Below are 144,179 nucleotides of genomic sequence, written 5' to 3'. Positions count from 1 at the left end.
ACATCCACAGCTCTGCCATCATCCATCCACCTTGTTACATTCTCATAAAAGGCTGTGAGGTTGGTCAAGCATGACCTGCCCTTGGTAAAGCCATGCTGATTGCCCCTAATAACCCTCTTATCCTTGATATGCCTTGAAATGGCACCAAGGACAAGCTGTTCCGTTACTTTCCCAGGGTCAGAGGTGAGGCTGACCGGTCTATAATTACCCGGGTCCTCCTTCTTGCCCTTTTTGAAGACTGGAGTGACATTTGCTTTCCTCCAATCCTCGGGCACCTCTCCCGTTTCCCAAGACTGGGCAAAGATGATGGAGAGCGGTCCAGCAATGACTCAGCCAGCTCCCTCAGCACCCGTGGATGCATCCCATCTGGACCCATGGATTTATGGATGTCCAGACTATTTAATTGCTCATCAACTAAAGCAAACTTCTCCATTGACCTGGCTTCATCCAGGGTCTCAGGGGTACGGGGCTCCCCAGGACAGCCTCCGGCAGAGTAGACAGAGACAAAGAAGGCATTCAGTAATTCTGCCTTCTCTGTTATCTTCTGCCACCAGGGCACCCACTTCATTCATCAGTGGGCCTACATTGCCTCTGGTATTAGTTTTATCTGCTATGTATTTGAAAAAGTTCTTTTTGCTGTCCTTGACCCCTCTCGCCAGCTGTAATTCTCAGGAGGCCTTGGCTATCCTAGCTGCCTTCCTACATCCTCTAACAGCAGCCTTATATTCTTCCCAAGTGGCCAGCCCCTGCTTCCATGACCTGTAAATTCTCCTCTTCTGCTTGAGCATACCCATCAGACCTCTATTCAACCACGCAGGCCTCCTGGCTCCCTTCCTTGACTTCCTATGTGTGGGGATGCTCTGATCCTGAGCGTGGAAGAAGCAATCTCTTTAAAATATTTGCTTTGAATGGTACATGCTGCTACAAAAAGTATACTTGTTTGTAGTCTATAGATTTAAAAATATATATTTTAGGATGCATGTGTTAGTATGTTTGTATGTTATGTGCAAACAAAGTAAATTTATGTGCCTGCACCAGAGATGCACCTGTTTGTATTTTTATGAGGTTTTCATTTAATTCACAAAAATTAATTTTTTCTCCTTTTTTTTTTTTTTTAATTGATACTTTCAACCCTTCTTCAGATTTAGGAAACATCATTAGTAACAAACAAAGACATTGCAGAACTGCACATAAAAAGCTGATACCTTTTCCAGACTCCTCTCAACAGACCACAAATTACCAAAAAAATAAAAAGGAAAACTATCTGGGATTAGTTCATTCTAGTTCCACTCCAATCCCATGGACACAAAGAGCAAAAGCAGCAGAGAGGCTGAAAAGGGCCATGTATCAAAGATGAGATAATCCCCTCCACAAACACAAACATTGTGAAGGATGCAATCCTGCTGCCTTCTGAGGTCTTCTTATTTAGGAGGATGTGTGAGGCATGGATGCAGCAGCAAGGGATGTGCAGATTCTGCTCAGTGGTAAGACCAAGTGGGAAATTCAATATCCATCAAATTCTAGATATGAGTGGTGTCTAACTTTGAAAAGGGCTTGCACACCTTCCCAGAAGGACATGCAGCTCTGAAGAGGCACAATTCCAGTAGTATGGGGGTCTTAAAAGAATATTTCTGCTTTGACATCACCCAAACTGAATCCCAGTCCAGGGACAGCCTGTCAAGTGACCACTCGAGGTGGAGTCCTTGCAGTTCCTAATCAATGCTCTTCAACCTTGCAGGATGGATAGTTCTGGAACTACCTCACCAAGCAGACTCTCCCAGGTCCAGGTTCATGGGATTTCAGCATATAGCTCCAAGACAGTTCAGTGAGGCTTTGAGCCATCTTGAACATTCTCTTACAAATGTCTTAGTTGATGGGTTTTTGTCACATCTGCTGCAGTTACAAAACCTGTAGAACATACCTTGGTGTACAGTCTGGAAATATGAGTATCTGTCTCTCTGACAAAATAACTTGAATTTTCAGTCTATGAAAAGTTCTAAAAAGTGAAATTTCCTGTGAACTAGGAATTCTACCTTTTGGCCAGGAATAATATTGTATAATTTTATTACACATTAATATTGCCGAAGAATTAAAATAATTTCTCTATATATATATGTTCTGGTTTCAGCTTGGATAATTTTCTTTCTAGTAGCTAGTGCCATATTTTGAATTTACTACCAGAAGAATGCTGATAATACACTGATGTTTTGTTTGTTACCAAGCAATGTTTATACCAAGTCAAAGACTTTTCAGTGACAAGGCTGCAAGTGCACAACAACCTGTGAGGGAGCAAAGCCTGAAAACAGCTGACCCAAGCTGGCCAAAGGGGTATTTCTTACCATACGACATCATGCTCGGTATATAAACTGGAGCTCACCAGGGAGCAAATACTGCTGCTCAGGAACCAATGGGCTATTGCTGTCACGGCACAAACGCATTGTGCATCACTGTTTTATATATATTATTGTTATCATTATTATTACTTTCACTTCCTTTGCTGTCCTACTAAACTGTTCTTATTTCAACCCATGAGGTTTTTTTTTTCCTTCTCCTGTTTTGATTCTATCACTTATCCCACTTCGGGAGGGGGAAGTGAGAGAGCAGCTGCATGATCCTTGCTGTTGGCTGAGGTTAAACCACAACAATCTACTGCTACTTTAGACACCTGTTTCTAACAAGACAAATGTATTTTTTCCTTGGGAAGCTAAAGGACTTTATAATATCACTGTATGATCTAAACACCTGACTCTCTTGTAAGCTTTTCCCATCACTACTTCAAAATGTGGAAAAATACTACCATTCATATTTCCCACTTTAAGAACAAGTTCCTCAAGGCAAAACAGGAAGTCTGTCACAGAGAAAGCAACTGAAGATGGCCAGTTTTGAAGTCGAATGGTTTAGATCAAGACAATTAAAGTCTATGCTGTATCACCTTAAACATTATACTGAATTATGAGTATGAAATCATGCATGGGCTGTTGTTGTTTTGTATGGTTTGAGGAATGTGATTAATTTGCAAATTAACAGAGGTACTTTAAGATAATTAAAGCCTCAGATAACCCTTAGTTTGAATATATTAGCACTTTTTTTTTGCAAGGTGGAATATATTGCCATCATTGAACTAAACCACAAGCAATGTCTGCCAGCAATTAGTGTAGTTAATAGCTCTAAACAGTTGCTGCGATTTATTTGATTTTATAAGGTAAGTTTGTAAATAAAATCAAACCTGCAATTAGATATTTTGTCGCTCACTAATACTTTTTAAAAAACAGGGTAGAACACAATGAATGTGTTGCCAGCTATCAAGGTAAATGTTCCAGCCCCATTGACACAAGTTGCTTTGTCTTATCACACAGCTGTCTAAATTTCTGTGGCATCCTCACACAAACACTAACATATTGAAATATACACACATTGTTAGTCAAGAATGAATGGCAATTTCACATTTTTCTCAAACAGATATCAGTTGCAATTATACATCTCAGCATTGAGGAAGCCTACCATTTAAAGTGATTCTGACTCTGCTTGATTCTATTCTGGAGGTATTCATGAAATAAACGCTTTAAAATTATCCTTTCAGGGTGATTCTGGGGACCTACATGGCCATAAGTGAGAAACTAACCACGTACAGTTAAAAAAAAAAAAAAGTTCAAAAACATGACAAATTTGGCAGCACATTCTCTGACCTCTAAAAAATCCTAGGAGATGGCTGTGCTGTTAACTGCAAAACACCAGTAAGTCCTTTCTTTGTTCATTCTGCCATTTCTTCTAATTGGGATGTGCAATATTCATGCAAAATGCTCACAGGTAATTACGCACTCTTCAAATATCTACCTGTTGGCATGTTTCCCTAACAGAGTGGTGCTGTTTGGTCTTTTCCCATTTCACTGAAATAGATCTTAAAACAGTCAAAACCCATTAAGGCCAGCAGGCCATGTCATCTTTTAACTTCCTTAAGAACATTGGACTTACTGTATGATGGAGAGTCTTTAAGCAACGGCGAGACCCAACAAATGACTCATTGTTTCAAGTTCTTTGTAGAATTAAAAAAAAAAAAAAAAAATCTATAAAGCTGATGATTTTTATCACCTTTGCTCTGTCACAGTTAGTGACACATCCTAAGGTGGATATTTGAAACTAAATCCAAAGGTTAGACTTCAGGACGGAAAAAAAGCTTATGTTTTCTTGAATGGACTTCTTGTGTAGGAAATGATAGATTTGCTCTTTTATTTCTTTTTCATCCTACACAACATGATTCTTAGAGTTGGTGGGAATAGTAACTACAGCAACTCACAAGACTTGAGCTTTCAGAAGGTAAAAGAGGGTTGGGCTGCTTATCTACTGTGTTACAATTTCAAATCACCTTAAAGACTAAGAACAAAACAGGGAAGGAAAAGACAGTGGGGGGTGAGGGAAATCAAGGCAAGAGCTGTAAAGTAATCAAACCGCTTAAGTGAGAAATAAATGATGAGGCTGTTTTAGGCAAGTGATATTTCTGAATCCCATCTTCCATTTCAGAACTTAAGCTTTTATATTCAGATTACTGCTCACAGCAAGCTGTCTTTGCTCCTGGGCTTTCCCTTTGTCTCTTCTATGATTATTACAACAGATTTTCCTTCCAGCCATTCCTACTCTCTGCTGTACTCTCTCTCTTATGTACTTGCTGTTTCTCTTTTTGTCTCTCATTATTTGCTCAGGCTTTCAAACTCTCTGTGACAGCATTCACGGAACAAAAGTTTGCCATTGCATTTATCCTTATTTATCCTTCTTTGATGCTGTACTGAGTTTTGTTCTGCTAGCGTGAAGAAAGCTAGATTTGTCATAATCTTCATAATCTCTATTTTACTTAAATCACCCTGAACACAACTGTAACATTTCCTAAATTTATCAAAATCCTTTACAGCCAAAAACTTTTCACCAAACCCTTCCTCTATTATTTTTCTAGTGAAGAAAATGAGGTAAATTCAGATATCTTTGTATCCAAAATTCATATAGGCATTTTTCTCTTGCACCTTTAGAGACCCCTAGAAGGTACAGAGTGGCCAATTAGCCAGCTGTGTATACAGGTAAGGCAGAAAAGTAGTTCACATAATAAAACTAAATTATCAATGTGTTTTATTTCTTTTGTTACTTTTGATAGAAACTCTAAAAAAATTCATAGATAGGTGTCACGGTTTAACCCCAGCCAGAAATTAGGCACCGCAGAGCTGCTTGCTTCCTGCCCCCTAGCAGGGTGGGAAGAGATTTGAAAAAGTGCAAAAACTCATCAGTTGAAGTAAAGACAGTTTAATAAGTAAAGCAAAAGCTGTACACACAAGCAAAGTAAAACAAGGGATTCATTCACTACTTTCGATGGCAGGCAGGTGTTCAGCCATCTCCAAGAAAGCCAGGCTTTATTATGTGTAATGGTGACTTGGGAAGACAGATGCCATAACTCTGAACATCCCCCCTTTCTTCTTCCTTCCTCAGCTTTATATGCTGAGTATGGTGTCATATGGTGTGGAATATTCCTTCAGTCAGATATGGTCAGCTGTCCCAGCTGTGACTCCTCCCAGCTTCTGATGAACCCCCAGCACAAGAAGTGCTGGTGAGGTTGTGTGACAAGCAAAAGAGGCCTTGACACTGTATAAGCACCACTCAGCAATAACTAAAATATCCCTGTATTATCAACGCTATTTCCAGTGCAAATCAAAAACATAACCCCACACTAGCTACTATGACTGCATCCTAGCCAAAGCCAGCAGAGTAAGAATGAATTTCACTGAAAATAAAAGTGTTCACAAAAACTATCATGAGGATGAAGAAGGATCAAGTTATATAACACTTTTGCTGGTCCATCGCCATATCAACTCTTACTGTCAGAGGCATTAACCATCACTGTATTTTAGACGGCTGGGCTGAAAAGTCTCTGCAGATTGGCACTAAATGAGAAATACGTGTTGTAAAGATACTGCAAATGCAACAGAACTAGATTGTTCCTGACTTCCATGAATCTGATTCAGTGACATGGCACTCAGATCTTCCAGAGTGCGGTATTGGCAGGATGTATTTATCCCCACTTATAACTTCTCACAAAATCAGAAAGCTATTATATCTCAGAATGCTCCAATCCCATCAGTGCTATCTGTATTATACCCTCTGAACAGCATGTATTCATACAACTTTTACAAAGTGGTAGTTGATTATGACTCACCATGCCTCTGAATCAATTAAAAAGTGTTTACCCCATTTTATACAAAATTATACTGAGATTAAGCTAAATAAGTTGTCCAAAATCATCCCTGGTAAGAATCAAAAACTCTACGGGCTTATGACATTGTCTATCACACATATGCACATGAAAAGGTCAGTGATAGCAAGCTCCCAGAAAAACAATGCAACGACATCACCAAAATTTCTGTCACTGAGTGGCAAAGGGAAAGACTACTTTCTAACCCAGTGGCAATCCTTATATAGGGATTAGAGTAACTGTCACCTTCTCATATGAACTACCAAATCCAATTGGACCAGCAGGGGCTCACAATCAAAACATGAAAAACTATATTGAAGCTTTAACAAAGAAGAGAAACTACGTATGCATTGAACTACATGTGACAGAGATGCCACAACACAGTCAGAATGATCTTCTATTGTGCCATTGTTCAGCCTCCCCGTGAACACAGAGACAGAAGAGGGTGCAGAAGATGCTGTGTTAAGCTGTCCACTGTTGCTTCCATTCTGACAAAACCATATATTTGATTGTGGAAGAAGGGCTTCTGTCTACTAGGAAGGACTATCTACCAGCTAATCAAAGTTCACATTCAAAGACGGTCTCACCAATTAATTCTCTGCGCTCTACTTCCCTTTTCCTGGCAGTGAAAAATTAGAGCCCAGCAAATGCTGTTTACCAGCATTAAACAGCTTTTCAAAAACAAGCTTCAGGCTTGTACATGTCAAAGAGACAATGCTAATGGCACAGGATCAATGACTTCCTTGTGGCTCAGGGCAGAGGTCAAATCTATACACTCTTTGACCTCTCTGCAAATTTTACACAGCTACTTATTGCTGGTGATCCACTAACAGACTCCAGTAGCATATGCAATGTATGACTCCTATTACTTCAATTACGCATCTCAAACAGGACGTTAAATGCAGAGAGCAGATGCTGTTTTTTGTTCAGCGCCTTATACATTCCAAGTTCAAAGACCGGTTCAGTCACCTTCGCTCTATTTCAGTTGCTACAAAGGATCTACTGAAAGAAGAACACAAGACCACAGTCCTTACATTGCTTGTTGCACCCCTCTTCTCTAAAGGGAAATCTATTTGAATAACATACAGCTCAGATAAAAGTTTAGGCTGAGCACTACATTTCGCTCTTATTAAAAATAAAGGAAAAGATTTCTCTCTCATTGCAGAAGTGACAGTGTTTTCAAACTAGGCCAGTCACAGGCCTGCTGTGTGGCCATCAGAGCGGGCACTCAATGTGCTCACAGTACATTACGAGGAATCACTGGTAACAAATTAGGTTTCTCTTTAATACCTTAGAAATTAAGGAACTGCAGTAAACAGTGCTCTCTGCAAAAGAACTGGCAAGAGGTTTGAGGATCCTGCTCAGTTTTTTGATACCACTAGACCTATAGCAGTGAAGCTTTCTCTCATTCTCTGATCAGAAGGGAAAAGCTGTAGTGTGGTTAGTTGGGCTGGGCTGTACTTTAACTGATTTCCTACTTCGATTTTATACAATGTGCTTCTATAAATCTTTGGCAAATAAATTGAAAATACAATCTTGGAGAAAACCAACAACTTTATTCAACACACAAAGAAACTATTCACAAAATGGAACCTCCTTTTCTCAGCTCCTGCTAAATGACAACCCCACACTATATCCTGTAGAAAAATCTCAAATTCTGTCATCCTTCTCTAAAGCTGTAAGCCAGTTTTGTTGCATGCTGTAAAGATACACACATTCAGATGAACATAAGAAACCAGCAGAATTTGAAATGGCTGTGCTTGTTTTACAAATGCACTAGAGGCAATGTGTCATCTCATTATACAGGTGAAGAAGTGCAATGACAACAAAGATTCTGCTTCTCACATTTAACTGCCTCTTTTGGCTCCAATCTGTCAGTACTCATGTGTTTTATTCTATAGAAATGTTCACTTCCATAGGCATGTGTTTTGCTGGATCACAAGCTCAAAATATTAGGCAACAACCACAAAGAGTAAGGAAGTTTATTCATAGATTCAGATGATATGGCTATTCAATTTTAAGACTCACAAAACTCCATCAAAAATTATATAATTTTTGAATTAACAAAAAATGTGAAACCATATCACCTGCAATTTATTGCATAGCTAAACCTATTAAACATGCAGTATAGTTAAATTGGGAAAGAATATAAGAGCCTTTGAACTAGGAGCCTTATTATAAAAAACAGGTCTCAGTTAAGAGTAGACTTCCACACTCTAGCTATAAACCCTTAAAGATGGAACTCAGAAAGAGTAATAATATCACACCAGTGTCTCTTTTATGCATCCTCACAGCCACTGTCATTATAACTAACCCTTAAAATAGAGCAGGGTCAGCAGCATCTTACCTGTTGCACAACATAAGAACCTAACAGAGGTATGAGGCATTAAAACAATTTGCCATTAAATTACTAAGTTGAAAGTATTTTTCTTACTGTATGTATATTTTGTGGCAGCACTTTGAAGCCCTCCCTGGCTTTAGACTGCAACCCTATCATAACATCAGACAACAAGCAGTGGTGGCATAGTGGTTACAGGGCAAGTAGAAAATCCCCTGCTGACAGCCCCTAATCCAATCAGAGCTTTTAGTTGTATTATAAAGTTTATTCAAGTGAAACTGTGTGGTTAAAATGTGAACACACTTAAATGCTTTGACAGGTAAACATTGTAAGAACTAAGAAACTACATTTACTCCTTTTTAACATAAAAAAGAGACCTGGGAAGGAGGAAGAAAAAAATAAGAAAAAAAAGAGAGAGAGGCAGAGCCAAGAGCTGAGGTTACCAAGACCACCAAACACTATCTTCGACAGGCAATATGATATGATATGATATGATATGATATGATATGATATGATATAATATAATATAATATAATATAATATAATATAATATAATATAATATAATATAATATAATATAATATATAATACCTTACTACATCAGCATAAAAAAGATGCAGGCTTTAGATCTGTTAACATGTTAAATCTGTGTGTTGGAAGAGAAGATATGCTAATACCAGAAGAACATGATTTTTTAAAGCCCTACAAAATGTTCTGAATGGCACAAAGAAGAGGGAAAGATCTTTTTTCTTGGGGTTGCATTTACGTTTTGATTCTTCAAAATATATAAAATGTTATTTTTAAGTTAAAATGAAGAAAATAGTATTTTTTTTCCCTGTAAGAGCACATATATGCTAATAGCCCAGGTTCAGAGAGTAGCACAGTTCCAGTCTATTGTCAGATAATTCAAAACATGTACCTCAGCAGACAGTGATTTCTGGCCACCTGCCTTTTGTCAGAAATGTTTCTACTACTTCTGGTGCACTGAGTAATTTTATAAGTAAGTCAAACATAACATGAATTAAAGTGAAGTAAAATAAGTATGAAAAGAGAGACATTCCTGGGGATGGGACAGACTCCATCCATCTTGTTAGGGGACCCCTGATGTGAAAAAGAGGCAAAGACAACCAGGAGACCACAGTAGGAGGAAGACAAAGGAACTGGAAATATTAGTGCTGACTATTTAACTTTTGAAACTCTTTTTATACCATCTTTTTAAACAAAATCAGTATTAAGAAAAAAAGTCACTCTGTTGTAACAGAGTAAAAAACAAACCAACCACAAATTTGAATCTCTGTGCTTCATAGTCCCCTAGATCAGTCTAAAGCTAACCACAAACAGCAGACATCACAAACTCATTTGATATTGTTTTTACAGTATGACACTTAAAATAGGTTTCCAAAAGGCAGTGAAGGTCTTTGGTCCTGAGCAGTACTGAGGCACAGGATGGACTACTTGTCTGGTAGATGCTCCTTTATCCACCTGCCAGGAAAGGAAAATCTGAGGATAGCTGGCCTTGCAGATTAGGTGACTGGCAGAAGCGCTGTGCCCAGAACACATTTCTGCCAAGCAGCTGTCTGAGAGAGGTGTTATTTTCCTAGGAGCTCTAAGGACATTTCTGTACTGTTGGCAGATCACTATGTGAGTCACTACTTGCCTCTGGGGGTAACCTATAAATGCCCAATATGTTCTTCATGAATATTTACTGATTCTGTGTTAAGTATTTATGCCCCAGTCATATTCTTGTACAGCAGTCTTTCTGTGCTTACTCCCCTCTCCTTCATTATCAGTGCTTTAATCGAGGTGAGGTAGAGATTAGCCACAATGTTAGGCAGTTTGCTCACCTCTGCATGTTGTGGACATTGTCTGAAGCCATAATTCAAGGACTTCATTTTACTCAGAAGCTTTAGTCATTGTAGCTTAGTTTTGCAAATCATGAAACTCATAAGGCTCTATTGAACATGCCAGCATAGATGCATTTTCCATACAGACACTAAGTTTTGAGCAGCAAAACATAGCACCAATGCATGCCAAAATTCTGGATTTTGGTAGCAAATTTTAGAGACCAAACTCTGAGGGCAAACTTATGTGAATCAAAACACACCACAACATTGGTAGAGAACCTGGGAAAGCATGCAAATCAAGGATTGCCGATACTGATATTGCAGGAAGCTTGAGCATTTTCTAGCTAACTCCTTTCAACAAAGAAGCATAAATGAACCAAGTGTATTTATAGCCTGTGACCCAACCAGCTACCTCTTGAATTTTCAAGAACATCAGAAATAAAAGAAGCACAGCAGAATTTTAAACATACTCATGTTTATCTGATATATTAATTCACAGAATCTATATAAACACAAGAATTTATTGCTCCAGCCCTGTGGAGCTGCACAGGTTTTCACAACTGGCTAATTAAGGAAGGTGTTTTACACTAACTTCTAATGAGAAAAGGCCAGTTTGATTTTTCATTTGAAAGATAACTAATAAAATTTAGTTCATATATGCTCTACAAGTTGTCAGTTTTTTGAATGGTTCCTCACCTCTCTGGAAAATTTCTGATGATCCACAGATCCATTATTGTTTAAAAGCTTGTGCTTTTTTTAAGTGCTAAATCCAGGGAGCTTTCTTCCAAGCAATCCATGTAACTACACAGACACAAAACTCAACATCATTGTCAACTTAACAAGTTTATATTGACTTGAGTCTTATGTCCAACTTAATACAGTGACTATGATCATTGGTCTCTATGTTCTTGAAAGAAAAGCTTGGTAAGTGGATGCTTTACAATATTCTATACACCATTTTCCAGGTCTGCCAGTAAGTGAGATTTCTCCTTCCATTTCTGAAGTTCCATGTAGATTCATACATCTAACAAAAACAGGAAAAAAATAAAAAAGTCCTCCTTGAGCTCAGCTATTTAAAAATAGTGTTAAAGTGTGTGTAAGAATGAAACCTGCACTTCTGCATCACCTTAGCAATAGATACAGCAACTACCATGTAATCTTTTCTGAGGGTTTGAAATGCCCTTTTTTTAAAGCTTCTGAAAGCACCTTTGCAGAACTGAATAAACAGAACTTTCTGCATGTTTGCTGTGCAGGAAGTATAGATTTAAGTAATGTGACCTGACTTCCAGAACATAAAAGGAACATTTTTAATCAGAAATTTTACTAAAATGCATGTCAGTCTTCAGGCTCAAATGAAAGAACCATATGTGATTTCTATTTTTTTAAATTATTATGTAATGAGAGTTCATTAGGTCACAGAAATAAGAGAATATGAAAAAAACAAAACACGTCCCCCCTAAAAACAAACAAAGAAACAAACAACAGCAACCAAGCCCCCAAAAATCCACAAAAAATAGTTACCTAAAAACTGATTTATCTTGAGGGCTTCTCAAGAAGATAATGCTGTGTCGTGCTGAATGAGACACGGCAAAGCTGGTGTCATAAAATCTAGTGGAGCTGCTCACTGGAGACTGATACATGACAAACTCAGAAACACTTCTGGATGCCAGAGTTTGGCGCAATAGCACATGCTTCTGATCTGTTAGCTCTACAGCTGCATGGGGAAAAAACACAGAATTTTCCATCAATCCTAGAGCTGGCTTTATCTAAACATACCTAGAAACACTTGTACGGGTATTAAACACAGGTTGACATTTAGTGCCTGCAAACACAGAAGAGCAGTATCTACAGGGAACTGGTCTCTAGGCCTGTTCCAGTAGTGGATCAGAGAGATGCTCATTTCAAAAGTCCTCCCACTTCCACATTTCCTTTCTTCCTGTTTGTATTTCTGAATGAAAAAATGAAAATCAAAACAACAAACAATTCTCCACATCAGTCACTCTTGTTGAAACATAGTATCAAGCCTGAAATCACCCAATTCCTTTTAAGTGAAGGAACTCTGATTTACAGTACTGTAGATCTGAACCATCCTTTTGAAAATAAAATCTGTTTACGAAATGCATGTTTAAATCCCATCCTGTTGTCTTCCACTGAGTGATTAATTATCATAATCTCTGTGCTAGGTGATGTGCAAACTATGTAGATAGACATGCTCCCTGCTCTAGACATTGTTCTATAATATATTGTATGACTGCTTTAATACTGAAAGTGGTGTCATTAGTAACTTGCTTCTCTTCATCTGTTTTCAGGTTGAATAATGCCTCCTTTGCAAATACATTAATTTAGGTGCATTTCCTTTGCAAGTAATGCTAATCACTTACACCAGCTCTCCCAGCTGTATTAATCTTTGATTTACTGGAGTTTTCCAAAGCTGAAGAACAAGATCTGAAGAAGCAAAAAAATGCAATATACTTGCTACCATATAGCTTCTACCATCACTATATCCAACAAGACAAATTAGAAGTCTAAGTCCAGTTCATTTAATCTTTGTTGACTTTCCCCTGTAAAATACCCTCACGTCTCATTTGAAATCAAGTTACACTGTTGGCTTTGCAAAATTTAAATCTTCACATTCAAAAGCACAGATTTTTCTCTTCTTTCTGTTACCTGCCTTTGTTTGTCTTAACCTTCCCATGCAGCCTTACACACTGACTGAAGGGTACAAAGAGTGCCCGGAATGAGAATTTTACCTCAGCAAATACAAGCTGTAGACAGGAGTTTGTAACTTGTTCTTAGACACGTCTCCAAAGGACATCCTCGGTAATCATGACATCATGCACACAGCTGCTGTCATCTCTTTCTTTGGACCCCTCAGGGCTTCTGACCCTCCCTCTCTTTCACAAAACTGAAAGGGTCAGCATATGTTTGGATATAGTCTCACTCCAACTTTAAAAAGTTTCTCACAGCCAATAACATTTTTCTCCCTAGCAGACTGGGATACTCTAAATGTTGTGTTTTCTGCTATATTTTGCCTCTTAAAGACACTGAAGCTCAGTACTTCGTGCCACAAAGATTTGCTCAGTTCCAGTGGCTTTAATGGAGCTATTCTAATTTATTCCAGCTGAGGATATGTACCAGTGGATTTTTTTTAAGGGAAAAGAAAATGTTCCCAATTGGCCAAACAAAATAAAATATCATTTTCTATTCAAATCTGCATTTTACTCCAGTTAATAAAAAGCCTGCACCCTACAATGCAATTAATACTTCTGGTGCTACAAGGAGGAGGGCCAATACATCTTATAGTACCTATGAATGCATTTCACATGACCAGTATATCTCAGTGAAATTGCCAATGGATCAAAAAAGATATTAATATATCTCCAACAGAAACAGGCAAGCAATTGGCTGACTCAGTAAGTGTTATCCAGTTTCAGACCTTTTAAATATGTCAGAGATTTGGTTTTGCACCACGAGATTCTTCCCAAATGATGATATATTCAGTACATTGAAAAATTTTACACCACTCAATCAAGTTTACTTGTATCTTTCTTACTGTTATTTTATGGACAAAAGTAGGAGCCCTAAGCTCTGAAGTAACAAGGTAAGAGATTGCCCACCATCAGTAGCTGTTCTGTTGCACAGCCCAGCCCCAGGTTTATTATATACAGGTGAAGGATAGAAGTCTGGTTTCATCATAAATCATTACCTTTCTCTTTCTTATTTCTTTCCAATGTAGACAATTGCCTGGTACTTTCCAAAGAGAGGGAGGAAAACCAAACAAACATCAACACAAAAAAACCCCACAAACAAACACACACACAAAAAACTAAACCAAACCAAAACAAAACAAACCCTAAAAAGAAAAACAACCCACCTTGCACAAAACCTCATTACGCATAAGAAATAAAATAGATAAGAATGTAGCAAAGTACTAAAAGTCACACACTACTAAAAGGAGACCCCCCTATGTATTTATGCTTTGGAATGCTGTATTTTAAAAGCTATTGATATGGTATTTTGAGATGCAGTATATTACTACACTCAAGAGAGAAGAGCCACAAGCATACTCTGGAGGCAAAATCTGGAGCAGAGCAGTCTTCTCTCCTTGCATGTAAGTAACCTATATAGGAGGTGCACAAGAAGGGACACCCTGTCCCTTGAAGACACACAAGATGTGCCTGGGCCACTGTCTTAATCTATCATATAGCAATTTGTTACAGCTTGGTAGTGGGTCACAGAACCTTCAAGACAGGTTATTTGATTACTTTATTCCTTTCTCTTCCAAGTGGTCCACAGCACTCTGATCTTCTCATCATGCTTTCTGCACACAGCCATAAATTTTTCCTGCCCTGTATTAAACTACTCTACCAACCTAGTGCTAGAGGAACAAACAGCTGGAAAGATGCAGTAAGGGTTACATCACTTTTACACAGCTGAAGGTACCAGTGTCTCCTATTGCTTTCTAGATTCTCATCTGAAGCTATAAGAAACACTAGACCATCCTACATCAATACCACAAATGATACTTCTCCCTACAATCTTTGGGTGGCCTAAAGACTGAAAACATCCTTTACAACTTCATATTACTCTGCCATAATGCCTGCATCAATCCAATTCTGCTGAAGTTGAAAGGCTGCTTTAACCGAGGTTATCACTCAAATTTAGCAAGAGAGAAAGATGAGTGGAAGTTATCAGCTTGCTTTCTTTCCTTCATCTGCCACTCTACTGCCAGAGTAACTGCACCTTGTCCTTTGTATTTCTGGACATAAGGGACCAGCAAGACCAGTAATAATTCATAAAATACCAGGGATTGTAATAGCTCATGTCAAGTTTAGAAAATATTCCAAATCCCTCCATTTCCACTGGCTTCTCCCTTTACAAATTCTCTCTTTACTGTGGATTTTGAGACAGGACTATGTAATAGCTTGGTACAGATGAAGACAGCAGCTATAGTTGCAACAGAATATTTTCTAGTTTCATCTTTATGTGATTATAATTTTTATAATTTCAAAGGCTCCGATAGTCTGCAATTGATGCCTTTGCCTTTAGATTATGTATGCACATAAATAAATTAATTAAACAGAGAGAATATGGAAAATTAAGTAGAAGCCAAATCCTGCTTGCTACTATATGAGCTTTAAGAATGTGCTTTTTGAACATATAAAACATGTCCTAAATATACTTAGAAGCAATTATGGTAACCCTGTGGACTGAAGGTTACTGGTAAATTGTTAAGATTAGTCGGCTTTTAAAATATGTTTGTTCGCGACCACAAGAAATTGAAAACTCTGTGAAGTCCACTTTGTACCTTAAAGCAGAAACCTGTGAGGAAGAGAAAAAAACTGCTATTAGTGTGATAGAGAACTCACTAGAGTACAACAGGGAAGAAATGCACAGAACAGTGGTGAGTACATGGAAACAGAAATGAGCACAGGTATTTAAAAAGTTAAAAGAACAGCTGAGACCTGCACACTGCCAAGCATAAATTGTGCTCTATTATACCTCTGCATCAAATTACAACCTCAGAGGCAAATTTGACCCCAGCAATATGCAACTTGGCACAGCCATAATGAATCAGGCATAAAAATGTCAGCAGGAGTACTGAAAGGGCATGGGAAGTGTAGAAAGTAAGAAGATAGCGCAGTAGCTCTTGAATGCTCTAAGATGATATAAGTAATGGGAAGCCATTTAAAAGAATAGGCCATTGCGACTGAACAGCAGGGAAGAAAAACAAGATGAATTCAACCACAGAACTTTCTCCAGAAGGAATCCCATCTCATGGGATGTTTAGAACAAAATTCAATGAAGTAGTAAAAAATATACCATAGGAAACAATATTTCAGGTCAAATAAGGTATTTTTTCTGTTTCTAACTCTTCTCATTATTTGGCACTTCAGGGAACCAAGTAAGGAAAAACAAAGAAAGAAATGGGGGAAAAAAAGGCTGTCTAGAAGTAGCATCCTGTTCATATAGGTGAGAAATGGTAGGAGCTTTCCAATAAAGGTGAGCGTTGAGAAAATGTTCTCAAGACAGATATTTTACACAGACTGTACACAAAGGGCTGGCAAGGAAAAAGGGAGTGTTGCGGGAAAATTTAAAAGTTGTGCCATTGGGGCACAGGTCATACAGATTTGAGAGTAAGTAGAAATATATCATATCTATGTTCATTTGAATACGTACTGCTGTACCTACAGGTTTGTTGAGGACAAAAAGATGTAAGATTGGATTTATAAGAAAGAAAACAAAACACACAGACATACACACACACACACACACACACACACACACACACACACACAAAGAGATCAGAGGATGAGAAACCACAGCTTCATGTCAATGCACAAATTCACAGGCTGTGCAGAAGTGCAAATGCCAGAACACCTGCACAGCTCAGCTCCATAAGACCTATAGTAGGCTCCCAAGCAAGAAAACCAGAAAGTCAGACAAAAGAGGAAAAGCAGCAAGAGAGGGCTCTGTACTACTTACTGCCAACACTAGGGAGAACCGTCCAACCACAGCTGGATGCCAAAGTAGACATCCTGAAAACAACCAACACAATGTGCAGCTTTGCGAAGCCACTGGAGAGCACAGATAAGCTCAAATACTTTCTGCCAGGTTGCAAACTGATAAGGCCTCAAGAACATATGCTCTTTTAACAGGGGTGTGTGGGGCCAAAGAAACTGTTGGCTAGACTCACGAGGGACAGAGGCAAGAAAAACGGGATTGTAGTTATTGACCTAGGATTAATAATTAGTTCACTGCTACATTAAACACATTGTTTGACAGAGCTGGAAAATAATATTTGCTGGCACAGTTACAGAGCGTTACTTTGTTTGATATGAAAATGTCAGTGAACATCTCTTTCAATTATTCTTGCTTTTCTATTCTAAAGCTATGTTTATTCCACACAAACCTAGCGTTATCTCAGTTTAATTCAGAGAATTACTCATATTGGTGAAGCTGAATAAAAAGTAATGTTGTGCAAAATGTTCCAAAATACAAAACCTGTGTAGGACACATTTAGAATTGATCTTCATGAAAGGAAAGAAAACTGCCATCCAAACTAAAGGCCTTGTTGTAGGTTCACTGGTTTTAACCATGCATAATAAACAGGATGATAAATCTTTAAACACTTCAGTAAAAGTTTCCATGAACTACCTCATAAGTGTCTTTCAGTGGAAGGAGTAGAATATTTTCAAATCATCTGACAGCAACCTAAGACCTTTAATTCACACTTCCTAAGATGCACACAGCCTGCTATGTCTGTCTGCAGTGGAAGCTGTAAGTTTTAAATGCATATGCCAGACTTATCAAATTCCCAGATGTATGGGCACATATATACATATACACATATATAAAGCAAGCACACAGTACCATTAATTACACAATCAGAATTACCTCCCTCTTCTCAACAAAAACAATAGGAATCTGAATTTCCAACACCACAGACTAACTGGCCACTGAGTCAGAAAAATATTAAAGAGGGATCAGGGAACAGTCATACATTTCTTTTTTCATCTTTTATAAAACTCTCTGTAACCACACAGTGAGGCTTACCTCCCTGTCCAAAATGTCCACAATGAGAATACTAAGTTCCATCCTAGTGTTCACATAAACCATTCAGGCAGTGGTTTAAGTTGGTCCCACCTCTCTAAGAATTTCTGGAGTAAATATTATCTTAGGCTTCATGTCTTTACATTGCTGTGTTGCTCCAGTTCTTTACCTCACCCTTCACAAGCACTCTGAGGTTGGATGCAGTGTTCTTACCAGCTCTGTGACACAGACAGGTGCATGCCAGAATCTGGGGCTGTTGATCCTTACACAGCCAGAGGAGGCAAAGGAGATGCTCCCATAAGAACCGGGGAATACAAAAGGCTGCATGACTGGATGGACCAGGTTAATCACCTGGTCAAGAAGGTATGACTGAACAAATAGTGTTGTTTAAGATGTAAATCAAGATTCCCAATGTCTCCACTGTGTTTTGTAAGAAAGCAGAATTAAGTAAAAAGAAAGCAGTTCCTTCTCTTCTGTAGAGTCAGAAGGCAAGCTATGTAAAACTTGGACAAGGTTTCAATATTAAGATTAATTGCCTTTAAAGGCAAGACTAAAATATGCTAAAGCATGCTGATGGAAATGCAGTAAAAATATATGCAAGAATATCATTTTGTTAGAAATTACACCTGGAAAAACAAAGAAAAAAACAACCAACCAAACAAACAAAAACACCAAAAAAACCCAAGCTGATTCTGGAATCAGAAATTTATTTTTTAAAAACTGTATTTGAGATTAAGTGTGCAGACAAAGTTTTATTCTACTCTATGTGGTTCTGCTGGTGGCTGATCTCTTACTGGGTCCCTTACTCAGTATGTATACTTCTGCAGTTTCTCAATGAGCTATTCTCAACTGTCTGTCAAAGGCATCAAGTGGAAGTATATGACTTCCAAGGTACACAGGCAATAGATGCAAAGAAAGTAGCATATAAAATAGAGGTCTTCAAAATGGGCAGCTGCAGAGCTATGAGACCAATATATCAGACAATTAACTTGGTATTTCAATGACAGATGGTAAGTAAGAGCCTGATCGTCAAATGACAACAGTTATGTAGAATGAGCTCTCTTCAGCAGAAATACAGTAGTTGTAGGAAACACATTGCAGCAGGATACTACATTTTCCAAATCCTCTATTTGGCATCTACTAGTTAACTACAGTTATTTTCGGAGAGAAATAAAATATCAGGTGGTTATCAGAAAAAAAGTTTGAGCAGTTTCCCTCTTTTTATCTGCTCTTTGGTGTTGTTGTTTGCTCGCTTTTTAATTTACCAGAAAGTATCCATAAGAACAGAAAGAGACAACTGTTTCACCAGATAACCTCATACTACCGTCTGCTATCAGGTGTATCTGTGTGATTCTAGAGCAGATGCTCTAGATTTGCACTGCAGGAAAAAGGCATCTTGGCTGTTGTCTGTGGGGAGGGCTGTCAGTGAGATGGCCCCATGGGACTGGCTTGGTAGAATTCCACAAAAAAATTAAGGGGGTGTTTGGGATGATGATTATGATATATCAGCTGGAATCACTTCCCCTCCAGATGCTGCTAAATCATCTCTGACAGAAGCCTTCTATCCCCAAGGCTGCTGAAAACATTGCTGAACCACAATTTCTTTGTCTTTGCGAAGGATTTGATCTGAGTGAGGGCAGACATTTCCAAATCATTACCATGTGAGATAGCACTCTTAAAAATCTTTTTACCCTTCTCAAGCATCCTGTCCATCATATCAACAGAATATTCCACTACACTGAAAAATAAACACAATGCGTTTTTCCAGGCTTTGCCAGCAGCTTTCACCTGATACTGTTTTGTTTACACAGAAATCTGAAGGCTTGTCTATTACCATACAAGGGAAAGTTTTTAAAAATTTCTCAAGCTTCTTTCCTGCTCAAAGCAGGTGTGCCCAGGGAGTGCAACTGCAGCAAAGATCAGAAGTATTAGTAAGTCCAGTATCAAACAGTAGCATCCCATCATTGACACTGAGCCAAGTTCTACATTGATTTTTATCCTTGCAACTACACGGTCTCCAGCAGTGCTGTGACACCTTTATTCTAAACATTCTCTTGACTAATAGAAGTCTTGAGGTAGCTGAAAATGCTGTACTGTTCTGTAGAAATTTCCTACAGAACTAAAAAATGTGTTCTTTGTATAATTGCAGATGTGACAGAAAAACTAGGCAGCCAGAGCAGGAACAGGCTGGACAAGGGAAATGAGTAATGGGGTAAGAAGATGAAGGAAGAAAAAGTTGAACTCATCCACCAGAAAAAACAACAACAAACTTGTAACAAGCAGGGTGGAAGCAAGGATCAATGGGTAAAGAAGAATCACTGATATGATGTGAAGAGGAGGCCAAGAGCTCACAGAGCTCTCTCCTCTCCAGATTTAGTGTGAAAGTTTCCTGGAGTCTTCCCAGTCTTCTGCGGTCAAAAGGGCTGGAGGTAAAAGGAGGGGAAATTTTACAGAGGAAAAAAAGAAAAACAAACAACCATGTTATTTCTTACTCTGTTAGAACTAATGTTCTTATGTCAAGCTAGGCAAGCCTCTTAAACTGAGTAGTTTACTGCTGATTACTCATCATGTGTTCCCCATTTTCATGTTCAGCTTGAAGCTTGATTTGCAGAAGCGCTGAGCCCTCTCAGCTGCAGCTGGGAATTGTGCTTGTACCCTGGGAGCTGCTCAACAACAATCATGCTTCTATATATAAAATATAAGTGTTGTAAACATGTTGTCTGTGTATAGTGTTAACTAATGCTAAGTATGTCAAAAAAGAAGAAAAATACCCAAATTCCTTAGGCATTACAAAATAGACACCCAAGGGAGGTAATTTCACATGTTATTTCCAGTACTATCCCTTCAGTTCACAGCATTTTTCTGAAAATTAGCATCTTGTACTATGTGGATACTACAATAAGCACTATAAACAATAATGCTTTCTCCTAAGACTATTTTACACGGCATGTAACAGATGAGGTTTAGAGACCTCTGTTGAATGATGAAGGGAAACGAAGCTGTTCATCAAGCAAGCACTGCCTGTATGGCAAACAAGGTGAGGCTTCACAGGCAAAAAAAATTAAACTCGTTATACCATTCCACCTATCTTATAAGCTATTATACAAAGAGGCCAAATTAATTTGGAAAATTTAAATCTGACATTTCCTACTAACTGTGGCTTTCATTTTGCAGTTTCAGTTGAGATCTCCTGTGCATCATGTAGTACCTCATTGCCATAAGTTCATTAATCCCATTTAAAAGGTTTCAACATTATAGTCACCTTTTGGGGATTTTCCAGCTGAGAGTGAAAGTAAGCAAAAGCAGACTTAGTACACCAGTGGTCATATTACCCACACTCAAACTCTATGCAACAAGTCAGGACTACATCTGCCCATTCTCAAATGAAGCTCAGGTTTAAAAAGCACTGACTAACTCAGCCCTAACAGGGTGGGGTTGGAGGGGAAAAAGGGAAAGATATTATTTCATTCTCATGAACAACTTCAGGTTGAAGATTTTATGCTGAAAATGGTATGGTTGATTTACTTTCCTTAAGCTAACTTCTACCAAAGTAAAAACATACAGGAATGCACAATTTAAGTGTTAGTTAATAATACCTTGGGGAAGAGATGAGAAAAAGCAGGAAGAAAAACGAAGTGCAGATGAGAAAAAGGAGATAGGGTATTCAACATATTATAAATACAAACAGAAACACACACAAAATCCAGTTATATAGTAAATCCTTTTCTTGCTTGCCATATTGCAGTGATTTAAAAACCAGAATTCTTAGACACAAATGAAACATTTGGAGACTACATATGCTATCACATAGGGTACGTGCCATTATAAATCACTTGCATAGACAGAGTGAAAACTTTGTGATTTTAAATGTTGCTGTCGAAACACAGTTAATGATAAACTACGCAACTTGATTGCCTCTATAGTACTATGCAAACCTGCTTCTTCTTCCTCGTACCCTATCCTTAACCCTCCCTCAAATTAAAAAAAATAAATAAAAAAATAAAAATTTAAATATACAGCCTGCCTTCTGTTCCCATGGAAGTGTCATAGATGAATAAATACAATAATTGACTACTTTCAAAAGAGCAGTAATCACCTGCTAAACATTCTAAGACATATTTTTCTTGTTAATATCACTTGTATCTGCCAACAGTAGTTTTGAAGATTCCCCAGGGCATAACAAGTCTGCTAGCAGTTCAAACATGTACAAGGCAAAGTATGGCATGTGGATCTGGGTTCCTGGGTCTTTCTACAGAACTTGATAGGAATCATGGATTTCCTATTTATTCTGTCAAAAAAGAAATATGAGCTGCTCATCCTCTGGCTGGAAGGTATCCACAAGAGTACTATAAACTCTCCATTTAGAAGGATGCATTTCTGTACTTCGAGTATTTATAGGTGCTATGACATCATAATGCTGGGAATCATAGTATTTATATGTTTTCTGTAAGGGAATCATTTACAGTAAAGCTATTAGAGAAAGTGAAGAATATTAGCTAGCCCATCAACAAGTGCTACATAAACACTGAAGAGATACATAAGACAAAAAATATCCTGTGAACATATTATTAATCACATAGCTAGAAATTAATTTTGGTTTTGTCATTACATGCACATTTGAGGGTAAGAAATCCAGGGCAATAAATAATAAAAAAGGGGGGAAACAAAAGGAAGAAGGTTTTACTAAAAATACACTAGTTTTCTGTTCACCTGCTATACTATTGTCCTTCAGCTCTGTCCTTCACTTTCTCCTGTGACATTTTTACTCTCTTCTGTGGGATAATTCATAGTCATTACATCAGATGTGCAAATGCCTGTAATCTGAAAAATCCTCTGTTTTTCTGTGCACGTAATAAAGTAGTTGTCATACATGGTGGTTTTGCATGACGTTGCATCTATTCAACAGGCATCGACAGTTAGCACAAGGGAATGGATAAAAAGAATATTCCCTTTTTGTAGGAAATCAAGTTTTAATTAAATTGTCATTAATATTTATGTTAACTGTCATCAAAACCTAAAGAGACACATTAACATCAGAATCTGAGCAGCCTGGAATTGGATTAATCTTCAGTTTCAGAGAAAAGCTGCTTTAAATGCAAAAGCTCTGATTTCTGTTCTAGCATTGATTGTTTCTTTTGAAAGCTTTCCTCCCCACATCCACCGTCATCTTCCTTCCAGATGTTCATGGAGCAAACACCAAGTGGTTTGGATAAATGAAGGCATGCAGTTGTAAGGGCAAATTGACTTCTATTTGCTAAGAAGTTTTCTGGTAAGATTTGCTGATGACAGAACAGCAAAATCCTGCCTCCGCACTATTCCCAGTTCCCTAGCTACAGATTTCCTATGATCTTATCTTTTTAGTGGCCAGGATGCAGAAGAGACTCCTGAAGCTAATCAGGAACAGACACTAATAGGAAGCCTGTTTTCAAATGGTCATTATTATGGTCATTATTATTGAAGGTTGTATTCTACATAAGGTGAACAAGTCGTGTGTTGGAAGGGATCACTTTTGATAGAGGGTCACAGTGTATGTGTACAAGAACAAGAATAAGATATACCTGGAACATATGACAGGAAGGAACCTCTGTCAACTGTACAGGCAAAACATACCCTTCCCTCTGTGATACCCTTGTGGAAATCTGTGCAGCAACTTTCCCGCTCTTTTTTTTTTTTTTTCCTTTTCTTCTTTCTGTCTTGCTTAGAGATCCGCCAGGCATTATAATAAGCATGCCTTTCTATTTTGCATCCAGCTACACATTGCACTGAAGAGCACAGTAGGCTATAAAGACACAAGGTATCTGATCATCCCCACCCACTTCTTAGAAACAAACAAACAAAACAAAACAAAAAAACTGAAATCAATCCAACCTCAGATCAAAACTCGTTATCACACACATGCACACTGACATACAATGTATTCCTCTCAGGAACCTGTACGCAGCCTTTCACACCTCTGATTAATCCCTCATGGCTATGGAGGGCAATGAATTTACAGAAAGCCCCGTAATATGTTTTCCTTGGGGAAAAAAAACACAAACACAAACAAAAAAATAAACACCCAAACAAACAACAACAAAAATGCTAAACCAAACAGAAAAAACCCACACCACCAACAAAAAAATAACCACCACATCAAGCAAAACTATTCCTTTGAAAACCTTTTCTAAACCCTGTTTTTCATCTCAGTGGATGGAAGGGAGGAGGATCTGTCCTAATTAGCTCAGGGTCAAGACCAGAAATGGGGCCACTGCTGTTCATCTGTGCCCCAGACAGTACATTTTATGAAAGGTAGCATCAGAGAAATTGTTGCAATTCATTTATAACTGCCTGGTGTGCTCTGTCTCTACCGAGCTGGATTAATCAATCACTAGCAACCTTAACTGTGAGACTGAAAATCCGCTAGCAGATTAAACACTAAATGAATGGCAAGTCAGGTACAGACGCTACAAGGACAATTCAAACAGGACTCCAACAGCTCCCTCCCTGCAGGCAGTTCCCAGGGTCCCCGTCGGTGAGGCAAGTGTGTGCTGCGGGAGGCACCAGCCGTGCCTGCAGTGAGTGGGTATCTCCAGTCCTGTGAGTTTTCCAGGTCGTGTCTGAGAGCTGCCTCCCTCCTCCTGAGGGAAGCCTGAGGGATGGCTGCAGGGAACAGGCTTGGCAGCCCAGATAAGGTGAGCGTCAGCTCTCAGTGCTTAAATCCCTGCCTCACCACCAACTGGACCTGCCTTGAGGAGTGATAGAGGCTGCTGGACGTTACCAGATATTACCAAGGTAAAAATGGATTTTCCAGTGGGCAAGACTATCTGAAAGTGTACAGCCAAAGACATACAGAGTTTTGGTAACGTTCACAGTAATTAAGGACCTACCAATTATTTTACAGTCCATGTAATCACTGTTCAAACTTCCCTGGCCAGAAGTAACTCTGCAGTGGAAATACATTTGTCAAAAACAGTTTCCTTCCCTCAGATACAAAATATATCAGCAAAACAATGATGAAATGTTCCAAGAAGCATTTTTTTCAAATCTGCTTTAAAATCTTTTGCAGCCATTTTTAAGCATCTGAAGGATATAAATTTTTCATATAAGACATTTTCAAAATATTAGGGCCACGTATTTAGGTAGTAATAGGTACACGGAAGCCCTCCGCTAAGTAAGTCCTTTGGGGAATCCTAGATCACAGGCTTTGGGCTGTTTGTTTGCAGGTCTCATGTTTAAACTAGCACTTTAAAAGGTATAACCACATGGTTTGATTTTATTAAAACCTGAGCAGTTTTTTGAGAGAATACTATGCAAATGGAAGTGTTACAGTAGAACCATAAGCAACGTAGTAAAGTCCAGTCCCAGATCTGGAAAAAAAAAAAAAACATAACAGTATCACAGTATGTTCGGGATTGGAAGGGACCTCAAAAGATCACCTAGTCCAATCCCCCTGCCAGAGCAGGAGCGCCTAGATGAGGTCACACAGGAACATGTCCAGGTGGGTTTTGAATGTCTCCAGAGTAGGAGACTCCACAACCCCCCTGGGCAGACTGTTCCAGTGCTCTGTCACCCTCACTGAGAAGAAGTTTTTTCTCAAATTTAAGTGGACCCTCTTGTGTTCCAGCTTGATCCCATTACCCCTTGTCCTATCATTGTTTGCCACCGAGAGGAGCCTGGCTCCATCCTCATGGCACTCACCTTTTATATATTGATAGACATTAATAAGGTCGCCCCATAGCCTCCTCTTCTCCAAACTAAAGAGACCCAGCTCCCTCAGCCTTTCTTCATAAGGGAGATGCTCCACTCCCTTAATCATCTTTGTTGCACTACACTGGACTCCCTCCAGCAGTTCCCTGTGCTTCTTGAACTGAGGGGCCCAGAACTGGACACAATATTCCAGATGGGGTCTCACCAAGGCGGAGTAGAGGGGAAGGAGAACCTTTCTCGATCTACTAACCATCCCCCTTCTAATACACCCCAGGATGCCATGGGCCTTCCTGGCCACAAGGGCACAGGGCTGGCTCATGGTCATCCTGCTGTCCACCAGGACCCCCAGGTCCCTTTCCCCTACACTGCTCTCTAATAGGTCATTCCCCAGCCTATACTGGAACCTGGGGTTGTTCCTGCCCAGATGCAGGACTCTACACTTTCCCTTGTTAAATTTCATCAGGTTGTTCCCCACCCAACTCTCCAGCCTGTCCAGGTCTCGCTGGATGGCAGCACAGCCTTCTGGCGTGTCAGCCACTCCTCCCAGCTTAGTGTCATCAGCAAACTTGCTGATAGTACACTCTATTACCTCGTCTAAATCGTTAATGAATATATTGAATAATATTGGCCCCAATACTGACCCCTGAGGCACTCCACTAGATACAGGCCTCCAACTAGACTCCGCTCCATTGACTACCACTCTCTGGCTTCTCTCCTTAAGCCAGTTTGCAACCCACCTCACTACTCTATTGTCTAGACCACACCTCCTCAACTTAACAACTAGGATGCTATGGGATACCATGTCATACGCTTTGCTGAAGTCAAGGTAGACCACATCCACCACTCTGCCATCATCCAACCGCCTTGTTACATTCTCATAAAAGGCTATGAGGTTGGTCAAGCATAACTTACCCTTAGTAAAGCCATGCTGACTGCCCCTAATAATCCTCTTATCCTTGATATGCCTTGAGATGGCACCAAGGATGAGCTGTTCCATTACTTTCCCAGGGACAGAGATGAGGTTGTCCAGTCTAGAATTACCCAGGTCCTCCCTCTTGCCCTTTTTGAAGACTGGAGTGACATTTGCTTTCCTACAATCCTTGGGCACCTCTCCCATTTCCCAATACTTGGCAAAGATGATGGAGAGCTGTCCAGCAATGACTTCAGCCAGCTCCCTGAGCACCCGCGGATGCATCGCATCTGGACCCATGGATTCATGGATGTCCAGACTACTTAATTGTTCCCTAATGCAGTCCTCATCAACTAAAGCAAACTCCTCCATTGATCTGTCTTCATCCAGGGTCTCAGGGGTACAGGGCTCCCTAGGACAGCCTCCGGCAGAGTAGACAGAGACAAAGAAGGCATTCAGTAATTCTGCCTTCTCTGTATCTTCTGTCACCAGGGCACCCACCCCATTCATCAGTGGGCCTACATTGCCTCTGGTGTTAGTTTTATCTGCTATGTATTTGAAAAAGCTCTTTTTGCTGTCCTTGACCCCTTTCTCCAGCTTTAATTCTCAGGAGGCCTTGGCTATCCTAGCTGCCTTCCTACATCCTCTAACAGCAGCCTTATATTCCTCCCAAGTGGCCAGCCCCTGCTTCCATGACCTGCAAACTCTCCTCTTCTGCTTGAGCATACCCAACAGATCCCTATTCAACCACACAAGTCTCCTGGCTCCCTTCCTTGACTTCCTGCGTTGTGGGGATGCTCTGATCCTGAGCTTGGAAGAAGCAGTCCCTGAATGCCACCCAGCTATCTTGGGCCCCTTTTCCTTCAAGCAGCCTTGCCCATAGGATTTCCCCCAGCAATTGCTTGAAAAGGCCAAAGTTTGCCCTGCTAAAGTCCAGGGTTGCAATTCTACTTATTGCCCTGGTCCTACCACACAAGATGCTGAACTCCACCATCTCGTGGTCACTGCAACCCAGGCAGCCCTCAACCTTTACTGCTTCAACCAGACCCTCCTTATTAGTGAGGATGAGATCGAGCAGCACTCCTCTCCTGGTCGGCTCCTCCACCATTTGCATGAGAAAGTTATCGTCAGTGCACTGGAGGAACTTCCTGGACTGTGGCTAGCTGGCTGAATGGTCCTTCCAACAGACATCAGGGAAGTTAAAATCTCCCACAACAACCAGGGCCTGTGACTGTGAGGCCACTCTCAGCTGCCCATAGAAGGCCTCGTCAACTTCCTCAGCCTGATCCGGTGACCTGTAATAAATAGACATCTACAACAGTATCACCCCTGCCAGCCTGACCCTTGATCCTGACCCATACACTCTCAACTCGCTCCTCATCCGCTCCTGGGCAGAATATAGTACATTGTAGCTGCTCTCTCACATAGAGAGCAACTCCACCACCACGCCTGGCTGGCCTGTCTTTCCTGAAAAGGACATAGCCATCCATGACCACATTCCAGTCATGTGAGCTGTCCCACCATGTTTCTGTAATTGCCACTAGATCATAACCTTCTGATCGAACACAGGTTTCTAACTCCTCCTGCTTATTCCCCATGCTGCGTGCATTGGTGTACAGGGATTTCAGGGAGCATGCCGAGAGCACCGACTTCTCCCTAGGGGTACAGGAGGCCACCTGGTCCTCATCGGTTCTAGAATGCTGCCCCACTGGGACAAGCCCAGCTACAACCCCATCCCCCTTCGAACCTAGTTTAAAGCTCTCCAAATGAGCCCAGCTAATTCCTGTCCCAGCCTCCTTTTGCCCCTGCGAGATAAGCCTTTCCCACGTATCACTGTCCGGACTGGAGTCTTATAAAACCAGCCATTATCAAAAAATCCAAAACCCTGTCTGTAGCACCAGCCTTGGAGCCAATCGTTTACAGTCTGAATTTTCCTGTTCCATCCCACATCGTCCCTTGAAGATGGAAGGAGTGAAGAGAAGATCACTTGAGCCCCAGAGTCCTCCACCATCCTTCCCAAGGCCTTGAAATCTTTCTTCATTCCCCTCAGACTACGGGAAGCAGCTTCCTCCCCATCTATCTGGAAGACCAGCAGCGGGTAGCAGTCTGTCGGGTGCACCAGTTTGGGGAGCTCTCTAGCGATATCCTTGATCCGGGCACCAGGTAGACTGCAAACTTCCCTGACTGAGTTGTGTAGGCGTTCCATGGAACATGAAGGGGCTGGCCATATATTGACTGCTCACTGCCACTCTTCATGCAAGAGTGAGGTAACACCAAGGGAAGGTGCTCATAGCTAGGAGGGTGTTGCATCTCCTACACATAGTATGTGGTTCCACTGCAATGCACAGTGCCACAGGATGCTGGGATGCATTATAAACTTACCTGGCCTCAAGAAGAAACTATGGCAGATCAAGGAAGAAAAATCTGTTAAAGGCTGTTAGATACATAGAAACTATCCTCTGACTCAGGAAGTCCTTGGTTTGTGGCTCAAGGGGAATATCACATGCCCTACCCATTTCCTATATTCTTCCCTGAGCACCTACCTTTAGCTCCTGTGAGACAGGATACTGCACCAAACAGACCTGGATTTGGCACAGTCATTCACATGTAGTGAAATCCCTTTAAAAAAAAAAAAAAAAAAAGACCCTGCAAATACTTTTGTAATTCAATTACTATAATATTTTGCAAGCATCGGAAAGTTTAAACAGTTGCTTATGGTCTTTTAACATAAGATTCACATTTGACTCAGAATTCCTTAGTTTTACACAAACCAATGGATGAAACAAAGTGGGTAAGGACTTTTTCTTCCTCTTCCCTCCGTGTTTATTTTTGTTTCATTTAAAGCTTTCATCTGATAGAGCCAAATAAAACACAACTATGCCACCTCTCTCTGTGCCTGAATTGTTTACATTTGTATTACTGTGCTAGTTATAGTGAGAGAGATTAGACATGGTAATGGAGAAATCAAAATGGGATAATCCTTAATGCAGTGGACAGACATGAAACTACTTGACATTTTCTCTCCGCTAAGTCAAAAGAAAGATGAAAAAGTGCAGGAAAACCACATGATAACTTTTTCCAGCATACAGAGTGACATTCATGTTATAAGAATATGTAAAACAATCAATTTTGATTCTTGATATGGCAAATATTTTCCTAGTTCTATATTTGATCTTGAATTCTGTTATTCAATAGCTACAGAGTATATTATTGCTTCATTTAAAAAAGAGGGGGAGACAAAAAAAACCTTTATATGCATACAAAAAAGCCTACATAATTCAAACCATTTATAAACCAAGTATAAAACACTCAGTTATTCTAGCTGCAAGTTATGTCCATTATTTAATTTGTGTTAGAGATTACAGAAGCCAGAGGGTCTTGTGGTACTTTCATTCCTCTAAAGGAAGTTCTACAAGACTCTACAATTTTGTAGTAAGTATTGAAAATTACAGAGAATATTAAGTGTACGTTGCATTCACTTCCCTATTCTGATGAGCTATGCCTACTCACAGGTTTATGTTTGTGGGGGATTTCCCACAAACAACTGCTAGAGATATTTTCTTTATTTTTTTGCACTTTTTTCTTGTCGGGGGTATCTATACACATCCCATTTTTATTTTTGTTTCTTTTCCCCTCTACTGTATTACTACTGTGCTGAAGGGGCTGAACTAACATTTTTCATAGATCAAGAGGAAAAACACCACAGTTGAGGCAGCAATAAAGCAAGTTCCACTGCTGCTTTCATCAGCTTGTTTCAGTAACTCATCAGAGCAGCTGGCTATGGAAGGCAAATCCCAAACCTCTGCACTTACCACTGACCCAGATCAGAGGGGCAGTAGCTTTTTCCAGCAGTGGTCACCAGTTTACTAGAAAGCAGAAATAGATCCTTCGGTTTATATCTCTTAGAGCCAAAGAGTAATAAAGGGGTGGGAAAGCTTCAGGACAACATTCATCTTGGCTGGACTTGATCTAACGACCTATAGGTGAAGGCTCTTTGTATCCTATTACAATTTCTTTGAATCATTTCGACCCTTTGTTCTCCACCTTTTCTAAAAGACCTGAAGATTAATGCATGGAACAAATGGCAGGGGGATAAATCTTGGTCCATGTTACATCTTAGAAATGATATTTCAGATGTGTAATTCAGGGGAAAGGTGTTTGTTGTTTTTTGGTTGTGGTGTTTTGTTTGGTTTGGTTTGGTTTGTTTTTTTTGGGGGAGGGGGGGTGCTGAGTTTGAGTTTGGGTTGTTTTTTTGCTTGGAGGGGTTGCTGATGTTTTTGTTTTGTTTTAAGTTTGTTTTTGTTTGGGGTTTTTTTGTTTGTTTGCTTGGGTTTTTGTTGTTGTTCTTTGATTGATTTTTACATAGGACAAAAATCACCATAAAATCTGATAGCACTGATAGGTGTCTAGCATGAGGCTTCTATAACTTTGAAGCAACCACAGGTAAAGATATTGTTCAGAGTTTAAGCTTTACAACATTAAATGGCTTTATTATCTTTCTAATTTCAAAGCAGACAAGTAACTCAGTTCTTCCAGGAACACAACAAAATTAGTCATCCACAGACATTACAGAAAGATTAGATTTTTTCCTAACAAAGTGAAAATCCTCTAATTATCTTTAAAATACTTCTAGTTTATCTTGCATTTAAATTTAAAGAGGGGGAATGCATGCCAAATTAGAATTAAATGCATCTTATTTACCTGGCTTTCTATCTTGTTCACATTTGGACTATTGTTTCAAATGAGCAATCACTTTTCACCTTCCACCACCATCAAGGCTGTTGCTTAGTCACCATTACTTTCCTTTGGTTTTAGGTGTTTGCGTGATCTGGCTAAATTGAAAGGCAGGACTGATTTGCTTTTGACTGTTCTGGACAAGTCTATGCTGAATCAAATAACTTCTAATCTAAAAATGCATTTTCTGACTTGCCCTGTTTTCATTTCAAAGCTGATTTTCCTTCTCATACAATAATTCAGGTTGTTGAAAATAGTAAGCAACGAAAAATATCCCCAAATTAGTGCCCCACTGGTTAATTTTCTGCAACCTTAGATGCTGGCATCTGCAGCATCACATTCTTAAGTAATGATTCATTTTGCAGATAGCTCTTCCACTGCTTTTACCCAGAATTTATACCTAGACAAGAACACAAACATCCCCAAAATATTTAGCTATGTTGTCAAGTCTTTCTATTAAGTAAAAAGCATGTTAAGATCTGTGAGCAATGAAAGGTAAAAAAATAAACAATTTTTAAACTTCTAATCATGAAAAAAGTGTTTTTAAAAGCATGATCCATAAATGTGTACATTGGCACAAATATCCTTGCTTGCTGTCTCTTATCACTGCTAACACATTCTCATGTAATGGTTTCCCTTTTCATTTGGGAGCTCTCTCATTGTGCATCCCCCTAAATGACTCCACGCACTTCAGGAGGGAGCAAGAGGGAAGGCACCACACTCTCTTAAATATAAATAACTGATCCAGGCTAAATGATGACTCTTTTTAGGTTTAAGCTGGTATCAAGAAGAGAGATTATTTTATGCTTTGTTCTGTGCAAACATGGAGTGTCTGGCACTTTTTTTGCTGCACCTCCCTCAAACTGCTAGTTCTTACAGAACATGAATAAGTCTTAACCTGCAGTGCAATATGACGCTTCTTGGTTCTAATACAGATGAAGTGAAACTGTCCTGGTTTCATCTCTGCCAGGATTACAATGGAAATGTCATAATATAAATATCAGGTTCTTACTGTCGTTTTTTACATGTTTGGTTACTCAAGGTTTATATTATGATGTTTTATTCCCTATTGCAAGTAATTTTCTCCCCTGTTTCCAATTCCTCAGTCCCAGAGAGAGCTGAGCAACAGTTAACTCTACACAAAATAGCCCTACCAATTTCCACTTTTTCAGAGAAAGATCTTTCACACGTTTTCCCACCACCTTCTGACTCCACTCAAGACCTAGGAAATCAACCTTTAGAGAGATAAGTATTCACAGAAAGAATTGATGACATTTGAAAAAGCAAAATAAGAAATTTTATTACACTTTTCAAAAAGTGTAAGTATGTATCTCTATGTCATTCAAACTATGGTATTTTATTCAATGAGCTAATCAGAATTATTGCTCAATAAAAGCTATAGAGACTACACATGAGCTATCGTTTGGGATAAAAAACAAGAAGTCTCAAAGAATATCTATTAAATAACCAAACCATTTAAAAAAAACATGGTCCATCACTCTAATATTGAAGAGAATTGCCAGTGAACCAAATTTTAATCCTTCTCCACTGCTAGCTTGCTGCATGTCTCTGACAAACAATAGTAAGGGTTTTGCCTCCTGCTTTTTCCATTTCACCTGTTAGCTTCAATATTGTAAGGAACGTTTAACAAAGGAATGTTGTTTTTATAAAACTAAGGAGCTGCTGCTTGACCCCAGTCAGGGGGACTGAGAGACATCAGACTATGAATCCTTAAGGTAAAATAAAGTCTCTTTAAACTAATCCTGGAATGCATACTGATACCTGTATTTACAAGTTAATCTATATGTGAAAGGGTAACCAAAGAGCCAAGAACCCGTATTTTAAATAGATTGATAAGGGGAAGGGTATTGTTAGAATTAGATGAATTAAATATGTAAACTGAGGCAGGCGTCGGGTAGTCTGTAAACCCTGAAGTACCCAACCAATGGGGAGCGGGGGAGGGAAATTGCGGCCGAGATTTGGGGGGACATAAGGAGGGGCTTTTTGCCCTATTATGTGTGACTACCTTTAGGTAGAACACTCGATCTTGCAAAATCATTATTAAAATATGCTTTGCTAAGAGATCCTGCCTGAGCCTGTTATATTTGCAAGGTAATTGTTTCCTACAATATGTTACGTATGGAAAATATGGCAGTGGAGATGGTGTTTTCTAATGTCCTAATTGTTCTAGATGATACCCTTCCAAAGTAATAAAGGAGTGGCCTCAAATATCTGTTTGTTGTATCTGAACGATAACAAATCAAAATTTCTGGTGAAGGTGGTTCCAATACTTGGAAAACTCTAGTTATACATAGTGTACCTCTAATACCTCTTCTCAGAAATACTGCATATACATTAAAACTCTACACGTTGCTTTCTAAAAAACTGTGAAACTACAATTATTTTTCTTTAACATACTTATCCTAAGAGACTGCTTAAGAAGCAGGATGAAGACTACAGCTGAGATCTGTCCTTTACTGGCACAGATCAGGATAGAACTGATCTAGGCTTAGGACAGAGCTTTCTTGAGATGCTGGTCCATGACTGCACAATAAATCAATCTCCTCTCAACAAGCTCAAGATGTTGTTGCATACACAGCTAAAGGTAACTTTTGAAAAGCAAACTAAGCCTCTAAACCCAAAAGGACAGGTCAAAACACAGGACCAAAATGTCCACCAAAAAGAAAAACAAAAAAAATGTGGTGCAATCACATTTCTTAGTGCTCTGGGAGGACAAGAGCTTACTCTAAAAGAAAACCTCAGCTGAAACCAGTGGTATCTACTCTCATATAGACAATGATGACAACAATATGATCTGCCCAGTGAAAATATTAAGAATGCTGGAGGGTACGTTTGTCAAGAAAGCCATTTATTTTGAATTATTCACTTAGTTTCTCTGTTAATAAATTCAAAGAATCTGGCTATTACATCCAGGCTATGATCTTTCAAATTGTGTTTAATTGTCATTACAAAAGATGAAATTCTTTCTCTCATTTTGAAGCTGAGACAGAAATCATTACAAGAAAAAGAATTAAAAACCAAACCAAAACAGAAAACAACACACACCACCAAAACCCTACAGCTTCAGAACAGACAGAAAATTAACATGGCTTAATGAAATTCATGGTGGGCTTATTATTGCTGCTGTTGTCTAGAAGAGAATAAACATATTGACTAGCGCTCCTTCACACAGAATGCCTCAACTGTCAGCATTTGGATAAGCCTGTGGCTATAGAGAAATAAATAAATGTTGATTCAACTGTGTTATAAATATACTATTTCTCTTGCATATGAGCAATTCATAAACACAAGAAAAGCACAGTGCACAGAGAGGAGGTCAAGGCATAGACTGGGACTCTGTTCTAGTGCCCTTGGACTCAGAACAAATCACTGGCATTTGAGCTTCATTCATTTGTCACTACCTTCAAATGAAGCCACTGCAAACTCTGTGCTCAATGCCCTGACCTTTCTCTGCCCATGTCCACTAAGCACAAAATGGTACTTTACTCATTTTTTTAAGAGCACATGCAGGTTTTTACCTGCAATTGTAAAAGCGGCTCTCCACACACACAGTCTTTCTGTTGTATGCTCCACTTTTCAGAACCTCCTACAGAAACCCAAAACAGTTCATCAGATCTGTATGTAAACCCTGTTTCTCTGTAAGGCGTCAAAGAGAATTTATGTTCATACTATATGCCTGCATCTACCCTCCGTGGGATATTGCCAGCTGAGCTAGGTTTTCTTCACCATCTAAGCCAAGCACATCAAAGCATCTTAGCAGCTCTGGAATGAATAACTACAGGCTTTCATGACATAATTTATATACATAATTAATGTGGAGAGCCAAAGACATCTGCAGTCCTGCAAAGCAATTCAAGTTTCAAAACTGCAGTCCTGCAAGTTCAGCCCGGCTCGTGAGGCTTCACAGTGATTAACCCAACTCACTGTGCACTCCCCACCCCCCAAAGAGACACAAGGTCGTAAGAGTGAGACTGTCACAGAGCAGTGCCACAGCAGTGCCATTTCCTGTGCCACTTCCAGGCATCTAGCAAAGCCATCCAGCCACAGAGCTTTTATACCAGTTTGGTGCACAGCAGCATTTGGGATGTATTCTAGCCCTACAGGAGGTTTGAGTTAGGTCTGCACCTGTCAGTCAGGAAACACCAGCATCCCCAGCATCTGGGCATCACCACATGTCCCAGGAAGTTCACATCTAAAGAACAGACCCAATTTACAACATTACCTTGGAAATTTTTATTTTCCTTTTTAAAATATTTTATCTCTGATCAAATCATTCAAAGTTAGGCTGCAGAAAGAGTCCCTCTTTTTGCTCAAACATTTAATGTTTCTCCTTATATAGGGAATATTTTCCAAGTCAACAGACCATAACCTTTTCCTAATTTAAATTAGCCATCCCGTGTATGGAACCTGGCAAAGTAAGCTTTACTTGAATAACTGAAATACAAAAAAAACTACAAAGAATTTGATGTAACTTTGTCTGTAAATTTGGAAAGATCAAACTGTTGTCATATTACCCTATAATAAATATAGCCCTTCCATTTCTTATCCCTCAGGTCATTTCTTGGCTCACATGACCTAAGAAGCTTAATTAGATACCAGGCTCCTGGAGGCAGAGGTATATTCTGTCTGTAGCTATGAATTTTCTAGTGTGTTTTTGGGCATGGTGAAAGTAGATTCCAAAAGAACTTGGTGTAAGTTATCTGAATCCTATTTTTCTTTAAGTACCAGGGTAACCCACCAGATCCTTAAAAGATTTCAGTAGGATGAGCATACCGTCCACTGTCCACCGCTCACTGTGATTTTTGTCTTAAAGTGTTACAATGGCTGCATCTGACTGCAGAGTTTTTTGTACAATACTTCAATGCTTTTACTCTACACTTTATTCTGGTACTTTAGAGGAGACAGTCGTCCCTTAGTTGTGTGAATTCAAAGGAAACTGAAAACCAGACCCTTGGCACATGATATGTAATATTTAGTGGGACTGTCCAGAGGTATCTGCAAAATATCTGGGAGAACATGACACTTAGGTGGTAAGATCATACGAATAATTGTACTTCTCAGATGGAATAATTTCATGCCTGTTAGCAAAACCATTAACCATTACTTTTTTCTTCCCCAGCGGACAATCTTAGTCAGTCTCATCTACTCTACAGACCAAAAAAAAAAAAAAGAAAAAAAAAAAAGAAAAAAGAAAAAAATTATCCTCAATGATGATGTCCTCAGACAGAAACTTGTTAAGCCAAACCAAACTGTGTGGTCATGTACCTCATGGCAACTGCATGGGCCTCCCACTCTCCTTCCAGCCTCTGGGGTGAGCTACATCTTTACAACCACCAGATAGATTTTACAACCACCTCCCTTCTGCTTTTAACCAGGTCACAAGTCTTAAAGGAGCCAGCTACAGCCTGCTTCAAGGAAACCTGAGTAAGAGTCTCTTGAGCTACAATTCCCTTAAAGCATTTATATGTGGGACATTTACATCTAATCCTGCTTCTACATCCAGAGAAATTGAACCAAAAAGTGTTCTTTCTGCAGGCTTTGTGAAAAGTGCTATTCATTAGCTTTTCCCTTCCCATTCCAAGATGGAAATGATTGCTGTCAAGCCTACATCCTACAAAATGGGCATTGCTCTTTTCTGTAACTCATGGCTAATGATTACTACGTTTGGTTTTAAAGAAAATATGAAAGAAAGCTGTCCTAGCTGAGGACTTAACTGTTGAAAATGTTGGACTTTTTAAGAAGTCCCCTTTTAAATTAGTAAAACGCTATCAAAGGACTTCTTCAGTCGCTAAGGGGAAAATGGTATGATGAAACATTCAGTTTGATTCATATCTCTATCAGAACAAGTAAAGGTGTTCCAACGCATTCTGCCATTCCTTACATAAAGCATCAGAATGACAAACTGAAGAACTGGCTAGCTGGTTTTCTTTCCAAAGTTCATCCACAATGATTCAGATATTTACCAACACTTTATTTTAAGTTCTGCCATTCAACTAGTTCTGTGCTCCATGCAGTGTAAATCAGACTTGGAGAATACTGCAGAAAGGCAATATGTCAACTTTATACCTCTTGACATGGTAAGATTTGATCTTTCGGTCTGCCTTAGGCTAGGATGAGAAAGATGGGAGCAAAGCCAGAGCCTTTGCTTTCACTGGGCTATTTTGATTCAAGTTACAGGGATACACTGATCCACCCTATTAGTCACATCTTTCCATCTGTCCACAATACCAGATGGACAGAAATGAAAAAAAAAAATCTTTTAATTTTTATTCTAATTAATTAAAACCTCTCACTTGAAAAAAATCCTTAGAATAGAAATAAAATATAAAATATTAAGCTGGATTACCACAGAAAAAGCAAAATGAGAACATGCTCTTCAGGTAAAGTGCTAACCACTTGCTCAAGTTTGTAAGTTTTGTGTATATTTAAAACACATGTTAAGGACTCAGGCATTCTTTACTGACAGAAATCCACATTGCTCTCTGCCTACAGTACTTTTCTGTTACAAAAGGTATATGCATAAATTGTTTTGCAGACTCCCTATGAAAAAATTGTGCCAAGCATCTGCGACTCAAGCTATAATGTGTCATTAAAGTGATAACAACAGTTATGGTCCTGCTTCTTTTCAAAGTGAGTTCCAAAGTCCCCTTTTCCTGATGATATTTATAACCACCTTGTAAATTAGTTCAGATTTTCAGATAAAATTTTCGCATTCAACAAGTTGTCTTTCACCATAATCTTTCCATTAGACTTTTTACAGCAAATTGTTGGAAGACAAAATGAAATTAGTTTATACAGTGAAATTTAATTGAAACCCACCTGACACAGAAACAACTCTACTTCTTGGAAGCCATGGGTTTCAGCTGTAAAACTTCTCCCAGTGCCTATGCAGACAGGTCTACTGGGAAAACAAACAAGCAAACAAACAATAAGGAAATGCCTCAACACTTTAAGGTACATTTTCATGGATTTTAGTTTATACATGGCTACTAGTTTCATTATATTTTTTCACTGCAATTTCTGCTTCCAGATCCCTTAGGCCCATTCTCAAACTCTGTTGAATTACTCTGGTTGTATATTCTCTCACCAAACAACATATATATAAAGGCTGCAATACCCAACAACTGATGAAGTGTTTGCAAACTTAATCTCCATTTTCTTAAAATCACGAATTGCTATGACAACGTACTACTACCATACCACAGCTCCAGCAATGCAAGCTGCAGGGAACATTATTCATCTATCTCTACATTACTTCCCCCTATATTCTGCCATCAGATTTCCAATTTCCTGTCTTACCTATTTTGAATCCATGTGAATGCAATTCAGCTGGTGTTTTAATTTTCCCAGGTCTAATGTATTATAACTCTTACTTTACTTCCTCACAGAATAAAAGCCTATCATAGTCTTTAGCATAGGATCTTCAGGTGCTACTCTGAACAAATATCACTTTAAATGACCCATTTCAGCTTTTAGCAATACTGACCTCATTCATTAATAACCTCATTCAGGTTTTCTGACAGTCCAAATGACCCTTGGGTTGACTGCAGATTTCTTGTACGCTTTTTTTTTTTAATATTCCACATATTTAATGTGGTTTCTCATGTATCATTTACTACTTTTCCTTCCTGGAGTTTCTGTATTTCACTTAAGTTTTCCTGATATATCTTTTTATTAACTTTCTGTTTTAGTATCTTACATTTCAAATAAGCCACATCTTATTTATACTTCAAATACATTTCCTTCTTTATTTTTTTACAAGTTAATTAAAAAAAAGACAAAATCACTTTCTTAATCTTAGAGTGTTTTCCCACCTCTTTCACTAGTCTTGTGAAGAGTATAGACAGAACATGTTTAGTAAAAAAAAATTTCTTTGAAAACCAAAGCCCACAACAAAGTTGAAAGGGCTTTGGAGCACAAAATTCATTTGAAGGTGCACCAAAGGCAACAGGTTAACACTTTTTGAAAAATCAGGTGACAATGGAGGACACCAAAGTGAACATAAGTGATGTACAAAAATTGTCTCAGAGATGGGAACATGGACTATAGGTAACATGGACTGTCTGCTTCAGTTTCAGTGTGTAGCCCCCAGCTTCAGCACTCAGCCCCCATTCCCATACTGGTTTCTGTAGAGAACACTATGGCAAATTAACACACTGTTTTATTGCACAATGTAAACCTCTGCCTAGTGAGTATTAGAATGAAAACCGCCTCACACAGATTTCATGTAGGGCATCAAACAGCCATTAAGGAGGAAAAGAAGGCTCCACTTCTTATTAAAATTTCCTGAACTACAATGAGCAAAATTTAATGGTTCTACACCATGTTAGCAATCCCCCTGCATCATCTAGTCATCCTTTAAATATATCCAGTTCATAATGTTTTATTAGCCTATATGAAACATGATATTCATCTGTTCCAAATATCCACTTACTGTTATTCTTAAACCAAATATTTAATTAGTATTTTAAGCCAAGATTCTTAATATTTTGCAAAGAAATTATGTGTTAAAGTTGTTTTATACCCTGAGCAATACCAGTACATAACTTTTATGAGCAACATGCATTCCTAATGACACTCTTTCCATCTTCACATCACAAAATGGTATTATTTATATTCCAGTACTGGTCCACTATGCAATGTATGCCAGATATCCCAGGCCACAGAGAATAGCCTTGCTCTTTAACTAAGCTGTATGCATTCTTTTTTCCCCTTGGAGATCCCGTATGACAGTACAAAATAAATACATAAATATGCCAAAGAAAAAAAGCCCACCTACAACAATACTGTTTTGATTTCAGCTGGCAAAGCACTCCAGACAGGGTCCAGAAGAACTTCGTCTTCCTAAGTCCTCATATTAAGATCAGACCAACTACATTTTGAATTCTTCAACCTCGGACATGCCACCTTCCTAAGTATAACCAGTTTAGGTATAACAGAATCTCATGCCATTCCACCCTCAGCCTTTTACGGCCTGAACTGTGTTTCATTTTGCCAAAAGCTTACATATCCCAAAGAGTATGCATCAGAGCACTTGTGCTGTTGGCAGTCCTTAGGACTTCCCAAAACCTCTGTTCTGATTTTTTTCCGATTTTACAAACACAACCATCTTCCTGTTACAAATGGTTTAAGGAAATCCTTGGAAGCTATTGCGTTGGATCCTTTGCGAAATCCAGGCTGCACATGGTTTGAGCTGTCTTCTCCCTCCATTCCTTATCTAACTTTTCTTTCAGACTTTGCCATACTATATGCCAAAGATGTCTGTAAGATTCAAAGGAGGAGAAAAGAAGGGACAGCAGAGAAAACATCCAAGAACAGAGTATGCTGTTTGTACCCAGGGGGTCCAACCTATCTACACACACTTTTCTGTCTCTACTAGACTTGTTTGCTCTTTATGTCATGTGATAACAGAGCAGGAGAAGAAAATATAATTCTTTACTAAAATTCTTACCTGTACCTGCTGGGCTGGAAATCCCAATGATGTAGTACAGGTTTGACAACAATGTTGAACCCACACTGCTTCTTGGAGCTGTTGATAAGCCCCTATTCAGTATGTTAAAGCATCGCCATCCTATTGTAATGTCAGCTTTATTTTAAGAAGAGTTTTAGAGAGGTGGTAAAATGAGTCATGAAAACCCAGTCAACAAAAAGGCAGACTGAATGGAGACCCTCACACAGGCAAGATGAATACTTAGTTGTAAAAACTATCAAGACATTAAATAGCAATGATCTGGGTTCATTCTGTATGCCTTTAACTCATTTCTGATGAGAGTAGGCTGGGAAAACAAATACACCATTTAGTTACCTATAAAAGAGTGCTTAGAAAAGACATGATTAATACAGCTATCTTAGAAAAGACACTTATGACTCTATTGTATTAATATGCCTGGAAACTCATTTACTAAATGCAGTTGGTACAGAATATATCTTCCCATAACATTTTCACTTTCTTATTTGATCAAAATGAAGAAAAGGAGAAAGGTGTGGTTATAGAGCAAGGAAATAGGCTGTATATGCTATTCAATCCACAGGAGGGAAGAGTTAAACTCTTGTTTTTTTTCTGGCACAATGTTTTATTGTAGGACAAAAATTCAATATGAACAATAAGATTTCTCACTGAAATGGGTCAACACTGTCCATGAGAACTAGTAAGTAAGAAAAAAGAGGTGACAGAGAGCGTAAAAGGAGATTAAAATATTAGTCCAATCTGAGTTAAACAATAATTTTCTTACCTGGACAGGATCAGAAAGATGACCTCACTGTATGATGACTGCTTACTGTACTAGGTGATAAAAACAGTACACTGCACTTCTCGGAGGGAAGAGATCAACATCTTGCTACACATTCTTCAGTTGTGGTCACCTAAAAATACAGAAACCAGCATCTCAAAAACCATGAGTGGATTTCAATTAAGAAAAGATCTTAAGAACAAGCTGTAAGTAATTTCAGGCTTCTCCCCAAAATTTCATCTTTCTAACTGTTAACTCTTTTTTGGTTCACAGAAGTAATTAGGACTGACAAGCTTGTACAAACACACATTAGTATAAAATTTTAACTAGAATAACACAGCTCATGATATTTCTGGCACATCTGAGCTCTGGTACAGAATTAGTATGTCAATACAAGCCACTCTTATTCTTCAGACTTCAGGCCAAAACACGAAATTCAGAGTGTCGCTTTAATACATAAACAGTAATACCTGAAGTATAATTTTCAGCATTGTCTGTAGCACTGTTGGGCTTCACACATCCAGAGCAAACTGTTCAATGGATAACAGCCTTTCTTGGAAGACAGTATGAAACCTCAAGAAAGTATTAAGCTTTAAATAAGGCATTAGTAGCAGTGACTTCAGTAGAATTACACAAAGTCTAAAATTTTATATATATTGATTATCTTATGAACTGGAAACTATACATAGTATTCTCCAATATGCTGTTTTACAAATCATCCTTTCAAAATATCAAGCATTCTCAACATACTTAGATTTTGTCCTGAGATTTCTCTCAGTATGTTACTCAGCTGTTTACATTGAAGAGGCTAACTCTGTCAGACAGAAGTTTCAGCCTGAGGCACTCCTTGTTCCAACAGCCGTCCCGTGAAAGTAAAATACGGTGCTGTACGTGACACAGGCTCCATAATATATAAGAACAGTTGTGCTATAGTTAAAACTGTATTAGTGGTATTTTACCATGTATACTTTTTTGCTTTCATCTGTTATTATCGCATCTCTGATACCCAACTGAATGGTCAGCATGTATTCAAGCAGGGTTTCCTATGGATGAATATGCTCCTGAATATGCAATGTGTGCTCTTTTACTCCTGAGTCCTTTATTAAACTACCTGAATATTAGTGGCCCAAAATTGATATGATTAAGGTTTAATGAACTACTGATTAGCACTAATGAACACAACTGAACATACATTTTATTAAATGATTTGTCTCTTTTGAAATGAAAGTAATGTTGGGCCTATTAATAAAAATTATTTGGGTCATTTTTGAGTAACTGTTTCATTCCTGGGAGAAAAAGAAGAGAAATCAGCCAGCCTGTGATCTGATTAGTGTTTCATCAGGTCTAACACATCAATAGTCAGAGTTCACAGGCTGTATTTTCTACACTTCGTAAGGTTAGAGGAAAAAATTAAATAAGTTTGCATGAGTGTCTTTTGACAGGATAGATATGTCCTTATGACATGTCAGGATCTGAAATTATGCAGAATACAAGAAAGGGGTGGACTTTGTCTCCTAGTTCTGAGTAATACAATGGATGTGACTGGGAGAAAGATAGCATTCCCACACATACAAAAACACACACACAAAAAAGAATCCCCCACCACACACACAAAAATTGAACATGTTTGGAAAGCTATTGTTTCATTTTATTGCATATTTTCTACAGCATCTTCTAGTTGAAAGCATTTTGGCAGTCACATGTATCAACATTTATCCCTCTATCACAATAAATATAGTGCACTAGTTTAAGTGTAGTCTGAAGGCTTAAAGATGGAAATCATATCCAACATACTTCATTGAAAAACTGAGGAAGTGTTGATGAACAACTGTTCCCATTATGTAAGGGTAAGATGGAGTTGATTGTCTTAAAATACAAAGTCATAAAACATTCATATATACTCTTGGATCTATGATGACAAATGATGAGAACATCGCTTTTGGCTTCTATTTTAGAACCCAATGTCCCACAGTATCCAAAATGACATGTTGATTTGTTAAGATATCATTCCAATTAACAAGCAAGATCGGTACTAAATAGTTGCCCATTTCCAACGTTAACTCAGTTGTCCTCAGGAGGATTTCTTTCCAATTAGTCAATCAGATATAAGGAGGAAGGAGTGAAAAAAACACAGCTCAGGGCAGTGTTTTTCAGAGACTGTATTATCTGCTAACAGGTAACATAAATAGATGCTACACCTCCAAGCACTGAAAAATTTACTCCTTTTCTTTCTGTTACCATAAATATATTATTATTTGCCATTCCAGCAGCACAACCCTGAAGTAAAATCAGTACATTTCTACACAAGTCCCCTATCTCCAGTCCCCTCATCTAGATCATTGATAAAGATACCAAACAAAACTAGCCCCAATACTGAGACCTGGGGAACACCACTCGTGATCAGCTGCCATCTGGATTTTACTTCATTCACCAGAACTCTTTGGGTCTGGCCATCCAGCCAACTCTTTATCCATCGCAGAGTGCATCCATCCAGGTCATGAGCTGCCAACTTCTCCAGGAGAATGCTGTGAGATATGGTGGCAAAGGCTTTACTGAAGTCTAAGTACACAACATCCACAGCGTTTCCCTCACCTACTAGGTGGGTCATCTTGTTGTAGAAGGAGATCAGGTTGGTCAAGCAGGACCTGCCTTTCATAAAACCATGCTGACTGGGCCTGATCACTTGGTTTTCTTGTATGTGTCATGTGATGTCACTCAGGATTATTTGCTCTATGACATTCCCTGGCACTGAGGTCAGATTGACAGGCCTGTAATTCCCCAGATCCTTCTTCCAGCCCTTGTAGATGGGTGTTACATTTGCCAGATTCCAGTCATAGAATCATAGAACGTCCTGAATTGGAAGGGACTCAAAAGGGCCATCAAGCCCAACTCCTGACCCTAAATATGACAACTCCACAGTTCACACCATGTGTCTGAGGGGATTGTGCAATTAGTTCTTGAACACTGCCAGGCTTGGGGCCATGCCTAACTCCTTGGGGAGCCTGTTCCAGTGCTCCACCACCCTCTGGGTGAAGATCCTTTTCCTAATGTCCAATCTAAACCTCCCTTGGCACATCTTCCTGGCATTCCCTCAGGTCCTATCACTGGTCACCAAAGAGAAGAATTCAGCACCTGCCCCTTCTCCCCGCCTTGTGAGGAAGCTGTAGCCATGATGAGGTGTCCCCTCAGTCTCCTCTTCTCCAGGATGAACAAACCAATTGACTTTAGCAGCTCCTTATACAACTTCCCCTCCAAACCCTTCACCAACTTCTTGGCCCTCTTCGGGACACTCTCCAGTAGCTTTATATCCTTGTTATCCTGTGGCACCCAGAACTGCACACAGTGCTCCTGGTGAGGCTGCACCAATGTGTAGAGTTGGACAACCACCTCCCTTGGCCTGCTGTCAACAATGTGGTTGATGCACCCCAGGACATGGTATTGATCATTTATGGGGATGAAGAGGCACAGGGAGGCTGTCTAGAGAGCTTCCCTTTGGATGGAACTGAGGAAGACCACTCAAGTACTCTGCAAAAGAGCCACTGAAGTGCTGAGGCAACCACACCAGGAGATGGAAAGGCCTTACAGCTGCAGGGAATGGGCATTGCTGACACTTTAAAAAGGTTTAATATAGGTTTCAGCATGCATCAGTGATGAAGGTAGGACTTCAGAGGGTACAATCTCTGCAAAGAAACTCCTGTGATCTCCTGAATGTCACCGCTTCATTAACAGTTTCTCTGTTTCCAAGAAGAAACACTTTGTCCTCAATAAGTAGAGAGTTTATGCAATACCAACCTGCACAGTTTATGCTTGTTATCTTCTCACCTGCTTAAGTAGCCAGCCTTCCTAATTGTTTACAGAGAAAACATTTACTTTCATTTGTGGATTAAGACCACTACTTTAAAGAGTACTAAACCAAATTCAAATCTCAGTTATAGAAGCCAGCTATTATTTATTATTATTTAACTAAAAAGGAAAGAAGAAAATTAATACCTGCTTTCAACTTGCAGAAGTATAACCTAAGGTAGAATGAGGGGGGAAGGTGTTTTTATTAATTATGGTCTTCTACAAAACTACTATTGCTGAAAATCACCTAAAATACCTAAAGTAGTAACTGGGTTGCTGTGAAACTTAAACTAAGAAAATTAACTAAGATGTTGCATGAATGTATGTGATTCAAGTATTTTTTACAGAAATAGCGTCCATAATATATATATACTGTAGCCAAAAAGTAATGGAAGTTCTAAGAAAGAGACATTATAAAAAACTAGCATGAGGGTAAACATAGCATGTGATAAATCAGACTTCCTAGAGCATAAAACAACCACCAACTGCTTGGGATCCTCTGTATTTTTTTTCTTTAATTTACATGTTTTAAGTTCGGTACTATGTACTACTGTTGCTTCTGACACAGTCCTGCTTTGACCCACAGCTAAAATTGTTCCTAAGACCGTGGCCATATTTATTTATAATCTAATATAACCCCAAACTAAGAGAATTTTGTAATAACACACAAAGATGTTCTACTCATCCTTTTCCCCAAAAAAACTGTGTTGAAATAAAAAATAGTCACTTTCAGGGCCTGTAACACAAAAGGGAGTGGCAGGATTTATGTACATGAAACCACTGCTTTTATTAGTAAGTGGCTTAATTATATTCCTTTTTAATAAAAACATGGAATTGGCTTGCTATAAACTTTAAGAGAGGCACATTATTTGACAGGAACAGTGAGTCTATATTTCTCTGGAATGAAAAATTTCAAATGACTTTAGAAAATACTCCCTTGGACTTGTAATAAGTATTAAGCATCAGTAAATCCATTTCTATTTAATTATGAGTAAATTAGAGGTTGTTTTAAACATTAAGAATCTGCTTCATTTTTTGGAAAGACTTCTCAGGGGTTGGAAAACAGTGAAGACAAAATCAAGGGCTTAAGGAATAAATCATTTTTAAAAATAATTACATCTTCATTTCTGAGAACAAAAACATAAATTCTGGATTATCTTAGCATCTTATAAAGAGATAAAACATTAAAGTTATGTACCTAAAACCATACATTATTCATGAAATGTAAAATGTACATCCTTAACTAGTTATTCCCCCCACAGAATGTAATTAAACCAAATGGCTCTTCTTTCAGGGCATGTAAGAATAATAAACGAGACTGTTAAATAAAAAATTGAATTAAAGCTACTGGTAAATTTATTTGACAAGAATTTCCACTATCAGGAAAAAGAAAAAAAAAAGTATTTTCAGTTGCTCATACAAGTACTGCTTCAAGAGCAGCTGATCCAAGTAAAGACATGCCTAAATTTAACCAAGGTATATTCTTTTTATCTAGGTAAGTCATCTTTCCTATTTAAACTTTCTTACCTATGTCAGATGATTGACAGCTGGATGCCATTCAAGACACCTGCATTTGGTCTGAGTGGCAGGCTGAAAGTCTCATGGGATATTTCTGAGCTTGTACCACAGGCAACGGGTCAAAATATTTACTTCAGACAACAACCATGAAACTTCATTTGCTGGTGTTATTTTCTTTCTAATTAAAGACTCATTTCAAAACAGAGTGGAAATAATGTGTCTGCTGTGGTTAATATTTAATCAGCAGTCTAGCGTGCCGACTATGTATTCCTTGTAACAGCCCAGGGTCAGTGCCCTGGATCCCACTGGGATGCCATATGGCTGTGTCCAGAAGACTGGAAGCCACAAATGACCCATCATGGTTTGAGTGATAGTATGAATCAATAAGGATACTAATTATTAGGTTTGAAGAGCTGACTCATCCGCTGTGGGAGCGAACATTATCTTAACAACACTGAGTGTTTAATGTCATAATATGAGACATGCTATTATAAAAAAAAAATAAAGCAAACCAGATTCAAATTAACCAAGTTTTTTTCTGCCCATTTACTGTTAAATAATTTAAACATGATTAATCTGTATGTAACACAAGAATGACGCTTGTGTTTGCTCTCCAGTCCAAAGATAATATCATAAATAAATTCTGGATCGGATATGTTTTGAATCCAGATGCCCAAATGTCCGTACACAAACTTCGCCCTTTCTTATACAGTTACAAGAAAGGCATTAATTCAAACCCATTTCTGCAAATGGAACTTTTCTCTCAGGTTTTACAAGAACCTGGACTAGATTTTGAAATACAGAAACTGGGAAAGCACTTAAGTAAACATACATTAAACCCTCAGTGAGACTACAAATGTCTATAACAAGGCATCTCCTGAACTGCTATCAAGACCAGGTTTGCTGCTCGTATGTTTGGCAAACCTAGGAGCCTATCCATAAGCTGCCCTCCAGAGAGCACAGCATCGTCCTTTGCTGTGCTCTTCCAGCAGCTTGCTACATTCTCCCAATATGTTAGAACTCCTGATAAATGAAAATCTCATTATTGTTTCTGATTTACTGATATCTCAGAAAGTAATTTGCTCTGGAAAACAGACTGCACTCTCTAGAGCGCAGGAACCCACCTTTTGTAGTAGGATGTTAGGTAGATAGGATACCATCAAATACATCAAGAATCTTTGTGGAAGAGGACGTTGCAAATAAAATTAATTTAAGCAGGTCACATTTGTGAACAACTGCTCAACTTCCATCCTTGTTTTCAAGACAACGCTTAACTGTTTAGCCAAAGAAAAGCTGGAAACAGTTGCTGCTTCTGAAGTCATTTGTATGACACATTTAAGGTTTAGAAACCACACACAAAATTCAGACTCAAAGAGCGTCTCAGGCAGATCCTTCCTTTACAGAGACTCATTAGCAGTAGGGTAGTTTGTCTGCTGCACAAACATGACTTAACTCAGCATGTGATCTCCAGCAGAAAAGAGTTAGTATATCTTTAAATTTCACCTCCCTCTATCGAAGAACAGATGACTATTGAGTCCGTGTTGTATGTACTTCCTAAAACACAGATAGGGCTTCAGGTTCACTCAGCGAACGCGGGGCAAAATGAGCACTAGCATAATACACTATCCAACTGAAATCTGGTAGTGACGGTATCTCCAACTGCATATTCTGCTCACCTGCAGAGGTACCTTGGGAGACAAACGCGTGTTCCCATCTCGCTCTTACTCCTAACTCAGCAAAACGCTCTCTCTGTCCTCCACGGGCGCTGGCTCCGCGCCGCGCTGCTGCGGGCCGGGCCGGGCCGGGGGCACCCTCACCCTCACCTGCAGGCAGGGGCAGGGCCAGCGCTTCATCCGCGGAGCGGAGCCACCGCTCCGACTTACCTGCTCCTGAGGACACCGAGCAGGTGGCCCGAGACAGCCCAGTGCGGGTCTTTAGTCCCCTCTAGTGGCTAAACCGAGCTGCTACCACTGCCTCCACCTGAACTCCTACCTGGCCTTCGAGCCGAGGGTTCACACCTTCAACCCCTATGCGATGCATTCCTGTGGATGAGGAATCCAAGAAGGATTATTCTGTCATTATCTGGCTCATGCTGTTCCAACAAAGGGTCTCCACTCACACCATCCACTAAACACGGCTGGAAAGAGGGGCAGCCATGGAGGCTTGAATGATGCTTAGTCCAAGCAATCTACTTTCCGAAAAAAGCATGGATAAACTGATAAGCAATCAGTATAATTATCAAGAAGTGAGGAAGTATTCCAAGACCTACACATTTCCACGAGTACTCCAGCCATCTAGCGCTGCTGGTCTGAATTCTTTCAAGAAACTTATCAAATTGTGAAGGATTCTGCATAGGATAGGGCATTTTTTTCTAGTGAAAAAGATACCACCTTCCCTTGCTTTTCTTTCAGCCACTAGAGACTTAAATTTCTGTAGCTGTAATCCAGGCCAAACTATTAGTGCCTGTGAGAAGCAGCACTGATTTCTTTTGGACTCCATATTGGAGTAAGTAGCATGGACTAATCTTGGGACTTTCATCATTGCTAGTCACGAAGCAAATGGGCTTTCTACTCAGCCCAGCTCTGGGAGCTGGGAAATTGTACAAGAACTTCAGACTTCTCCTACTCCTGACCCAGCAAACACTGAAGAAAAACTTGGAAACAAATCTCCTAAAGACTAAAGAAATGGAAACAATAAAAAGAAGCAGCGTTGTTCTTAGGAAAATAAACAAATCTAAATTGGCATTTAATTTTGGTTTATGTCATTTTTATAGTTGGTAGTTTAGAGAGCTGTAGTTGGTGGTCAGAATCAGCAATACTAGGCATAGGGCCAGTTTTATGCTCAGCATCAACATTACTGTAGTCTGAACCAATGAAATCACTGGCAGACAAAAAGTGGCAGAAGTATTTAATTTTGAGATAGATACACAGACATTCTCAAACTTTCCTCAAGTAGACTTTTTTTTTTTTCTTTAACTAGAGAGTAAATATGAGACTACAGCATACACATATTCTCTTTCTATGCTTCTCATGCCTTGTCACCAATGCTCTGTCTACAAAAAGATAAAACACTGTGGAGGCCATCTTCCAAGAGCATGCATAGTTCTCATTATCCCTCAGTAGACAAACAGATTAGTTATGAAGGAAGGTGGCCAATCTACAGCATCCCAGGTACTTCTGTCTCCAACAAGGCTGAAGATTATGTATCTGTGCAGAGTAATACAGCACAGCAGTTTCCAAGTGGCCTAGTAGTCTTTCACTGCTCTCTACATTTTATGGGCATTTTTTCACTTTACACATTGTTTAGAACTTGCTGCAGTGATTTCAGAAGTTATATAACTGTGTCAGTGCTCATATGAATGACAACTATTTCTCTGGCTTTATTTTACCAAAAATCCTTCCAGCATTGCTTTTCACAAAAGCACTAGTACAGAAATAGCTGCAGGGAAGTGGGGGAACTCTGCCTCTTTAGGCAGAGTAAAGAGAACCTTTTAACTAGTAGACTGTTATTAATTTACTCCTATATTGCTACATGATATGTTACTCTGCTGATTCTCTCAGATTATGTTAGGTTCTGATTTTACCTACCTAAACTTAAAAAAAAAAAAAAAAAAAAAAAAAAAGAAGCAAAGACGACTTATTTGTCTTTTATATTTTAATGACATTTCGTTTCCACAGTACCCCGTTCGTTGTTAATAGTCCATATAAAAGCTCATTCGCATTATTAAAGCATCAAAGAAGAGGGGGAAAGACACAGAAGGGAAAGATCGCAGCATGGTCATTGCTCTGAGTCCCATTTCCCAGATTTAGCAGGTGTTTGACGAAACTGAGTTTGATCAGCATGTTATGTTACTGAAGTCTACAGAGAGAAATTATTATCTCAAAGCACATTGCAAACATTGAGAGAATTCTACAGAAAGACACCCCTGTGAAAAAAGAAGGATGTTTCCTTATTTAATCAATGAAGGGAAAAATGAAGCACAGAAAGGTCAAGTGACTCATCAAGGTCACATAGAAGAGGTTGATTTTGCTCACAAAAACACCTTGCTTTAATGTTAACAGGAGTGAGATTAGACCAAATTCAAAGACAGAGTTGGCATCAAACCCAGATTGTGGATTAGCAGCACTGACCTTTCCACCATGAAGGAACACTTACTCTTGGAAGGAAGATGAACTTCTCTGCTTTTCTATCCAGATACAAATACCACTATGTGAGATACCCAGGTGATCTCATCCTGCATCCTCCAAATACACACCTTGACTGTGTTAGGCAATGAAATACTTATGCCAGAGCAACATGAGCTTGTATAAAACTACACGATTTATTAGTATTGTTATTATTTGGCCAAACAGCAAGATAATGTTTCAGAGGAAGCAAAACTATTTCTTCACCTCTAGTGAATAATGCTCTCTAAAGTAGGAAGAAGGGCTAGAGTACAAAACAGGAAAACAGATAACTGCTTGGCAATGGCAGTCTTTCATTCAGATCTTGTCATGAAAACTAAATTTGCATTTCAATATAAATTTTGTGACAAAGAAAAAGGTGGGTTTTCTTTAAATATATTAAGTGAATCACAACAGTTCATTTTAGACTGAATGAAACACTCCAAATGACCTTTGCGTTTGTTCAGTCTGATTTGCTAAGATGTTTCTGTTCTGAATCAACTTCTCACCTCTTCCTTTGGTTTTACAGTTTGGCTGGTGAACTGAAAAAATCCTTTAATCATCATATTTTATCATGGTTTTACATATGAGGAACTGAAGCCCAGAGAAATCATGTGAATTCTTCAAGCCTGCACAGAAAGGCTGTGGCAGAGCAAGAAATTGGATCAACCCTGCCAGACCTGTGGTAACACCATCATGCTTAGATCATCCTTTTGGTCTGTGCCAGCATGCCTTCAGCATTTTGTTTAGCTGCAACAGATGAATCAAACACATGAACTAAACTGAAATGGGCAGAACAACATGATCAACATAAGTTGCTTTTCCTCTGACAGCATCCATTAGATTTAGGAAGAGAGGGCAGAAAACGAAGAATCACAGTAATCTGCTCTCTGCTTTATACAAGAAGATTACCTGTCTCTGCCAGACTCCTAAGGTACCTTTGATGAGAAACATCCCACTGCTCTTGCAGCATGCATCTGCAAAAGTAAGCTGGTTCATGCCCAGATGTATGGGACAGTGCACGCCCCAGCTGTATAAAGTCACATATCCATCCAGAGCAGGTTCATCTCCCTAAGCAAGAAGCACTCCTAAAGATGCTCAGCTATCCAGATTAACATGATCAGATTGGAACAGGTACTTCTCCATGAGCTTTCCTTCTCTTATGGCTACTGCTGTTATTTCTGCATCACTTTCTGCTACACTCAGGTTATTTCAGTTTCTCCTGCTGCTTGGAAAACCTGTTAGGGATTGCTTTGCACTGGGACATATCAGGGTTAATATTGTACTACGGCTGCTTGTCCCACTTCAATCTGGTTAAGTTATATGAGATTCCCCTACATATCACCCTTGTCTCAACGAAGACAGTTATGAAACATAAAAGGATGAACATCAGAGCCTCCTGAAAAAAACTGAAAGCTGGCTGCCAGTCTAGTGACACTGCTTGAAAAGATGGCAATGAAAACCAAATATACCTCAAATTCCCTAGCTATAGAGATACTGCTTAAGCATATTACAAAACATTTTGTGAACTACTGCTCCCCTTCCAGTCCTGTTTTCAGCAAACATTCAATTTGCAGAGCTATAGCTCTGGCTAATGTGTTATTACGTTGGTTGTTCTTATTTAGGAATAGATCCAAATCACAGCATTTGGAGCCAGCATCAACATACCCTGAAAAACTGGGTGTGCTTTTATGAGGAATGTTTCATATCAACATTTTTTCAAGTTCCCTTATCCTCCCCTATATTCTGATCATGAAGGGAATCTTTTGCCAGCTTCAGGGTTCAAAAGTTCTTGGACCTCAGAATAGAATTCAAGGCTCAGCAAGGGAACGTGGGCAGTGCCAAAAATCTGTGCTCTCCAAAATCATGGTGACCTCCAGCAGCATGATTACTCATGTTATCAAGTGGCTAGGAAACTAAAACAGAATCATAAGCTCCCATTTGGGCACACCAGCACAGCAATAATCATTTACCCTTTTCACCACATATCCAGCATTAGAAAGCTTTTAACCATGCACAGGCCACCTTCCTTGCACTCACTCACAAAGACAAGTTCCTCCAGCATGAGCAACATGTGGTCGGCAAGGCAGCCCCTGCAGGGTTGAATTAGCTTAAGTCAAGTTAATGAGTGTTCATCAAGAAGAATAGGCAGGGAGGAAATAAAAAAATAAAATGTGAGAAGGGCAAGAAAGCAAAGGGAAAGAAAGAGTGAGAAAGCTACTATAACCTGCGCTTCAGGGAGGTATTCCCACCCCATGGTGTGTTATTTCAAGGTGATGATGCAATGAAAAGGAGTCAGGACAGAGTTGGAGGGAAGAGGAGCCCAGAGTGGAAAGGAAAGACAAGCACCCAGGTCAGGCTGGAAGGGCAGTGTATCTTGAAGATCTTGGCAGAAGCAAAAGTGTTAACTTGGACAACCATCAGCTGCTCACAACTGATGACAAGGTAAGGAGAAAAAAAAAAAAGGGCAGGGGGTCAGCATTTCGATAAGTGAGTTTTCACCCCTCTGGCAATACTAAAAGCTATGTTTTGGTTTTCTCCTCTTCTCTTATGTTATAATACAGAAAGCAGGCTGCAACAGATGAATCAAACACATGAACTGAGATTTACAGGCTGTTCTTATGCATATTTTTTGCATACATAACCACAACAACAAAAAAAAGAAACTTATAGTAGAAAACCACTATAATTATCTCCTAGAATAATTTTTTAAAAAAGTGGGGTTTTTTTGTTTGTTTTGTTTTTGTTTGTTTTGTTTTTGTTTGTTTGTTTTGTTTTAAGAAAAATACCATTTTGGTCCCAGATTCAACTATCACCTTTTGGTCTAATCATTAGCATTACTACTGCTTTATCAGGCGACTTTCTTAATAAAAGGGAGACATTATCACATTTACTATACTACTCAGGCAGAGTCCAAACTACCATACCTGAGTCTTAAGAAGAAGGAAGGGTACTCACCGATCTTCTACTTCCTTGGTGCCAAAGATAGTGTTTCTCCTTTGGAAGCTGGGTTTGGTTTTCCTGACCGTGTAGAGAACTACCAGCTGGTTGAAGGTATCCTAATGTGTTGGAGAATGGCCAAGAGAGAAAGGGCATGAGACCCTCTCTACGGAGAGGATCTCTTCTAGTTAGCATGAGTAGGCCTCAGTTAGCATGAGCTGAGCAAGGGTGGGTGAGAAGGTATTGCCTGGGAAAGGCCTGCACAAACAAGTCTCACAGTCTCAGGAGGCAGCTCCTGAGAAAGGCCTGGATAAACAAGTACCAGGAGGCAGCTCCGAGATAACGAGGGAACTCACATACCAAGGGGGGCCATAGAAGGGGATGAACTCATTATGTATGTTGGGATGGGCTCATTATGTATGCTATCAAACCGGTGTTTGACAAGTAGGCATAGTTAATAGAACTGTTATAAAAGCTTGCGCTTGTGTCAATAAAAAGGAAGCATGTCTATAATTCACATTGGATTGATGACATTTCTTCCTCCGTCGCCGTAGGCCCGGACCCATGCCAGGGTCTTGACCCCCGACACTAATGTTTTCATGATTGAGAGACTTCAGCAGTTGCTTGGCAGAATATAAACGAGACCTGACTCTGCAAAACCACCTGCAAATTATTAGCTTTTTGCATGAGTAAATCCATTGAAATAAGTTCATGAGTAGCCCAATTACAGTGTTTGTAGATCTGAAACATAAGCTAGGAGACATTAAGTTGTCTGTATAGGCAAACAAAAAAATATCTGCAGAACAAGTCTAAAATCTTTATTACTAATGTTAGCAAGACAAAAACCACTGAAATAGCCAACTGCAGCCTCTGAATACAGAGACCTTAGTATTGAAAGGAAAAAAGGCCTGACCATAACAACATCAATAATCTGATAAGTAAGAAATAAAATGGTTGTTACAAATACAGCCTTAAAAGTTACCAGGTGTCTATTGACCTACTATTAATTACAGATTTTTACTCCTCACTGGGTCTGCTCATACCACTCAGTACAAGAAGGCAATGGAAACAGCATAATGAGAAGCACAGGTAACACAAATGAACTTTGTCAGATGGAGAAGAGGGGAATTCTGGTAGAAACGGTGGAATCTAGTTCCAGAATCTGATAACCAAACTTTATTATTTGAAAGTCTTGCATATATATTCTCTATATAGCATGCTATATGCAGACAGAGTGTAGTTTTAAATTAGATCAATACTGAAAATAGAGCAAAATCCATTTTTTTAGGTGCCAGTAAAACATTATTTATGGCCCTATGAGAGTTGTGACAACTTAATTAGAGACACAAACAATATCTCCTAGAGAAACCACCTTGCACACAGGACAGAAATTCAAAAGGACCAGAACTAAAGCTGAACAGGTAACTTCTAGGTCAGACATTTCTAGTGCTTGATTTTGCAGCCTAAATAACATTCTTCAGATGGAAGTGATTTTATATGATAATTAATGATGTAGGAATTGCTATCATTATTGCTCTCAGTATGTTTCTTCAGCAGCATTTTTCAGAACTCAGCCTCTGAAGATGAAGTGTAGTTTTTGTTTTGTAGTTTCTTTCATGCAAACTATGTCCCCAAAAGGTCAGAGTTAACTGAACTGTCACAGAGTCAACTGATCTGATGTCCCAATTTTGTTAAAAACAAGACTAGTTTCTCTTTCAGTGAATTTTCCTTTCAGCTAAGTGCCTTCTAAGTAACTGTACTTTTCTGATTTTTTTGCCTGCATGTTTTTCTCGGACACTGTGCTTGAGATCATAACAAAGGGAAAGGGAAATAAGGAGGCATAGGCAATGGAAGAAGAAAAACCCAACCCTTAACTATTTTCACTTGAGTTAGAAAGGAGATAAAAAGACCACACTGTGACACAGGTCAATATTCAATCAACCTTTTTAAATAATTATGTTTTACTAGGTATTGAGCCCTGACACTGTAAGATAATTACATGTAAGTGGGACCATAATAGTCTGGGGAGAGACAAGAGGGTAAAAGATGGGAAAACAGGAAACCTGACAGTGCAGTGCTGAGGCACTCATTGCTGTCTGCTGGGCTCCAGGCAATAGAATTATATTGGTACCTGATTTTTGAAGCCCCACTTTGTTATTTCACACATTAAGACCCCTATAATCATAGTATTAATATATTGTTTGTTACTACTTCATGTTCACAGCTGTGGAGTAGTATTAAAAAAAAAAAAAAAAAACAGCAAAAACATAAGACAGGTCAAGTTATCAACAAGTCAAATAAAAAGCTCCTTATCCCCTCAGTTTTGGAGGAAAACCTAGCACATACTTTTTTAGAAACACAAGTGCTGGGATAAAGAGTTTACATGAAATGCATGTGCCTATATAAGAGACAACATTCCAAAATATAATATAAACTGCCGTTTGAGAGATATCATACCACAACTCTTCACTTCTGCAGAAACATAAAAGAAAGATGCAAGGGCAAACATAATCAATATCAAGTACACTCACCAGCTCCTGCAGAGAAGAGTTACAATCACACTTGCAAAACAGCCACTGCTTGAACCTTCCACATTTAAAGGGACTACTCCAGATAGATGTCCCAGGCAAAGGTCTTCCAAGATTATATGACACCCTGAGATAAATTCAGATTGCATTTTCCCAAAGGAAAACCACCTGGTTATTCTGGACAGAGTTTTCATCAAAAAATGAGAAACTATGAATATCAGTCATGGTCTTTAAAAGGCTTGCATTTGTATGGTCAACCACCATCAATCCCACTGAAATTGTCTCAGAGGACCACATGCAAAGGTTTGTAAAATTTAAGCTATTGATTATATACAACAGTTATCATAGAATCATAGAATGCTAGGGATTGGAAGGGGCCTCAAAAGGTCATCTAGTCCAATCCCCCTGCTGGAGCAGGAACACCTAGAAGAGGTTACACAGGAACTTGTCCAGGTGGGTTTTGAATGTCTCCAGAGTAGGAGACTCCACAACCTCCCTGGGCAGCCTGTTCCAGTGCTCTGTCACCCTCACTGAGAAGAAGTTTCTTCTCAAATTTAAGTGGAACCTCTTATGTTCCAGCTTAAACCCATTACCCCTTGTCCTACCATTGTTTGTCACCGAGAAGAGCCTGGCTCCATCCTCATGGCACTCACCTTTTGTATATTTGTAAACATTAATAAGGTCACCCCTCAGTCTGCTCTTCTCCAAACTAAAGAGACCCAGCTCCCTCAGTCTTTCCTCATAAGGGAGGTGCTCCACTCCCTTAATCATCTTGGTTGCCCTGCGCTGGACTCTCTCCAGCAGTTCCCTGTCCTTCTTGAACTGAGGAGCCCAGAACTGGACACAATATTCTAGGTGTAGTCTCACCAGGGCAGAGTAGAGAGGAAGGAGAGCCTCTCTCGGCCTACTAACCACACCCCTTCTAATACACCCCAGGGTGCCATTGGCCCTCTTGGCCACAAGGGCACAGTGCTGGCTTATGGTCATCCTGCTGTCCACCAAGACCTCCAGGTCCCTCTCCCCTACACTGGTCTCTGATGGATCATTCCCCAACTTATACTGGAACCTGTGGTTGTTCCTGCCCAGATGCAATACTCTACACTTTCCCTTGTTATATTTCATTAAATTTTTCCCACCCAACTCTCCAGCCTGTCCAGGTCTCACTGGATGGCAGCACAGCCTTCTGGCGTGCCAGCCACTCCTCCCAGCTTGGTGTCATCAGCAAACTTGCTGATAGTACACTCTATTCCCTCATCCAAGTCATTGATGAATATATTGAACAGTACTGGCCCCAGCACCGACCCTTGAGGCACTCCACTAGATACAGGCCTCCAACCAGACTCTGCCCCATTGACCACGACTCTCTGGCTTCTCTCCTTCAGCCAGTTTGCAGTCCACCTCACTACCCAGTCCTCCAGACCACACTTCCTCAGTTTAGCTATGAGAATGCTGTGAGAGACTGTGTCAAATGCTTTACTGAAGTCAAGATAGACCACTTCCACCACCCTGCCATCATCTATCCACCTCGTTATAACTTCATAAAAGGCTATGAGGTTGGTCAAGCATGACTTCCCCTTGGTGAAGTCATGCTGACTGTCCCTAATGACCGTCTTATCCTTGATATGCCTTGAGATGGCACCAAGGACAAGCCGTTCCATTACTTTCCCAGGGATGGAGGTGAGGCTGACCAGTCTATAATTACCCGGGTCTTCCTTCTTTCCCTTTTGGAAGACTGGGGTGACGTTAGCTTTCCTCCAGTTCTCAGGCACCTCTCCCGTCTCCCAAGACTTGGCAAAGATGATGGAGAGTGGTCCAGTAATGATGTCAGCCAGCTCCCTTAGCACCCATGGGTGCATCCCATCTGGGCCCATGGATTTGTAGATGTCCAGATTGCCTAATTGTTCCTTAACCCAGTCCTCATCAACCAAGGCAAATTCTTGCACTGTCTTGACTTCCTCTGGGGCCTCAGGGGTATGGGGCTCCTCAGGACAACCTCCAGCAGAGTAGACAGAAACAAAGAAGGCATTCAGTAACTCTGCCTTCTCTGTGTCTTCTGTCACCAGGGCACCCACCTCATTCATCAGTGGGCCTACATTGCCTCTGGTGTTAGTTTTATCTGCCACATATTTGAAAAAGCTCTTTCTGTTGTCCTTGACCCTTCATGCCAGCTTTAATTCTAACAAGCCCTTAGCTCTCCTAGTTGCCTCCTTACATCCCCTGACAACAGCCTTATATTCCTCCCAAGTGGCCAGCCCCTCCTTCCTTGATCTGTAAACTCTCCTCTTCCACCTGAGCTTACCCAGCAGTTCCCTGTTTAGCCACGCAGGTCTCCTGGTTCCCTTCCTTGACTTCTTATGTGTCGGGATGCTCTGATCTTGAGCTTGGTAGAAGAAATCCCTGAATATTAACCAACTATCTCGGGCCCCTTTACCTTCAAGCAGCCTTGCCCATGGGATTTCCCCTAGCAATTGCTTGAAAAGGCCAAAGTTTGCCCTGCCGAAGTCCAGGGTTGCAATTCTGCTTGCTACTCTGTTCCTGCCGCACAAGATCCTGAACTCCACCATTTCATGGTCGCTGCAACCAAGGCAGCCCTCAACCTTTATCGCTTCAACCAGTTATTAGAGAATCAAAAGTATCTGTGCATAATTAAAACTAAATGTGTTTTTGTGCTGGCTTGAGCAACAACCTGGAATGGTTCTTGCATGACTTGTGACGTGATTACAGCCGAGGATGTGAAATATGTATTTCTTCAGATTGATAGGATGTATCCTGTTATGTCAGTGGCTCATAAGAAGCAAGTGAGGATGAGAATTTTACAATTTTTTTCCACAGTTTCCTCACATTTCCAAGGTAGAAATGAGGAGAGGATTTGGTTCTTAGCAGTCAGAAATACTTCATGTTAAAAAAGAAAACAAGATAGACATACACATTTTTAAAAATACATTCTTGGCTTCCTGACTGAATGTCTCTATTTATTGTTTCTTTCTAAAGGGGAAGCAGTACAGTTCACTTAAAACATTCCCAGGCTTGGTTCACTCATCTCACTCCACTGCAGTGAGAGAATTGTACCATGGCAGAAAGAAGAACAGCTACTCCTCCCTCTGCTCTAGTCTGCTGATACACACACATCAAGAGAAATATTTCCAACCTGTGTTGTGGCTGCCTGTTTCTAAAGTCATTAAACACCCAGCTTGAACAGACATCTACACAGTAAAGTATATGCCTAGTCGATATGATAATCTGTTGATTTGGTAGCAGGGAAGAAATTTGTATTCTGAGCCTTGCAACCACTTGTAATTCTTCAACCTTTCAGGAACATTTTGAGGAAAACTCAGCAAAGTTTTGAAAGTGGCAGCCACACTCAAAATATTATTAGAAGTGGACTGTGATCAATGGGAACCACAACAGGGAACCACATCATAGGTATCTCCTCATCATAAATGTGATTTTCTATAGTAAATACACAAAGTCAGAAACGCTGAGGATACAGGTGCAGCCATTCAACTTCCAAGCAGACAGAAGTAACAGTGACAACAGTTCTGCATTGCAATCCACACTGGTGTAGAACTGGGACCAAGAGGACATGATCCCTCTCTCTGTTAATGGCCTTGGAGCTCTAACAGAATCACAGTGAAGACAGCATCACAAAATTATAATACAGTCACTCAAATGGTCTCAAATAATTGTTTCCAAACTTCAACATACAGGAAATTATTTTCCTGTACAAGACATCCCCATCCCGCTTTTACACCTAAATAGTATCATTATGGGAATTTCCATTATCAAATTGTTTCTTGGCCTCAGTTGGCAGTCACTAAGTTGTCCTGTCATTCTACCAGTGGGTTTTTTTTCCTCATCTTTGAATCACTCTTAGTCTTAAAACAAGCAAAGCAAAACAAACACGTGAAAAACAAAACAAAAAACAAAAAAAAAAAAACAAAACAAAACAAAACAAAGAAACAAGTCCCGCTTCCCCCCCAAAAAAAAAATTCAGAACAGTATTTTCATTTACTTTCTAAGCTTCTCTCCTTTTTTTTTAAATATCAAGTACAGGAAATCCCTTCCTCCTGACTAAAGAGACAGTGTTAGAGAAAGGCGTTGTAACAGCTCTTGTGTACCTTATAAAGTTCTGCCCATGAGGGAATGTGTGGTTTCTGAGATTCTTTCGACACAGACTGATTCCCAATCAAACTGCAGAGAAAAGACAGCATCAGTAACTTTGAAAAAGAGGATGAAGGAAGAGCAGAAACAGCTTTGGTTCATTTACAGCAGCTGAAAGATTTATAACAGTAGAGCTTGTGTGAACACCTGGAAGAATATATTTAGGTTGAACTTTAATCTAACAGCTGATAGCATTTCAACTTTTACTTTACTCCACTGTGTTGTATGATCTCATCATTCAGCCTCTTCCTGATGCCACCAAGGTGGGATTTGCTGAGCACATCATCAAGAAGTCAAAGGCCAGCTTCATCTTGTTACTTGAGGACTGCTCTGTGCTATACACAGATCTGCAGGTTTGCTGTAGGGAATGCCACCACTCATTGTACAGATCTTCAGTGGGGAGCTCCAGCTTCCAGGTTAAGCTGCAGTGAACCCTCTCTGGTAAACAAGAAGCAGAACTGAGGTGTCCTTTATTTTCAGCAGCAACAAAAGTATTCTTGTTTTGCCTTATTTAAGATACATTACCAGATAAAAGCCTGATCTAACAGGTAAGTCACTGGACTCAGGAGACTCAGGTCAATTCCCACTTCATCAGCAGACTCTGTATGTGACCTCCTTAATCTGTTATACTTCGTTATTTCCCAGCTGCAAAACGGAAAAATTCACTGCTTCAAAATGATGAGAAGAGAGAAACCATCAGGGGCTGTGAAATACGCAGATATCACAGTGAGGGAGAGCTTACAAGCACATAGACAGTGATACTTCATTTTAAAAGCTGACCTCTGCTTCCGCAGCATTCATAGTCCTTGCTCTTTTAGGCTCATCTCATTTATACCTTATGATTAATATCAGTAATTTAGCATTTCTATTACTCCCTACCAGAAAACAATTAAATAGCTCGAAGAGATGTCTATTGGCTGGGATTCTACACTGAGACTACAGCATTTGGGCCATAGGTCTCTCATGCATTTAGAAGCATTTTTCCCCTGGGTGGCCCCTTCATTGCTTTACTATATCATAATTAAAACTAAATTCCATTTGGAAAAACAAAATGCTGGACATTTTGTGGTGCGTTATTCTTGGTCTGGATTTGTTTTGCTTTTTCACGCAGCAATTTGTGAAACTGAGTAATTTGCAATGGGTATCCCGGTCATTAGTGCAAATTATTCTCCTTCTACTGTATTTCCATGTAATTGTCTTTTGAAATGAATTCATTTTAATTTCTTAAAAATAATTTGCTACAGTATGTTATTTTCCTTAAGAAGGTTTAATTTGTTTGAGTTCTAGGATTGTGATTAAGATGCATCTTTAGAGGAGGCATTCTTGTACATTCATGCTGTGTGTCTTCAGAATCAGTATGTGCCACATGCTGGGCCATGCCTAAATTGCTTGTTTGGGGTAACACAGACTCATATTTGACTACCTTGTGAACTAGAAGATTATTCAGCATACCTGGGGCTGCACTTCAATGATAACCATATCACATTACTTTCTAGGGAATAAGCATTCAGGAAAGGTCAGTTTTCACCCTGATTATTACTCTGAAATCTTGGACACTTCTGTATATTCTGGACACTCACATGGATTTCTTTTTTTACCAGTATTTCTCATATATTAATGTATTTATTGTGTGATGTATGGAAAGTATTTCTTCCCCCATTTGGAAAATAAAGCTGCATTATGATGAAATGTATTTTCCAGTGGTATTGAACACTGAACCTCAATTCTCAGTTATAATCACCTGACAAGCACATTCTCCTTTTGTGCAACTCCTACAACAGTGAAATTTATAGCATCTATGAAGACACTTGGGTATCTGCTAAAGCACGAACAGCTCAACTGTTTAAGTGAGCAATCTCAGAATCAGAGGAAAATAGAAAAGCAGCCCTTCCTCCTCGTGACAATAACACATCTACTGGAAAGAAAGAAAAAATTATTGTGTTGTGAAACTTGATATTCTTCACACAGAAGGTCAAGCCATTTTTGATTTTGTGGGTTTTCTTCATTTGCTTTGTTTTTTTTTCCAAGTCATTGCTGGATATTAGTTAAATTTGTGCTTAGGAGGGACATGAGCAAAACCTTTTATTTTGGTGGCTCCAGTCAGCTTAACATTTCAGCCATTAAAGGCAACAAACTAGGTTTTTGGAAGTTAAAACTCTGATCAATAGGTGAAAAAAAAAAAAAAAAGAAAAAAGAAATTCACTTTGTACAATGATTCCTTTCAAAGTGCTGTGCCTTGCGCTGTTCAAACCACTGAACGTCAGTATGCATCTTCCTTTCAAATCCAACTTTATCCAGACTCAGTAGAACACCCAGCAAGTATCTATTTATTCATGCCCTATGGTTGCACAAAAGTCGCAATGAGACTTTGAGTACCATAATGAATTTTTTTATCACTTATTTAAATTAGCATGTGTGTGTATGTGCACACATAATACAATACCTTCCATATAGGGTAGTGGCATAATACTAAAGCTTTTGCATATGAGCAAAAGAAAAAAAAAACATCCCCACGGTATGTACCAGTGCAATCGGATGATTCTGCACTATTGAAAACCAAGGCTAAAGAAGCCAGATATCACATCCACAGATACACCCTATTCTCATGTGGCAGGTGATCAAAAAAAGCAGTGGCTCATTTTGTTTATTTACTAAGTGCTGGGAATGCACTCTCCAGTGTATATAACAGAGGGAAGAAAGGGAGACTGTGCTTGCAGGAATTTTCACTCCTGGGACAGACAGGCAGCAGCTGAGATGTACAGCAGTAAAGCAAATGGAATAAGCACACCACAATTAGCCTTTGTGGCTAGCAAGGCTGCAGTAGCTGCAAAAGCCGTTTGGAATGAAAATTTGGAGAGGAAGGGCAAAAAAAGAGTAGTTCTTCTATCCTAACGGGTTGTCCTTGCTTTTCTCCTTCCTTCCTACAAGATGGGGGAAAAGAAGAATTCTGGTTTTGTCAGCCCTAAGCAGAAAATCTTTCTGGGAGGAGAGCAAACAAAAGTCTAGTTTTCAGGACATTTTTTCTGAATTTTTTGTTTCCTAAATAAAATAAAAAGCCTTTTGGGGAGTAGACACACTGCAATTTTTTTTCACAGAGATTCTATTTCTAGTCCAGAACTTTTTCAGAGTAGGTTTTCTCATGGATGGTGAAAAAATGGGGAAAAAATATTTGTCGTTGTTGAGTTACAAACACATTTAAGCACTGAGATGAGAAGCTTAAACACTTAAACCCAATGTAAAAGGTGCAGAAAGCTCCCTGGTACTTTAAGGCAGTTTTAATGCCATTAGGTAGAAATGGACTGACTGGGATATAATACAACGGACTGGAAATCCAGAAAGAGCAACATACTCAAGAAGCATAACAAAGGCAGCTTGAAGCAGTGTACCAACTAAAGTCCAAAGTTATGTTTTCAGATGAGGGGAAAAAAAAAAGAAAGAAAGAAAGAAAAAAAAAAAAAGACCATTTTTACAAAATATGAAAAGGAACACTGGCCAGATTACTTCCAAGGGAGAATATCCTATTTACAGAGCCCTCTAGAGATTTACTGGGATCATTCAGCTGACTGTATTGAAGAACCACTTCAGTTTAATTTTCTGCCTTCCACATTGGCAGCATATTTTTGGTTATTAGCAGTTCTCCAAGGATAATTATTCTCTGAGCAATAAAGAAATCCCTCTTTTCCTAACCAACAAAATCTTAGGAGAACCGCAACTGTCCAGAAGGTAAGAGCTCAAAGCAGAATCAAACTGGATGCCTGAAAGCTAGGAAATAATTGACAAAACCACAGCTTGTGTAGGAGGACATTCCTCTGTTACCTTTCCACAACTTATTTCTTTCTGGCAGTCCAGTTTTCTCATTCTGCAATCTAAAGAATACCTCTGTATCAGCTACAGGTTTATCAGTAAATTAAACAGTTCTGGGAATGTTCATAGAAATGTTTCATTTTATCATAAAGACGCAGCCATAGTATCCAGGAAAAAAAAAAAAAAAAAAAAAAAAAAAAGGTCTGTTTCCCTATTGTTTTATGAAGCTTATGAGCTTATGATTTCTGATGACTGGATGAACTAATCTAGGTATAAATCTTACTGATGTCCCCGCACATTTGCAATTCAGTTCTTAGAATCATTTGCACTAACTGCTCTGGGAAGTGTGGCCCACCCTCTCTTGTACTTTTGGTAGTGGATGACTGCACCCATGTAATAGGTAGGATGTACTACAGTTTTGAAGGATGATTATTTGTATAGTGTTTGTGATTTTCAGACTGAATAGAAGCTAAATAAAAGTCATAGATTCCAGGAGATGATGTAGCTCTCTCTTGTTACAGGTATATATTGCATCAGGGGAGGTTTAGACTGGACATTAGGAAGCATTTCTTCACTGAGTGGGTACTCAAACACTGGAACAGCTTCCTAGAGAGGTGGTCACTTCCTCAAGCCTATCAGCGCTTAAGAGGCATTTGGACTATGCCTTTAATACCATGCTTTAACTTTTGATAAGTCCTGAACTGGTTAGGCAGTTGGACTAGATGATCATTGTAGATCCCTTCCAACTGCAATTATTCTATTCTATCCTATTCTAACATTCTGACTGATTATTAGAACAGACAATTATATCTCAGAAGTCAAAAATTTACTCATATACAGAGGCAATAAGTCAACCCTAGATATCTCTACTGACTTTTGTGGAGTTATTCCCGAACTAAACCTGTGTAAATGAATAGTGAACCAAAGACCTGACAAAACTTGAGGACACGTCAAAGAAGTAATTAGGATCACAAATAAATCAGGCAGAATGAACTATGTTACTTGGTATCCTAGGTCTGTTCAAACAAAATACACTTACTGCATTAAAATCAATGAAGAAACATCTGGGGACAAGAAATATAGGCCCTATCAGCACTGTATCTTAGCACCTGTATCCTAGAACACAGTGACTTGAAGAAAATATTTCAATTTTTATTGGATACACCACATTGGGGTAAGAAATGCTAGTCCATTTCTGATGCACTAGATGCTAGAGTATGGAGACTGCATGTAGGGAAATTATTTACCTCTATTGCATTCATGATACTGATACTAGAAAAGTGCATACATTTTTAATAGACACATTTAAACATACTGTGAACACTGGAGAGGGAGGACGGAAATGCCAGATGAATTACTTCAGGGCTGGAGAAAATATTTTTCAGTAGCAGACTTAGGAACTTCAGTCTGTTTACTTTACCAGAAGAAAAGATTGACAGCTGACTTGGTGCCAGTATATAAATATCTTCATGTGAAGAAAATGTAAGGTGCTAAAACAGCATCTTTATTATTAAAGCAAGGAAAGACATAGATAAACTATTCAGAAAGAAAAAACAGACAAATTGAGATTTTATTTTTTTTTTTAAAATATGGTCAGCCCACTAAAGCAAACTACAAAGGAAAACAGTGGGTGGTTTCAGATTAGGACTAGATATTTTCCTTGTATTCTTGTATTTCAGTCAGCCCTAAACCTGAGCTCAGTACAAGGACAATTAGGTAAAAGTTCATGGTTTGCTAGAGATGGTTCTTTTTGACTTGAAACACTGGACCCAAAGTCTGTCCTCTTCTCCATGATGGGCATCCCTAACTGCCTTGTATTTGTATAGTCTTGAATACAGATTTCAAATATGGTTTTTGGCAGACTAACTCAAGTGGAAATTTATTGTCAGTTTTGCACTCTTTCTTAAGATGTCTGAAAAAAGAGAAGGATGAGCCAGAAGCCCATCCTTACTGTTTTGTAAATCATTCTCTTGTTCAACCATCCAGTGGCAGGGTTGGGAAATAGTATAGGAAATACTAAGACAACTTTAACGAGAATTACCAGAGAAATGCTATTTCAGTGGCTTCTACATACTTTGTAAACATAATGTTTCAAAGCCCTCTGTTAAACAGAACAACAAAAGCTGTAGGTAGTTCTATTTAAGTGGCTTGAACAACAGTGATAACAAAACCAGCAGCCTTTCTTTCCCCTTCCAGAAAGTAGCAATGACATCTAGAATTGACAGCATACTGAAAATAAATTGAAGCCCCAAACAGCTGAGAGATGACTGTTGACATTTGCCATGCCACTGTACCTCTAGGCATCTTTCCCTGTAATTAGGTAAAAACTTGCCACTTTTGTACTGCCATTTAAAAATAGGATTGGGGCACTTTAAAGTGAACTAGTAGCTCAATAACTTGTACCTCTGCCTTTGTTCTTATGATTACCTTTCCATAATGACAGTATTTCAGTTGAAACAGTTGTCAGTTTTGGACATCCACATTGTAACCTTTTTCTAAAACTTTTTTTTTTTTTTCCTCATTGTTATTAGTGCTACGTCCCACTGGTAGTAACCAGTATTCGTTGTGTAAACAATGTTTTTGGAGACCTTTAAGACACAGGGAACAAATAGATCTTAGTTCTAGACATCTTTTACAGAAAACAGAGAATATAATTCTGAAATGAAACCACCCTGGCTGATCCAGAGAGTAATCTTCTAGCAGACCGACTTTGTTTCTAGTATGACTGTGTACTTCATAGGATATTATGGAAGGATCAGATCCAGCCACTCATGCTGGAGAGGACTTCTACAGGTTTCAGTTGGAACTACTTATTGCCCATCCTGTAACAAGTGGATTTATTTTTAGAGAAATGGACTAGCATTTGTAAGCTTTGCAAAACAGAAAAGAGGGTTTGAATGCCGCGTTGAGTACAACTACGTATGAAAGGAATTCAGAAGACATAGGACAGAAATTTAAGAAAGACTTCATGGCAGATAGAGAATAAAAAAGGTAGAAAGGAAAAATAAGATCGCATATATAGACAAGAGAATCTGGATAGGGCACTGAAAGGAAAGAGCATTATCTTAAATTTATTGAAGAAACAGGACCTGGATGAGGCCATTTGAATAACATATTGTCGTGGTTTTGTTAAAAACAAGTTTCTCTTTTAGTGAATTTGTCTGTCAGCTAAAGCTTTCATATTAGCTGCATTTTCCTGGAAAACCAGATACATGTTTTGGTAAACATAGCAATGGAATGCAAGGTTATTGATAACGAATTGATGCACATCTCGCGAGAGGGGCAACGAGAAACAGGTGACCAAGAACCTGACCAACTGAGTATAACATCCCATTCACATGAATACTTCATATAAAAGTGGAAGATCACAAGGATCTTGTCCCTTTTCCTTATGGCCAACATTAGGAGAGGACCTTGTGAGCTGTCCCTGCGAACTGAGGCCTAGTGACAGACTGAATCCAGCTCCAGTTGGCTGCAGAGTTCAATCCAGGACTTCAGGTGCTAGCTCTACAGTTGTTGGGACTTTCAAGATTGGTTTTGTATATTTTGTATTATTTTCTCTATTCTTATTAGTAGCATTAGTAAAACATTTTTAATTTTTCCAACTCCCTTCTCTCTGTCCTTCTTTCCCTCCTGATTGTCTGTCCTTAGTGGGAAAGGGGTAAAGGGAGGGGGTGAAGGGGGAAGGTTGGGGGAGAGGAGGTCAACAATACATCTGCCACGGTTTTATTTTCATCCTGCAATCAAAACCTACGACACATACTCAGAATGGTAGTCTAAGGTTATTTGAGCTCTTGCTCTTTTGATAGACAATGATAAGGTAGGATTTTAGTTGGAAAGAACTAGAGTAATGAAATAGAAACCTGTGCTGGAGACTAAAGAAGATTTTTGAGAAAGGAAATCAGAATGAAAATTTTATCATTAGACTTTTTGTTAGAAAACGGTAACTCTAAATGTGCCTTCAAGAGAGCTTGAAATATTGTGATGGGCAGGAAGCTAAGGAAATTTGCATTAGTGGAGAAAAAAATGAACTGGAGAGATGATTCTAAATGAGAACATGCAAAAGACCTTTGCATTAGGACTATGCAAAAGGCTATTCAGTTTCAACACAGTGATAGTACACAAGCAAATGAGATCATTCAGAATTTCAATAAAAAGACAAGCTGGCAGACACTTTAAAAATACAGGTGACTGAAAGGTACAACTAGGTTGTGACTTCTTTAAAAGATGAGTTCTTGTCATCTCCCATTAAACATGTTTTGAAATCAACTACCTTGAGGTAATACATTCATAAGTGACAAAGTATCAATTTAAGAATGTGCCAGTAGCACTGAGGAATTAAAACTGGAAAATAGTATGGAGGAGGAGGACTCACCAACAAGAAAAATTTTGTCACCATAAAAAAACCATCGGACAAAGGTGTTGTTGGCCAAAAAGAAATCAAAATCACAGTAAAGGCAATAGAAAGAAACAATAAAAACAATGATGATGCCTTAAGCACCATTCAGGGAGAACAACTGTGGTTTTGACTGCAATCAGTAGAAAGAGAGACTGTACCAAGGACTATTAACTATGAGCCCAGAGGAATAATAAAAAACAATGAAGACATCAAAACACTTTAAATCTTTTTCTTTTTTTTTTTTCTTTTTTCAGTTAACTATTCTTAATGGGAAACCAAGGCTTGCTTTAATTACTTTTGCCTTTTTCCCCTTTGTGATAAAATTGAAGAACAAAATAGTCAATCTTTTTGTTTTTCATATATAATTTTTCTTCAGCTTATTTTCTTGGAGGTTAGACTATAAGAATGAACAATCATGGTTTAAATCAATGAGCAGTAAAACACAGAATCTATTTTTCCAGCCTTATCAGTCTAAAGGACCTCTCAAATCAGCAAAAACCACAGTGAAATCATCTCTTATGCTAGTAGATCTTGACACATGAGGGTTTTTAGGAAGATAAGGCAGAGAAAACAGTGTCCTGACTGGCATGTGCTTTTTCTTGACAGCTAATAACAGCTGCTATAAGATAAAGAAAAGTTGTTTTGCATACAGTAGAGCTGGATTCAGGATGTGTCCTGATTATCTGTGTTATCCAAATGGATCTTCCTTTCTGAGAGGGTCTGTACTGTAACATGTAAGTGTGAATTAATCGCGAAAAGCATACAAGCTTTAGAGACAGGAAACTCCATGGAGACAAATGGAAAGGTAATTGCATAGAAGAACAAAGGGATTTATGTAAATGTATCTGGGTATGTTAGGTGAACTTCTCAGTGTCTGCATCTCTCCATGCAGGGGAATTCAACTTTTAAAGACTCTCTCTCCCAATACTCTCTTTTTGATCTTCTCCCTTTTTTTTTAAAAAAAAAAAAAAAAAAAGATTTCTGTCTTTAATTGAGCAGATCTTAGACCTTAAGGATGTTGTTTTCCATTAATTATGATATACAATGCTGACATGAGGTCAGAACTTAATTAATTTCAGTTCTTTGACTGCTTCTAAAAGGCAGCAGGAGAGGGGCGAAGATGAATACTTCATGTCTTCTGAAAAACCAACAACAATTACTTTAAATAAAAAGACCTTCTCTCTCCAACAGTAACAAAATGTAATATACAGAAATAGATGGCACAATTTGTGACTCTGTGAATTTTTTATGAAGATATATTTCTACATTTGCTTCTCCCAGATCATGTGAGTTACAAGCATGGTTTCTGATAAGTATCCTATTTTTGTGACTCTGACTACATACTGCTAATACCAGTTTTAAATAATATATCCTTAAGTGGCATATGTATGTTTGTGTCCTGTGAACCCATCAGAAGAAAATAATATTAAATCTAATTGATTCAGTTTTGACAGCCACAAAATACAGTATTATACTGAAATATGCCATTGGTGTATTTTCCTGCATTTCCTCAGCCTAGGAAAAAAAAAAGATCCAGACCTCTGGTCTGCTTCTGTAGCAAGCATTACTGATAAAAGGCAAGAGAATTGTGCCCATCACAGTTAGTAAAAATGTTCCTCTGAAATTCTTTCATGATAGAAAAGCAGCTTTTTTTCAAAAAAACCTTTCTGCATGTGAAATTACTTGCTTTCCTTATATCAGAACGCGCATTTTAAAAAAACACCAGAAAAACAGAAAGCTTGTACTTTAGCAACAACCGGTTATTTTCATTCTGGAGTACTGTCATCATACCTTAGGGTACACAAAGGCAGTTTATGTTTCTGTTCATTCCTATGAACCTGATTGTGTGGGAAACTATGGGACTACCATGAAGAGTCTCCAAAATAGACGCCATATTGCAACTTCGGTATCGCAGTCAAAACCGGGACACCTAGCTATTAAAAAACACAAAGCAGATGAACTAATTGGAGGGGAGTATGTGTCTTTTCCTGAAAAGTAAAAAAAACCCCACAATCTAACAACTATCAAACAAAAAAATAATGTGCACAGAAGAGTGAGAGCATGGAAAAAACAAATAAACACTCTTAAAACTATCTCTAGTGATGGGTATCATTGTGTAGATAGATTGTCTTTTCCTCTCAACTGGAAAGTCAGTGCAAAAATAATAATGTTCACAAATCTACTCTCTGCCAGAGTGATATTCCATCATCTGCAGTACCAGCCCCTTAGGTCCCTCCAGAAAACTCTGGGCTTCTGTGCATGTCATAGCATTTCTCTCTCTCATATTTTCCCCCTTTCACTCTTCCTCTCCCTCTATCTGCCTTTATTTCCTCTCTTTCTCTCACTTTCCCCATTTCTCTCATATTTTCCTAATTAAAATATCACTGTTATTGGATCACTCTCTACCTGTGTGCTTGTGCCTACAGGATGTGGGCAGCACCAGCACCTCTTCCAGATGGTATAGCACAGCTTCCAGTGAAAACTGGAAGAAAAAGTAGGATGGAAAAGGAAGAGTCAGAGAGGAAAGTGCACCTGAGCAAGTTTTAGCCATGGCTGATCTGTAAAAACCTTGTCTGCTGAATGCGCATATATGGCACTGGCTGGCAAGAGGTGCAGCACTTCATGGGTGCCATTTTATCTGGCTGTACGCTATGCAAGGACCTCCTGACAACCCTAGGTACAGGTATCAGGACTGAGTGGGGCTGCAAGGCTATTAGTTCGTCACATGTAATGGAGGTAAGACAAGAAAGGCTCTTACCTTAGGACCTGTTTGCCGTAGACATAGCTCTTCCAGTGCAAGAGCAAACCCAGTGCACCAGGCCTTGATATTGTCAGAAAATAAGAGAAAGAATCAGCTTCCCACTCAGGGGATCAGTGCGGTCAGCCCACTGAGCTGGAGGACTTAGTTGGCACACTGGGGCTGTGGCATTGTGTCAAGGGCACCCTGCTGGCGAGCAAACTGGAGCACAGGGACATAGTGTAATGGAGAGGAGCTGTACTCTCCAGGACATGTGTTGGCCCACTGTGGCAGCTTTATTCAGGGTGCTCATGAAAAGGGAGTCTCCATGAGAACAGGGGTGCCCAAAGTGGTTTCTGGAAGGACTGGCAGGGTCGGGGTCACTGCAAACATTCTGGGTTAGGTGCTCTCCTGACTGATTTCAGAGCTGGTCTGGGCTTGATGGGTGGACAGTCGGCTTTGAAGATGACATTAGGCACTCTGTGACAGGACCAAGTAGAGACACAAGCACCACATTCAGCATTCACAGGCATGACCACACCCCATGTAAATGGCATAAGACACGTAACAAGCTTTAGTTAAAAGCATTTCTCAGTAATTTTGCCAGAGACAAGGCATGTACCTGAACTGTTGATTTTCCCCTATACTAGGAAAACTGATGTCCCTGTAAATGCCTCTTTGATTCAGAAAAAATCCTAACTGCACACAACTACACTTGGATAGAGACACTCTGCCAAGCTGGGGCCTGTATTCACTCATTATTATCTACTCATTATTTTGGCTTTTTCAAGCACTACTTAATTTTGCAGTCTTGGATATCTTAGTGATTATCTGTAAAAATAAGAAAGCAAGGTATGGGTTTTCTGTCCCAAGTCAATACACACCACAAATCCCATTCTCTTTAGTTTCTAGTTCCTCCATACCTCAGGCATACACTAATTATTGGCCATAGACAAACTTGAGTTCCTTTAATGCAACAGGATGAAGGAAAGGGAATTCATATTTACAAATTTCAGTTGACGGATGTGGCTGTTTTTTACTGGATTTGTCTTCCACTGGGAATAACCCTTTTAAATCTGTAATGGTGGTTGAATTCTTTCCATATTTCTGATAAAAATAGCCTTCCATGAACAGGTGTGGTTCATCATAACCAGGCTTATTATTAGGTTTTATAATTTCTTGCAGAAACACCCTATTGGTTTATTTGAACTATTACAGTATGATTTCCTGAATCTGGAGACTGTTGTGTGCAGAACTGCGTGCAATTTTTTCATTCTTTTTTTTTAATTAATATTTTTTAATAGAACAGCTTATCTGGTATTTTAGAAGGTCTAATTGCAACTAAGATCATACTTAAGAAATGAAAGCCTGTGTTCAGGCTGAGATGACAGATAGCCTTGAAGACCACTGTAGCTCACAAAGGGATTAGGAGGGAAAAAACTGCAAAGAGAACTTTTGAATCAAATGTTTTGAGCTAGAGCTATGAAAAGGGAATCCAGCGCATTCTAAACACCATCTGTTTGCTGAGTGTACTTGCATATTTTCAATCGCTTTATACCACAAACTGCTATTTACTTCTGTGAAATGTCCCTTGGTGTGAAGAAAAAATCTCATAATAAGCTCCTTCGATTTTTGGGCTACTGATGGTGGGCCATGCAGTGGTATTATGATAACCAAACTTCTCCAGAATCTGAACAGAGCAAACAAAACAATTAGTGAATCTTTAAAAAGTGGTGAAAAATATGCTCTGCTTTGTGAGTAGAACACTAAAGAGGAAATTACAAAAATAATAATAATTTAGACATTATGTTTCTCATCATGTGTACTTCCAACTTCATATTTTCCCCCCATGCCTACAATTTCTATTTTTTGATAATTACAAAGAACTGGCACTGCATGTGTTCTGATATGAATGCTAACATTAAAAGTTTCCTACTCAAAACAGTATTTTCTGTTTAGCCCCTAACTTTTTAAAGATATTTCCTTTTTCTCTTACCTTTAAGATTCCATTGTTAACACAGAGAAGTTATCAAAAATTATATATAGAGGCGCCACTTAAAGTTCCAAACAGTAACCCAAGTCAGATTGTACTGTTGAAAGCAGGGCTTCATCTGCTTTCTATAAAACATAGCTTGCACAGTATGCTCCCCTAAATTATAGCATTCAAGTGTGGGCTCCTGAATGTCTGCCTGTGTCAGCATGACTGTCTGTGTTGCAGAGAAGCCCAGAGAGCTGGGGACCTGCTTGCACCGTATGAGCTAAATATTATGTCCTGGGTTAGCCCCCTTTCCTCTTAGATACTATTCCCATTTCTGGCCCACTAGTCATAACACAGAAATATTTTGCAGAAAATATTATATTTTTTTTCTGCCTGCCAGCTACAGTTTTAACCTTTTTATTCCCTAGGGTTCTGGGTAACGAAGAAAGTCTTACAGACAGGAGGTTGCCTGTGAACCATGGGTCAGGAATATCCAAGATCTACATTTTGAGACTCTTACTCAAAAAAATGAACACTTACACTTTCAGAAAGTTTCCTTGAAGCCAACTGAGGTAAGTAACTATTATTGAGGGTTGTCTTCTTATTCTTGTCAAGATTCTCTTTATTGCTCAGTGAAATATATGTGCTTGATTCAAAACTAGAATAGTCTAAGAGCACAGTCACAATACCTGAAATAATTCCTAAGTGAAACTGTTTTTACAATGAAAGCACTTGCAAAGTGACAGAATGATGGAAAGTTTCCCGTCCTCATGAACTGAATATATATACATATATCAATGTAAACATGTAATGTGGTAATTTTATTGCATATAGAACATAACTACCGATGTACAGTCTAGTCAGTTGAAACATACTGCAAATGAATGATGATGAGGCTAGCAGATAAGGATAATGTCTTTATGCTGTTATATAATCAGCTTGATCAAGTTGCATTAACACATTGCTGCTGTGTTGGACTCAGTGCTATTAGCAGAAAAAGCACTTTAGAAATTATCTTGACACTCATCTTCTCCTGTTGCATTAACCCATTCCCTGCTGCTTTAAAAGTTAATGTATAAACTAAGTTTGTTTGTTTGTTTTTTTACATCATTATGCAACAGGTCTTCTGAGAGAAGGATTGCTTTTCTCTTTTTTTGGTGTCTGTTCATGCCTCTTTTCTTGACATATTTTTCTTTTCTTTAATTAAATTCTTTGGATTACTTATGTTGTACTGGCATCTGTCAGAGTTTGGGTCCAATGCAGCAAGGACAGTGAAGGTCAGGAAAACCAATACTAGAAAGCCTTCGAATTCTACTATTGATCAGCAAAGATACTGAGCTTTCAAATGTATATTGACAGCACACCCACTCACCCATCAAAGAAAAAAGAGCCCTCACTCCCCCTACTCTGTTAACACATGCTTCTAGGCATACAGTAACATTGGCTTCAACACAGAACAGCTTGGCCTTAAACACCACCTAAAATCCTCATGGAAGCAGATACCCAAAAAGCTCCTCTCAGGTTAGACACTGACATCTTAGACTCCTGGGAGAAGCTGAGGTTTTGTAGCTTGTCTGTTTCATTACTTGGGGATGCAGTGAAAATGACTTTTTGGTCATCCAGTTTGTTTTCACTTTCCTCTCCTGATGTTTGAGTGGTAGGGAGTTTTTCAGCTTTGTCACTGCTGGCCAAGCAGGACCCAGCCAAGCTGTTGAACCCTCACAGTCAGTCACCTCTCACCAGAGAGCAATCTGAGGCACTCTTGGCCTGAGGGATAGGATTTCTCAAACAGCTTGCAGACTTGGCATTGCTCTGTTCCTTCTGAATTTAATAAGACTTTTTCTTTCAAAGGAAATGGGCACAGAGTCAGACTAATGTTGAAAGGTTTATCTCATTCTTTGTGCCACTTTTTTTCCATTAGTCTTTGAGTTGATCTTCACCTTCAGAAAACTGGAATAGCTTCATTGATTTAAAGGGAGAAGCACCGACTTAAACAGCCAAGGACTTATCTGCTTGTATTTAAAAGGCAGTTCCTTGACCCCTTCAGTGGATATAGGAGCCTTATAATGAGGGTTTAGAGACCAATTGTCCAAACAAAATATAATTGTTTCAAAGTAATGAAATGTTGCCTGCAGTCATCAGGAATCTGCTGAGAACAATTCTGATGGTAACTTGCACATCATGCCTACCTCTGAGCATCTTCCTATATACTGGACCTTAGAGAGATCTCAAGCTGGCTTTTGTTGAGTAAAGCTCTGTAGCCACACTAGTGAAGGACTTGCAGCAGGACTTGTTAGCATGCCCAAACCACTCACAATGAGGTAGCCCAAATATGCAGGCTATATTGGACTGCTCTGTGCAATACAGCACAGCAATCCTTGATGGCAATGCCAAGAGAATCAGTTAGTTAGAACTGAGCCTCTGCAATCTCTGTCTCTTTACTATTTTCAGGTGCTAAGACTATGCAGCTGCTTACCTTTGCTATCTATGTAGTCTCACACTCTGTAAACACACTTATAATCACTGCACCCCAGCAGCATTGCCCTTGCAAACATGAGACCCACAGAAAATGGAAAAAAATGTGTCCTAACCCCTCTTTCAAAAACAAACAAATAAACAAAACCAACCCCAAAACAGAGCGTGATAACCTTTGTCCAAACCCCATCTGTTTAAAGCTAGACTGAATAACAGATGCAATTCTCAGCACCTCTTTTCCTCTCTTACTGAGGGGGAACAGAAACAAAAGAAAACTTAAGGGTTGACTCGTAAGAGTGCTTAGCTACAACACTCATCAGAAGGTGTCTGGTGCCCACTGATACAAAAACATTGTGACTTGGAAATGGGAGTGAGGGACTGAAACTGGCACTAGGAAACCTAAATGACCTTTGTGGATTTAAGACTAAGTGATTTGTTCAAGTTTTCACAAAAACGTCATGGCAGAACAAGCAAGAAATGCAGGTGGGATCTCTTGAGAACTAAATCTAACACCCTTTTCCCTAGCATATTGTTCCTGTCTCCATATAGCTAGAGCAAAATGTCTGAAAAAAAACAACACATTATGCACGACTCTCTAAAATGATCCTGTGTTCTTGTCAGATGGTATATCTTTCTTCATGAAAATCAGTCTCTCATCATCTAACCAGCCCTGCAGCTCTCTCTGCATAGATTGTCGTAACTGAGCCTTGACTCTCTGTTTTGCCTTTGAAGATAAGACAGCGTGGTCTTATTGCTATATCTGTCTAAATTTTCTAATGTGCAGAGCCAGGGGCTGGTCTACATTTCCTTCTCCCCCCTCCCCTACTTTGTTGTTTTGGCTTTTATATGAAAATGTTTGAAGGCTGATCTACTAACCAGTGAAGTCTGTGGAATGACCCATTGACTTGACTAGAAATGGGATCCAACATTTAACAAACAATTTCAGAAGCAATCTAATTTAATTTAGTATAAATTTAACCTAATTTAGATTACCAAAGTATCAGGACCAGAGGTACTGCAAGCCAGCCCACACCATGTAATAATATTGGATGGTTCAGAGACTTTGCCCCCTCCCACCAAGCTAGCATCATTGAGTTAACTACGGCACTGGGAGCAAAGTACTCATGTCAAAATAACACTGCCCTCAGCCTAATGATTCCCCCAAGAGGCAAGGTTCATTAGCTTGTGCACTGTGCTATACTAATGTGCCATTATCTGGGATACTTCCATGCCTTTGAACCAGTCTATAAAACCAGAAATGCCCTGTGGAGCTAAGAGACATGAATCATTTCCCCCATCCCCATTAGAAATCAGGGTATCAGTCAATCCCTTTGCTAATCTCCAATGAAAAGGGTGAGGGATCCACTACAGAGATGGTCAGTTATCTCTGGTCATTATGGCAGCAAAGCAGCCAAGTGCTCAGGAAAACTGCCTATCTGAATGCCAGTATTTGCCTAATATAGTTCTTGACACTAAGACAATATGTTCTGGTGTGGATAAATTAGGTTCTTTTCTGCAAAGTTCATACACAAGGATATGAACAATTTTTAAAGTGTCATTTATATGTGTTTATACTTGTGCATACAGGTATGGCAATAAATGCTTTTGTATGAGATAAATTGAGGTGATTACAAACTAGCCATGTTTTGATGAAAAGCCAAAAAAGAGACTTTTAATAATTTTTCTTGATGTTTCCTCTGTTATTTCCAGTTAAACTGCTAACTTTCATAATGAAATACTGAAATTTCTTGACATTTATAGTTGTAAAGTTATCCAACATTAGTAAATTTCACTGATGTAAATATCTTAAATAAACATAGGACTGACCTGTGGTACATAAACAGTCCACACTGTGGCTCTGTGGATTCTTTCAAGATTAGGGATCCTCATTTCTCTACAACATAGCCAGCAATTAATCTGCCACTAGGACAATTATTTATTTATTTTCTAGAAAGTTTCCTTTTAATCCACCATTTTGCTTAGACAGTTGTAAGCCATCGGGAAAAGAGCAAAAAAGAATGCCAGCAGTCTCTTCAAATTCAGCCTAATTCACTGCTCTCAGAAGCATTTAGAAATTCATTAGTTGTCACTCCTGTCCAGATAGTAGGGTAATCATTTGTAATCTACATCACCTGAGAAGCTGAACATATGGAATTTGTCAACATTTGCTAACTGTTTGTGCTGTTGATTGTACAGTTGATCCAATTCAAACATGTCTTCATTCCTTTGGTTTTCTGGCCCTGTTCCTTTCAAGGATGACTGGATAGTACCTTAGCAGGCAGAGCTCTCCCTTTTGAGTGGCAGCTTTCGACTTTTCAGGCCTCAGTGAACTGCAGAATTCCATTTAGAAAGCATCCGAATTTCTCCTCCAGTCACTGGGTACCTTCAACATCTTTATCCATGCCTCTCTTCAGGATCTCTTCAGCCTCAAAACCTCCTACTTTATCTTGTTTTGCAGGTTTCAGCATGTAACTCTACCCTGTCAATTAACTTATTTTCATTGAATTCCAGTGCAAGATGCCTTTTCTGTTATGTATGTAGAGAAAGCTGCATCTTTTAAAATCTCAACTTTAACTTCCCTCTTTGTACAAATCCACTCACTCATCTTTTCTCAGTCAAAACATTTTCCATATTTCCCTGTACTGCTCCTCTAAGAGAACAAAGAAAACTACAAAGAATGGCTGCATTGCCTTTTTATTTTTTTTGCCCTGCAAATCTTTAACCTCTCTCTGATGTTTTACTTTTTTTTTTTTTCAAATTGTTATTCATATTGCTGCCAATGTGGTAGTGTCATGGTTTAGCCTGAACTAGCAATATAACTAAGATAGCCACTTGCTCACTTCCTACCCTTCCCACCCCCAAACAGAGAAGAGAATAAAAAGGGAAGGGAGAAACTTGTGGATTGAGATAAACACAGTCTAATAAAATAAAAAAATAACACTAATATACTACTACTAATACTAACATATATAAAATGGAAATAGAATACAAAAGAAAAGATACTCAAAGCAATTCCTCATGAACTCCATCTGCACCGAGCAGCCAGTCCCAGGAAGCAGCACCTGGTCCCAACAGCTGATCCCAGAGAGAGAAGAGAGAAAAAGGCAGAAAGGCCCAGACGCCTCTGCAAAACAGCAGGTTGACAAAAGGCCACATTAAAGAAACTCCTAAACAGAACTGCCCCAAACAGATATCTGTCCCAACCGTATGCCAGCTCCAACACCTAGCTGGAAGATCTTCACTCTCTTTAAATATGAAGCATGGTGCTAATGGGATGGAATGTTCCTATTGATCAGTCTGGATGTCAGTCAAGCTCTGCACCATCCATGCCCCCCTTCCTGGCTGCCTCACACCTGTGGGCAGAGCGCTCAGAAAAAGTCCTTGGCTCCCAGACCAGAGCAATTGAAAACACTTACTCTGTCCCAGCTGTTATCTTCTCGTTCTCAAACTAATTCCAAACAATGACCGTGCTAGCTACGGAAAAAGGTGGTTTCTAACTGCGTGAAGAAAATTAACTCCTTTTCAGTCAAACCAACACAAGAAACTATGGGACTACAAACAGTTCTGAATTCTGCTCTCTTCCTGGTCTCCCCGAACATATAAACTTCTCACCTTCACTTGAGTGAACTTTAAATATTTTCCATATGTACCAATTGACTATTTTGGTACTATAGGTTGGGAAATTCCATATTAGAGAGCAGTGTAGGGGAAAGGGACCTGGGGGTCCTGGTGGACAACAGGATGACCATGAGCCAGCACTGTGCCCTTGTGGCCAGGAAGGCCAATGGCATCCTGGGGTGTATTAGAAGGGGGATGGTTAGTAGATCGAGAGAGGTTCTCCTTCCCCTCTACTCCGCCCTGGTGAGACCCCATCTAGAATATTGTGTCCAGTTCTGGGCCCCTCAGTTCAAGAAGGACAGGGAACTGCTGGAGAGAGTCCAGCGTAGGGCAACAAAGATGATTAAGGGAGTGGAACACCTCCCTTATGAACAAAGGCTGAGGGAGCTGGGTCTCTTTAGTTTGGAGAAGAGGAGACTGAGGGGTGACCCTATTAATGTTTATAAATATATAAAGGGTGAGTGTCACGAGGATGGAGCCAGGCTCTTCTCGGTGGCAAACAATGATAGGACAAGGGGTAATGGGATCAAGCTGGAACACAGGAGGTTCCACTTAAATTTGAGAAAAAACTTCTGGTCAGTGAGGGTGACAGAGCACTGGAACAGGCTGCCCAGGGCGGTTGTGGAGTCTCCTTCTCTGCAGACATTCAAAACCCACCTGGACATGTTCCTGTGCGACCTCACCTAGACGTTCCTGCTCTGGCAGGGGGATTGGACTAGGTGATCTTTTGAGGTCCCTTCCAATCCCAAACATACTGTGATACTGTGGTTTTCTGGATCATTTAGCTGATTTCCTAAACAGACACTTTTTATCAGGGGTCAGACCTTCAATTTCCTTCTTTTGAAAATATGCAACATAGAGTAGTAAACATTTTAAAATTAAGGATGTTTGTTTAGCATCAATTAGAATTGAGTATCATTGCTGAGCTTTTTGAACAATCTGACTTTAAACAATCAGAAGTTCCTGTCTCTACCCAGTCTTATCTAGGGATACACTCTCTGATGCCAAGTAAAAGCTTTGGCAAAGAGATCTGATGATTCTTCTTTGTGTCTTTTAATGTGCTGCTGCAAGTAGCTTTTCATTCAAACCTCTTCCCACAAATATTCTCATCGTGAGCCTGTAACTGGTGGTAATTAATATTACCCTATTCCTTATTTGCCTTTAAGTCAGTCTCTCTTCTGAAGAGGATAATTTGAATTAAGATGCCAGACTGTGAACTAGAGGAACTGAAATGCAGGCACATGTCCTCTTCTAGCAAGTCATCCAGAGAGACAGAGATTTCTGGCAGAGGGATAGGTTGTACAGCTGAAAAACTACAGTAAGATTCAATACAGACCTCACCTGCAAAAGCTCAGACTGAGTTTCCTTACAAACCAGAGAACAATGCTGCAGGCCTTCACGAGACAGCCAAGGTGCTTTCAGCCCTTACTCACAGGCATGCCTTATGGGTCATTTTTTTCATTTTAGCTTTCTTGCTTCTGAGAGTTTTCTATGTCTGTCTGTTTACACAGAATAACATAGCAGTGTCAAAAGCTAGCTCAGAGCAAGATGACATGACAGACTACAGAGATACTAACCAAGCTATTTAATCCTATTTGTTAGCAACGCTAGTCAGCCAGGGTGGAACAATGTCCCACCTGTAGATTCTTTGCACCTAATCTTGTAGCTACTGAGAAAGAGGTTAAAAAAGAAGATGGCCATCAGCCAGATTAAAAAGAAACCAGGGAATTACACTGACTTTTGATATAAAGAAGGCATCAGCTAGAAAATAGATAAATGGGAAACATGGGCAACTGTAACGTGGGACAAAGACCCTGAAGTGGAAACAGAGAAGCCTGGGGAAGAGTGGCTGGAAAGCTGCTTGGCAGAAAATAATCTGGGAATGTTGATTGACAGCTGGTTGAATATGAGCCAGCAGTGTGCCCAGGTGGCCAAAAAAGGTCAGCAATACCCTGGTATGCATCAAGAATAGTGTGGCCAGCAGCACTGGAAAAATTATTGTCCCATTGTACTTGGCACTGGTGAGGTCCCAGCTTGAATCCTGTGTTCAGTTTTGGGCCGTTCATCATAAGAAGGACATTGAGGTACTGGAGAGAATGCAGAGAAAGGCAATGAAGCTTGTGAGGAGTCTGGAGCACAAGTCTGATGAGGAGCAGCTGAGGGAACTGGGGCTGTTTAGCCTGGAGAAAAGTTGACTGAGGGGAGACCTTATCCCTGTCTACAGCTACCTGAAAGGAGGTTGTAGGAGGGTGTTGGTCTCTTCTCCTAAGTAGCAAGTGATATGACAAGTGGAAATGGCTTCAAGTTGTGCCAGTGAATGTTCAGATTGGATATTAGGAAAAAAATTTTCATTGAAAGGGTTGTCAGGCATTGGAACAGGCTGCCCAGGGCAGTGGTGGAGTCACCATCCCTGGAGGTGTTCAAAAGACATATCAATGAGGCTCTTAGGGACATGGTTTAGTGCTAGAGTTAGGTTATGGTTGGACTTGATGATCTTAAGGGTCTCTTCCAACCAAAATGATTCTATGACTCTAAGCATCCAAAACCTAGTCTGACACAGACAGAAGATACCCAACCTGTATGGTCATCTTTGCCTAGTCTTAGAGAGAGGGTTCCTCATCCACTGCACATGGTGAGCAGCCAGGGGGTGGACTGACAGAACTGGGTACAACATGTGGGAACCCACACCTCAGTGGGCATATATTAACTCACAAAGTGCTTTTCTACCAGCTGGACTGGCAGGTTATGGTAAGTGGCATGGACACACAGCCCCAGCAAGAGCTGTGTGCAAGTAGGGTAACCTACATGCTCAGGGGAGAGGAGCTGTGTCCTCACAACCCACTTTTACTGAGTGTGGATGAGTTACTGGGGGGAAATACATATAACTGCGCAGGGTGAGGGAAAACAAATTAGGATTTTTTTGGGATTACTTCAGCAAGATGTTTAGAATTTTATATGTGTTTATTAATATTTTGGAAGTGTCTTTTATTATAGTTTATTTGTTGTATGGTTGATGTTGATTCTGAATGTATAGTTCAGTGATTGACAGTTAATTACATGCCATTAATAAAACAATAAGTTACTTCACCCATGATTTGATTTAATTTATATGAACCTAGTAGGTTTTGTTGGTTTTGTTTGTTTGTTTGTTTGTGTTTGTCTGTTTTTGTTGTTGTTGTTGTTTTCGCCTAAGACAGATCTGATCTTTAAAAACAAATAATATTACTTGTACTTTGAGGTACAGTCAGGATATTTTTTTATCATTTGGAGCAAGGTTCCAGAAGAGATTCTGTGCTCTGTTAACCATCCTTTCTCCCTGCTTCATGTCAGACAGGCCTCAGAGGAATTCTTTCTTGCAGAGCCCCTTTCTCTCATGGGTTTGGCCACATCCTTCTTTACAATACCTGATTAATCATCACAAACTGGCTTGCTCTGACTGTTTCACACGTTTTTACTGAATCTCATACCCTTCAATATGGATAAAAAACAGCCAGAATACAAACGAAACGAAGTGCTGAATATAGAGTCATCTGAGCAACAAACAAATATTCCATATATTCATCATATCTCATTTTCCCACAATGGGATTTGTTTCAGTTAGTGATAAACAACCTATACTTGCTTCATTTCTTACAAGGAGGCTGGGCAACATTAGGGGGAGGGGAAGAAGAGGCTGTATTAACTAAGAAAGAATGTCATATCTAAATACTTGACCTGCATACAGCTAAGGTAATATTCCTCCACAATCAGATCTAACTAGACCATGTCTATATATGATCTTGCTATAGTGGCAATTAAGTACTTTACCCATAGTCTGCAGAAAATATCATCCTTGTCCTTAAGGGTGTGCTTAGGAGGTAAAGAAAGATCTTACTGACAAGAAGTTGAAGAGAACTTAAGTGGCTACATTTATACAATACATCTGCACACAAAGAGACTTGAGAGTAGTTTGTCTAAATTCCAGGCCAGTGTCCAAAATATTGAATTGCTCTTCCCTGGGAGAGAAGAGATCTGAACAAGAAGGCAAAAATCCTACGGGATTTAGTGGGACATTCCATTCCTGGAACTTGTGGCTTTCAGTCCCTGCTGTAGCCACAGACATAGCTTGTTCTCGAAAGCTGGTTGCGCTTTAACCACGTCACAACAAATGTGACCTGAAGTTACAAATCAGCCAGGGTAAGAAATGAGACAACATCACTAGTTCATATTGCACCTCCTCTGCAGAAGGGTAAGCACAGATTCACCAGAGGGGACAAGTGATTCTGCTGTTGTGCTGTGTAATGAGGGATGTGGGGCACACGCCACAGCTGTACCCTGTGCTTGTGCAGTCCCTCAGGACACACCGAGCCTTACAGTGCCAGAGGAGGACACTGATACAGGAGGCCATCCCTTCAGCTGGCATATGATTCACATACACCAGAGAGGAACTGTCCTGACAGAGCAACCCAGAGATTTTCCCCCAGAAGTCCGTTGCTGAGCTAAAGAGCAGAAGTCAGGGACAGCTGGACAAGAGACTGGCTTTTTGCAACAATAAGAAATTACTCATGTGTATTTTAACCCATAAATAAAAAGATGAAAGAGAAAATAGTAGGAAGATTGCAGGGGAAGACAGAAAGATGAGGTAGAAGTGAGAGTATAAATAGCAGAGGAATAGCATGAGTCAGGGATGTAGGAGGGACACAAAAGAACACAACCCTGAGAGCCTTTGGTGGAGTTGGAAATAAATTCAGAGAGACAGAAAAAGAAAAACAAAGGCCCACTGAAGAAGAGAGAGGAAGGCAGTAAATTAGAAGAAGGAATAACACAACACACAAATGGAAGAGAGAAAAAAATGAATAAACAGAAAAGGGAAAAGCAGAAGATTAAAAAAAAAAAAAAAAAAGAGAGAGAGAGAAAGAAAGAGCAGCTGTGCGATACATGTTCTCCAAACCAGCCATTAAATTAATGGGGAGTAGGTTTAATTTTATTTCCTTTCCTGTGTGGCACATTACTTTAAAATAACAGCTCATGTTGTTATACAGTACATACACATTTTTTAGATATCTATATGTACACTTTTTATTTATGCCTTTTTAACGTCTTCATAAACTAATGAATTCGTCAATAAAGAAATGCTGGAAAGAAATGAGAGGCATTATTGATGAAAAAAAAAAATCCCATAAAACCACAAACAAAATTCCTGTGAAATTGTAGTTCAAATTTCCTGTAAATCACACCAAGTAATTCTGTTTTGCAGGACATTAAAGGACCTTGATTTTCAAAGAATGCCTTCCAGGTATCCTCTAAAAATTACATTATTCTGAAGTGTCCAGCTGACATCCAAAAGCTGAGACATGTAAAGTTAACAATCATGGCTGGAAACCCCAAATCACCAAAGGTCATTTTTGTTACCCTTTATATGTTACCTCCTCCTTGCCTGCTCACCCTCCCTGCTCAGTCACTGGACTTGAACACAGACAGCTCCTCATGCTTGGAACAAAGTCCGTCTCAAGAGTGGTGTCAGCTTCCTTCTCTGATATGCTTGTTGGAAATTGTTAATCTAATGATTGGCTTCTAACAGTATCAGATGTGGACAGACAACTATGAATGTTTGAAGTTCAATTATTACCACATGGTGGTAATAAGTGCTGAGATTTCTCTTCCAAGGGTATGGACTTGTGACACAAAGAATTACTGTCATTTTGTCCTCGTTCAACTATTAAAATAGACAGTGCTTTATTTTGCTCAAGAGATTCTCCAATATTCTAATAACACTTGACCCTGTTATTATCCCTTACCTCACTGATACACCCTTAAAGTTGCATTTCTCTCCCGAAAGCCAACCAGTTTCTTGAAAGAAATGTGGTTGTGCTGTTAAAAGAGGGAAATATGTCTCAATGGATATCTGCTGCCATCTTCCTTAAGTTGCTCTGGTCTTTTATAACACAATTTGCAAAAGATCTGCTGCTGAGTTCCTGAGCATTTAGTTTCTCTGGCACACAGAGCCTTTTTACCATGTCCTAGAGGATGTGATGGCAATTGTTCTTCTGCAGTTCGTGCCACTTTGATCTCTGTTTTTCTGTCCTTCAGAGTGAATTACTACAATGCACTGTATTTGGGAACACAAACCCTGATCAAGACAAAAGCCATTCACTTGTCTTTTACTGATTTGAGGAGGTTTTGGCTATTGCAGCCCTGATCAGTGGACAGAAGTCCACACATCTGTTAATAGGACAGAGCTTTTCTAACTTTCAGATTCACCTGTAGTTTTGGTGAAGATTCAGATTGGTTCATATTTTAGGCTTCCCTGTTCATTTGTCTCTTAAGGTAGTTTGCAGTTAATCATCTTACAACACAGACACCTCTGAAGTTGCTACCATACTACTAAAGACATTGTAACTCTGAAAACAGTCTTAATATTCTATCGTGACAGTGCTGTTTATTTCCACTCTTTTTTGGAGTACAGACAAAACAGCTGCCTTCAACAATGGAAGCCATTATGATCTTTTTAGTCTAATTTAAGAAACATCTAATTTCTTTTCAATAGCTATATCAGATGTGTCTCTGTCTGTGCAGACGTCTCTGTCTGCAGCGAGTTTCATGGAATTTGGCTTCATTCTAAATAATGCACTCCCAAATGCACTTCACTCCAAAATAATATGTGGGACCAAGAAAGAACTACCTTACTCTTCTACAGTTATTGCAACTCAAGGTGCATCATGCATGTAAAGAAATATATGCAAGACTGAGTCCTGACACTCTCTGTATGATTTAGTAACTTTCCAATACTTTCACTGGTATTGCAAAGGAAGTCAGAGGGGATGGAAAAGCTCTTCTATCAAACAAAGTCTCAGATGATGCTGTTTCTGAATCTTCCAGCATAAGCAAGACAAATGGTTTGTGTTGTGGGAATCTCACTCTTGGCATAATTATCCAGTAATTTACAATGGGATTCAATAGGCAGTAGGAACAGTGTTTTGTTTATTAAGTGCAACCTTTAGAAGTGTGTCAGAAACATTAATACGTTCTAATAAACAATTTTTTTGTAGCAGAATATTCACAAGTGAATTGTAGCCTGGACCAGTATTAAAAACAAAGAGAGAAAATCTTGTTCTGACAGCAAAACAAACATAAGATCATAATAATAAAGAAAGAAAAAAAAAATAACCAAATGCCCAGGAAATGGGAATAGGATGTTGTACAGCATAGTAGCACTATGGAATTTTTCTTTTTTTTTTTTTTTTTTATGAAAAAGTAACTATCAATTTAGCATTAACCCAAAATAAAATAGAATTCCTATAAGCTGTCTCAGATAATACCTTCTAGCAAAACACTGAATTAGAGGGCTTTTACCACTCAGCTTTTCCACGGAAGTAATCTAGGAACTAGATTTACTCCTTTGAGCATACTACAAGAGTCACCCTGCAATACAGAGTATTACAAGCGAATTGTGTTCAAAAAGTATATTATTCACTTCCCAGGGACATACACCTTTAACAGTTGCTACTAATTACAGTTTACTTTACTGATACTAGGAAATCACTTTCAGACCTCAGCAACAGAATAGTGAATCTACATTATAACCCACATTGATGTCCGAAAAAAGCTACCTATTAGTGGATTTCTTTCATACCTCTTCTTTCCCCTTACACTCCCACATTTATCTTATTTGTACACATGCAGAGAAACTCATTCTGACCTTGCTTACATCTATGAAATTGGGTCAACAGCACACATATAAAAATATGATTCAAAAGAACTAACTCGGATTTGCAATTATATAATTAGCCTTATTAATGTCTTACTTAGATGAGTTAGTAACTTTGAGTTTATTCTTACATTCTTCACTAGAAAAAAGCATTAAAAAAAAGACAGATCATGCCCTAGACTGTAAATAAATGTGCTGATGCAAAAAGTAATCATGCTTGACCTCTATAATGAAAGGTTGATAAGTCACCAGACTCTTAAGAACTTCATCCAGAGAGGCTGACCTCTTTAAGAATAAATTGTATTTATATCTATTTTAGCTCAGTCCTCTTGAACAAATACTATCACATTGCTAAGCCTTTAGAGTGACTATCTGTATGCAATACTGACTGAAAGCCATCAGCCTACAACTCATTTCTTCAGGACATGCAAATTGGACTTGAAAAGTTCCAGAAAGGTTAAAGAGCACAATATTATATCTATACAGTAGTGATGAGGTCAGGTCTTTGGTTGCGCTGAAAAAATGTAAAGATGCAAGGGAAGCAGCTAAGCTGATGTTTAAAGTTGACAGGTACTGGTATGGCTCATGGCACAATTCTCTGCAGCCATATCATCAGACTGAGCTGGGATCATCTACAGTAGTTGTTGCATGGCAGGTTCCTAGCTGGAAACAGATTTCCTGTATACTAGCATGTAAATAAAATGTCTCTTGGACATAGCACTAAGGCCAAATGCTGATATCAAACTTGTCCTGCAAACAGGGTGGCCACATTAAAACAGCCTATTGGGAACAGCCTTATTCCATATTAACTTCCTAAACAGTTGGGATAATGACAGTTGACATAAAAGTGTAGGTAACTGAATTCTATTAGCAAGGAATATTTTCAGTGTAATTTTATATACCAGTAAAAATAACCATGAAGAATTCTAATGCACCCCTATCTCCCATTTGTTGTGCTAAAGGACCCTCTTTCTGCCCTACCCCTTCTCCATACAGTGGAACTGTAATTCATCAGTTCTCAGGTTCCTTTGGTGAAAGACAGACAGTTGGTTCATCAGCAGCTGGTGTTATCCATGTGATGTAAACAACGAATTCCCACTTCCAACACATGCTCATCTTTACTGAGGCAAAGGGGTGTCCTGCCCATAGTGCTGGGCATGGAGGCAGACTCTTGTCTCCAACCCTGGTGTTGATGATTCCACCTCCCATCACCAGACAGGAGTCCCTCAGTCATACCACCACTACTGACATCTGATGCTGATGTATGAAACCAAGCAGTGAAATAAAAAACTTTATAATCTAGAGATGCAGCTGTCTGTATCTAGGCACTGCAATTTAGGAAAAAAAATTGCCTATGAAGAGAGTTACAGAATTGAATATATAAAGCTGGTTTTCTTTCCCCAGTATGCTGTTTCTATCAAAATCTTCATGCAGCTTTGGGCTAAGTAGGTCAAGACATTCAGAAAAAGGCCAGAAAAGCTTCTTTTTCAATGATTTCTTTCCAGCATATGAAATTTTTCACCAGTAAAAGACAGGGGGAAAGTATTGGAATGTTTATGAGGAAACTTTTTTTTTCAGTATTGTTACCTTCCTCATTCCTAAGCATTAATTGTATTCTAGAAGCATCTCTCCCTCTTATGTGTGAAACCTATCTCACCTCAGCATAAGCACACAAGTAGGTTATTGGAGAGCTGAACTGAAAGAAACACAGGTTGTTCTCCTTCTAAAAAAAGAAACCAAAATTAATTACTAACACCAACAGAGATTAAATTAGACAAGCACCACGCTCAGAGAGTATGTGGGCTTATAGTGCTGAGTGACAGAGAAGCATTAACGCTTACTCCATCATCCCATATCTCCCAGGCTTGCCCTTCAACAACTTGGTAAATAAATTGAAATCGAATGTAATACCCACTTGCTACTTCCAGAGGGTAGTTGATAAGTTACAGCAGAAACAGTATTTCCTGATGTACAGTTTCAAAATGAAACATCTTTATAGCCTAAAGCCATTTTTATTCTCCATTTCAGTTGAAATGCTCAGACAATCTGCTGTAAGAAGATGAAGGCTCTTTGGGGGCAGGACAGGCTGAATAGGACTTAGGAACTCTTCCTGCCTTGTTGAAAAAGTGGGGAAAAGAGAAATCTTCACTTGCAGGTTTTTATCTTGGCCAAGATTTTATCTTGGAGATAATGGCAAATCCTTGGTTGACACTGATCCTAAAAAATGTTGGAAATTCTCCAGAAGGAAAACAAGTTTGCCTATTCAACCTCTTATACAATCTGCAGATGACATTTTACTTGCTGCTTCAGATAATTTTTGTTTTTACATGCTCCAGAGGGATGTATTACTTTAACCAACAGCTGTCTATACGAGACTTGCAAAGCTGTCTTTGCCATTTAGTAGCACACCTCTACCACAGTCACTAATCTTTGACCCTGTTCCATGATTTCATGTGTCCATTTATCTTTTTTGTTGGGGTTTTAAGGCTGAAATTTAAGCACCGAAACTCTAGGGCTGAAGTGCTTCAAGTCAGATACTGAAAAGTTTCCCATGCTCTTTGCTTGAGACAGTTTCCCTACATACTAGTCTTTAAGTAAAACCCATCATTTTCATAGTATTTTACTCAGCAGTGACTGATGCTATAGAGAGTTAACTAGTTGATTTAGCAATGGAGATTAACTCTCAGTTTGTATCTCTGAATGCAAACTGTATATTCTGAATGTGGTAACTTATCAAATACTGTGTGTTTTTAGAAGTTGTTACAATGTTAACTATTCCTACAGATGATACTTGAAAAAAACCAATAGGTAATAGAAGTCACAAAGTTGAGGAAAGTGAGAAGTATAAATCTTGTCAAATACTTTATTACATAAAAGAAATCTTGCATAAAAGCAATTATATAAGAAGATAATTGATAATTGATAATATTTTTTTTCCACTTTAGCTTTAGTAAGTTTAATGTGTGTGACAATATATAGTGAAAGGAAAGCCTTTTTCAAAACATGAGCATGTGGGTTACTATAGAACTGACATTGAATGTTCTTAAAGAGAAGTGTTGTCACATTGCTATGAATTGCAGAGGAAGCAACCAATGTTAGAAAACAGTTATTTTTGTCCTGTACAGTCCACAGCATTGATGTTTTTGCAAGCCTTCTATTACAGAGTTATGTATTTGATTAATTGGTGGAAACTTGGTGTAAATCTTTGTAGTTTCATCTATTTCAGTGAAACTACTCAAGTTTGTGTAGCAATAGCACTGCAACCAGCAATATATATTACTGTTTCTTTCACTACATTACATCTATTTCACAAAATACCTTGGAAAGCAAACATTTTCATAGAATCATAGAATCATTTGGGTTGGAACAGACCGTTAAGATCATTGAGTCCAACCATAACCTAGCTCTAGGACTAAACCATGCCCCTAAGGAATGTGCAGTATAACCAAAAGAAACACTACCAAACCAGGAAAGTATCTCAGAACTTCTTACATCTGTTTTCAGGTCCTCCAAGAGGGTTCTACAAGACTAATTACATGTAGAGTAAGGATATGCTGTGACAAAAGATAATACAGAGTGCTTTATATTCCATGTACTACTCTATTATAAAATGTCTATGTTCTTTCTAATAAATGAAGGAAATCATTACAATTGTTGTCTTTTATTAATAACTTTGAACATAATATGAAAATGATGGAAAAAACATGAAACATCATAGTCAAAACAGAATCGATGTATGACCTTGCATCTTCAGTCCCACAAAATTAATTCCAAAGTGTGTAGCATACTGATATTAACTCAAGTATAAATTAAAAAAAAAAAAAAAAATCCAGGATAAAATAATTATTACATACAAAGAATCAGTCCTCAGTATTCATGGAAACAGCTCTAGAGTTAAGCATTTATGTCTTGGTGGGACATTGGCTCCACTGGAAGATGCTCATCTCTATGAACTTCTCCAGACTTCATTGTGTGAACTATTTCAGAATGTAGTGGGGATGGCAGTGCTTGCTCTTTTCTATCTCTTCCTACACTGATGCAACATGCATATACTTTCATCAACACACTGAGCCAGAAGAGCATGTAATATCATGTTGCAGTTCTACTGAGGAGGATGTACAGGTGAGAAAGAGTGTTTACCAAGAATTACTTAAAATTATAAGGTGCAAGTTAGCTGGTAAGGGAGGAGAGAGCTCAACTGCTCCAAACATTTGTTTCAAAATAATTGGAAGACTGCAGATTTGCATCAACATGATGCACTTCATGCATTTTCTTTTATTGGGGTGTTTAAAGGCATTGTGGAGGCATTCGAACCAGGTGGGGAGAAAACCCCAAACCAAAAGGCTTTACAGTTCACTTGTCAGCTGGAAGTTGTTACAATTGTTGTAAATTTCACTCCCTAACCTAAATATCAGACTCTTTATTCTCCTCCATATCTAACAACTATGCAGAGTTCAGTATCATAAATTTGTCAGACAATAACCTGCTGGAGTAGGGGAGGGGATGTAAGAAGGGGTTTTAGTTTGGTCTTTTTGGGGGACACATCTCTGAATACGGTCTTAAATACTTAGAACTGTCATAGTTTCAAGTAGTACAAAAGTAACAGAGGAATATGGTAATTTTTTTCTCATTCTTCTCCATTACATATGCGCTTCAGCAATGTGGGTAGCAAGCTAAATTGTGCTGACCTTTATCAGAGACAGAGTGTAACTGCTGAAGGAAAAGTAACATTGCTACATGCCATGCTGTCCATTTGCTGCTGCACTTCCTAGGCTTCCTGATACCACATAACCACACTAATGAGCACATCAGCTCAACACACTTACTCACAAATCCCTTTTGAATTATTCTATCAGCTCCAATTGCAGGAGTGAATGTAAATGCCAATCCCAGGCTTGCAGCTAGTTTAATGTGCAGGAAATTATACACATTTTAATTTATGAGAGCCTCAACTATGGCTCACCAAACTAAGAAAGTCTTCTCCTCATTATATTCCATGCCACCATGACATTTTAACCCTGTAAGACTGCATTGTCATGTCATGACAACATGCTCAGCAGATTTCACAAATGTCACATATAATGAGTGGTACATGAATATAGCATAGTCGAAAAATGCCCAGTTAGCAGTCTTGCAATTTGCTCATGAAGATAAGGATGAAATTGAAGCCATGCATCACTTGATTACTTCTAGGGAGCAGTTATCCCACTTTAAAAACTCATGCCAGAGATTGCTGGAAACAGTTATAGAAGGGTACATATAGAGGTGAATTCCATGTCCGTTCACAACAGCTAATATCTACCAACTTCCAGGTAAGAACTTCCTATCGTAGCAGAACTAGATATGACTGTTTCACATATCAATTTTCCTCCATAAAGCAATACAGAACTGAACAACCTTGCAATGTCTGCTTCATTTTCTCACTGACAGTAATAGGTCTCCAAGTCAGTAACATCTGCTGTTTCTTTCCTGCGTTTGTTGAGGCCATTTTAAACACCATTAAGCAGGCTTTTTCCCAACAAATTCTGCTAATCAAATATTTAAATAAAGACAGTTAATAGTAAGTATGCCGCAGTCCTCTTAGGTACTTACTTCTGATCATCTTCAGGACACCCCATTGCTTTTACCTTATCCTTGACACGTCCTCTTCTTCACTCCAGAGCTTTGTCTTTAGTTGTGACCAATCCACCTGCTGTGGGACTGTGCTCTGAGTAAAGATGGCAACTAGCACTAAAACACAAGAACGTCTTAAAACCAGTCCTTCAGAAAGCTACCCTGACTACCATTTTACCAAGTTTGAGATGCAAGAAAAAAATCAACAGGAGTTTTCTCTTTCCAGCTGAACTTGCATGAAGTTATTCGCAGGCAGAGAACAAACAGTATAGAGAACATACAGCCTGTCATTGGCAGCTAAACTCCCATTCAACTTCACAGCAAGTGACACACAACAACTGCTGTTGCTGTTAAGAGGTGTTACAGATGTCACTTTCCATGTAACACAAAAGAGCCTGTGTCTATGACACAGAAGGCTCTTCAATAGAAACCAGATAAAGTTAACTACCTCCACACTTCTCTTTTAAATACAAACTCTGTGAAAGCAAGCTAAAATCTGCATATTTAAGCAGGAAATAACCCTACATGTGACAGACCCTCTGCTAAACTTGCAGTGTTATTTTACTGGTGCCCAGATAACTACAAATCGAACTTTATTAATACAGGCAGTATAAACACATGCTATTGAAACTACATTTTGATCAATTTTCTAAGTTTCCTTCTTCCTTGTAATTTTTCAAGGCATATAGAAATCTTTCTAGGTAATAGAATTTAAAAGACTGAAAAACTTGGTAGAGTTTAAGGATTAAGCAAGTTATGTTGCTGTTTACAAGCAGACATATCGCTGTGTTTCAGAACGCAACTGGAATGCTGAGTCATAGCTGGTTTTAAGTTTTCATGAAGTACACACACTGATTTTCAGTGTGATTTTTCATACCTATCAAGGGCACTATGTGGTCTTGGCTCTTATGATCTTTATTTGGGAAGGAAGATTAGTAAAGATATGGTATTAGAATCTGTGCCTGAACAAAGTGAAACAATTGTAGCGTCTGGGCAGATAAAAATTTTCCTGCTTAAACTACAGAGATTACAATACACATTAGTATTTCAGAAAGATGAAAGGTAACAATAGAGTATCAGTGCTTTTTGTTTATTATGACACCCAAGGAGATGCATCTATTCTGTTTGGATAATAGCGGTCCTACTTCCTGAACCAAAATTTAAAATAATAGCAGCACAACATTTAAAACTTTCCCAGTCGTCAGCCTACTTGTACATCATACCCTCTCCATATGAATGCCTTGCATACGCTGCTCATTGAGCTTGTCAATCCCTTTAGTGGCAGAAATAATTTTTTATTTGGGGCTTGTAGAGAGACCAGCACAGTTGAGTCCTAACCTTGATTGGTATCCCAAAGCATCTGTAATACAAAGGAATAAAAGTTTCCAGTGTCACTCAGGAAGTTGTTCGTGGTTGACATCAATCACTGACCTGCTTAGATTTGATGTGTATGCTGAGCTATTTTCATTCAGGATGAATGAATAAGCAATAAAAATACTTTTAACGTGAGAGAAGCTAAAACAACTGTAACCACTGCCCCAAGACCAAGTTGTCATGTAAAGCCCCAGGAGAGTTTATGTCAAGGTGGCTAAGAACCAATAAAAATAGAGAGGTCAGAGCACCATTTGGGTCCAAAGGATGAGCCTTGCAGCTCAGTGAAGAAGCTATGAAAAAATCAGAACAAGCATGAGGAAGCAGAGTTTCTAATTTTAGGCAGCATATTTCTCTTGCAGCAGAACTGGATAGCTATGTAGGGAAACTTTCTCATCTCCTTCATTTCTACTACATACAGGAAAACAAGTGAATGAGCACTTTCTTTATAAAGTAACATCTGACTCATCTCAGTAGTTTCACCACTTAATGGGAACAGTCTTCCTAACTGCTCCGGCAAGACACAGGACCCATAGTGAAGTAATTTATCAAGATCCCGTTTTTGCATGAAAAGAGAAAAGATATGGCGTGCAAATATGAGAGAAAATAGCTGAACAAATTTATTTCTTAAAGTACAGAGCTCCCAGGCAATGACATTGATATGAAGGAGAATGGAGAGAGTGATCCATCCACCAAGTTACATTTGCCTCCTATCGCTGGCTGCAAAGGGGAGTTGCCTTAACATTGGACATCTTTGTATTAGTGTAAGGAAGAAAAAAAAAAAAGAAAAAAAGTTTGACTCAGGTGGGGTTGCTTATACAAGATTTCTTCAGCAACAGAATGTGTAGTAGATTCTACATCCCAGTAGTGAGGATAAACTAAGACTTCCTTAAAAGCTGTAGCGCAACATACATCTGTAACAAAATTTTGTGAAGCAGATTTGAGGAGGGACTGGCCATTCCAAATATCAAGCCAAACACCCTTATGGCCTTCAGCAATCCAGCTACTGCTTTGCAGACCTGTGCGGCTGAGCTCTCCCTCCATACAGCTCTTCTTGCCCCATCACAGCCTGCCAACAGTTGTAAGCATGGGGCTCAATCTTCAGAAATGCCTAGATAAGCACAGTAGAGTCGAAAGCAAATAAGTGACAAGAGATGATTTACCAAATCTGAATTTTCTAAGTGCAGAAACATTTTAGCAAATAGCCTGAATGAGGAGATATAAGAAGGCCAACATACTCATTTCAATACAATCTTGATGAGGTTGCCAAGAACTGATATTTGTTGGCTTTTCATGTAGCTATGTAAGGCCCAAGTTCAACCACAGTTTAGCGCACGCCTAACTTTTGAGCCAACAAACACTTTCGTGCCAGCAAACACTTGCCTTTGCTGGAAGAGTTGCTCATAAGCTGTAAAGTTAGGTACCAATTCAAAAGCCTTGCAGATTTTCAATCACAAATCTTTCCCCTAGAATAACTAAATGGTATAGTCCTTTCTTATTAATTGTCCCAGTGTATGTTTGCACCTGAAGAAATGGGGAAAAATATCACATCAATCTGCAGAAAAAATATACCAGAACAACACCAATGACACGTGGAGTTCATTTATTGTTTTGATGATAATTTACTTATGGCAAGGTCAGTTTGCCAGTAGTATGTTATTAGAAAATATTTTTCACTATTTGTTAGAAGTACCTGTTTTAGAAGGGTTGTGTTTATCTCATTCTTCTCAGATCAAATAAGTTTAATTTTAGATATAAAAAATGTACTCTCATTAGTCTATCTGTAAGTCTAGTCATACAGCTAGAAATGCTAGAAATGCAGATACTGATGGAATTTCTCCTGTATCTACCTTCTAGAAATTCATATATATCTATAGATCACAACAAATTCAGATGAAGCATTGAAATGGAAGTTGGGTCAGCAACCCAACTCACCGACATTTCAGAAGAAAAAAAAAATAGCTATTTTCCCTTGCTTAGTGTTTATTTGATTTAACGCTGAGAACTTGAACCTTTTCTAAGGACAGAGGGCATGGACAAAAGATGCAAGTAAAATCCCAGCACAGTACTAGGGTGAATTAACTTTAGGCTAGAAATCCTAAATCAGTGGACAAAAATAGATTAGACTATAAATGCATTTTTCTAAGAGGTCAAAAGGTCAGATGTCAGGAAATTGGACAAATAAACAGAGGTGAGTCCAAGAAAAGAGATAGTCAAAAACTAAGGCATTTTTCAATAAAAATGATAATGAGCAGTAGCTTATATAAGATTAGAAATAATAAATAAAATGGTAATCTGACGATACATTTCTGTAGTTTTCGAATAAGGGACTTGGACAAAACTTTCCAGAAATACTTTGAAGAAGTATCAGCTCTGGCTGGGGACAATTGAAACAGAAGGGAAGAAGATGTTCTGAAATTCAGCAAGCGTGGAAATCAAGCTCACACATTCAAAGGACACAAGTGGAGCAAATCCACTTGAGACACTGAAGTTCCATAGAAGTGTCACTCATGAATAAGACAGCAATTTGTGTTACATAAACATGACTGACTGTTTTGTCTGCTTACACAGAAAGCTCATACTGGATATTAAGGGCTAAACAAAGAATTCTATGTTTGCAGAGACGATTCGTACCATCACAGAATACCTGAGGTTGGATGAGATGTCTGAATGTCATCTAATCCAACCCCCATGCTCAAGCATGTTGACCTAGAGATGCTTACCCAGGACTGTGTCCAGTTGGAGTATCTCCAAGAATGGACTCTCCACAATCTCTCTGGGCAACCTTTTCCAGTATTTGACCATTTTGACAACAACAAAAGGAAAAACACAACATTTTCCTTGTTTAAATAGGATTTCTTGTATTTTAATTTGTGATGATTTCTTTCTATCCTTTCACTGAGCATCACTGAAAATAATCTGGATCTGTCTTTTTTTACACATCCCATCAGATATTTATTCATATCACGCCTTTTCTTGTCACCATTAAACAGTCCCAGCTCTCTCAGCCTGTCCTCACAGAGGAGGTGTTCCACTCCCAAAAATGTCTCTGTGGCCCTTCACTGGACTTGCTCCAGCATATTAATGTCTTTCTTGTATTGGGGAGCCCAGAACTAGACACACCACTTGTCAAGGTTTAAAGCAAGGTGACAATAAACTGTGGCAGATGCTCTCTGTTGCCTCCTCACTCTCCCTCCACTCTCTCCTTTAGATCAGAAACATGATAAGGGAGATAAGAAGGAAGGAAGAGAGACTTAGACTTCAAGCTGTAAGGTTTTAAAGGGTTTTACTAATGCCACTAATAAACAGAGAACATATACAAAATATACAAAACCAACCTTGAATGCTTGATATGCAGTTGACGTCACTCCAGTGGCAGCGGAGCTGGGTTGGTGGAGCTGGTGTGGCTCCGGCAGCTGCAGGGCAGGCACCCAGAAGTCACGGGTGGGACTTCACAGCAAATTGGAAACTGGATTTTAGGGATGCAGGGCCTGAGGCCTCCCACATTGCAGGCAGACAGACAAGGTCCTCTCTAGATGTCAGCCATGACTGATGAGAGCTTGGCTCCCGTGATCAGTCTCTTATATAGGGGGTATAACGATTATGGGATGGAATACTCAATTGGTCAGTTTTAGTCACCTGTTCTGTCTGCCCCTCCTTCCAAATATGTCACGTTATCAGTTAACCTTGGTTACCATAGTAATAAATCTAAACATGAGCTTCTTCAGCAAGTACAGTGTCCGCAAAAAATATGCAGGCACTTAGAAGGCACTCAGCTGAGAGGAAAATTCACTAAAAGAGAAACTGGTCTTGTTTTTAACAAAACCAGGCCACCACTCCAGATGCGATGTCACAGGTGCTGAGGGAAAGGATCACCTCACTTCCCTTGACCTGCTGGTGACACTCTTCCTAAAGTAACCCAGGATGCTGTTAGTCTTATTTGCTATGAGGGTACAAATCTAGCCCATGGCCAGTTTGTTGTCTACCAGGATTGCATGGCCTTTTCTGCAAAGCAACTTTCCAGCTGGTCATTCCCCAGCCTGTACTGGTGCATCAGGCCATATGTCCCCAGGTACAAGACTGCAGTTCTCACAAAGTCCCAGAAAAAAAACCTTTTGAAGGCTTTATCCAATAAGGGTAATAGAAATAATCAGAGAACTGCATACAGCATTTTAGTAGGTTTTAATTATTGCCCTCTTTCTTTAAATAGTAGGGATCCACTAAAGTGCTGATACATGGCTCTGGATCCTGTTCTAAACCAATTGAATATATCGCTTGTGAAATGTTGCTAACGTTATCCCTGTAATAAAATTAAATCACAGTTCACATTGCCATTGTATATCTTTTTTTCTCTAAAGGCATCTTTTCATTTTAAAATTTTTAGTTTTCCAAGAATCGATAATGTAATTTACTTAAGTGACAGAAAACACGCAGTAGAAACCAAAAAATGAATACCATTGAACAATTATACAGGCCTTGAAGCTATGAATTGACTGTCCCCAAAATAATAAACAGACACTTCCTAGCAACTGGCCAATTTATAATCTGATCCTACTGAGATTGACATAGATGCTTTACCTGTGTTAAGGTATTCTCATGGGCTTCGAGAAAGACAGGTTGACATTTAAACTGTACTGATATTAACCTTAGTCATGGTCTCCACTATAACCAAACTAATAGACCTGGGGTAGAGATCTGTGATTCTTTCTGTTTGTTTCTTCAAGTTGTTTAATGTTCATACCACAAAAGTTAAAGAGAATTTTAAAATATTTTTCTTGTTGATAAATATCTTTTCCAACAGTTCAGCTTCTGGTTGTTTGAGAAGTACTTATCCTTCAATTCACCAAAATTATTCTTTATTCATCCTTAGTGAAACTATATTTTTATAGTAATAATATTGTATTCATTAGTATTTCCATAAGCTATTATCAGTAATTTTATGTGTCTGTCCCTAAACTTTTCATTTCTACTAGCTTTGAAGACACATCATTACAACTCAGCTAGGCATAAATTTGGGACATAAAATCTTCAGTTTGTTTTTGTAACTGAATGTTACCATGACATTGGAACAATTTATAACCCTGGTAAAAGTGGAAATATCCATGTATTATGTCCGCAAATCTTTACATATTGGGATCCAAATGGGGTCTTTTCATGTTTTGCATAAAATTGTTAAAATATATCAAACCAGTTGATTTCTTAAGATTGTAACATAACTTTTCCTTGTTGCTGTACAGATTGAAATGGGCATAGATGTGAAAGCTAAGCCATTTCTATAAATGTTTCAAATACCAGATAAGATAAGGGCTTGTCACTATATCCTTAACAAATCATTATTTCAGAGAGATTGTAACTCAAGTGTGAAAAAAAAACCAAAACACAAGCTTCTTTTTGAACTCCAACTTAACTTAAAATAAAGGCAGGGTCATTCAGACTAACAGAAAATTACTTCTACCAAATGTGAAAAAATACAAAGGTAATACAAGACTTCGCTCTATGTTCAGCCCTCTGTGTAGAAACTGTGAGTCTCAGATGCTTCTTCTGTTTCTGTGCCTTAAATTGATCTTTTTCATTTGAAGCAGAAAACTTATTTCTTTGAAGTGTCTATAACACAGATTACAGCTTTGGGCAAGAACCAGTATAGATTAGAAGAGGAGAAATACATAGAAATGACCACAACACTCTATTTTCAAATCTGGTTTACTGTGTGTTTATTCATTCTTCTTAACAAAAATTTCATTAGCACTTGAGAAGGTGGAGTGACTTTTTATCTCTGCCAATCAAATAATCCTGGGGTTTAGGAGTCTGTCTGTTTCCCTACACCTTCTTTCAAAGTGAGTTTGCTATACTTCAGTGCTTATGCTATTATATAGCTATGGAGACTACAAATAATGTTAACTGGCTGACAAAATAAGGCACCCAGACCCAAACAATTATTTTGACAATGTCAGCTCACAGACCAGAAATTCTGGAAGGAACTATTTGTAAGGTATGAATTTGTATGAATGAATAGACAAAAATAATGGCAAGCGTAAGTATTTGCAGGAACTAAAGAACTTGTATGAAAGTAGTGTGATTGCCATGTAATTTCTTACATTTGTCTGCACCCTTAAAGTTCCTGTAATGTTAAGCAATAAATTTGTATAACTTTCAAGAACTAATATTCAAACGCTTGCTGAACTCCATTTAACAGGACACGACACCAAGACAAAGCAATTATCTCAGCTATTTGCAAAACATTAATAAACTTCTATCTCTCCCTACCTTTTCCAAAAGTCTGGAACAGCACTTGAGGACATGTTTCTGTGTTGTGATATTTTCTACAGTGGAATAAAAGCTAAGTAACATCTTCACTGAATTTAACATCATCATACCCCACTTTTGTCTACACCGTTTCATTATGGGCATTATCATATAGGTCACGCTATGAAAGTGATATTGTTTCAGGATTCAATAAAGACTCAACATCCCAAATGTTCAAGATGTTTTGAGAATCATGAATACATCACGTAGAATGGCAAGAAAAGGCTTACTTTGTAATAAAAACATTTAACACCTCCCACACCTCAGATTTGTCAGCAATCACCAATCTCATGCAACATCTGTTTAACACAACTTTCTGCTTTGGCTAAAACATGTTTTCTGTAGTATATTGCGAAAAGGTCACCTAGTGCAACTGAAACGTATTTTTGCTTTCATAAAGAAACAAGTACTTGTATTAGAGATTCAAGATTTCCACATTTGATACATTGACTTTTACCTCAATGACCTCTAATCATAAAGGCCACACTAAGAATTTCACTACTGTTTGTCAATCTGTGTAGCACCAAGAGTTGTGAAGAACTTCAACCCTTTGAGGACACACAATTACATAAATAAAACTCAGTCATCTCCTGAATTTTCCCCACCTTTACTTGAAAGCTCAGTTTTGCTGAACTCATGATTTCAAATATTAACCTGTACAGCTAAATTGCATGTGACCCCATTTGTAACACTTTCAAACCCATCTGGGATCAGACATACTTGCTTGGAAGCCACAACAATCCCCTCTTCCCTATAAATACAAAAGCAGAGAGAATTAGTAAAAGGTGATGCTCCTAGCATACTGTTTTAAATAAAATAACCATAGTTCTCTTAGGATGTAGAAAAAACATCTTGAAGTAGGAAAAGGTTGCTACTTCAACCTTTTATAACAGTGATACTCAACTTTGAAAAGAAAACCTAAACATCTCTGCAGGAAGGAAATAATTATTTGAGATCTCCTTCAAAATTCTATGAAGTTTCATGCTGCTTTGCAGAAACAAGTATCATTATTTTGCATGGTATGCCCAGCTACATGCCCTATGAAAGCACCACTAAGTGACATATCATCCTTTTGCTAATTTATGTTTACAAAGAGCACTAAAAAGCTCTATATGAAGCTAAGTAGCCCTATTAATGATATCTGATACTTCCCTAGTGTAAATCCTTGTTTCAGTTGATTCTAACATTGCGTGTCTTAAATATTCAGGTTGAAATTTTAATTTTTACTTACATCTAAAGTCAGGGACTTTTGTTGTTGTTGTTGTTGTTGTTGTTGTTTGTTTTGTTTTTGTTACGACAAGTTAGTGACTCTAGGGTTTAGGACAATGGCATAAGACCTGTGGATTTTATGCCTACACGTAAAAGCCATCTCCCTTGTAATCTCTGTAGCAAGAGATGGAAACCCCAAATCTTTAAAAGTTTGTTTCGTATCTGCAGATTTTCCTTAATACCAGGTAGCTCTCTTCTCAGAAGGTTTCTCCTTCCCCTGAAAATTTTTGGGATTACAGAATCTTAACCTTTTTCTAAATTGGGACCCACGTCATTCAGTTCACAAAATGGCCATTTGAGAATGAATCAGGCTTAGGTATCAAGACACTGCTGTTTGTACAAGTCCTGGATATTTGTCAACCACTTTTTTTTAAGTCAAGGTTGCAGGAAGATGCTTAAAAAGGAAGCATTATTTAGTAGCTAAGGCAGTTAAGCAGTACTCCAGTAAACCACAAGTGCTGCACCCTAGCAATTCTGCTTGACAGTAGAAAGTTACTGAAAACAAATTTGTTACCCACTAATAAGTATTCATAGTTTTCCACCAAGATACCTGGGAATGCTTTTGCATAAATTCTGTAATTAAATATAGGAAGTAAGGTTTGAATTTAAGAAGTATCCTGTATGCTAGATAGCCTAAAGATTCATGCCTTAAATTAGTCACCCACACTTAGCAGATCCTTGGCTTCAGGCTCTTGGGCCTATAAAAAGGGATATTAATAGCAACCAGTCTCAGCTAGGAGTCAAATTCATGAATGTTCACAGAACATCCACATTATGTGTTGAGCCATTCCTAGTACAGTCCCTCAATAAATTAATAGATCTGCATTCAATACAAGGGTCAAGGAGATAGAGATCTGAAGACAATATAAAAACATTCATTTAACAAGCTGGGGTCTTGGACAGTGGAAGAAAATACCACAATTTTAATTACATTATTTCACATTTTATTATAACAAACATGAGCAAAGGTGATGAATTAAGGTCCCACAGGCAAACTTAATTCCAGCACTTCCTAATTTCAACATATTTGACTTTGCAACCCTGAAATTCTTGTAGCGTAGAATTTTTGGATGCAGTACAATTTATATTTGTAAGACAGCCAAAAATGGTTGCATGAATAAATGCAAACCCCTTGCATACCACAACTTTACCTAAATTTGTCCTTTTATCCATATCAGGAAAGACACCAAGTATGCAAATGCTTGTTTTGGGGGCTGGGGATTCATTTGTTTGCAGTAATTTAGATATCAATATCAGAGTACATCAAATCATTCTGTTCTGTAATTTCCACTAAAAATGCCTCACTCAGAAAAAACACTTCCTAGACAGTGTGAAAGGATTCCAAGAGCATGTGAATTGACTGAAGTTACCCTTGTAAGCTTTTAAGGGAGATACAGCTCCATAGTAAGTCACTGGTTGAGAAGGAGGAAGACTAGAGGATTAAAAAAAAAAAAAAAACAAAAAACAAAAAACAAGAAAGATGGAAAGACTTCTGCTGGGTACTCAGAGGAAAAGACAAGGAACTGGAACTCAAGAGGCATCTCATTAATAGTGGAAGCACAGGCGAGATGTATCCCAATGTTTTTATTCTGGCTGTCACTTCTTGAAAAATTCCAGCTTGTACAGTGCATAAGACATTTCATCCTTGAAGCTGAAAATAGGGAGCATCTTATAAGACCTAGACTTAGGATCTATCCAACTTCCTGTCCAAATTGCAATGTCCTACATGTGCAAAAATGTTTAACTATTTGCAGAACTGAATTTTATCTGTTTAAGAACACCCTATAACTTACACTACTGTTGTAGTTGCAGGACTTTAATGAAGTTCAGCAGCAACACGTTGTCCTTTACATTTGACTCCTCTTGAGTTTATGAGGCAGCTGACACTGTTCCGTCCAGTGTAGGATACGTGGGTTAATGATGAGTTAACAAGGACATGCCCAGCACCCATTTAGTTGGCCTGCACAAGCTTGGCGCCATGCTATCTTGTGAGGTATGTAAGAAGAAAAGGAGTCAGAAAAAGGAGGCCTTCTATAAACTCACTTTGTAATGGGATATAAAGTTTTATGGGAAAGTTGTCATGTCCTTACTAGACACAGCAGGCATTTGGACTTAACGACTTAAGTGATGTGGCTCCATGAAGTCAAGCAGGAACTTGGCCATGGCTACCATACACATTATTGAGATAACTTATGCTCTAATCTACAATATAAACAGACCTTACATCACCTTAGGAGTTATTATTTTTAAAAGTCTAGAAAATTAAATGCAAAAGCCACTCAATGCAACTCCTAAGTATGGACAACTAGGTTCTAAATTAGTTAAATATTTAAGCACATGCAGAATCACATTAAAGTTGTTTAATTTATGTGCTACTTGCTGAACTAGTACCAAAAAATCAATAGGAGTCAGAAAATGCAAAATTTTGCAACCTAGCAATGATGTGATTTTGGCACTTACAAGACTTTCTGTTTTCTCATTAAACAGATTGCTTAATATGTATATGATGGCTTAGCCAACCCTATTCCTTGTGAAACTAATATAAATATTCACTATCACTAAAGCTTTCTACACTGGCAGGTAAATTTTCCTTTTTATATGCATCCCTTAAACATTAGCATCTTAAGATTTTGTAAGTTTCCTTGCACACTGGCAGGAAACAGCAGATATTTGAAAATACTACCACATTTAGTATTCCTTTAAATTTCTGCTCATAAGAGAACTACATTCTCCATTTAACTGGGCATTGGGTGAGAACCACACACAGCATATTTTAATAATGAAGGATCCCAAAACAAACTATGAAAATAACTCATCTACAATTCAGCAGGAGTATTTTGATAAAGTCCTCTGAAATGCAATTAGCTGTGGCTTGAAATACAGTCATTGTTTACCAGTACATGAATATCACTTTACAGTTTGTGGCAAGTGGTGAAAAAAATTATGCCTTTCATAATAACCAAAGATACAGTGAGAAAATTAACAGTCTTTAAGAGATCTGAAGTTCAGCCAAAGTAGAGAAGCTAATCTCACCTCTTTTCTGATGAGCCCCAAAGAATACGAAGTGACCTGAGGAGATCCTCAGTTTTACATATTACCCGAAAGAGAGCAACCAAACATCACAGTATCCTAGAAGAGGCTGATTTCAGTTATGATTAGTGTATTTGTATAAAGACAATCACAAAATTCCATTCTTCAGTCTTTTTTGGGCATAAACCCCCAAAAAACCATGGAAGATATTTTTAAAGAACCCAAGTAGATATAGTTGACCAATTGTCACCAAGAATGTTGAAGACAAGCATTAGAATTCCCTGTGAGGATGTACACCCTTGTGTTGCAGGGTGTCTAAATTTTCTTTCAAAACTGGCATAAATGTTAAAACTGTGGGAAACTGCAGCGGGTCTGTGGAATCCTTGACAGAAAATATGGGAGTAGAGATCAGCCATGAAGATATTAAGATTTACCCTTGAGAAGGATGGGAGTAAAGGAGTATCTGGAGAGAGGAGAGATGTACCCGTGAGAGAGAAGGAAGAATAACATGGATGATAGAAAAATTAACCAATGAGATGTTAGTGCTGTAACTTGTAACCAATAGTGAAGAGACACATGAATTGGTAAAACTGTATAAAAATGCACTTGTGGCAATAAATGGCATCTACTACTTTCATCCCGGAAGAACTTGGTCTATGTCGTTTGTCCGTCTCAACCACGACATAAAACCAAGTGTTTGTCTTACAATTTGTGACTAGAATAACACATCTTTTGCATAACAAGGCTCTGAAGACTTTTTTAAATTTTATATACTGTTTTGTTTGGTTTTTTTTTAATATATTTTTATATATTTTTTATATACTGTTTTTAAGACCCTCGGGTTATGTAACAGCCACTGCATTTCAGCAGTAACTTCCAGCATAGCTTTTACCCAAGCGTAAAAGTAAATTCTCTTCAGCAGAGAAGACTGGTTTCCTACACAAAACAGGAGAAAAAGGTGAACATAAGCTTTAATGCCATCTCAAGTGAAACAACTTCCTAGCAAGATATTGTGGTACTTCGTCAACTAAATATGCCTTCACTATTCAGTAGATGCTGGAAGAGATGTATACTCACCAACCGTTGTATTCATATCCTTATGTTCTTATTGACCTTTCTGCAGCAGCTTCCAGCACCAGTGCATGGCACAACACCACGGTCTCTTATGTTTATGAGATCAGAAAAAGAAGAATGTGATTTGTCAAAACACATCAAAGCTCGGAGTTGGAAGAAAAAGGTCTAGACAATTCATGTCACTAAGGAAGGAGTGCTAACAACTCTGGAAAAAATTGGTCATGTTCTGGCAGGGGGATTGGACTAGATGATCTTTCAAGGTCACTTCCAATCCCTAACATTCTGTGATTCTGTGATGGTATCTAAAAAGGCAGCATCAGAAACATCAGAAGAGAGGTTTTGAAAAAATATCTGCACCAGTTTTAAAAACATGAGTGTTTTGAAACTGAAACCAGAAAATGAAAATCCCAGCTGAAGACTGGGCTGATTTTTTTGTGTCTATCATACTATCAGCAAAAACATAAAGCAGGTTTGTACTGTGTTTTAATATGGCACCTGCTATACAAAGAAGGTGATGATGGAAAAGTTCTTAAGAAATCTACTTATCAAATTCTCACTTACGTAAGGTTAAAGTCTGAAGGAAGAGAAGAATATTTTTCAGTTTGAATCAATAGCCTCCTAGGGAAGACCAATACTGTTAATGAGAGATACTCCAGCCAACAAGAAAAGTACAAAGTCAAGCACAGGCACAAGTCCCAAACAGCAGCCCAACAGCAGCTGCAGTTAAAGAACCTGGAGTGCCCAGATGTATCATCTTCTAAGAGAAACAGCAGGAATTCTCCTGTTTCCAGTGTTTAAAAAAAGGGAAGCTTTTCCTTACAGCAGAGTTTCAAGAATAAAAGCTGTGAAAGAGCCCTGCAGTCTTACAGGAACTTCATGAAACTAAGACCAAAGCATTAAAGACAGTGAATATTTGTTACGACTGTCTACAAGCTAAATACAGCACTTATTGTTTATTCTTTACACAACTAATTCTGTCAACAGTCCTATTAGAGGGATATTACTACCATTGTTTTGCAGAAGAAAAAAATTGAAGTTAACTGAAGATTTCCTCATAGGCACAAATTTAGCTAAGAAATTAGATCTCCAAGGTAGCTTTGAACCACCAAACTATACCCCTACACAGCTCATTTGCCATAGATCCAAGTCTGCAGAAGGGAACAGACATATTCCTGGTCTTCAGTTTTGCAGGACGATCTTGAGCCGTAGCATAACCCATACAAGGGCTGAAGCCAGAATTTTGGGTGTAAGTTCTGATGCCAGATCTAGGTTCAAATGACACTGATCTCCAGATAAAACCCAATAAACATACAAATCTGTAGTCATAAGAACACAGATGGTGCTGTCCGTATGTTTTTACAGCATACACAGGGGAAAATCCAATAATTTAATATGGACTTCTTCCTCTTCATTGAGATGATAATTAAATTTACTGAGACTATATTCAAAAGCTTATAAGAGAAGGAAGCACTGGGAAGTTGGAAGTATTGGTTTATTTATGAAGCAAGGGAAGTGAGAACTGTCATGATTTACAGAATTAACATGATGACAGTGCAAATCTTAACCACAGCATGTTAACCCATAGACACTATATAAAGGATAAGGAAACGGGGTGACTGCTGTATATGACATTTCATTTCTAGATCACTAGGCTAGCTCATTGAATGAGCACAAGATGACAGAATTATTTTTGCTATTTACAGAGAAACAAAGCTTTTCATGAGAGTTCATGCATTGAAATAAGAAGGACAGTTTTTCTCCCAGGTTTATTGCTAACATTTAAAACAATTCTTCCATCAAAAAAGTATTTTCACACTTGATCAGTTTAAAGGGTTCATTATTTTCAGGCTGCGCAATTATGTGGACTTCTAGTAGGTATTCTCTGCCTCTGTACACTAGACCCAAGTGTTAATTTTGGTATTTGCTTGATGCTCAGAATATAATAATGGTATTTGGAAGGAAGACTTTTATTAAGCTGTGTAAAAATTGACAGTCTCACTTCATGTGCATTTATGTGAAAAAAATATTCAATAAGCATCTAATTTTAGCCCACATCAGGTTAAGAATTTCAAATGAAAGCCAGAAATCTTCACATATTTTAACACATTCTAATATCCCAATGGTTCAAATACAATATACCTCTACAGATAATATAGATTTATTAACTACAAAGAAAAAAAAATAAAATAACTATATCTTTATAAGACTTCCCAACTTCGAGGTCTTCGAAGACATACAAACTTGTTTTTGTATTACTGCAAAGCTAATTCATATGTATTTATAAACTTATGTTACCTTGGACAATGTAGTATGACCATTAACATAACGTAATAGGACACAGAGGTTATTTACTAAATACCTAATCTTGCCTAATAGATTTATAGACTGTTTGGATAAGGCTAACTATGTATAATTCCTCCCAAATGTATTTTTTCTGTTTCTTTTGTTATAAGATTTGATGGGGATTTTCCAAGGAGTTCTAGATGAACACAATTCTAACATTTCTGTGCATTGTTTGCTTTTGAGAAAACAAATAAACAATGACATTCCATATGTGCCAGATGTGAGTCTGTTATTCCACTTGTAATTTATATGTCCACAAAGAACCAATCTGAAAGGATAAAATTTGTGCAAAATATAGGCATGCTTCACTGGCTAAAACCCATAATGAGTTTTTTCTTTTCCTTTTTGGTAACCCAAAGCCGATGTTTTTTTCATGCCTTTATCTTTTCTACCATGAGCTTGTTAATGAGCGTGTAAGTGAAATCCTAAGGTTGACTAAAATGCAAGAAGGAGAAGATGCACAAAAACACACTTGGGATAAGAACGTTTGGAGTAATGAGTATGTGAAGAGTCTGCAGTGCTGACCTTAGGAGAATAACTTTGAGTGTTAAAATCAAATGAAGTATTGCCCTCAGCTAACAGTTCTTCCCCGGAGAAAAATATTTCTTAGGGGAAACATCCACCTTTAGAAAACAAACCTTTCATGAATTAAAACAAAACAAAACACACCTTTCCTAACTAGCTGTTACAAATAGCAGCCTATTTAGAATCTCTGCAAAGCTAAAAAGAACATTAAGACCACAATGGCTGGGCACTCATGGTTAAGAAACACCATTTCAAAACTGCTATACCTCCTCTCTTTTATACATTACATTGCAATGCAATCTTTAGCAAACACAATCACACGACATTTTTTTCTCCACAGGATCCTGCCTCATCCACTGCACAGGATATCACATGCTCAGTTAATGAGCAGCTATTCAATAATCTTATCCTCTTTATCTTCCCAGCAGCACCTTTTCTCCCAGTGGTCCCAGCATTTCTCCACCTCTCTCTGGACTTTGTAAGCCTTCTCTCAGACTTCAGGAGATAGGAGACTGCATCATGTCCCACCTAGCCAGGTTTTGACAAGAGAGAAAGAGGACATGCAGATCTAGCCCTGTTGCTACCCACTGTGATGTGAGATGTGAGTAAAGATCACAGATCTCTTGAATCTTTCCATTTCTCTTCTCAGGAAAAAGGACCAGGGAGCAATGCCAGACTGCCAAGGCCAGGAGAGATTCCTGTGTGCCCTGATTTGCTACTATGTGAGCCCGTGACCGTCTTCCTGACACACAGTGAACATTCAGATGGACATGTCCTTCTCTACCTCTCCTGAGAACACCTGACACTACTCCCCTTCTCCATAAGGTAATCTACTTCTAGCCACACTCAAGGAGAATGGACAAACCTGATACACCCAAATATAAAATGTAAATGCTTCATAAAGCAGAAACAAATCTTCACAACATCCCTGTAAGATGATGGTTCTTATGAGATGTTAAGCTGTAGGTGGCACTTACTAGGTCTTGATATTTCATGCTAGAGGTTTATGGGTTAGTTTTTCAGAATGCCTCTGAAGCACACTCCATGGTGCTGTGTATGTCACAACAGGATCCTGACCCATCTGCAGCATGGCTACTCAAAAGACTCATGCTAACCACTGGCTACCTCCAAAAACTTTGTGTTAAATTACTTGGGTAGCGGATGAGCTTTATGACAGAGACAAGGCGATAATCTATTTCTTTTGGAAGCTTTCAATATCTTTTAACTGTTTTATTGTCCCACCTCTTCTTCAGTCCTCTACATTCAGTTCCACAACATACACGTTGCAATAAATGAAGCATTGGGTCTTATGGATAGTAACTGTTTTTACTACAGTTGCAGTACAGTTGGATACTTACAATATACGTGGATAATGTTGTACCTGTACACCTGTATAGCTACCCCTGATTCAGCTCTGGAGCAGACCAATCTATGTACTGAATAAGATGACAGTCACAGAAAGGAGGGAGAGGGAAGGGATGCCTGTCAGGGCTGCTATATCCACCTGGATGTCTCAAATTATCCCTAGTGCTAAATATGCAATTGTATCCACAGTCTATGTTCCTGCTGTCTCCAGAGAAAAGCACCTGTCCTCCTGATGCGGTTTAACCTGAGCTAGCAATATAACAATGATAGCCACTCTTTCTCTCCCTCCTCCTCTCTCCAAATAGGGGAGAGAATTGAAAGGGAAGGGAGAAACTTGTGGATTGAGATAAACACAGTGTAATAAAATAGATACTAATACACTACTAGTAAGTATATATATATAAATAGAGTATAAAAGATACTCAGTGCAATTTCACACAAACTCTGTCCACAACAAGCAGCCAGTCCCAGGAAGCAGCACTTGGTCACAAACATCTGATCCCTGAGAGAGAAATGAGAAAAAGGCAGAAAGGCTCAGTGGCCTCTGCAAAATGGCAGGATGGCAAAAGGCTGAAATAAATGAAGTCCCAGACAGAACTCCCCCAAATAGGTCTCTGTCCTGGCCTCAACAGAGAAAGCGAGAAAGAGAAAAGAGAGAAACCAGAATATCCCAACTCTATTTTAATATGAGGCATTACACTAATGAGATGGAATGCTCTTATTGATTAGTCTGGATGTCAGTCAAGCTCTGCCCCACCTATGCCCCCCTTCCTGGCTGCATCGCACCTGTGGGCAGAGCACTCAGAATGTTCTTGGCTCTCAGACCAGAGCAATTAAAAACATTAACTCTGTCCTGGGGTGTTCTCTCTTGTTCTCAAACTAAATTCAAGTAATGACTGTGCTAGCTACAAAAGAAGAAGGTTTCTAACTGCATGAAGAAAATTAACTCATTTTCAGTCAAACCAGCACACCTTCTTCCCCTCACTTCCTACACACTGCTGGCTCAACTACATCTCCCAGTGACTTTTGGTGTCACAGCAAGAATGTCTCTTGTGGTGACTGCTGAGGCAATTTCTGCTACTCCGTCCATCACCTTGTGAGGAACCTCATGGTCAAAAACTGTATTTGACTGGATAGCAGATGTCCTCAATACTTCAGTTTCTCAGAACCACCAATCAGAGGCCACCACATCCACTGAAAATATGACTTAAAACTGTCAATCAGGCTTTGGCAGTAAGAAGTGATGGGTAATCTTGTGATGTTACTGGTTCTGATTAGAATAAAATCTGCAAAAGAACTTTATTTCCATATCTGGATACTGCCTGCTATTACAAGCCATCCCATTTACAAGATTAACTGTTCACTTCAGCACCTTGTGAAAAACATGACAACTCTGCCAAGTTCGGGTAGAGATTTTTTTTTTTTTAATTTTTTTTTTAATGGTTGTTTAGTTAATTATTTAGTAATCAGCTGAATAAAAATAAATTTAAAAAAAAGTCTGCAGAACTCTGTCTCCCTCCATTACAAGGTCTTTCTCTTTCTTTTTCTTTTTTTTTTTTAATTAGACTCATCACAACTATGAGGAGCAACTCAGAGCTCTTATATTCATGCATGAACACTACACTATCTAAGTCATTGAAGATTAGTTTGTTTTACAGTTACATTTGCAATTTTATAAGCAACTGCTCCTACACCTATTCAGCTTTACTGAAAGGAATGAAGACAAGAGCCAGCCTTTTCTTGTTTGCTCACAAGAAATTTGAAATTGAAAAGAGGGGGTATAAGCCAAGAAGAATTGCATGAATAAGATGCCAGGCTGTAGGTGGAAAAACACTTGGGAATTATCAACAATAAAACACTAATACATGGACATTGCCTTCTCTTATCTAAAGCAGTCTAGCTGTGAAAGAGGCAGTTTAAGTGCCTTAATTGCTTTGAAGATCTGCTTTTGGACATACTTAAGCTCACTTAGGTTAATCCTCCCCTTCCTCTATCTAATGTTTTCAGACTTTTTCAGATCTAATTAGCAAGGATTTACATCAGTGAATTAAGCCTGTACTTTTAAAATGTAACCTACATGCATACATTCTACTGTGCTTAAGCTGTACTAAATTGCAGCCATAATTTTACTGTCCCTTAAAAAATTATCTCTTTTTCATCATTTAAGAATCACATTTGCAGCAGGTTGGTGGCAGAGCTGAAAGAATGAAAAATAATCCATCTTAATCCCTCATAATCTTCCTGAGAATCAGGATCTGTGGGAATCTTCATTATTAGTAGTATCATTGCTCAAACTTCCTCTATTACTAAGTAATTATTTGAATAATCCATTTCTCTTCAGTGACTTCATAAATCATTTGTTTTGAGAGATTTATTTTGGCAGCAACTTTTAGGAAATTCATATGCTCACACCTGAAAATACTCATTTATTGTTTGCTTCTCAAGTCCGGTACCTGATTAGCCCTCAATTTAATAGAACATCTAAGCTAGAGGAAAACAATTCCTCAAGACACAATGCAAGACTGTATCACATCTCATTTACACTGATGTAAATAATGGAGAGAGACACTGAAAAGAAGGAATTTATGGTACTTTAAATAAGAACAAAATTCAGGCTTGCAGAACATTGCTTTATAATGCCTCAGTGTCACAGTTGAAACTGTATCTGTTGAGCACTCTGCAATGGGAAAAACTAATCAGAAGTAATCTTTACCTACTTTTTGAATAAAATGCTACAGAATTTTCAAGGCATTCAGACCAAAAAACCACTCTTTATCTAAGTCTATGAGAATTTGATAAAGACTAGTCACCCCTACAAAAATTGTAGTGATTTTCTCTAACCATCTCTTCAGATGGGATTCAATTAGTAAAATAAAAGGAATAAGGAGAAAGAAAAAAAAAAAAGAGAAAGAAAACTAAGGAAATCTTATTATAAACTATTAAACCCAGTAAGGCTTTTCCATCAGAGAATATCAAGTATTATTTCTGGTAATCCCTGTGCTGTTATAAATCAGGAGTTACCGCTATAAAGACTGCAGAGTTCTAACAGAATAAAATTGCAGTAAGCAGAAGCCAGACCTTTGAGTCACATTGCACAAATCTAGAGAATTGTTAAAGGCAAAAATCTTTGCTGCTAGCAATTGTCTGCTTTCTTGTAAGCCTCACAGAAATGTTAGAACTTGAATATTGACAGCTTGGCAGCTCTATCCCAAACAATCTGAAACAGAAACCTGAATGTGAAGACCATTAAACTTGGGTCTCAGCAGATTTTGTTCCACCTAAAACCCAATGTCCCACAGCTGGATTCCCTTCAAGAAACTTGAAGCAAAACACAGATAATGACATGGATCCTCAGCCCCACTGCCAGCAGTGACCCTCTTGCTTCCAGGCACCAAGGTGCCAGCCAGGGTCCCTCTGGATCGTTACCTCTTGGGTGCAAAATGATCTTGTATCTCTTGAAGGTCCTTTGCTCCTTTTCATTTGCAAGGATGTGATCCATCCCAGATCTGTCCTGTAGTTAGAATATTGTTTAATGGGTATTAGAGATGAAGTTTTAAACCCCTTTGCACTGAGGTCCCACACTTTCTAAACACTGCTTAGGCTATGGTGTACAAAAGCTGTCTTCCCCAGGTGCACTCTTAAAAGACAGTGTGTCCTCAAAATTCAACTCATCTTAAGTAGAAGACAGGGAGCAAGCTCAAGGATTTAGCATGCCACAGTGTATGCAAACATGAAAAGTAGGTGAACATGTGAAAATTATCAGCAGTTGAAAAAAACTTTGATACCATGGACAACAGAGATATCAGTGGTATCACACTTTTACATTAAAGAGGATACGTAAATCATATACACAACCCTCCCCATCACATGTCTTTGTTGGGAGGTAGTTTTCGATTACAGGCATGGTAATACTACTCAGAGTTAGTAAGATGTGCATTATAGGTAAATTTTTGCCTTGTCAAAGAACGTATGCCATAATAAACTCTGTGTTTATACAGATAGAATCCATAAGGCTTTGTTTTATGTGAAGTATGCTGCAGAAAAATATAAATTTTTCTGAAACATTTTATAGGATATGCATACTATGTCTTACCAGAAAGTGCATCTGAATAAAAACATATCTGATTTAAAGCAATGTCATTTTCTGAAAAGTTGGTGGGATTTGTTCCTCCTCTGCCTTGAACTGAAATTGGCCTGGGGTATAGAATTTTGGTGATTATGTTTCATATCTTTATCATATCTGCACTGATCCTAAGATAAATACACTATTTTCCAGCAATACAGTATTTCTATATATCAATTTACTGTAAAATTCTCTGTAAGCAATTTCAATTCTCTTGTAGGCTCTACTATACTGTATTTTCAGAAAGTTCAACAACAAGAAAATGAAAGTAGATCAAAACCAAGTTTTTTTACAGGTGATTACAGTATAAACTTTGGAGTTTCATATAGGTACTGTCAAAACAACTAAAAAGCAATGTATCAAGGGACTTAGTGGAACCTCAAAAAGGAGTAAAGATTTGGGGTCCAGTTCATTCTTTTGTTAAGCTTCTTAATGAAAGCAAAGCATCTGTCAGAAAAAAAACCCCAAACATACTGTGAGAAATCCTAAGCCTACCAAATATTGTGGCTCAGACATTTCACCATCACACACTGACAAATAGTTCAAATTCAGATCACTGCCCAAATTCAGGGAATGTTTGGGATGACCTGTGATCCTACATATAAACTTTTAAGTCACCTCTGCTGGGGAGATTTGCTGCATGTTACTATTACAAGAGGAATAGCCTACACATGGAGAGCAGAGACACTCCTCGTGCAAATATGGTTTATCTGGTCACACTGTTCCAACAGTTATTGTGATTCTCCCAGTACAACACTGGCTGTTATAGCCATCTTTGGTGCATGTGGTGGGAGACTTTCCTACTTCATTTACACTAGCACTGTAGCTCACAACAGACGGGCTTTCCAGAAGTAGTATCTGACCTGACCCCTTAAAACTACATTCAAAGTTGCCCAAGAAAATGATTTGTAGTGATGTTTCTGGATAGAGCTATCATTCATCACAGTCTGCAGTAGGAGTGCCTTGATATCCAAGGAATGCCCTTAAATAACAGACACAAGATGCTACCACTCTCAATCCTGGCTAACAAGATGAAGTGTGTTCATCCCAACCTTGATTGCTCACAGAATATGAGCAGACTTGTTGCCACAAGGACTGGGGGAAATTTAAGGGTTTGTTCAAGCCCCCTGCTGCAAAACTGTGGAAAACTGCAATGTTCTCCACAAAAGGGGAATGTCGTAGCACATCTCAGCCTGGGCTCCACACACCCCCTTCTGTTGAGATATATGCATATATACCTTCATCCTTTTTTGGGCAACGGTCATTGGAAACATCTCTTTCACTATTCTCACTGTTCACTGCTGCTCAGACTCTGACTGACCAGTCCACCATCCCTGCCAAGCCTCTCTTCCCAAACCCTAGAGACCTCCAAAGACATAACAAAGTGGACATATGACACATCACTGGAAGCCAGTTGTGAAAGACTAAACAATAGGTTGCAGAGACACAGCAATCAAGTGAAGCATAGAGGCTAAGTCCCTAGCACTTAGAAGTTCGTGCTAGTTGAAGACCAGAAGACTAATTTGTATTTATGAGTTTAAGCTGGCTTTAAACTAGCCACATCTCCCTTTACTAGGAGAGGTTGTGCCACTGAGAACAGCTTGAGATTCTCCCTAGGCTGCCAGCTTCACTCCAAATGTAATGTGAATCCCATCAGCTGTTTTACCCATGTTCCCTCATGTCTTAGATTTCTTCGCTCCCATCACTTATTGTAAAATCCACCTTTTCAGATATAAAACATGATCTACACTAGGATTTAAACTGGAGGTGGGGATAAAGTTCTTTTCTGACTTCTACTTACTACTTTTTTTTGGTTAAAATTGCCATATAGCACCAACAGGTGTGCACAGCTCCAGGATATAAGGGAGTTAGCATCCTGAAGCCAAAAAATTTTTCCAAAATTATTAAGAAAGATATTGAGTCTGGTAGCTCATTTGATAAATAAAGAAATGTAACATATGCATATATATGTATATATATATATATACACACATATACATTTTTACTTTTTTTATCCATTTGCATAATTGTATGTTCATATCCCAGTGGTTAGTGAGATTCTATATTGGCATGTTTGACTTTTAGATGTTACAGAACATCAATATACAAGCAACAGTTAGGAATACATCAATATTCACTTGAATTGTATGTTTTTAAACCAACTAGTCAAGGAGAGTGGGTAAGTTTGAATAACTTTTTATCCATCATAGCCAGAAGCTGTTACTGTCTCTACTTTATCTGTTTTGAGCTGGTGATGTCCACACTGAACAGCCCCCTCATAGCATAATGTCCACTCATGTCATTTGGGTTGACTAGGACAAATTTGAATACTAAACAAAACCCGTGATTCTGTAGATCAAACTACAATGCTTATCTAAAACACAAGTTCACTGCATGCTCTTGTCAAGCCTTGTAATCTATCCTAAAACTCCATGTCTGTCTTGCAAAACTGAGACACCTTCCTATCTGATGGGAGATAGAAAGAAATAAGAGATGCTCATTTCTATGCTAATGAGGGGTTTAAGTAGATAAATAATAAAGAATACAGAAATGCTAAGACTGAGCATGATTGGCACAAAAATGATTACCATAGAAGAGGGCTGGAGAGGGACATTTACAAGGGGATATAGTGACATCCTTTCACTATGGTGGTGGTGAGGGACACGAACAGGTTGCCCAAACAAGTTTAGAGTGCCCCATCCCTGGAAGTGTTCAACGTCAAGTTGGATGGGACTTTTAGCAACCTGGTCTAGTGGAAAGTTTCCCTGTCCATGGCAGGAGGGTTGGAACTAGATGATCTTTAAGATCTCTTCCAACCTAATCAGTTCTATGATTGTATCGCTAGAGGTTCACATCTGGTACAGTTTAGTTTAACCAGCGATGTTGAAATTCAGCATGTCAGGTACCAAAAAAAAAAAAGTAAGAGACAAGGAGGGAAAGAACAAGAGGGAGAGGAATATAATGTAATATTATGGATGGAAGGAAAGCAACAAGGGTACAATCTATTACAAGAAATTACTTATGAATAAATTTCAAGAGTGTAAGAGCTAAGAAAACAAGAGGGAATAACAATTACATGGAAAGCCTAGGCAGTATAACAGAATAAATTCCTTCCAAAAGAAAGGTGTGAGGTCTTTTGTTGACTGAGGATGATAAGTACATCAATTGGCATTTCAAAAAGTCCTGGAGAGAAACTCAGAAATCTAGTTGTTGTACAGGAATGAAAAAAATCACTGAAGCCAAAGGCAAAACAAAAAATTATTCCACAGCTGGGAAGATGAAGAAGGACTGCTATAATTTTTCGTAGGGCAGAAAGAGCACACAACGCAACCACTTTTAGAATTAGTATGGTTACTTGAAGGAAACTAAAATGCTAAGCATATTTAGTTTCATTAGGAAACATTATCAGGGGCTGGTACTATGGATATGATGCAGCTGGAATGTTTCATTATAAGAAAAAAAATCCTACTTTAAAATTCATTTTATTTGAAACTTCTCACAAAACCACTGCATTTGACATAATTGAAGTAGAACTCGTGTACCCTTCCTTTGTAATAAAATATCCCCCATTATTTAGAAGCTTAGCTTAGCCAATTTGAAATCCACCTTTGCAATGAAGGGAAGAATATTCTACATGTATAATTTATGAACATTCGCAGCTGTATCTTGTGGTACTTGTGTCCACAGAAAAATGGTATATTTCTAGGTACCAGTCCAAGATCTGCTTGATCATTCTAATATGAGCTTACAGCCTACAAATACCCTAAAACAGAGCCTGCTTCTGCTACCATTGCCAAGAATTTTCAGTGAAGTGATCTTGACTTCAAAATGACTTGATGTGGCCCTGTTAGTATTCCTAACATGAAGCAATTGTTATATTCTTGATTGCACATAGACAAACTCAGTCTAAACTAGTGATAATACAAAATCAGCAAACCTACCATAACATCGAGATACACATTGGAGATGAGAAAACCAATTTACACACAGCTCACAGAAGTATTTCATTGGACTCGAGTTTTTTAAACATTCATTTTTAATACATTTGCAAATTTCCACAGCCTTCTGCACTTTTATTTTGCTTGAATTATTTTTCAAGAATAATATACATGTTGAATTTCCAGCCCTGTTAAATCCACATTATAAAAAAAAATAGCTTTCGTCTTTAAGGTTTTTTGCATAGTCTTCTTGTCACTCTGCTTTTCTTTCAAAAAGTTCTGCAGTTGATATGACTTATTCTGGGTTGTCTTCATTAAGATGTCCATTTAAACAGGCTCAGAATTACTGAAAAATAACTTTACTGGAAGCCTGAAATGTACCAACTCTTTTGGAACTCACTGCAAAGTTAAAAGAAAAACATCCCTTCCAATAGAATGGCTAATTCACTAGGAAAAATTATTTTCAATAAGTATTTAAGGTCTTGATCTAATGGTAACGAAGCCTAAGTGATTGCATATATTTTTAATAACATTCAGTTAAGTTACTCGGTTTATTTTCCTCCAGAGTTATTTATAGTACTCTGTCAACAAAAGGCAGGATTTTGTGTCACTGGGAGTGGCTATGTTATCCAATAAAACTTTTAGCCATATATAAAGCTAAAAATCTGAATAATCCCACTAGCTCGTCAGACATCCATAACAAGAATCTGTACAAGACTGGAGTGTGTTACAGTACAACATTAAAAGGCACCTGTACAAAGCTCCAGTATGAAAGAAGCATAACAATTTATAAAATCCTATTAATTCCCATAAAACCTTAGGCATCTTGCTCTGTTATATAAAGAGAGTGATAAAGAAATGATACTGAGATTAATAGCCTGAGAGCTTCCTATGGTTGTTTAGAGCCAGGCTGTCAAAATTGATATTACATTTTACAGGACTTCCTCATTGTTGACTCTGTGAGTAAGGAAACTGCCTCACCCCTAGAAGATATTTGAGACGTCTTCAAAGAGCTGAGCCTCTGGGACATCACAGGCAGAAGGAAAAGGCAGGGATCATGATCTTTAAATAACTTAGTAGCTTCCCAAATCTGAGCGGCTATCAAGATTTGCAATAGCTTTGATGCAACACAAAAAGTCCTGAGGACCTCACAGTGCTCTTAAACAATATTAATTTCCTCTTCCCAGACTGATTCCCCGTACAACCCTATATTATACCTCATGTGTGACCCCCTAAGGGAGATTTTGCAGCTTTCATCTAAAATATGTACTCAGAGGAAAATAGTCTCATAGCTGGACATGAGATATTTGAGTTCCTTTAACTAAGAGAAAACCGCCAGGAGCAACATAAGGGATTTTTATATCGGACAGATGTATAGTTCCTTTGGGACAGATTTGCTTGTGTACCCCTGCTATGTTCTTTTCCAGATGTTGCACATGTCCTAGGAGTTAATGTATACAGTGGAAGGCAGAGCCACACTGTGGTAGCAAGTTGAGGCAGGTTTTGACTTGGCTGACAGTAGCAGGACTTTGTCTAATTCCTTGTGCAATGATGAAAAAGTGGTAGAAAGCTAAGTAAAAAATCCTCCTATTATGTCTCATACAGTCTCCCAAGCCTCATGTTTGCCTACTGACTGGATACATAGGTCCAAAAGCAGGAGACAAGAGTCACGCTGTGTAGTTTTTCCCGTCTCACACTGCAAACTATCAGCACTAACAACTCAGTTAAGAGAGACAGCAGAAACACCACCATGAACCCCAATTCTGCCCTTTCCCCTTTCTCTGAGAGGAACAATGTTGTTGTCTAGAACTCACTGATGAAGAAGCCACAGAGGTGTATTTTGGTGACCTCAGACTCCTCTTAAAGACTCGACCACAACTTTGAAGTCGCTTGCAATGGCAGATCAGGCACAGGTGAGCAATATTTGTGACAGTCAAGTCACAGAGATGTGCCACGTTATGGCACGGCTGCTTGGCAGCAGAGACAGCGTAGAGTTTATAGTCACTGGTTTGGAATGCCTCTTCAGTTACAGGGACCCAATTTAGGAAACCACTACATGACAGCCCTATTCAAAGCCCTTTGAAGTCATTAGGAACCTGATTTTAGAATGCTGTTATTCCCGGTTCAGTTGAGAAAGCAGCAGAGGCCAATACAAAGAAAGCCCACTTTCTGCAGATGCCTCCACCCATTCTGCTTTGTCCTAAACACATGGCAGCACAGACACTCTCACCTGCCTCTGAAAAGACTTTCAACAACAACAAAAATCTAGGCCAAATCCGCAAATCTCTTCAGCTATGAGTTGGAAAAATGGATTCCTTTACCGTCCTCTCAACTCCCTGCCCCCAAACATAATCACAAATCAATCTTTAGCTCAACCACATAACGTCACAAAATAATGCAAAGAAAATGAATGTTATATGTGATTTCAGGGCCCAAATAACATCACAGCAGGAAGAATTTATCGCTGACCTTCACGCCTAGTATCTGCTGAAGAATATACAATAGTTGACAAACAAAAGAAATTAATAATCCAAGAGTGATCTTTGCCTATTTTTCAAGACTAAGATAATTATATATGCTGGCTGTAGATTTGTTTTAGTTTAAAAGCCTAATTTCTCATGAACACCTCTCATAGAAGAGTTAAACATACACTTAATCAAATGACTTTACACATTAGTAATCACAGCATGTGTAGAAATCAGATGTGTTTGAAATATTCATGATGAAATGCAAAACTACTATCACATTTTCACTTTTTGGTCAAGCTTGAAAATGGGTTTGTTTCTGTGAAAAATGTCACTAAGAAACACGCTTCTCTTTTTTTCTTTCTCTTTTTTTCCTTTGTGTGAAAAATACTTTGCAGCTAGCTTACATGAATTCATATTAACATTAGCTTCATAGCGGTGAGATTCATGTTTCATGTTTTCAGTGTGCTGACAGGCATATTCTCAAGTAATGCATAAAGTGACATTTGGGTGCAGAGGAGAGATGACAAAAATTTTAAGAAAGAAAATCAGTAAAACATTAAGCACGCTTTGAGAATTTAGTTCAGAATTGGGTTGTGGTTGAGTTAAATGTGAGGTTAAACTTTCAGCTATAATTTTTCAGCTGTGTTCATATGAGTGATCAAAGTTTATTAAAAGGGTCATAAAAAAAGCAGAGTGAGTTCCGTTCTACTTGAACAAATGTTAATTGAACGATTATCACAAATATACTTCCAAAATGCCTTGTTTTTACCTGCATAATGAACCACTGGAATTTTATGTCCAGAAAATACACTGTCAGAGAACACTCCCCAGTACCTTTACACACAAGCTATTTTTATTGCCATCCAAACCTAACAGTATTCTGCCGTCTGACACCTATCAGAGTTGTTTGGAATGCAAAGCCCTGTCTTTCAGAAAGCATGAACATCAATTACAGTGAAAACAAAAAGTTTTGGTTTTAAAGCAAAAGGTTTCAATGAAAACTCAATAATTTATTGATAGAAACAGATCTCTTTCCACCAACTCACTTGAAACCCTATATTTCTGTTGGCAGGCAGGCAACTAGCTTTACGAACCTCTCCTACCAGCCCACTGTTTAGTGGGACCTCCTGCTGCCAGCTCATACACCCATCAGGATCTCAGTTTACTTGTCTCCTGAAGAGCCAAGGGCTCAGAGGAGGATGTTTCCTAATAACCCACTACACCCTCTCGCACACCTCACATCCCTCTGAAGAAGGGAGGCCAAAAGGTGAGACATCAGGAGGAGAGTTTGGTACCCCCACCAGGGTAAGAAAGAGGGTTAGTTCTTCTCTGAACAACTTCAGAAAGTCTCTGTATCACAGACTCTGTTCCTTAGGGAAGACTTTACACTCCTTGACCTCTCTTGAAAGGAACAGAAGCAACCCAGGAAATTTCTGGAGGGTGAAGTAACTTCCTGACAGATGTACAGGATGGCCAACCCAGTGCTGACACACAGCTGGATCTGCTGTTCACAAAGAAGTGACAGCTTTGGCTGTAGTGACAATGAAGTAACAGAGCTGAAAATCCTGAGAGGAGTGAGGAAGAAGAACATCAGAGTGTAAATCCTAGATTTCAGGTGAGCAGACCTCATCCTGTTCAGGAAACAGATCAGTAGGATCCATGAAATGTGGCTCTGAAGGGCAAGGAGTTCAGAAAAAAATTGGCAAATCTTCAAGGACAGTATCCTCCAAGGGGAAGAACAGTCCATTCTGATACTTAGAAAAACAGTCAGAGGTGTCAGGTATCCGGTTTGGCTAAACAGTGTTCAAAGGAGGAATATAAAACATTGCTAGGGCAGGTAAGCATGGGCTTAGGAGGCCCAAGGATAAACTGGAGCTGACATTTGCTAAGAACATCAAAGACAATAGAAGCTTCTGTTGCCACTTTAGCAGCAAAAGATTGAAAAAAGATTATGTGGGATCGTTGCTGAATGATGCAGGTGATTTAGTGATAGACACACAGACAGCTGAGGTGCTTCTCTTTGGAAACAGACCTGTGGCTTGTAGGACATCACAGGATTTAAGTTTAACTGGTTTTGTGCATTTCCCAGTGTTCAAAACCAAACAATTGAAATTTTTGTCTCTCAGTCAAGTGTTGCAGCTTAAACCAACAGTATACATTCAGGATTTATCAAAAGAAGAGCATTTCAATAGTGCTTATCAACATGGTAGAGGCAACACAGTTCCTCCCCAAAGGCAATATTAAGTTGCTGTACCTTTAACACAGTTCATCTATGATTAGTATAATCATGTAGCCCTGTCATATGTCATTGTCATTGCTGATAGCAGGCTACAAGCTTTGTACTGAGTTTACAAGGCCTCAGGACTGGGGCTTGTCCGGTCTGTCCTGTTTAGACTTCCCTTGACCTGCCTTTAGCTTTGTTTCACTTGATTTAGCTGCGACAGCAGTTTTTCCAGCTGATCAGGTACCTATGGTTAGTTTGTTTTCCTTTTGTTTATCTTTGTGTGGTACAACCACAGTTTCATACAGAAAGTGGGAACAAGAAGTTAGGCTATAAAATGAAATATTTATGACTCTAGCACAGAAACACAGAGAAGTAAAGGGTTGGTACAACAGAAGAGGCCTTGGGAAGTGGAGACACAGAATGCGGCATGGAGGAGTATCAACACAGGAAGACCCCACAGCTCTAAACAGCTCAGTCATGGTCTGTAAAAAACATTCAGATCTTGGTCTGGACAAAACTGGTCTTAGTGGTAAGAAAGAAATAATATCTAATATACATAATTTTTTGGTAGACATATGTAACCTGGAACTGTAGATCAATGAAGAGAAAGTTGTACGAGTCTGTTAACAAAGACAAAAAAAATGAACCCAAATCAATTCAAGAGAGAAGATAAAAACACCAACATGTTCAGCATCATATTCCTTCTGGCAAAGGACTCCAGATGCTGACAACTCTTTGTCACCCCCCAACCACACATGTCACCACCAGAATGAAGTGTTGACTCGGATCCAGATTAGCAGCAGCAGGGCAACCTTAATGCTATAAAGGGGGTAGAAACTAAGTGTGCGTATATAGCAATTTTAACTGCATTATTATTTTTTCCTCTTCTGTAGCAATGATCTGGACTAATAATGATCACACTCTCAAGACTTCAATTATACTAACAATAAATTCTTGGTTTTACTCATACATGAGGTGTGCTTTCTTCCTTGCCCCCCCCCAAAAAAAAAAGAAAACGCTATTAGTGTAACATTGGCTGGACTGAAAATAAGGGAAAATGCCACACAACTACAAAATCTGGTATTCCAGATAGGAGGTGAAACGTGAGAAACACACACTGAAATATAAATATTTTTAGGATGGAATTTTAATCTACCACATCAACACTTTAATCACTTAGTCTTTCAATTTGGCACCATCTGTGCATTGCAGTTATTACTTGGGACATCACTAGATTATATTAGTTTGCAATCAGAAATCTATTTGAGAGGAAATAATTGTTTTCAACACGATGAGAGTTTGCCATATTTCTCTGATTTTGCAACACTTGGCTGTGAAAAACAATGGAATATTTACTGTCTACATTCTGCTGATTATTGAAGATTTTCACATATTGGAAAAGATACACTGATGCAGCTCATTGGTATGCTTTACCACATCAGTGTGATCAGCCAGTCACTTCCCTTAAAGTCACAGTGGTTGCAGCTCCTGCTACTGTGAAGACTCACAATTAGGCTTTACTTTACCCATAAATAGAAAGCCATGTATTTGCAAACCAAATCTTCATGGGAAACTACAGGCTGGGGATGCGTCTTCTGGGCTGACATTAACATTTTAGCTTCCAGCCAATTAGGACAGAACAGTACCTTACATTATTCTAGGGTATAAAGTATTGATTCCAAATTACAATTGCTGGTTTCAACCTTAAAATGTCACCTCACCTACCTTTTCACAAAGCAAGTTTCATCAGCTCTTGCAGCAACAATCCCGCCTGCTACAAGAAAAGTATAGTAACACTTAACAACAATTGGACATGAATCTATAAGATTACAATAGATTATTTTTAGTTTTGCAAACCATAGCCATATTAATACCTACTGAGTTTTTTATGAACAATAAATGCAAAAGGTTTTTCCAATGATTAGCTGTCTTTTGTAAAAAGTGTAGACATTTAGTGCATGCAAATTTCCTGTCTTGCAGATCAAAAGTGAATTAGAGCACTAGGAGGCTGCCTTATATGAATAAGCTTACATACTGCTAGTTATAAAACCAGCATACTATAATCACAGTTAAATTGTGCCACTACTTTTTTGCAACATGGACGATGGTTGTAAATTTGGTTGGCAAGAATAGGATCCTTTGTCTCTGTCAACACATTTTAATGTAAGACAAAATTCCTCACAAAATATGAATCAGAAATTTCTTCGAAAACTTTCTGAATCTATGGGTAAAATCTACTCAAGGTTTTGAGTATATTAAAGGTTGGGTCCTGCAACTTCTATGCTTCAGGCATGTGGCCACTAAAGCAGGATTCTAAACCTGCAGCCACCAGTATCCCTCCACGATACAATGGAAGAGTGAGGTATCTCAGGGCATTCAGAGATCCATGTGTTGCACAGAAAGGAACCTGAGATTTGGTCAGTGGGAACCTTGTCAGGGAACCATCCCCTCCTCAACCCTCCTGATCTTGCAGCACCTCTGTCAGGCTGGCACTCTTCCTACCATTTTCAACTTTGCTGAAAGCATCAGGTTATATAACTCCCTGACAGCTGGGAAACTTCAGTTCTCTCTTTAGCCTACGAGAGTTCCAACTTTGGCTGTGAAATAGTCACAGCTTATCAATTATTATTTCCACAAGCAATGCTCACTACACCTTCTTGGGGACTTGAAATCAGCTGAAGAGCTCATCTTCTGTCCTCATCAATTCTGCATTTTTTGGCAGACAATATTTCAAAGGAAGGACAAGAGGGAATCCAAACCCTACTGGCAGTCCCAAATACAGTGTGGGCTATGGCTTGGTGTTGGTCTTGAAAGATCTGAGGCCAAGAAAGAAGGGGAATTTGTCAAAACTGTAGGAATACCTCTATTCAACCTATTTCTAGCAGCAAGCAAAAGTTGAATTGTATGGATTAAAAGAAAATTAAATATTCCTTTTATGTTTATCATACACATCGCAAAAAATACTTTACGTAACTTTAAAGCACTTCCCTTGCTCTTGTCCTTGCCACACGGGAGCTGTGTCAAATCTTTTAGTTTCTGTTCAGCTTTCCTGTACCTTGACATTCACAAGTTCTGGAGATTCTCTGCTGCTAGAAGAGAAAATTAGAGAAACCCAACTAGATAAAGGAGCAATGGCACAACACAGCAGACATCTGGAACTTTTTTTCCTTAGTTAACATGAAGAAAACAGATATTTCCCCCAACAATATAGAAGTGCACTCTGGAACTAATCTAATTGTGGCTGCTGACTCCCTCTGCTTCCTGATTAGAAAATAAATAAATAAATGTCTTATAATGTTTTGAGGGCGAAGAAGCCACAGAAAGCAAAGAAAAACAATTAAAGCACCATGGAAGAACAAAGTGTTATTAGGACTTAATCTTAGCAACAACCTTTCTTCCCTGTCTTTAAAGGCCCTTTAAAGCACTGTAAAAAGGAAAACTGTACCTCAAAGGACAAGGACAGGTGCAACTGTGTTATTTTGCATTTTGTCCTGGTATATGCCACTTGTCATTACATTTCAGAGTCAATAAATCCATTTACCAGGGCAGACATATACTTGTTTTGGGAATTATCCATTAAAAATTTACTAAATTATTATTTTTTTCTGTTTAGCATATTCACAAATCTGCATGAAAATAGAACTTTATCATTCCAGTGTTCTCCTTTTTTTGTTTTTCCTGCTTTTTACTAAAATGAAAACACCATTGATACTTCTGTTGTCAATATATGCAGTTACAGAAACAAAATGAGATTTTTCAAAATTACTCCATGGATAAAGCTCACACATGCAATTAACTCATAAAACAGTCTGTATTTACCACCCCTAGATCCCACACATTGTTATAATCAGTTTAATGTATCAGTAAGGCAAATGGTGCTGAAATACGTGCAATATCAATTCCTGATACATACGGAAAATCAAGAAATCTAGATCACAAACTTATCTTTTTTTTCCATAGTAATTTTCATGATTTATGCTTTAATTGGAAAGCCTTAGAATGTAGAGGTTCAAAAACTACTAAGTTGTTTTTTTTTTTTTAATTCCATAGACTTTACATATAGCAAAACATTTCTTGTTCGTTTTCATCTTTGCCCTGCAACAGGACCAGAGAGGCTTTGTTATTCTTTCATCTTGGCTGCCTACAAGATCTGATCTCACATATTAAAATATGTACACCTCTTATCTCCACTTGAAAAAAAATTAAGATGCTCCTGTTTATTGCTGAAGTGTTTTCCAGTTACAACTCAAACCCAGAACAGAAGTTTTCAAACTATCACAGCAACAGTTAGTTTTAATTCATTCCCATTCAAAGCTAGGCTTGTTGGGAAAGAGCCAGTGCCCATTTTCTTGCATCCGACCACAAAGAAAGGAGAAAAAGGATCTATACAGACAGAGGCATCCCAAACAAGCACCAGAAGCTGGGCCCTTCTTCTGGCCTGCCCTAGATTCAATGCAGTTGTCCTGGTTCTCCAGAATGGCATGAGACTCACAAGCCCCTGGCTTGCCTGCTGCTGCATGAGGCAATGCTGGCCCACCCCGTCCCTGCTGATCCCCGGCAGAAACTATTCCGTGCTTCACACAGCTCCTGCTTCCTTGCATTTCATTAAAATAGGGAAGGTTTTAAAGAGCAAAGGGCAGACTGAGCACTACTAGTTGCTCCACAAGAGAAGTAAGGAGGCAGCAAGCTGGAAACAGTTTTTATTGGTGCCCCACTGTAGCTTGAACACTGCTGCACTTTTCTCAGTAGGAAGCAGATGGGACAGGGGGAAATAGTGGGGACAAACTCAGAAGATGAGGGTATTTGGAGCCCTGGAAAAAAAGCATAGACAGCTGGAAAGCAGAGGAATTCTACAAAAACATGGAGGAATAGAGGAAAAAATCATTTTGGAAGTGGCGGGAGGGTAAAGGAGGAGACTGAATATTTTTGAAGAACAATTAATACATTAGGAACAGATTAGCATGATTTGGAGGGATGAGAAGGTTATGTATTGAAGTGACTTGGAGGATAGAAGCAATCAATGAGTTATTGGTACTACTCAGTTTTAATATGCTTACTCATGCTAAAACAAAGATTCAAATTCCTGAGTGGAGTCAGTTTTTTATGGATAAATTCTTTCATGGTGCCATGCTATAAAAATGAATTATTGAGCAGTTTACTATTAAACAATAAAACTTTCCCTGACTTCATTATTTTAATTTGAAAATCGAAGACTGAAATCTTCAATTTGTGCCAAATCTCAGGGTAGAAAAATCCTAATCTGGGGCCATTACAGCAGCAGCAGTACACAAATGAGAATTTTACTCCTGTCTCCTCACTGGTCTAATAAAACCTCTCCTTTTGTATCAAAATTAGGCTGTTTGTTTGTATCTGTGGTCTCAAATTCTGCAGCTCAGACTAAGATACTGGAAAGGTGATCAGAGCAACACTATTAGGAAGGAAAAGAGGAAATCCAAAACAACAAGAGAAGTATAACAATTCAACAAAAATGCTTTTAAGAGAAAGTTTTGCAGACATATAACTGAATTCCTCTGAAATTACCTTCCAGCCTGATGATATTTTTATTCCATTAGTAAAACTAACCAAATAGGGCTGTGAATTCTTTGTCCTCCTCTTCCCCAAAGGCTGCAAGAAAAGTTGAGGTCCAGGTTCAGAGACAATGCCTGGAAACACAGTAAGAAAATTAAAAGTCCCTGCTAGTGATCGGGGACTCTTCAGTTATTATAGTAAAGATTCCCTTAGAACTTCCCTAGCAATGTTTCCTACCTATCAAAATTTCTTTATGCCATGGTCATCTGTGAGAAAGCAGTTACAATAGCTAAAATCTGCGGTAGTCATAGAGACAAAGAGTATCAGAAATGTCATTCTAGAACAGATTGTAAAGGAATTTAGAAAGGGATAACAAGAAAGAGGAGATGTACTTCACAGACAAGACAATGAATACAGTTTTCTGGTGCTGTATGATATGAATTCCTCCCAGTACTCCAATACAAACATATCCTGGTAAGACAGTGGCCCAAGCGTTTCTTATTATAACCAGAGTCCCTGGTATCTCAGTAGTCCCACAGAGCTAAGTGAAGCCATGCAAAAAGGAGCAAGATACAGTCCCTGTTTCACAGAAATTATGGGAGACATACAGAGGCTGGACTACTTTTAGTAGTTCACCAAGTTTTCTGTCAAAGGTGCAGGAGAAAAAAACTGAATGCAGACTAGTTCACAGAAACAGATCAAATAGGTGAAGAGGAATTATGTAGAAGAATGAATGTAAAGATATTTAGTTACGTTTTTCTACAAAACAAAACACCATGCAGTTAAAAAAAAAAAAAAAAAAGAGAAATATTTAAGTATTTCTTGTCCAAATAAGCAGTTTCTACTGTTGTTACAAAGAAGGTGTGTAACAGTGACCAAGGACAACAGGAAAAAGAAGATGGCCAACATAATTTCAATATGATTGACCACATGATGGCTTCTATGTTAAGCTGAAATGCCCTGTATGAGGAGTTCAGGGAGTGTGACATGCATGTGCAATTCTGACCCTGACCATCCCATCTAAGCATCTTTGGGCTTGGATCCTACTATGATGGTTTCTGCAAACTTTTTTTTTTTAAAGAAGCTGATTGTGTTGTATCATTTGAGTGAAAGAAGGGTGAATAAGCTATAGTCTTTCCAGTTTTTTATAAATCAAACTTATTAGTACTCTTGCTAATGAATCTTCTTATGGGGGGGGGGAGGCAGAAACCACTCAAAATTAAAAAAAAAAAAAAAGTATATATATATGTATATATATATATATATATATATATATATATACACACATATGTAGACTGGAAATCTCCCCATTACTAACTTGTGAGACTATTATTCTAGTCCTCCTGAAAATGTAGAGAACTCAAGAGTATGATTTTTGTTTCATTGATTTTTTTTTTTTCTAGAAATAAACAGATAGATTTGCAGCAGTATGGGAATTCAAAGTAAATGGAGTTGTGTTTGTAGAGGAGTACAATAAAGATTATATTTTTTTATTGCTGTTTTCTTTAAAATGGAAGGAAAAAACATGCAAACAAAAACACAAAGACAGACAACAACAGAAAACATTACTCTATAAAAACAACAAACAATCTCGTACTCTCTTCTGCACAAGTTATGTAGATTTTGGCAGCAAAATTTATTTGTACTTGATAAAAACAAAACTCATCAGAGAAAAGGTCAAAAACCAGTTTGAGAGTTGCGTCTTGAAAATGTATTTTCACAGTTTTCCTCCTAAATTTAGACTTAACAGAACCAGTGACAAGCCGTGAATAACTCACGTGCTGGACCACCACACTTCCAGCCCTGACCATGTAGCTCCATTCTCAGCAGGAAACTTGCAGCTTTGAGTTGGGTGCCCAAGCTTCCTGCACACCTGATGAAATGGTCTAGGAACTTCAGGATGAGATCTGCCAGCCCAGGCCTGCTGAGGAGAAAGATTTACCAGCCCAAGCCTGCTAAGGAGAAAGCTACTTGGAGATCAGATCAGATCTCTCTGATCACAGGACAAATCGGGGCCTTTAGCCTCAAACCCACAGTTGGGAGTCTCAGCACTCCCTTCACACCTCTAGCAGAGCTAACAGCTTTTCCAAAAAAAACAGCTTTTTCAAAAGGTGCCTTGATAGATCTGGAGTTGGCCATTCTAACTCCACAGAGCAGCCACTGTGTCACTGACCATTGCCTTTCACCACTCTCAAATAAAAGGTTGCTAAGAGGAGAAGGAAACTGACTGAAAGCCCCAATGCCTGCTTGAACATTCAGGTCATTAAATATTCTATTCAAACATTCATGCTTGGATTTTTTCTCCTTTAAGAAACAAGAGTTCAAAAGATTTACTGAATTAAGCCCGAAGGCAAAAGAGGCTGTACAAGCATCTTTCCTCTAAACAGAATCTATTTGGTTGCTGACAGAGGGATGGAAGGTGTTTGTGTGGTTTTAAAATACCTTAGTATGCCAAATTCAAGGATTTTAGCTGGTTGAACAGTTGAACATGTTGCACAAATGTTAGATTCCTCAGCCAGGCCAAGTTCTCTCTTCTTTTCTATGAAAATGAAACAGGAGATGTACTTGAGGAAACAAATAACTCACAACAAATGTCAGAAAACACACCACAAAATGACCAAAACACATTATGTATCACTTGTCTCTCAAAGCAATCTAATACCTAGCATTCTCTTTTACGCACTGCATATCAGCAATCAGGTGAAAGATCCAGGACAACCCTGTCTGGATGATAAGAGTGTTAATGTGTATTTTATCAGCAGATGGAATTAGCCAGCAATCCACAAATGGGTCGTTCTACTAGAGCTTCTCTCAGAAAAAAATGCATACATGCTTATTGCTGGTTTGTTCTAGAGAAAGGAAAAAGTCTTGTGTCAGACTGTAGTTTTCCAAGGGCTTTTCCTTTCATACAACTTTCAAACAGCCACTTCCCAACAGAGAGACTACTAAGGAAACCAGGAATGATGGTAAGTAACAGCATCTTTCACTTGTCCCAGGCAAAGGCAGTGAAAAACCCATTCAAGCAATATTTCTCTATCTCTTTACTTGGCTCTAGGTCCAGCCTTTCTCATTTTCTTCAGGGAACAGCTTCAGGAGCATCTTTTACTTTTTTTCCATGTTTTTATGGGACCATAATCTATGAAAGTGCCTCTTCAAACTGCAGGAACTGAACTGGTCACTGTGCTGTAGTAGTAACCAGGCTTGCATTCAGTCCTGAGTTTGGTTCATCCACACCTGTCAGTCTTAAACAGGTATAAAAAGTTTCAAATCCTGTTAACATTGCAGGATTAGTCTGACACCTGATATTGCCAGATCAGAGTCTGTTCTAGCGTAACAATCTTCCTGAATGTTAGAGTAGTTCAAGTCCCTTTAGTGGGATCACACCAAACAAGACTGACAGAACTTTGGCTAAATTACATTAATCCATGTCACAGGCAGGGAATAGGATTCTTGTTTTTATTCTCTGAGTCAGCTTCAGGCTTCATTTGAAGCTGCTGGGTTTGTCATTAGAATATGAATATGCATTTGAAAAAAATCAATCATCTTTTAGCCAAACAAGTCAGAAAGCACAAAATGACATTTTTCTTGAAAGACACATGAGATTCAGCTTCCAAGGCTCAGCTAAGTCACAGTTATGTAAATAGCACAATAAAAGTGGGTGGTAAAAGCTAATCTGCTATTGAGATAAATGCTAAAGATAACAGTGATAAAAATGTCCTCACTAACAAACATGTCTGGTCTTCTGAATTTTGTAAAAGTTTGCAATTTAACAAAAACAAAACACAAACAAATGAGAAAAAATAACAAAAACAACAACAAAAACAAACAAACAAACCCAAAATCAAACAAACAAAAAACAAAAAACCCCACCACAAAACAAATACTATGGCTTATTGTTGATATTCCCATATTAATTAAAACCATTATTTTCCAATCAATGTATTCTAAACTCTCTAAATATTCTGTTTTCTATAAAAGTAGGAATAGCTTCCATCCAGTTCACTGGCAGTGCTCATGCACTTCTATATGGATTAAACACCATATTTGAACAACTTACCCTTACCAAAGTCATTGGTTGTGCAAAAATACATCAGAAGAAATTTGTGCTAGTAGGATTGACACTGTTCTGATCTATGCCTTGTCTAGGCAGCTATAACTTATTTTAGTCTGACTGAACATCCACTCTGATAGCTGAGGATATGAAAAGTGAACAAGTTTGGTTAGAGGTCCTGTGCACCAGGATGGATTTTCCTCTGCAAAAGCCTCCCCAGAAATTGAATGTGAGCATACAAATGCTCAAAGCTATACAAGCCTAAATAGGAAAAAGCTTATAAAAACACCCTCCTTCCTTACAGCTTCTGAAAGATAAAGGGATAAGAAGTCTGTAAAAGAAAACTACATTTCAGTTTTAAAGGACTGATAGTGTAATTGACAGTTTTAAACTCTGTTAGAGTTTATAGCAATCTTTCTCTGAAGTGAATCTATTCCAAAAAAGTGAAATTTGAGACGAAATTGGAAAATGAGCTTTTCATATCAATGAAATAAAGCTGATTTGTTGAATTTGTATTACTTGAAAAAAGTCAGTTCCCCTCTTAGGTCTTAAAAGAAAAGGCAAATGAAAGAGAAAACCCAGCTCTATAAATCCTGTTAGAGGATAAAACCATGTAAATCTCTTCCTTTCCTTCTCTGAATCAAGTACCACAGGAATATTATTCTTGGTGTCACAAGGTGGTGCTCTTCCTTTCAAGTAATCTGTTTCGCCTTAAAAACGACCTCATTAACTTAGAGAGCACACGTTTTGAGACTTACCCACACGCATTGTCACCATTACTGAAAATGAGAAGCATCTCATTTATAGTACTTTTTTTGGCACAAAAATGTACATCTAAGTTTCTTTATAGGTGACATGCATAATTTGGACATGTTAATGCATGGCCTGCACCAAGCTCTTATTAGTCTTAAGAACCCTGGATTAGTTGAGTGTTTAATACCTGCAGCTGTGTGGTTGTTTTTCAGAAAGTTCAGCTTACCTAAAAATTTCAAGTCTTTTCAAGTAATGTTCTAATGATTTCAGCACCAAAATAATTCATGCAATCAATAATGCAATTTCTGTGTTGTTTATTTTATACTAAATCTATTTTATTCTATGCTCCTTCTACTTGTTCCACTTCTGATACAGCAAAGGTTTTTGTATTGAACATTTACAATTGTATCAAAGATATCAAGGAAGAGTTAGAGTGTTTGACAGTTAGGTGTAAGGAGTTGTGATTTTTGGTACCCACTAATGTATTTTGAACTTGGAGTTATAATTTTGCCCAGTTAATTCTGTAAAAGTAAGTAGCAGCACAGATGATGTCTGTCTCTATCTACTGATTTTATCAGTCTCTTGAAATCAATGGGATAGATTACATCTCCAGAACATCATCTTTCCACATGTCAATAAACTCCTACAGGTAATACTGTATCACAATTAACAGCCTCATGGTTTCTTCAGATTCATAACTATAGAGAAATTCCATGACCATGGTAACATAGAATGCTTGGGATGCTATTTATTATTGTAGGATCATTCAGGATTGAAGGGACCTCCCTACACAAGGTAGCATCTAGCCAAGAGATTAATGATTACTGAATCTCTGAACTAAAACTGTAATTCCAAATAACATTGTGTTAGAACACAGAGAAAAGTAGTACTTGCCTAGAAAAACAGTACCTGCCTTATATCCATAAGTTATAAAGCCAGATATATAGCCTAATACATTAAAATGTGGCATTAATATATTAACTGATGAGACAACAAAACATCTAAGATAGGCCAATACAAAAAGTAACCAACAGAAATAAAGCACGGCCAAAGGCCAGGGACATGACAGAAAACAAGGGCACTCAGGTAAGAGATACAGGAAGAGAGGGTACATAGCAGAGGGCTACATGCAGGATGGCAGGAAGAGGAGTGGTACTGAGAGAGGACAGATAAGTTGAAGTCTTTCATTGCCTACCTACACTTAAATTGTTTACCTTTACCCTAAACACCCCATATACCAGAAAAGCATGAAAATAACCTTCTCACTAATCTGATGCTGAATTAAATCTAAATTCAGATTTTTGAGGTACTGAGCATCTCAGATGAAATGTTCAGGGCTTTAAACCCCACCTGGTCCCTCCCAGTCCTCAGAGAGGACAAGTTCATTAATATTTCACTTCTCAGAAAATCCCCAGTTTCTTTACTGCTTCTGAAATTTGAAGTGTGTTGTGCCTATTTATGTCCTGCTTCATGTGTCAACTCCTCCCATTAATCTGAAAAGTCCACCTCCCGGCCCTTACATTCAGTTAGAAAAAAATCTTTGTCCTGTGGAAAGCTCTTGGCAGAATTATGTTACCAGGGGCATCTGCAGAATTAAAGATGGTCCAGCATGGGCTTGACAGTCTGCTGCCATCTTGAGTGAAACATTTGGGTCTCTACAATTTCAACACTTTCAGAGGAAGAAGTATATGTGAAGACTGTGGTTCACTAAACCCCAAATTGGTCTATGCCACCAGATCTCCAAGGCTGACATGGACCATGAAATCCACTATGTAGTCATCACTGGCATTAGAAGAGTTACACAGTAGTAATCCAGATAGGGACCCCAGGAACAGATGTTTCTTTCTACATCTACAAAACATCTACAGGAAAGCAATATTTTAAGTTTAAAAATTTCTAAAAGAAGGGAGGGTTTTCTCCCAAGCTCTCACTTATTTAAAGTATTAAAAAAGTACAAGTCCTCTGATATCTGACTACATTTCAGCTTCAGACCTCTCAGAAATTCAGGTCCTTGATTTGACATCTCTGAAAATCCCTGGCAAAGGCAAAATGCATTAAGCACCCACCACTTCTAGGGACAGTTTCCTCTTGATGTGCATCCATGTTTCATTTTGCCTGTGAGGGCACCACTGTGAATGGCTTCAGTCAACACCATGTGTCTTGGGGTTGACAAAGCTGAAAAGGGCATTTTGAAAGAATGAATGCATGGAGATCTTTGCTAAAGTTTGGGATCTTTCACCCTTCAACAAACAATGAAGCAACAGGGATATTGACATAGCCACCTGAGCAAAAGACAGGAGCCACTGCTGCCAATAGTTTCCCATCCGGAGGCAGGTAGAAGAAGAACTGCATGGAACATAATTAGTTTTGCAGTAGAAAACAAATCAATTGAAAAAGCAAGTTTTCAATCCTCTGCCTAGCACAATAACAGGAAGCATAACATTGATTTTGGTTTGCGGTGGATTGGTCTCTGCCACGTGGTATGTGTGGGGCTTGCTTTGTTTTATTTATTTTTTCCTGTCCAGAAGGTGACAACTTCAAATGAGTTAAGGCTGCTTACTAAGCCCTTCCTCCATACCTGCTAAAGATGCACCTACAAAACTCTAGAGGTGGATTTAACTGTCAAACTCCCAGAAACTGTGGCCCTGGGTTGACAAAGAAATATAAAAATGTTCCCATGTTCCTCTCAAAGTATGACATCCCTTAGCACAGCAGTCAAAGCTCATTAAAAAATCATTCTAACAGGAAGGTATCTAGCCCCTGCAGAAAACTCCTCTCTATCCTTTCAAGCAACTGAGACAAGAACACTCAGCCTTTTTAATAAACTGGGTCAAACAATTTTTTTTCCCCCCGAAGGCTACCAGGTTCAGTCTTTTTGACCAGACATGAAAGCAATCATGGACTACAGAGGAGCTTGATTTTGAGCCCATGTTTGGGAACGACTTGATTCACATATCTTGGAGCTGTTCTAGATGGGGTTCTCATCTGAAATAGTGTCTGAATGCACATCCAGCACCACCCTTTCTGAAAGTTTCTCTCTCTGCAGCTATACAATGACAGTCATATACTGTCAGATAATTTCACCGCTCTTTTCCCACTCTCCCTGTCTCACTGCTTTTCAACTGCCTTCATCCCATGGCAAGGTCAGGCACATTCACCCCCATCTGATACCGTTTTCTTGCTATCAGTCTGTATCAATATTTTGGAAGATTTAATCAGAAGAGGAAGCACAGAGCAGGAGAGATCAATAATTGATTATGCAGTTTCTTCCTCTCTAAGTGAATGATATACATCCACCATAGCCATTTAGTAATTTCCAGCAAGGTCCTGTGGATCTCCAGCCTAAATAAACTAGTATCCAAGAGACTGGATAGTAGACGAGTTGGGGACAAGCAGTGATCAAATGTATTCATTTTATCACTTTCAGTTAAATAAAGAAGCAAAAATCAGATGTAACCACAAATACTGTGTAATTACATCTCCAATAAGCAGTTCAGCTGTTTCAGACAAAAAATACCCTTGCAAGGAATACAGAGTTTGTCTAGAACATAAAACCATACATTACAGAACAAATATTACAGACTATAATTAAAAGATGTTTGAAGGAACTGATTAGACTGATCATTTCCACAAAGCACCAGAATACAAGACTATCACAGAATCACAGAATGACTGGGGTTGGAAGGGACCTCTGGAGATCATCTAGTCCAACCCACCCACTAAAGCAAGTTCTCTAGAGCAGATCGCACAGGAATGTGTCCAGGTGGGCCTTGAATGTCTCCAGAGAAGGGGACTCCACAACCTTTCTGGGCAGCCTGTTCCAGTGCTCTAGCACCCTCAAAGTAAAGAAGTTTCTCCTCATATTCAGATGGAAACTTTTGTTCTTCACTCTGTGTCTGTTGTCCCTCATCCTATGGCTGGGCATCATTGGAAGGAATCTGGTCCCATCCTCTTGATATCCACTTTTGAGATATTTAAAAACATGGATGAGATGTCCTCTCAGCCTTCTCTTCTCCAGGCTTAACAGACCCAGCTTTCTCAGTCTCTCCTTATAAGAAAGGTGGTCCAGGGCCCTAATCATCTTTGTAGCCCATTGCTGGACTCCCTCCAGTAATTCCTTGTCCTTCTTAAACTGGGAGGGTCAGAACTGGATGCAGTACTCCAGATGCGGCCTCACCAGGGTAGAGTAGAGGGGGAGGAAAACCTCCCTTGACCTGCTGGTCACACTCTTCTTAATGCACCCCAGGATACCATTGGCCTTCTTGGCCACAAGGGCACATTGTGGACCTATGGTCAACCTGTTGTCAAACAGAACTTCCAAGTCTTTCTCTGCAGTGCTGTTTTCCAGCACGTCCACACCTAACTTGTGCTGGTACCTTGGGTTGTTCCTCTCTAGGTGCAGGACCCTACACTTGCCCTTGTTAAACTTCATTAGGTTCTCCTCTCAGTCCTCCAGTCTGTCCAGGTCCCACTGAATGGCAGGACAGCCTTCTGGTGTGTCACATACAGCACCACCATGGCATTAAATCAACAGCAACAACAAAAAAACCCCACAAACCAAACCAAACCAAACAAACAAAAACCACAAAAAAATAACCCAAAACAAAACAAAACACACACACACACACACACAAAAAAACAGAATTAAAAAAAATCAAAATGAACTCTCCAATACTAAAGCATACTTGGCACTAGTCTGTTATTTAATGCATACTATGAACTATTTATGGCACAATAGAGATCCTTTCAGGTTAATGCTGAGCCTCAATTTAGAATGCAAGGAGCAGGAGCTCACTTACAGCTGTGCTTCTTCCACTGTTCAAGGACATTGCTCAGGAGCAACATCCCTCCACTGAAGCAAATGCAGAAAATGAATGCTGAAGAAATAATCTTGTCTAAACATGTGAACTCCTGCAGTGTTACCAGATAGTTGGGATCTTCACTGCTTCCTGAACAGTCACAAAGGCCACATGCTCATCCCCAGAGTCTGTCTATCTTTTTAACACCTGGAAGAGTCCCATGTGCTCTTACCACCAGCCCCAGTCCTGACTTCATTCCCTGGCTTTGCTGAGCCCAGATTTCTTCCTCTGCACAGCCCTGTTGAAGGGAAAGCAGCCAGCTGTGGCTTCCTGGAGGATTCTGCCATTTGCTAATGAGAAGACAGGCTCGTTTCTTGTCACACAACTGCTGAAAAAACAGATACCTATTTATATCATACAGTTTCTCAAATGGTCTGTCACAGGTCTTGCTATCGCATACTTCTACTTGAATTTATCAACGTCCAGGCACTTCCCAATACATAAAAAGACAGGTATCATATCACAATACATGAATTGTGTTGGGCTGTCCATGTATTTATATGTGCACTGTAATAATAAAAAGTGTAAAAATACAATTTTCCAGATTGTTTTCTGTCAGCTATGCACTTCCAACAACTTAGCAATAGATCTATGCATGACCATCCTATGTCCATCACACACCAAGAGCAGCTCCTGCTGTCTTCTCACAGGAATTATGCTCACAACTCCCTCTTTTTTTTTTTTCTTTTTTTCTTTTTTCTTTTTTTTTCTTTTTTTTTTCTTTTTTTTTCTTTTTTTTCTTTTTTTTCTTTTTTTTCTTTTTTTCTTTCTCAATCTAACAACTTCAGCTGATTGTCTCACAGGAGGTAGGTAGGGTGACAAAATCTGCAGGAAAAGGTTCTCAGTGACTTAGATATTGAAATTTAAGAGTAATTCCTTGAACATGGCTTGCACTTAAAAAGAAATGGCTAACACTTAAAAAGAAATAAATCCAATATACCTGTTCTGTGGGAGACTCCAGTACCTATTTTTATCCTGCATCAGACTGATTTCCATATTTCTTAATCCGGTCTGATAACCAAAACTGAAACAAAAAAACCCCAACACAAACAAACAACAAACAAACAAAAAAGACCTGTTGATTTCCAAGGCCTACTTTGCAAAGAACAGCAACCTTGCCTACTTACTTCTGCCATGAATGCTTCAACATTCTCCTCACTGTTAGGCTTGGAGCATGGATTTCTTTCCCAGAAATCATTTTAAAGCCTGTTGCTCTTTCGTCTTTGAAGATCACACTTCCCTTTATGATATGCTCAAAAGAGTTCTTGTGGAGCACTTAATGTATAACAGACATGCCTTTAATGAACATTGCAACAGCTATAGGCCTGATTTGACTGGATCACCCTCTTGAGGCACCCTTGCAGGCTGTACCTGCGGAGCACCTTGTGCTGTCTGACCTCAGGCTCTGCTGCAGTGGAAACAGCACTAAAAATAAATAGCTGAAAATCACAATTGCTTCACAGATTTACTTTGTCAATCAGAACTTATGTTGGAAAGTAAAGTGTGGGAATGGATGTAAACCCTGACTTTGTGCTGCAGGTTCATCTCCCACTCACAGCTACACAGCCATAATGGAATTTCCTCAATAAATAACTCTTCCTCTTTAAATTTGCCTCCAACAGGTTTATGGAAATATGGATCAAATTTGAGAGGGCTTTTAGCATCCCATTAAAAATTAACTACTTGTTTTATTGATTAGGCAATTTGCAATGTGGTTGACTTTGCAGTTTGAAGGGGTTGGGTTTGTTTTATTTTTGTTTAAAATAAAGCCTTATGTGGATGCTTTCTTTTTCTGTTAGTCAAATGAGAACTTTGTTAAAGCACAGCATGATCTGATGGGGTCTGCTTCCCACAAAACTATTTAAAGTAATACTGCTGTACAATGGCTTTAGGGTTTTTTTAGGAGAATAAAGAGTCATCAGACACTTCAATCCAGTGAAAAGTTTTATTTAAAATTGAGCACCCTCAGAATGTAAGGTCCAATACCAATCAACATTTTTATCCTCAGAAATAGTGTTTACAGAAAGTTCTCCCAGTAAAAAGAAGGAAATAAATAATATGGCATTTTCACATTAATAACACTTCTGTTTCTCTTACATCCCTAATATTTTTCAATCTTTCATAAAACAGCAACAGAAAAATGTAACCCCATTAAGTTCAGAACAAAAGCAACTTTGAGTAGGCATACATTTTCTGAAAGGAACAGAGAAGGGCTGTAACTTTCCCCATAAAAACAATTTTCCTAAACATGCATGTGATTAAGCTCTCTCCTTTCTGGCTGCATGGACCTCCCATCCAATGCTGGTAAAGGGTATACAAATAATCTCCCTTTCCCAGGATCTTAGCCCAGTAGACAATGTCCAGATCCTAAGCAGCAACTGGAAAGAAGCACCCCATAGTGATCCCTGTCCTAAAAATTTCAACAGTAATAAATACAGCATAGTCCAAAGAATATGACACTGTTCTGAAAAACAGTCTTAAAAAAAGCTTGAATTACCATATGACACAAACCCTAACCTGCATGGTTGTTTAGAACTGTTATGTGAAATAGTAAATTACAGGTAGGTAGGCCACATTAATGCTAGTAAGAAAAATTAGCAAGATTTAGGTAGATTTCTTTCAGAACTTTTGTCAAATTCTTAATGATTGTTCCTTAATGGATGTGAGTGTCAAATAGCTGAAGTGTCTCAAGTTTTGAGACTATCATGATTGAAAAATGATTGAAGTATGAGCAGAAGGTAAGGGAAGTTGAAATAGTGAGGATGAGTCTGCCTAAAACTTGGGAACAAAGAGTAAATCTTGTTTTATGATGTAAAACAGATTTTTGTCTTTAGGAACTCTGGTGATTGAGCTTAAAAAATCATGCCATCTACCAGCTGTCTTCTCTCAGAGGTTCTCTACACAATTTTCCTGTAGGCAGCACCTAGACTTGCAGGATATCAAGAGGACATTAGGTTTACTGTAGGAAAAACAAGTTACTGCTCATTTTGTCCCTGTATTCCCTCTTGCTCTGCTGCACGTACTGCCATCACATGATCTGCTAGGCAGATACTGGGTATTTTTGCAATCTGGCTTAGTTATGAATTACAGGGAAGCTGAAAAACATGAGGGAATAAATAGCAAATATGTGTGATTAACAAACCTCAGCAGGACAGCTCTAATGGTCCCTGTGCTAAAATGCCTCACGATTGCTGCAGAAAAAGAGTGATGATGTTAGTTTTAGTTCTTTCTACAAAAGTGAAGTTTACTGGAAGAATAATACATTCATCAACCTGCTTTTATCATTAAATGAAGCATTTATTTTCTATTTTATGAATGCATGTGTATATATATCAAAATATTTATGTTCAGTTTCAATATATACATCACATATGTATGTTTTGTACACACCTATACATACATGTGGATTTTCTTTTAGATCCTCCTCAACGCTTTACTGTATTTGTTTACAGAGGATAAGTTGTATTTGAAACACGTCTCTAAAAGCGTAGGGATAATGTGACCTCATGACTTTCTGTAGCATTTCCACCTTCTGGTTGGATTCACATCTCAGCAGAATGAGAAAACAAATGACTTTCAAAATACATCTTCTGCCCCTTTTCCATAACCTTGTAGAGAATCAGTAGGTTTTTGACACTTTCCAGCCTACCATGTTTCTTTCCCCTTCTCTGCAACAACTGACACCTCGGGTTTTGGGAAATGGCTCTGTTCTCCAAAAGCAACAGCACACTACCTAACTACATAGGCAGCTCTCTATATGCAAATTAAGCAAATGCCTGAGAGATAATAAACACCAGCTTCCCTTTCTTTCTCACCTGTTACCCTATAAAAGCCATCCTCTGGGTCCAGGTGGGCTTGTTCAGGGACACAATCACCATCACTGAAAAGATCCACTGCCTGTGATTTTTCATTACTGGCTACAAGTCCACATCTGTTTCACTAGTCAGTAGTTCCTGTTCCTTTTCCTTTGTTCATTACGTGTCCAGTGACAGCAACAAACAACACAGTACAAAGCTACTCTCCCTGTCTGCATGGAGGGGATGGGAAGCAGAACCAAGAGCAGACATTCCCCATTCAATTAGGTTTTGTTCCCTGGCACCTGAGCAAAGGAAAAAATAGTAAGAAAGCCTGGTGCTAAACTCCAGGCTATTACTTTGTACACAATGGGAAACGTTTTGAACTTCAGTACTGACAAATTAGGATATAAATGTCCCTTCAGGAGGCCAATCTAGTACCTGGCTAGTGTGGAAGCAAAAGTAGAACCTCATGCCACAGACAGCATTTTTTGTTCATAGCACACTCCTTAAATCAAATGCCCCTTTTCTCTGTGGAGCTCTAAATTACCTTTTATACTGACAGTCCTTTCCACACTGCTGCTACTGCTGCTGTACTAACAGGCACTTTCTCAGGAGACCCTGAAATTGAAGGGAGGTGACCCACACTGCTTATTATCAGTTGTGTACACTGTACAATGAATGCTCTATTGTAGGAAGAATAGTGTTATAACCAAAGCTCCCTGGTTAAAATGGCTTAGAAACAAAGTCCTCCACATTACAGAGATTTGAACCAAGGCTCATAGTTCTCCACTTCAACATGCAAAGTTACACAGGATTTTATCAGAAGCAGGTTCACAAGATGAAAGGCAGCTCCGCTCACAACAGAGATGAAGCTCCCATGGACATTATAGATTCAGGAAGAAATGTTAAAAGCACAAGCGACATGGAAGAGGAAGAATGATACTGGAAATGCTACTACCTGCATGTGGGCATTATCATGTCAGCACTGTCTGCTGTTTGAATCATGACATGGCTAAGGGGGGATTTTATTTAGCAGACATGTGTCACGGTCATTTGGTGATGAACTCGTGATTGTTCGTTTACCTTGATCTCGAAGCACAAAATTAAGGCAACCAAAATACCAGGGGGTTAGAATTCAATCAAACAGTGTTACTTTATTATTTTTCCCATAAAGCGACATGCGATAGCGAGAGAGTAATGAAAAAGTGGAAAGGAAAAAGAAAAAAAAGGGAAAGAAAAATAAAAGAAAAAGGTGGGAATGAGGATTGGTTTACCACCAGACGAGTTCCAAAGGCGTCCCTCTGGTCTCCGGTCCCGTAGAGTCCTGCAGGTCCTCCATCGTGGTTTGGGATCCTCTGGTGGGAAGATCTTAACAGCGTCCATTCGGGAGTCATGTCTTATGCTTCTTCACTCCGTCTCATTCCCATTTTGAGGTCAGACTCTGCCTTTGTTTCACAACCCAGGCTTAAACTGCACAGGCTCAAAAAGTCTTCATCTCTCTTGCCAGGACCCATCTGCGCTTGCATGACCTTATGTTCAGGGGTCTCTTTCTGGTCCATTGGATGTCTTCAGGACCCTTGGCGAGCTTCTTGGCATGCTCTTCTTCACTGGCCTTTGTTTGAGGGAGGAGATGGGGAACAAGGTGTGACTGAGGCTGCAGGTGAGAATCCATCTTCTGGGTGGCAGTTATTGTCCCTGGGTTGGAGAGACCTGCATAACAATCCCTTTTAGGAGGCGAGGGCTAGCTTGGCTGAGGCAGCAGGCAAAGTCCATACAGCAGCCATTGTTAGCAGTCCCCCCCAGGTCAGAGAGACCTGTGCAACACAATGCTTCTCCTCAGGCCTCTCTCCAAGTCATTGTCCATGCATTTTTTCTGTCAGGGCCTCAGTTCTCTCAATTCCTGATGATGATGTTCCAGGCAAATACTGCTCCATCTTCAGACTGACTCTGGTCCATCTTCAGACCGGCTCTTACAACATGTCAATAACTAAACCAATATACTTTATTTCCTTTTAACAACAACAAAACCAAAAAACAAACATATAATGGCTTATAAAACACTGAGACTGAAAGACTAGTAGTGAAATTGTTTGCAGCAACGATAATTGTAATCAATAAGGCTGTGCAAATTTGGCAAGTGAAGAATGAA

Source organism: Streptopelia decaocto (genome assembly GCF_964273445.1).
Source record: "Streptopelia decaocto genome assembly, chromosome: 1".
NCBI classification, from domain to species: domain Eukaryota; kingdom Metazoa; phylum Chordata; class Aves; order Columbiformes; family Columbidae; genus Streptopelia; species Streptopelia decaocto.
This window is presented reverse-complemented; position numbering follows the sequence as displayed.